The 143,547-nt window shown below is 37.6% G+C and overlaps 7 protein-coding genes and 2 long non-coding RNA genes across 18 annotated transcripts; 4 read left to right on the forward strand and 5 right to left on the reverse strand.

Moving 5' to 3' along the window:
* The first annotated feature begins 12,917 nt into the window (after positions 1–12,917).
* On the forward strand, positions 12,918–18,214 carry LOC137741733 (uncharacterized). Its single transcript, XR_015963598.1, has 8 exons — positions 12,918–13,128; positions 14,998–15,265; positions 15,748–15,989; positions 16,076–16,294; positions 16,426–16,513; positions 16,600–16,641; positions 16,730–16,855; positions 16,975–18,214. It is a non-coding gene; the product is annotated as an uncharacterized LOC137741733 (long non-coding RNA).
* A 19,358-nt stretch (positions 18,215–37,572) lies between these two features.
* LOC137711362 (uncharacterized) lies at positions 37,573–39,469 on the reverse strand. The gene is made up of 5 exons (XM_068450590.2): positions 39,110–39,469; positions 38,877–38,943; positions 38,720–38,768; positions 38,104–38,148; positions 37,573–37,875 (listed from the first exon to the last, which is right to left on the reverse strand). Exons 1-5 carry the CDS (start codon positions 39,431–39,433, stop codon positions 37,809–37,811), a joined length of 552 nt encoding a protein of 183 aa, XP_068306691.2. The 5' UTR covers positions 39,434–39,469; the 3' UTR covers positions 37,573–37,808.
* A 322-nt stretch (positions 39,470–39,791) lies between these two features.
* On the reverse strand, positions 39,792–43,550 carry LOC137711630 (uncharacterized). 2 transcript variants are annotated; one of them, XM_088695765.1, is made up of 4 exons: positions 43,423–43,550; positions 40,526–43,054; positions 40,257–40,433; positions 39,792–40,178 (listed from the first exon to the last, which is right to left on the reverse strand). In XM_088695765.1, exons 2-4 carry the CDS (start codon positions 41,483–41,485, stop codon positions 40,131–40,133), a joined length of 1,185 nt encoding a protein of 394 aa, XP_088551891.1. In that variant the 5' UTR covers positions 41,486–43,054; positions 43,423–43,550; the 3' UTR covers positions 39,792–40,130. The 2 variants fall into 2 exon arrangements, with proteins under 2 accessions (XP_088551891.1, XP_088551892.1); XM_088695766.1 differs by having other exon boundaries at positions 43,418–43,550.
* Positions 43,551–44,774: 1,224 nt separating this feature from the next.
* LOC148696284 (uncharacterized) lies at positions 44,775–47,810 on the forward strand. Its single transcript, XR_015963600.1, has 2 exons — positions 44,775–45,392; positions 47,225–47,810. It is a non-coding gene; the product is annotated as an uncharacterized LOC148696284 (long non-coding RNA).
* On the reverse strand, positions 47,061–50,897 carry LOC137710058 (tyrosine--tRNA ligase 1, cytoplasmic-like). 3 transcript variants are annotated; one of them, XR_015963599.1, is made up of 9 exons: positions 50,481–50,897; positions 49,973–50,262; positions 49,798–49,893; positions 48,771–48,876; positions 48,549–48,664; positions 48,237–48,382; positions 47,858–48,068; positions 47,453–47,512; positions 47,061–47,318 (listed from the first exon to the last, which is right to left on the reverse strand). XR_015963599.1 is itself a non-coding variant. In XM_088695768.1 (9 exons), exons 3-9 carry the CDS (start codon positions 49,825–49,827, stop codon positions 47,298–47,300), a joined length of 552 nt encoding a protein of 183 aa, XP_088551894.1. In that variant the 5' UTR covers positions 49,828–49,893; positions 49,973–50,262; positions 50,481–50,897; the 3' UTR covers positions 47,061–47,297. The 3 variants fall into 3 exon arrangements, 2 of the variants coding, with proteins under 2 accessions (XP_088551894.1, XP_088551893.1); XM_088695768.1 differs by having other exon boundaries at positions 47,963–48,068; positions 48,582–48,664; XM_088695767.1 differs by having other exon boundaries at positions 47,963–48,068.
* A 14,718-nt stretch (positions 50,898–65,615) lies between these two features.
* LOC137711142 (P-loop nucleoside triphosphate hydrolases superfamily protein with CH (Calponin Homology) domain-containing protein) lies at positions 65,616–75,915 on the forward strand. Of its 3 annotated transcripts, XM_088695770.1 has the most exons (23): positions 65,628–65,912; positions 65,996–66,033; positions 66,689–66,881; positions 67,039–67,196; positions 67,424–67,522; positions 67,976–68,210; positions 68,906–69,015; positions 69,133–69,216; positions 69,348–69,425; positions 69,522–69,614; positions 69,729–69,758; positions 70,851–71,192; positions 71,278–71,359; positions 71,454–71,549; positions 71,633–71,812; positions 71,902–72,008; positions 72,100–72,278; positions 72,434–72,598; positions 72,689–72,942; positions 73,074–73,237; positions 74,126–74,994; positions 75,357–75,454; positions 75,638–75,915. In XM_088695770.1, the coding sequence occupies exons 3-23, from the start codon at positions 66,740–66,742 to the stop codon at positions 75,697–75,699; spliced, it is 3,627 nt and encodes a 1,208-aa protein (XP_088551896.1). In that variant the 5' UTR covers positions 65,628–65,912; positions 65,996–66,033; positions 66,689–66,739; the 3' UTR covers positions 75,700–75,915. The 3 variants fall into 3 exon arrangements, with proteins under 3 accessions (XP_068306451.2, XP_088551896.1, XP_088551897.1); XM_068450350.2 differs by having other exon boundaries at positions 65,616–66,033; XM_088695771.1 differs by lacking the exon at positions 65,996–66,033 and having other exon boundaries at positions 65,777–65,912.
* A 5,946-nt stretch (positions 75,916–81,861) lies between these two features.
* LOC137710359 (Mitochondrial substrate carrier family protein) lies at positions 81,862–86,610 on the forward strand. The gene is made up of 10 exons (XM_068449313.2): positions 81,862–82,084; positions 82,385–82,493; positions 82,690–84,013; positions 84,134–84,252; positions 84,509–84,633; positions 84,919–85,018; positions 85,201–85,278; positions 85,409–85,492; positions 85,847–85,932; positions 86,116–86,610. Exons 3-10 carry the CDS (start codon positions 82,753–82,755, stop codon positions 86,318–86,320), a joined length of 2,058 nt encoding a protein of 685 aa, XP_068305414.2. The 5' UTR covers positions 81,862–82,084; positions 82,385–82,493; positions 82,690–82,752; the 3' UTR covers positions 86,321–86,610.
* A 296-nt stretch (positions 86,611–86,906) lies between these two features.
* LOC137710358 (bromo-adjacent domain protein, putative (DUF3527)) lies at positions 86,907–91,218 on the reverse strand. 2 transcript variants are annotated; one of them, XM_068449311.2, is made up of 3 exons: positions 90,805–91,218; positions 88,056–89,931; positions 86,907–87,818 (listed from the first exon to the last, which is right to left on the reverse strand). In XM_068449311.2, exons 2-3 carry the CDS (start codon positions 89,913–89,915, stop codon positions 87,489–87,491), a joined length of 2,190 nt encoding a protein of 729 aa, XP_068305412.2. In that variant the 5' UTR covers positions 89,916–89,931; positions 90,805–91,218; the 3' UTR covers positions 86,907–87,488. The 2 variants fall into 2 exon arrangements, with proteins under 2 accessions (XP_068305412.2, XP_088551898.1); XM_088695772.1 differs by lacking the exon at positions 90,805–91,218 and adding an exon at positions 90,534–90,693.
* Positions 91,219–93,583: 2,365 nt separating this feature from the next.
* On the reverse strand, positions 93,584–100,329 carry LOC137710357 (ASI1-immunoprecipitated protein 3). Of its 4 annotated transcripts, XR_015963602.1 has the most exons (9): positions 99,798–100,273; positions 98,435–98,497; positions 96,954–97,709; positions 96,666–96,803; positions 96,347–96,430; positions 95,428–95,497; positions 95,071–95,130; positions 94,898–94,984; positions 93,584–94,150 (listed from the first exon to the last, which is right to left on the reverse strand). XR_015963602.1 is itself a non-coding variant. In XM_068449310.2 (8 exons), the coding sequence occupies exons 1-8, from the start codon at positions 100,152–100,154 to the stop codon at positions 93,863–93,865; spliced, it is 1,833 nt and encodes a 610-aa protein (XP_068305411.2). In that variant the 5' UTR covers positions 100,155–100,329; the 3' UTR covers positions 93,584–93,862. The 4 variants fall into 4 exon arrangements, 2 of the variants coding, with proteins under 2 accessions (XP_068305411.2, XP_088551900.1); XM_068449310.2 differs by lacking the exon at positions 95,428–95,497 and having other exon boundaries at positions 99,798–100,329; XM_088695774.1 differs by lacking the exons at positions 93,584–94,150; positions 95,428–95,497 and adding an exon at positions 94,288–94,413.
* Positions 100,330–143,547: the final 43,218 nt, after the last annotated feature.

The following is a 143,547-nucleotide window of genomic DNA, read 5'->3' on the forward strand; positions in this document are numbered from 1 at the left end:
GTTTCGTTTCTTTTATACACGGTAGCAATGGTCAAATGCAGATTCGTGGCTTTAATCTGGTGAGTGCAGAGTTTGGTGACGCGCGGCTATTAGGTGAGATATATGCACCGATCTTCATATATTGGGGGTATGAATAGTCTCCCTAAATATGATAGATATGTAGGAATTAATACTATGATAGTGTATGAGTCTTAATTTCAGCACAAATATATCATTTCAAATTGAGATACATTTTCGCACACATCCCATAATCTATAATGATCACAAAAATTTATACTATTAGACAAATTGCAAGCGTGTTGGTTGATTGTGTCTTTGAATTAGGAGAAGACTACAATACTAATAAGTAACAAGGAAAAAGAAACAAAAAATAAAACCAAAATCATTATTAAGCACTATATATATAGCTACATTGAAGTTAGGTTTTAAAAATTATGTTTTATAGCAGGGTTTTTTCTTAAGCATTTTTTTCTTCAAATACATATGTGTGTGTGTGTGTGTGTGTGTGTGTGGTGTACACATCCACCATCCTCTACATAATTATTTTCTAGACTTGTATATATGTAAAATGTCTATACCACAACCAGCTGCTAGTAGTACTCTGACCACAAGCTAAGTAAAATATTTATAAGTGCGTGTACTGGCCAATCCGTCTTATTCATTTGTACATGTTTCATGGAGTAGTTGGCAATTCATTAAGTTAATTGAAGAGTTGCTTTCTGATTAAAGGACTAGCAAACAAACACAATAGCTAGTGGGAATACACATTATTATCAAAGTTAATCAACTTAACACAAGCTACCAATTAATTGTATACATGCATGCATGCATGAAAATCTCATCTCCACAAACAAAATTTATCTATAAATAATTCTACTTACGCATGAAATATTTACGTAGCTTATTTTATAACAGAAAGATTATGCAAGATTGTCGAGTGACAGAAGTTAATTATAAAGAAGATGAGAAGTTGACCCAATATTTTGCTGGAATTAATTTTATATAAAAGGCCAAACAATACGGCTACTTACTGAAAGACGTACTATACAATATAGGATATTACTTAAGAGTTTTTGGGTTAAAATTTTATCATTTTTTAAACAATTAAGGATATAGTCCAAACTTCCTCTGAAAATTACGGACATGCAGTCTCTGTGGATAAGTTTGCATATCATGTATTAATATTTGGGTTGTTTCAGTGGATTTTAGACTGTCCTTAATTGTTAAACTAATTAACGAATGTTTATATATAATCTAAAAGTTTTTTTAAGCCTTGTTAATAATATTCCCTAAAATATACAGGTTGAATTAAATTGCTAATGACTTCATATAAATCAAAACCCTATTAGGGCTAGATAGAATAAACTAATTTTTCAGGTCCAATTTCACATGTTTAGAAGATGTGAACTGATTTTTATACATCTTTTTTAACTTCTCATCCACTCTTATTTAATTATGATTTTTGTTTGGCTTATTCAATTCAATTACCATAAATAAAGATATGTGTGTAAGAAGATAAAAAAAAGGGTGTGAAAATCACTTTTCGAATAACAAAGGAGCTTATATATGTGATATTGTTGTTCTTGCCAAGGTCAAAAAAAGTGGTTGAAAGTATTGTACTAAGTAAGTATATATTATTGGCAGATCTATGATAATTAAGAAGCATATATATGTGATATTGTTGTTCTGGACAAGGTCAAAAAATGTGGTTGAAAGTATTGTACTAAGTATATAATATTGGCAAGATCTATGATATTACTTTTGGAAGAATGACATTGAGTCGTTGACCATTGCATTTTAAACAATGCGATAAACTATAAGATGAAGGTTGTTGGCTATATCACATGTAGAACTGGTACTTTCATTGTTTTTTAGTTTTATATAATATTATTATATGTGTGTGTATGATTTCACTCACAAGTTAATTTGTAACAGTTAAGACATTTCAATTGTGGAACCTTTCGATAGTCAAATAAACAGACACTGTCAGGAATAAATAAATCAACGAGAGTATATGTGATTAACCATACCAAGCCAGACTGTTTTTGAAACATACTATATTCTATATTTGTATACAAACAGATACCATAGTATTTTTTGGTCTTATGTCTATGGTAATAATGAGATTGTTTAAACGATTTAAACATTATAATAAAGTTGTTTAAACTTTAAACGGCATGCAATGACACTTGACATCACTCCACTTTAATATTGTGATTATATATATATATATATATATATATATTTATGTATACTTCGTAAAAATCTAAAATTGCAAATAAAAAAAATGTATAAATGACTTAAACAATACTAAGACGTGTTCTAAACAGAAAAAAAGGTTGCTCGAAATATGTGGATGTTTAGGGATGGATCAATATAAAGTGTTGTAGTTTTCAGTTATTGTAATTTTAAGTCATGTGTTCAAATTTTTTGAATAATTTAAAAAGTTGTGAGCGAAGTTTGTGAGCTAACTTTTATTAATGTGGTAGAAAGTACATTATTTTATGGCTCAAAATCATAATAAAACATCATACTAATGTTTTTAAGTTGTTATAGGTATCGATATTCTTTTAAGATAGCAAGAGAAAAAGAGTTGAATAGGTATCGAAATCATAATAATTAAAACACCATACTAATTTTTTGAGTATTTGATATATTTTGAAACAAAAGTGTAAATACAACTCTTATACACTTTTTCTTTCCCTCAAGCCTTTTAAAAACAGAATTCGAAAATTCATGCATTCTGTTAATGTCTTTAGGTGTACATAGTGAAAATCACTACCTAATTTTTTAAGTTTCAACTAATGTTATTGTATTTGATTTATTAATATCTACATGCACAACAAGTCCTTTGAATATTAGCAACTGCATGATCAGATCAACCACATGTTTGCGCATATCAATGAAAATCTGCTTTCAGTATTGAAGCTGAATTTTAAACCCTTTTCAGGGTCAACATTTCACGGTTTACAAATACAAAATGAATTGTTAAGTTTAAGTGAGAAATGCGTTTCTAAAAGCTGTTAAATATGATGCATATGTGTTACTCCACTCGGTCAGAGAAATATTTTTGCTCTCGATCTTGCACCTGATTGTAATCTGCATCTCCAACATTTATGCTGGTTTCTAGCAGATTTTTTTTTTTTCTTTTGGGGTTGAAAATTTTTTTTGGAGGAGCACCAATGAAAGAATTTGAGGCTCGTGGGCTCAGCATCTTATCCGGCAAAATGTAGCTGAATCGCACCAAACACGAATATAATCCAAAAAATAAATAATTAAAAAAAGGACAAGTGAGGAAGAAAATGAAAAACTTGTGGGTCCTTACCCAAACACTGGTTCATAGAAAATGAAGATTTTTTAGGGTTTGGTGGTACCTAACAGTCAAGCATCTCCCGACGGCGGCTGCGAGGTCATTTTCAGTTGGGAGTTGAGAGGGAGGTGAGACAGGTAATGCGCACGTGTGTAGATTACAGTCATCCGATGACCACGTCCCTTCTAGTCTTTCTTTATTATCTACATTAAAAATAAAGAAAATAAATTTAACCGTTGTCCTTTTAAAATCGACTAAAACAACTCAAAATTCTCGAATTCTTATACCACATTGGCCCTCCCCCAATGTAACTCCTTGAGGTATGGGTGCAAATAATAATTAACCTTTTAGGGTAAATACCATAGAGTTTTCACCCTCGTGATTAGGGCATGTACTAGTTTGCTCTCGGTCTTTGAAAAAATCGATGCTTTACTATCTTAAACTGACAAATTGTTATGCTATTAGTCATTCCATCACGTTAACCTCTATTTTTTACATGGCACTCGATGGGCATAGTTTTTGCTTACATGCATGTCAAACTGATGTCGAGTCTATCTATATCTAGAAGAGGTTATCGTTATTAAAAAGTATATCTTATTTGTTGTGCATATGAGATCAGTAATCCATTCGGCATCGATATGAAATTATGAATCTGTTTGGGTCTGAAATACAGAATTTGGACCAAGAAGGGATAATCCGAAATGAAATGTTACGATTCTTAGGCCAATAATTATTATGCAGGCCAGTTAGCTCCCAGCCTAGAAGAGCCTTAATTCAGCCAAATCCTAATTAAATTAGGAATGTTAGGAGGCCAGACTCAGGCATTGGGTACTAGTTGATTTAAGATTACTAAAGATGAGAATGGTTTCTAACAAGATTCGAATCATTCTGAAGATCTGATGCTGGGTGTAGTGGATAGAAACAATATAAAACGAATAGGAAAACTGATATATAGGGTCAACTATTTCCTAGTGCAACGGATAGAAACAAATGCTATTATCAGCCATAAAAATGCCCTGGCTGTTATAATCAGTCATAAAACGCCTTGAAATTAATCTTGTCCACCATTGTATTAAAAGACCCACTTTATTCTAGCACATAAATTCATCATCCAATAATTTATTGTGATTCATGCCAAATGCTTCTTTTATTTCCCATCCTGCATCAGGATCATAGCCTGTACGTTTGATGAAATAATAATCAATTAAATTAAGGTTTTAAACGACGCTATGCGCTAGTCAGCCTGTGCGTCATGTAGGCTTTATAATTTTTGAAATCAAGAGAATCCTATGATGACAAATGCATAACTTTAATTAACATGAAAGCGTTCTACATGTTCATAGGAAGGTATATGAAGTTGGTGATGTGTTAGCTAAGTTGAGGAGTGATAGTACTACACGGATACAAGTTCTTAGGATGATAGTTGTGGTTGTATAGTTTCTTGCTATGCTGATATAAATTCATTGTAATTTAAGAACTCTAACCAAAACAAAAAAAAAAAAAAAAAAAAAAAAAAAAAAAAAAACAGCACAGCAAGGGGTTAGGGCACAAATTTTTGGATCGGACCCGGCCGGTCGATTACTCTCCCTTTTTGTTTATAAAGCACACCCCAACTTGTAAAATGACACCATTAGGGTTTAGGTGTTATTTCTTGCCAAATCGGCTGTAGATTTTATTGTTTAAAGGATTGATTTCCACACACTAGTACGAAAAACTATTTGCGTGACAGATGTTTTCCCGACAAAGCATAAATCACCACACAAGAGCATTTTGCACAACAAAACAGGAATGTGACGAAAAACTTTGTCGCACAAAAGAGTTTGCACGACGAAAACAATATACTTGTCGCAAAAAGTAAACGCGGGTATTTTTTTTGCTCGAAAAACATGCGCGACAAAGTTTTTTCCGAGGAACCTTTGCACGACAAAGGCTTCGTCGCGCAAAGCTCGTTCAGTTTCTGGGTCAGAGCATTCAATACATGGGAATCTGAAGAACACTTGCGCGACAAAGGTTTCATCGCACAAGTTACAGTCAGTTTTGAGTCAAAGCATTCAATGCATGTGAATCAGAGGAATCTATATTGTATTTAGTGCAGATGTTTGCGCGACAAAGCCTTCGTCGCGCAAAGGCCCTAACCTTCCTATAAATATGCGCTTCTACTCTCCTTATTCTTCACAATTCTGTTCATGCTGGGATGGAGGATAAAAACCGGGATGAGAGCATGCTCGCCAACCCGTATGATATGAGGCAACATGTGGAGTTCGCGCATGCGATTGGTGTAGCTATACGTAATAATTGTCCTACTGCTGAGTGGTGTTCTTGGAAATATGTGCCTGAGAATGTGAAAAATACGGTAATGGATCAATTATTAGTAAGTATATTGTTGATGAGTCAATAATTAATTTTGTTAGATTTTGTGTTATATGTTGGAATTAATTAATTGCATATATGTGTAACAGTGTAAGTATACTTTTGATGATGATACGAACAAAGAGTTGATGAAGTTGATGGAGAAGATGTTGAAGGGAGGTTACAAGCGATGGCATTATGATGTGGAGCGGAATAGAGGACCATTGGAACAGTAGTTTTAAATTTATGTTTTTGAGGACAATATTTAAATTTAAGGTTTTTTATAGGTTATGTATTTGGACTTAATTAGGCTTTAATTCCTGTTTGGTTTTTTAAATAATTGAATGGATTAATTCAATTTATTTAATGTTTTAATTATTTTTAGAATAAATATTATAACTGAATATTTTTTTGTAATTATGAAGTTTACGTAAACATAGATATCTTCATAATTACAATCATTCACGTTTGTTGCTAAAGAGTTTGCACGACAAAGACTTCGTCACTAGAGAGTTTGAGCGACAAAGGCTTTGTAACATCCCACATTGCCCGACGGAGAGGGGGTGATGTGCCTTATATGTACGTGCCCACCTCTATATAGCACGAGGCCTTTTGGGAACTCACTGGCTTCGAGTTCCATCGGAACTCCGAAGTTAAGCAAGTTCGGACGAGAGCATTCCCAAGATGGGTGACCTACTAGGAAATTCTCGTGTGATTTCCTAGAAACAAAACTATGAGGGTGTGGCTGAGGTCTAAAGCGGATAATATCGTGTTACAGCGGAGTTGAGACTATGATGTGACAGAACGGTATCAGAGCCACTCTGCCGTTCAATACGAGTGTGCCGACAAGGACGTCAGGCCCCTAAAGGGGGTGGATTGTAACATCCCAAATCGACCAACGAAGAAGGGATGATGTGCCTTATATGTACATGCCTACCTTCATATAGCACGAGGCTTTTTGGGAACTCACTAGCTTCGGATTCCATCAAAACTCCGAAGTTAAGCAAGTTCGGGAGAGAGCAGTCCTAGGATGGGTGACCCCCTGGGAAGTTCTCGTGTGAGTTCCCAGAAACAAAACCATGAAGGTGTGGCCAGGGCCCAAACTAGACAATATCGTGCTACGACAGAACCGAGACTAGCATGTGATAGAATGGTATCAGAACCATCTGCCGTGTGGTGTAAGTGTGCCGACGAGGACGTCGAGCCCCTAAGGGGGGTGGATTGTAACATTCCACATTACCCAACGGAGAAGGAGTGATGTGCCTTATATGTACAAGCCCACCTCTATATAACACGAGGCTTTTTAGGAACTCACTGGCTTCGGGTTCCATTGAAACTCCAAAGTTAAGTGAGTTCGGGCGAGAGCATTCCCAGGATGGGTTACGCACTAGAAAGTTCTCGTGTGAGTTCCTAGAAACAAAACTGCGAAGGTGTGGTCAAGGCCCAAAGCAGACAATATCGTGCTACGGCGGAGTCGAGACTGGGATATGATAGGCTTCGTCGCTGTGCAAAAATTTACGCGACAAATGCTTCGTCGCGCAAAAGGCGTTCAGTTTTAGGTCAGAGTATTTTGTGCATCTCAATCAGAGGAATTAATATTGTATTTAGTACAGATGTTTACACGACAAAGTGTTCGCCGCTCACCCTAACTGTTCCTATAAATATGCTCTTACACTTTACTTATTCTTCATAATTCGTTTCAGAAACGCTTAACAATTCTGCAGATTATGTCATTCTTTGAATGTTGGTATGATGACCGATAGTGGTGCGCGTTCATCAAAGACAACGGATGGCGAAGGTTCGGGAAGAGGTTTGCGTTGTAAATTTTGCATTTTGTATAAAAAAAAAAAATTATTTAGCTTTAGTATTATGAAAATATATTTTGTTAATAGACAAGAAGAAACTTGTTGCAGTACGGGTCTGACACATTTATGGTGGCAACCGTTACCAAATCACTGCTAACGAAATAATAAAGGTTGTGAAGTCTAAAAAGCGTGCCAGCTTTTAGTCCAATGTTGGAGCATTGGTGCATACCAAACGTGTTGTGCATTGGGAGTCTTGGATAGTCATCCCCGAGGAGTTGAACATGCACATGATTGATGAGTTAGCTATATGTGTTAATTTTATTACTTAAATAATAATAATAATAATGTTTGTTAAATATAATATAATAGTGGGATTTTAATTTAATAATTTTTGCATGACAGCCCAATTGGGACATTGACAAAAGTAACCCAAATCTGATGAAAGATATCGACAACATGTTCAACTCATGTTTCTAGGAGTTGAAGTTTGATAATCAACATGCGCCAGAACTACAGCGAGAACCATAACTACCGATGGAGGAGTAGAATAGTGTTTTTTATTTTAATTTTATTGCTTATTTAATAATTAGATCTGAATTTTAAGTTTTTTTTTAGTATGAACCGTTTAATTAAATATGTGCTTAATGTTTATTATGAATAAAATTAATACATTTTAATAAATACGTATATTAATTAATTATGCACAAATGGTATAATAAAATAAGTTATTGATTTATTAAGTATTTATGTGGTTTGAAAAAATTTGAAGAGTGAATGAAAAATTAAATTTTTTTTTTTTTCAAAAAACGAAATTAAAAAAAAAAAAAAAACAAAGGTACTGCGCGACGAACTATGGTTCGTCTCGCAATGTGTTATAAAACGCAGCAAAGCGTAGTTGGGTGGCACCAAAAAGTTGAAGCTCCATGTTTTGCGCAATAGTGCTTTCGTCGCGCAAAGTCTTTCACTTTACTGAACTTATGCAGAATGCAGGAAGCTGCAAAACAATTGTAACAACTATTTTCTCCTGCTGGAATTTCCAGCCATCAGGATAGTCATTACTCTCCGAGGTATAATTTTTCTTAACTAACTTAATTTCCGTTCATTCAAATTGTGTTGTATGTAGTTTATCGGTGTTGCGAGTTTATGTATTTGTATGCAAACATTTTTGTATGGATGTACAAAAAATGGTTTGCAATGTTCATATGAGCTTAGTTTCTCGTTTGAGAATTACTTGGATTTCGCTAATGGATGCGAAAGCATGACTGCGGTCCAATTAATTCTTGAATTGTCCCAAAATTTTGGACAGTTTGAGAATGCACAGTTTCATGTTATATTTTGCAGTTCAAGCATTATAGTTTAAACGTGGGAAATTTGGTAGCATCTATTTGCGTCGTAGTTTTTTGTATCTACATCGTGCACTTGAAGAACTACAAGGAGATGCTGCCGAAGTTTTCCCACAATCCAACTCTAATGTGTTGGAACTGTAGATTACAGCACGTAACTATGCATTCTCGAATGAGATAGGGCCCATACCGGAGGCATAAGGTGGCATGTCATAATTGAAGTTGTTGTAACCTTGTAATTTTCTTTTTCTTTTTTTTTTCTTTTTTTTTTTATTTTTTGTTTTGCAGGTGAAATGGACAAATAGTGGATACATAATCCTAACAGATGTGTTGATGATTATTTGGATGGAATAAATCAGTGTCCTTGTAGAAAGTGTAACAACTTAATGATTGAATATATTGAAACTGTTCGATACCATTTAGTCAGAAATGGGATGATGGAGACCTATACTACATGGAATCATCATGGAGAACAAATACAATATGCTTCATCCTCTCATATTACCCGAGCAGTGGATACAGTTGAATCTGTTGTGGACCCAAATGACCAAAGTATAGACATTATCAATGATGGTTTTCCAAACCCTAGCTCAAATACGAATGAGGAATTAAAAATGAAGTCCATCCCACCATGGACAGTGAAGCATTTGAAAAATATGAAAAATTATTAAATAGTGCCAAGCAAGAATTACATCCCGATTGCGAAGGATTTTCGGTGCTCACAGCCATTGTTAAGTTGATGCATGGCAAAATAAAGTTTCGTATGTCGAACCAATGTTTTGATTACATTTTGGGGGTTTTCAAGAGGATGCTTCCAAATGACAATTGCCTGCCTAAAGATTATAAAAGTGCAAAGAAGGTACTGAGTGATCTTGGATTGGGATATTAAAATATTCACAAGTGTAAAAATAATTGCATTTTGTTCTACAAAAAGAATAAGGCATTGGACAAATGCCCTGTATGTAATGAGTCACAGTTTAAAATGACCTTTCAAAATAGAAGAACGAAGATTCCACAAAAAGTTATGCGTTATTTCCCATTAAAACCCAGGTTGTAACGATTGTATATATTGACTCACATTGCAAGCGACATGAGGTGGCATAAGGACATACAAGTGGATGATGCTGTTATGAGACATCCTGCGGATGAAAATGCCTGGAAAGAGTTTGATCAGTTATACCCCGATTTTGCACATGAGCCTCAGAACGTTAGATTAGGACTTGCGACATAAGGGTTTAATCCGTTCAGAGTTCTAAACCAAAACCACAGCACCTGGCCAATCTTCGCAATTTCGTATAATTTGCCACCTTTGAAGTGTATGAAAAAAGAATATATGATGATGACGTTGTTGATAACCGAAGATCCAGGCACGTCTACTGATGTGTATTTACAACCGTTGGTCGATGAACTAAAAGAATTATGGGAAAACGGTGTTCCCACGTATGATAAATATATCGGGAAGATGTTCACTTTGAGAGCAGCAGTGATGTGGACTATAAAAAATTTTCCTGTGTACGCTGTGATGTCTGGGTGGAGCACTCAGGGTTATTACACATGCCCAGTTTGCAAAGAGAACACAATGTCTGGTTGGCACACAGGAAAAGTTTGTTACCTAAGGCCTCGTAAATGGTTGTCGTGGGACCACGAGTGGCATCAGAATGAGACAACCTTCTTTAATGGCACAGAGATTCAGCCATGACCCAGAGAAAGTCCGAAGATGAAATTTTGGTTCAGGTGAATAGGTTGGATTTTGCTCTATTGGGCAAATCCATAAATAAGACAAGACCAGACACACATTTGAACTGGACACACAAGATGAGGTTGTTTGAGCTTCCATACTGATCCAAATTAAAATTGAGACACAACATCGATGTAATGCATGTTGAGAAAAATGTGTTTGATACACTGATCGGAACTATACTAGACATCAAGGGCAAAATAAAGGACACAATAAAAGCTCAGATCAATCTGGAAAAAATGGATATTAGGCCAAGTTTATGGATGACGAGGGAGGGAGACATAGCCAGAAAGAAACTCACATCGTTTTCGGTGAAACCAAATAAGAGGAAAGAATTTTTGCAGTTTCTATCTTCTGTAAAGTTTTCAGATGGGTATGTTTCAAACATCAGCTATTGCACAAACGTGGATGAAGGTAAATTTTTCGGCCTCAAGAGTCATAATTGTCATGTCATACTTCAACGTTTTCTTCCAGTGGGAATTCAACACCTCTTGCCCAAAAACGTGGTGAAGCCAATTATGTTGTTGGCGAGATATTTTTTCTCAATTAACTGCAAGATCTTTGCGCAAGTTCGATGTTAAACATTTGTGCGATGATATTATTGAAGTGTTATGCAAGTTTGAACAAATATTTCCTCCAGCGTTTTTCAAAAGCATGGCCCACGTCATGATTCACTTGCCGGAGGAGGCCCTTCTAGTCGGACCCATCAACTATCGATGGATGTATCCTATAGAAAGGTATATAATCACCATAAATACTTTAGTTCATGATGCAAGGCTTCCTTTGACTAATTTTATACGATATTTTGTTTATTGATGCAGACTACTCCATGAATTAAAAAAGAGTTTACGGAACAGGGTAAAGCCCGAAGGATCAATCATGGAGGCATGGGTCACATTTGAGTCACTTACATTTTGTGCAATGTACCTACAAGACCTTGAGGCTACATTCAATCGATAGCAACGCAATAATGACGATGGTGTGAAAAGTGAAAAACTTTCTGTTTTTGCCTAAATTGCACAACCCTTTGGCAAACCAATCAGAGAGGAGTCATTTAACAAAATGGACATGGAGGTATCACATTGGTTTGTACTTAACAATTGTGACAAGACAATTACCTACCTAGATGAGCATGAAGAGTTGCTGAAGCATGAACATCCTTCACATTTATATGCCAAAAACCACCATGAATTGTTTCCTCGATGGTTTCGTGAAAATGTAAGTAGTTCATGTTTTAGGTTATTTGCATAATTGTAAATGTTAAACTAACATGGCAACTTTTTCTCATTTATTTAGGTGAAGAAATTGAAGGACATGAATTCGCCTACTTACACTGAAGAATTGTAGAACTTGGCTATTAGGCCCCTAAGCGCAGAATTGTACTCTGATTGTCATGTAAATGGTGTCAAGTTTTTGGCAACTAATCATGATGACAAGCTTTGAACGCAAAATAGTGGGGTACATGTCTCGGATGCGAGCGACATTGCGGACATTGATTTCTATGAAAAACTGACAAGTGTTGTGCAATTGCTTTATAAAGACCGCTATCAAGTTATCCTATTTCAGTGTCGCTGGTTTGATACAACCCACTTAGGCTTGGAGGTGTTAAGCGAGACGATGGTTTGCTATCGGTCAACACTAACAGATGTTGGTATACGACGACCCCTACATTTTGGCAACGATGGCCAAACAAATTTTCTATATAGATAACCCTAAAGGCAGGAGGGGATGGAAAGTAGTTTAGAAGATTGAGCATGGAAGGTTATATGATATTCCAGACCGAGATCCTGCTGCCGATGACGATTGTGGTGATGTTGTTGACCAACAACTTCAGACTTAAACAGAACTTCATACAGATACACTGCGGGATATGACTATTGTAAAAGAACCATAGCCGGAGCTCCTGAAATCGAAATATCGATCTCCATTATGATTGACCTCAAGGATCTACCGCGATACAATGCATCCGAGCGCGCGACCGACGATGTTGACGTGCCTACAAACAAGGAGGAATGGGAGTCTGAATCTGACGAAAGTGATGATATTTATTCTAGTTCAGACGAGGATTAATGAAAACTTGTGATGTAAATGTAATTATATGTATTGAATAGTATTTATTTTGTATGCAAACAAAAGTTTCCTTTAAAATTTGTAAAAAAATTATTTATTTATTTAAACAAAAAATAATTTAAATTTACAAACATGCATGACAACGTGTTGGAAATATTTGTCGCACAAATATTTAAAAATTCATTTTTTATTTAAAAACTGTCACGTGACGACAATTTGAACTCATCACGTAAACATGTAAAAAAAAAAATTCCAAAATTGGGCTGCACTTGTTTTGACGCCTAGCTTCACTCTATCTCTCTGTATCTCTCTCTCATTCTCTACATGTGATTCTCTCCAGTTCACTGTCATCTCTCTCAATTCTCTCCAGCTTTCACTCTTATTTGCGTACGCTATCTCAGTGTCTCCCTCTCTCACTCTCTCTATGTGTTTCTCTGTCTCTCTGCCACTCCCCTTCTCGCATCCACCGCACTCCGACGCCACACCATATCCCCACCGCTGCAACATTACTAGGTAAGCACCCCTCTCCCTTAATTCATTTATTTATTACTGCAATTTTTCAATTTTTCTGTTCAATTGGTTTAATTAGAACATGTAGGGATTTAGGGTTCGAACTGGGAATCCTAGGTTAGGGATTTAGGATTCGATTGGGAATCTTCGGTTAGGGTTTTTGAATTGTAGCTATTGGGTTATGGTTTTCGAGTTGAGGATATTGGGTGATGGTTTTCGAATTGGGAATTCAAAGGAAAGAGATTTTTTTTTTTTTTTTTTTTTTTTTTTTGTTATGAATGGGAATAATTTGATTTCCCTGTTTGTATCTGAATGTTGAAATGTGATTATTTTATTTGGCTTATCTTAGGTTAATTGACAAAGAGAAAGATAACTGAATTCTATGAAGCACGTGTTTGCATCTTTAATATAGAACTTGCATTAGCTCCTTTGTATTTTTTGAGGCCATATGTCCATTTTATCACTACGTACATGAAAGCATAAGAATAGACGTGTGTGTGTGTGTGTGTCTGTGTCATGAATGGTATTAAATTGGTTTGGGTGTAGTCTTGGGTGTAGGGTTTGTTGTTGTGGGTGTAGTCTTGGGGTGTAGGGTTTGTTGTTGTTGTGGGTGTAGTCTTGTTGGCAACATTCATATATGCTGGCATTATTATATGTATGTCTAGATGGCTACTGAATCATTCTTCTTTTTCTGTATATGTGTCCAAAACTTGTGAATGCTTATTAAGTATTTGTAGGTGGATTTCTGATTGTGAATGGATTTGAACATATGTTCTCCAATTTGATGTTTAATTTGTCTATAGTATTTTTCCGAGTAGCTCTTATTGTTGGATTATTTTTGGTATGATTTTGAGTATCAATCATACATGTTTAAACGAATGCTGAGGAATGGATGGGATATCTTGTGGAGGAAAGATTGTGATATTCTTTCATTGAGATTGTGATTAATTTGCATGCTAAGGAAATTTAATGGTATTTTCTACAAACTGATTGACATGCTACCAAAGGATGCATGTTTCAAAAAATTTATCAAAAAGTGTTTTCTGCAATCAAGATATGATGATGTAGATTAATGGGTTCATTAATTCTATATTGTTTTGTCTTATATCTTGCATATTAATCTGTAATGTACGCACTTATGTCATAAGGTTCCCTTCGGTTTGTTTAAAGGATGCATGCAATAAAGAATACTTGTGGCTAGTCAGTTAGAATAATTGGCTAATTCTACACCTATAATTAAGTCTTTTAGACTTTAAGTTGTTGATATGCTAAATTAGTGAGAGTGTTGTTCGCACTATGTTATTTCTGTTTAAGACTATTATGTTGCAAACTGTTTTTCAAGTTGCATTGTCATAAACATGATACATAAGCACACACATATTCATCTTTACCTCCATCTAGAATAAGTACATGCTTGCCCTCTTCCATCATTCATCGATTCCTTGTAAGTTGCATTGTCTTGCAAACTGTTTTTCAATACAAGGTTTATTGACTACATGTTTCCTTGTTCTGGAAGAGCTCATCAATTCAACTGACCGACAAGGCAAACCTTTGCTGAGGTTGAATGTACCGTTTCCCTGCATATGCATGTTTTGTCCTTTTAACTTTTCTTTTTATGTTTATCGTATAGGTTTGCATAAGGCATGTAAATAGGTTATACATATAGGCATGTGGGATACTATAGATGTTCCTATTGTGAATGAACATATATTTTGCGCGTATATAGGTAATTTGATAATTCGATTCCTTGTTTAATGGTATTGATGAATTTAAAGATATATCTTATTTTGCTTCAAGGTTAGGATATTTTTTAGTATATCCAAACCAGATTAATGTAGTGGAATGTAACTTTTTTATTAATTGTTTTTGTAGATGTCAAACGTAATATCAAACCAGTAGCTAGCTAGTAGGGGCAGTCAGGCACCTTCTCCAAGAGGTACTGTTGCTGCCACTTCTACACTTGATATGGGCACAACGGTTGTCTCCCTGGTCACGCCTTTGGGGCCAACAATGTCTACGACTTCTTCGGTGACTCATCCTATACTAAGTGCCCAGCAGACTCATTGACGGTCCCAGAGTTCTAAGGAGGCTCAGCAATTTGGTGAGGCTTCTTCTGTTCATGGAAGGGGATCCCAGACAAGTAAGCTTGCTATGTCCATTAATAAGCTTGCTTCTGGTTTCATGATGGTCAAAGAAACATTGACATTAGTCTTTAGACATGCTTAAACCTTCAAAATTGTCACTTTCCCATTAATTAGAACGAACTTACTAAGAACTTCGCTTTGAGTGATTTGCCTCTATTGTTATGAGCTCATGTAATCCCACAAACAGATGCTCTCTATATTAGTAAAACCACTACTGTAAACGATTTAAGTTGGCACACCTGGCCTTGGAAGCCAAAACTTGTTGCAAACTCGTAGTGTGAAGTCATATCAACAAGTTGTAAATTTTGTTTTAACGTCCCCATTTGGTATAAACTGTTTCAATTGTTGGGTGGATGTGTTGTTTTTGTTGTTATATTATCTGCAGGTTTTAAGAAACGTTATAGTTTTCACGGGAAGTTCTGCTGAATTTTCGGTAGAAAATAGAATTCGTCTAATGTTTACTTTGTTTATTTGGTAGTTCAAAAAAAACCAGGGGCCTTTCTAGACTATTGAGGACGTCACATACCACTTGCACCACGACCGAGAAGATCACCATTACGTGGGATCCTCGACATCGTGTGGCTGCAACAAAGGAGCAGCACAGTGCGTTGGCCATCGACATTGGCTCGATCATCAAGAACCATTGCCCCCTCATGTGGGAGTCATGGCAAGCTGTCCCACTTGAAGTCAAGGAAGTCGTTCTTCATGAATTATCAATAAGTATTTTCAACCTCAAATACTAAATTTTTATTAAAGTATACAAATATTATAAATTTTAACTACTATTTATTTGTTGAGTTTTGCAGCATCATTATGAGCTCTCTAACCTCGATGCCAATCAAAAGCAGTACATCAACGACCTCTGCACCAATAGGTTCACTCAATGGAAGAGCGACCTCCACAAGCATTATGAGCTATATGACAGTTCGGAGGTCGTTCTAGCAATTGGGTGCCCTCTAGAGTTGGTGGACCATCAGGATGAATGGGAGTGGCTCTACGGCCATTTTCAAGACGAGAAATACCTTGTAAGTATAATATATATTTCAACAATATATTAATTAAAATTTTTACAATTTTAAATAAAATTTTTCATATTTTCTTTCATTTGTTGTAAATATCTAAACTAATACGATTTTTTATTTTTTTTTTTCAACAGAAAAAGATGAAGGCAAACTCAATCAATCGTATATTACACAATTGGTTGCATTCTTTTTACTCTTTATAGGTTGGCGGAGCGACGTAAGGTAACCATATATTTATTTTAAGTTTGCAATCTTTTTACTCTTTATTACACAATTGGTAATCGTTAACACTTTTTTAATTTTTTCAGGTGTACGGTCAGCCCGGGGATGAGTTGAAGGAACAGCTTCATGTAAGTTATTTCAATTTTTTACAATTCAATTAGTATTAATATTAATTACATGTATATTCAAATTAATTTGTTTATTTCATTTTTCTAGTCCACCATGGTGGAGAAGGGCCAGACCGTTCTGGATGAGGTGGCTTCCTAGCTTCCCCTAAAAACCCCAATCGAGGAGGTGCCGGTTTTCAAATCATGACAGACACACTCGATCAGACCCTACGTTGTAAGCATAGGAATGTTGATAGGAGCATATTTATGCGACTTAATTGGCTTGTTCTCATGCATTTACGTTGTGTTTCTTTAGTTATTTTAGTCCTTTATGCCATTTTCGTGTGTTTCTAGGTTCATATGGATAAGGAAGCAAAAAGGTGCATTTTGGAGCATTTTGGAGCAAAATTGGGCTTGGAATGGATAGCATATGCTTGGAGCAAAAGGAATGGACGAAATTGAAGACCTAAAGATCTTATGTTTGAGCAATATCAAGGACTCCTACCTATTCTAGGCCACAAAACAATGTCCCTTGCAACATTAAAACCCTTGTCGTGTGTCCCTTGATGTTTCTCTTCCTTGCTGTGCAAGGAAGGGCCTTGTTTCCTGTTTTAAACCATTTAAACACGTTTATTCATCAAACCATCTCAGCCATTCACTCAAACACCCTAAACTACAACCTTGCAGTCGCACCATATTCTCATTCATTCACATATTTTCATTCAGCCACATGCACTCATCATCATTCAACCTAGTTGTCATTCACATGCTTTCCCATTTCATTATTTATTCACTTTTCATTCATTCTATTCAGCCACAAAAGCATCTCAGCCACAAAGAAAGCCGTGCATTCACCATCATTTTCCAGCACCTCCAAACCCCTTAGCCGTGCACTTCATACACTTTCCAGCCTTCCCACTTCATCATTGCAGCCACATTCTTCCATTCCCACTTCAATCATTCACCCTAGTTGGCAGCCACATGCTTTCCCATTTCAATATCATTCTTCCAAAAACATTCCAGCCACTTCCCCTTTAAAGCCGTGCATTTCATGTTCATTTCCAGCTTTCCCCCTTTATAAAACAATCAGCCACACTTCCACATGCATTCCCTCTTTAATCATTCCCTCCTAGCTGTCATTCACATGTTCTCCCATCCATTCTCTCCCTATAAAACCATGCAATGCATTCATACACACCATTCCCATTCACCATAGAAATTCATCCATTCACTCCATTCCACACATCCACATACCTTTCCACCACCTTCCAACCATCAAACACTCATCCACACCCAACCTACACCCCTTGCCGTGCCTCTACACCCCCCAAAACCCATTCTACATCATCAAAACAGCCCAGAAACCATCACTATCCAATCTGCCGCAACAAAGAGGAAGAGAAAAGGGCCTAAACGTTCATACAATTCAAGTTTGAGTTGTTGGAATTTTTAGGTGTTTCCTTTCCTTGATTTCAATGGTTACTTTGTTATTATCTTCTAAGTTTGTTGTAATCATGAGTGGCTAAACCCCTAATTAGTTAGGGGAAAGTTTGAAGCCATGAACATGTTTGAAATATGAATTGATTTCTTCCAATTGTGATTTGTTAAGTTGTGATTGCAATTCAATTATCTGTTTATTAAAAACTTGTTTTTGTATGTTGATTAGGGATGCATACTTAGTCTTCATGCATAAACTCGATGCTAGTTTATAAACGAGTTTCACCTAATCGTCACAAGTTTATAAACATGAGTAGTGAAGGTTGCTAGTCACAACCGCGTTAATTGAATTCTTGGCAAGAGTTTCATGCATTCATAGTTACAATTGCCTCGTCAACATTTATAATTTTCATAGAGCATAATGATCTCTCACTGTACCTCTTCTATGCATTCATGTTGAGGACCGTTGGAGAATGATTTGAATTGTCGCATGCATCATCCAATTCATTGACATAAGGAAGATTTGAAGGTTAATTAGTGCATCACGGTTAACTTGGGGTGTTGAGCATCATAGTTAGTAAAAAGCAATTGGAGAATCGATTCATATACAAATGTGTCATGTGTGGAGAATGGACCTCTAACTAATCCATCCATCATCTTGTTTCTCAAATCCGTTTTATAATCTGCCTAGTTTTACAACTTGCTTTGTTATTTCAATTTTCGTCAAAACAAAACCCCCCCCCCCCCTTTACTTTCTTGTTCTTTAGTGTTTAGAATCTATTTAGTTTATGTTTTAAAGTGTTTTGAATCAAGCCATAATTCTAAATTCGTCCAAAATTGGGTTTAAGGTCAGAAACTGCCTAGTTAGTGTTGTTAGGCAGTTTTGAGCCTTTTGAACCTGTTTTGAGTCTTTTGAACTTGTTTTGAGTCCTTTGAGTCTTTGTGAACGTTTTTAACTTTGTTTTTAAGTTTTTGAGTCAGTTTAGAGGTTTTAGCAAGCCCTCCTAATCCCCGGTCTAGAACGATCCCTACTTGCATCTTTACTATAACTTGACAACAAGAGGGTTAATTTGTGTGCTTAACTATTCTCGCATCAAATTTTGGCGCCGTTGCCGGGGATTAGCAAAGTTGCTAATCCCTTGTCTTGAGTCTTGTTTAAATTGTTTAGTTTCTGTTTTGTTTTAATTTTTTTTTGCACCGTGTGTGTGTGTGTTTTGTTTTTGTGCCGTGTGTGGCACCTTATTTCCTTACTTGTGCCGAGTCTATTAGATTGATTGCTAACCTTGTTAGTTTTTGTGTGCAGGTACTAGTTTATGACCCGTGGCTCACAACCTGTTCGTGAGCATATCTTCGACTTTGACGGTGATTTCGAGAGGACTTTGAGAAGAAAAAAGAAATCGCAAGCATCTAATCCTCCTAGTCCCGAACCTGAATTAGAAGAGAAAGAAGTCGAAGTTGAGATTGAAGAGGAGGCCACGGATTGGGTTAAAGAGGAAGTACCAACCATGGCAGTGGACAATCGAACCATCAAAGAGCTCTCTGTCTCAGGTATGGGCAATGCCGTTCCTTTATGCATATAATACCCTACGGCAGCTGAAGGTAAGACGGAAGAATTTGAACTTAAGTCTAGTTTATTACATCATATTCCTAAATTCCATGGGTTGTCCATGGAAGATCCTAACAAACATCTTAAGGAATTTGAAGTAGTTTGCTCAAGTATGACACCCATCAACGTTGATGGGAGTATTTTGAAGATGAAGGCCTTTCCATTCTCACTTATGGACAAGGCCAAAGATTGGTTGTTTGAATTGTCCCCTGGAACTGTCAATTATTGGGAAAGTATGAAACGTGCATTCTTAGAGAAATTATTTCCCACTGCAAAGATCATTCTCTTGAGGAAACGAATTAGTGGCATCCAACAAAATCAAGGTGAGTCGTTTCCATCTTATTATGAATGTTTTAAATCACTTGTTGCTTCATGTCCACAACACCAAATGAAGGAGGAGCTGCTCATTCAATATTTCTACGAGGGACTCATTCCCATGGAACGTCAAATGCTAGATGCTTCGGCGGGTGGTGCATTAGTGGACAAGACTCTAGTGGATGCCAAAGCTCTAATTGCCAACCGAGCACACAACGCTCAACAATATGAAGGTGTTGGACAAAGAGAGGGGCCACGGCAACAAAGTGTGAATGAGGTAAGTGCAATTTCTGATATTCAATCACAATTGGCTAATCTTACTTCTCTCGTGTCTCAGGTTGTCAAGGGGTCAAAACCACAAGAAAACCAAGTGTGTGGTGTGTGTTCAATGCAAGGGCATCCATCCGAGACATGCCCTCAGTTGATAGAGAATGGAGGATGGGAGTCTGCCAATGCCATTGGTTTCCAAGGCCAAAACCAACCCAAACATGATCCATACTTCAACACCTACAACCCCGGATGGAGAGATCACCCTAATTTCAAATGGAGAAAGCCCCAACAATCTGCACCACAAAGGGGATTTCAACAAAACCCCCCTGGGTTCCCACGGCCATACCAAGCTAACCAGCCACCATTGTCCCAAAACAACTTAGGTTCGTCTTTTGATAATTCTCAAGTTATTCAATTACTAACTACATTGGCACAGGGGCAAGAAAAACAAGCCAAGGACATGCAAAATTACGCCAATGAGGTACAAAATCAAGCTTGAGAGGTGACGGATTTGAAGAGACAAGTAGGACAAATGGCTGAATTCATGGGGCAATTTAGTAGAGAACAAGGTAAGTTACCAAGTTCAACGCAAGTGAATCCGAAAGGTGGATTCGAATCTGCCAAGGCCATAGTGTTGAGAAGCGGAAAAGAAGTTGGGGCAGGTTCGTCATCAAAGACAGGTCATAAAGAGGATGAAAAACTGCATTTTGAAGAAGGGGAAGCAACCAAACCCACGGCAAAGGAGGATCCCCCTTTGCCGCAAGCTTCTAGTGGCCCTAAATCACCCAATCTGTCCAATAAAGGTAAAAACGTGTTAAGTTCAATTCCTACTAATGTTTTTCCTTCGAATGTGCCTTTTCCTAGTAGGTTCACGCAAACAAAGAAAGAGGAAGTCGAAAAGGACATTCTTGAAACATTTCAGAAAGTTCAAGTCAATATCCCTCTTTTGGATGCAATCAAGCAAGTCCCGAGGTACGCCAAGTTCTTGAAGGAACTTTGCACTAATAAGAGAAAGATTTCGACCAAGGAGGTTGTCAAAATGGGTGAAAACGTCTCAGCCATCTTGCAAAGAAAACTGCCTCCTAAATGCAAGGATCCGGGTAGTTTTACAATTCCATGTGTCATTGGTAACACTCGTTTTGAATCTGCCATGTTAGATTTAGGTGCATCAATAAATGTCATGCCATATTCAATTTATGCATCTATGAATCTATGAGCATTAAAAAATGATGGTGTTATTATACAATTGGCCGATAGATCTAATGCCTATCCAAAGGGAGTTTTGGAAGATGTGTTAGTGCAGGTCAATCATTTAGTTTTTCCGACGGACTTGTATGTGCTTGAAATGGATGAATCCGACCATACCCCTTCATTGCCCATCCTCCTTGGAAGGCCGTTCATGAAAACTGCTCGTACGAAGATTGACGTATATAATGGCAATTTGACAATAGAATTTGATGGGGAAGTTATTAAGTTCAATCTTTCTAATTCTATGAAGTACCCTAGTGAGAATCATTCGTGTTTTGCTATTGATATAATTGATTCTTTGGCGCAGGACCATTTGGACAATTTGAAGGACGATGCACTTGAATTGGTCATTGCCCAAGGAAGGGACATGCAAAACATTGAAATAACCAACAAGGCACCCCACGGCATGCAGGGGGAATTCTTGGCCGTGCCCCCTAGTGAAGATATGATTGAGATGGTGGCTGCCCTCGAGTCATTGCCACCATATTCAGGTAAGTTTTTGGACCCTATTTTAAGTTCAGTTTCGGCTAATAAAATGCTTCCTTCATTTGTGCAGCCACCTACACTTGAACTTAAGCCGTTGCCTAGTCATTTGAAATACGTGTTCTTGGGAGAGGATGAGACATTGCCCGTCATCATCTCATATTCACTCACGGCACAAGAGGAGATCAAATTGGTGCGAGTGCTTAAAGAGTACAAAACGGCAATTGGATGGACTTTGGCCGACATAAAGGGAATCAGCCCTACTATGTGTATGCATCGCATACTTCTAGAGGAGGGGTCCAAAACATCTCGAGAGGCTCAACACCGTCTCAACCCTCCGATGATGGAAGTAGTTAAGAAAGAGGTAATCAAATTACTTGATTGTGGAGTGATTTATCCTATTTCTGATAGCAGTTGGGTTTCGCCCGTGCAATGCGTTCCAAAGAAATCTGGAGTGACTGTGGTTGAAAATGCCGAGAATGAGCTTGTTCCTATGCGTATTCAAACTGGTTGGAGGGTGTGCATCGACTATAGGAAGCTAAACGCCACCACAAGGAAGGACCACTTCCCATTGCCATTCATTGACCAAATGCTTGAAAGGTTAGCGGGTTATGCTTTCTATTGTTTTCTTGATAGTTACTCTGGTTATAATCAAATTGTCATAGCACCCGAGGACCAAGAAAAAACCACTTTCACTTGCCCTTTTGGTACATTTGCATATCGTCGCATGCCTTTTGGTTTATGTAATGCACCTGCTACGTTTCAAAGATGCATGATGAGTATATTTTCTGATTATGTTGAGAAAATCATTGAAGTTTTTATGGATGATTTTAGCTTCTTTGGTGATTCTTTTGATGGTTGCTTGCACAATCTTAGTTTGATTCTAAAACGTTGTGTTGAAACTAACCTTGTTCTTAATTGGGAAAAGTGTCATTTCATGGTTAAACAAGGCATAGTTTTAGGTCATATCATCTCTGAAAACGGCATTGAAGTAGACAAATCCAAAATAGATCTTGTACGTCACTTACCCTCTCCAACTTCGGTTAGAGAGGTTCGTTCTTTTCTTGGCCATGCAGGATTCTATCATAGGTTTATCAAAGACTTCTCAAAAGCTGCACAACCTCTTTGCCGTCTCCTACAAAAAGAAGTGGCGTTTGAATTCACCGAGGAGTGCACGGCTTCATTCAATCAACTCAAGGAGTTGTTGACCACGGCACCAATCATTGCTCCCCCTGATTGGAGTCTCCCGTTTGAATTGATGTGTGACGCCTTTGATTATGCTTTAGGGGCTGTTTTAGGGCAAATGAAGGACAAGAGGCCGCATGTCATATACTATGCCTCACGAACGTTGAATGATGCACAACTAAATTATTCGACAACCGAAAAAGAACTCTTGGCTATCGTATTTGCATTAGATAAGTTTAGATCATATCTTCTTGGTACTAAAGTCATTGTTTTCACTGACCATGCAGCTTTGAGGTATCTTTTCACCAAGAATGAGGCCAAGCCAAGACTCATTCGTTGGATGCTCCTACTCCAAGAGTTTGATCTTGAAATTCGAGATAAGAAAGGATGTGAAAACGTGGTGGCTGACCACCTTAGCCGAATGGTGGGTAAAGAGGAGTACATTCCCATCTTAGAAACATTCCCGGATGAGCAACTTCTGTCCATTGAGGTAAGAACCCCTTGGTATGCCGATTTGGTCAATTTCTTGGTGTCTAAGCAAGTTCCTAGTAACCTAAGTAAGTTCCAACGTAATAAACTTGTTCATGATGCACGTTTTTATGTTTGGGATGATCCATATTTATGGAAATTCTGCCCGGATCAGATTGTGCGTAGATGTGTGCCCGAATCTGAATTTAATTCCATTCTTACATTCTGCCATACTTATGCATGTGGGGGACATTTTGGCATCCAAAGGACAGCCCTAAAGGTGTTACAATCTGGATTTTATTGGCCTAATCTCTTTAAGGATGCTAAAATGTTTTGTTTAACATGTGATAAGTGTCAAAGAACCGGGAACATAGGACCTAAGGACCAAATGACGCAGCAATCTCTCTCATTTGTGGAAATTTTTGATGTTTGGGGTATTGATTTCATGGGCCCCTTTCCTCCATCTTTTGGTTTCACTTACATCTTGCTAGCTGTCGATTATGTTTCCAAATGGGTGGAAGCCAAAGCCACCCGTACTAACGATTCTAAGGTTGTTGCAGATTTTGTGAAATCTAATATTTTTGCTAGGTTTGGGATGCCACGAGTTTTAATTAGTGATGGGGGTTCTCACTTTTGTAACCGCACCATTGAAGCTTTGCTCAAGAAGTACAACGTTACGCATAAGGTTTCAACACCTTATCACCCTCAAACTAATGGGCAAGCTGAGGTTTCAAATAGGGAGATCAAACAAGTCCTAGAGAAAACCGTTGGACCCTCAAGAAGAGATTGGAGTTTGCGCTTGGACGATGCATTGTGGGCTCATCGTACGGCTTACAAAACTCCCCTTGGCATGTCACCTTTTCGGCTTATATATGGTAAGCCATGTCATTTGCCCGTTGAGTTAGAGCACAAGGCGCATTGGGCGGTGAAAACCTTCAATATGGACATAGACGCTGCTGGAGTTCATAGGAAGCTCCAATTAGATGAACTTGAGGAGATTAGGAACGAAGCTTACGAAAATGCTCGCATCTACAAGGACAAGACGAAGGCTTATCATGATAAGATGCTTCGTACCAAAACGTTCTCCAAGGGGCAGAAAGTGTTGCTTTTTGATTCAAGACTTCGGTTATTCCCTAGTAAGTTACGTTCTAAATGGATTGGACCTCTTGTTGTTACTAATGTTTTTCCTCATGGTGCAGTCCAAGTCCAAAGCTTAAAAAGTGGCCACGAGTTCAAGGTCAATGGGCATCGATTGAAGCCTTATTACACTTTGTTTGAGGAGCATGTCGTGGAGGAAACACCCCTCCATGTCGTGGCCTACCCTGAAACTTGATGGAAATGTTCGTCCGGCTGCACGACGTTAAAGCAAGCGCTATGTGGGAGGCAACCCATCCATTCAACAAAGGAAGGCCTAGGAATCCCCCAAATTCCAGATTTGCGTTCCTCAAACCCTTCTCTTTGTTGTCGTTTCTAATCTGCCTTGATTTGTTGTTTAAGTGCTGTTTGTGTGTTTACTTATGTTTTGTGTGAATCTATGCTTAAAACATTGAGGACAATGTTTGATTTAAGTGTGGGGGGGTAACTAAGTATATTTGATGCAAATTCGTGGGATTTTATCACCCATAACTTCAAGTGTTGTTCCTTGCTGTTTTAAGGTGTTTTTAAGCTGTTTTAGAGTATTTTAGTATGTTTTGTTTTATAACTCCGAAAATCACATAAAAATTTGAAAAACATGTTGTGAAAAGCCTAAAAAGAGTGTTTTGAGTCGTTTTTGTGTGTTTGTGTCTTAGGGTACCTTCCAACACAATGATGAGGATTTGGTTTGTAATTGCATGACTGTTAAAAAGAGTTATAAACATGGAGAAAAGTTTGATTTACTCTTGGTATATGCTTGGTTATGGTTATAATGTATGACTTCACATGCAATCATAAAAGAAAAATTCGTTTTTGTAACATGCTTGAAGGAAGGAACTCAAACAAACGCTACAACCTTGTGAGACTTGAGCCTAAACGTTACTTGGAGAGTTAAAATCTGTGCATTATTGTTTTCTAAAGTCGTTGCTTGGTCTCATTATTCTTTGCTTGGTTACTACTTAGAAGGCGTTTCATCATATAGTTCCAAATGCTAGAACTCATGCCCATTTCATTCGAAGCATGTTATTGATTTGCATAACACATATTCAAGAAGAAGTTGTGTAGTGACCACCACCAAAGCCAAATTGTCGTGTATCCTACTTCATTATATGTTTAAGTTAACCCCGTTGAGCCTTGTTTAGCCTTTATTCTTTGTTAACCCACATTATCCTCACCTAGCCTAGTTTAGGACAGTCCACACCCTTGTTCTTAAAAGATAGTGAGCATGACTTAAATGAATTCCTTTTGAGTTACATTATGAAAGAAAATGAGTGTGGGGGAGAGAATGTTTGTTCTTAAGTGTTTATGTATGTTTTGAGATTCAAAAGAAAAGAAAAAGTTGTGAAAAACGTATGAAAAAGAAAAACAGAAAAGAAAAGAAAGAAAGAAAGGAAAAAGAGCTTGAAAAGATGAAAGAATGAGTGATTAAGTCTTGAATGTTGAAGAAAGGGTCCAAAACACCAAATCTGGCCCTAAATTGTCTAAATTCTCCCTTTTTGTTCAAAAGTTGAGTTTTCATTCAAAAGTGAATTCTAAGTTGATTCAAGTGCCTTTGCTCACTACTTTTTTAAGAACCTTTGTTTTCCATATCCCTTCTTTGTTATCCAAACACCCCAAGCCCCATTACAACCCGTGACTTCAATCTTGAGTGTTATGTGTTTCAATTTGTGGAGTTTGAACTTGGTATGAGCATATGGTGTCACTGGTTCTCGCATCTAAGTAGTAGCATTCCATTCATGAGATCATACCTAAACATGCTTATTAACTCCAGAAATTGCTTCCTTTGTGATACATATATGTGAGTGTTCATTTTCATGTTTACATCAATCTTCTCACTTGTAATTAGATTAGGGTGTGTAGTTAGAAAATCTGAGTGAAAATTGAGTGCATATCTTGTAAGGAATTGAGCAAATTCTCTAAGGCATGTTACTACATTCAAAACATGGTTTTAAATGCTTAATTGTGAACTAGTATGTGGTGACTATGATTAAGTATGTACTTAAGTGTAAAGATGACCAAAATCTGTGGGAATGATGATTTTTAACATGTCATGTGCATTGAAAATCCCTGAGGCAACGTTGGAAGGTTTAGATTGTCTTTGGTTTGTTTTGTTTCGTTTCGTTTTGTTTAGGTTATTTGTTTTGCTCGAGGACTAGCAAAAGCTAAGTGTGGGGGAATTTGATAGGAGCATATTTATGCGACTTAATTGGCTTGTTCTCATGCATTTACGTTGTGTTTCTTTAGTTATTTTAGTCCTTTATGCCATTTTCGTGTGTTTCTAGGTTCATATGGCTAAGGAAGCAAAAATGTGCATTTTGGAGCATTTTGGAGCAAAATTGGGCTTGGAATGGATAGCATATGCTTGGAGCAAAAGGAATGGACGAAATTGAAGACCTAAAGATCTTATGTTTGAGCAATATCAAGGATTCCTACCTATTCTAGGCCACAAAACAATGTCCCTTGCAACATTAAAACCCTTGCCGTGTGTCCCTTGGTGTTTCTTTTCCTTGCCGTGCAAGGAAGGGCCTTGTTTCCTGTTTTAAACCATTTAAACACGTTCATTCATCAAACCATCTCAGCCATTCACTCAAACACCCTAAACTACAACCTTGCAACCGCACCATATTCTCATTCATTCACATATTTTCATTCAGCCACATGCACTCATCATCATTCAACCTAGTTGTCACTCACATGCTTTCCCATTTCATTATTCATTCACTTTTCATTCATTCTATTCAGCCACAAAAGCATCTCAGCCACAAAGAAAGCCGTGCATTCACCATCATTTTCCAGCACCTCCAAACCCCTTAGCCGTGCACTTCATACACTTTCCAGCCTTCCCACTTCATCATTGCAGCCACATTCTTCCATTCCCACTTCAATCATTCACCCTAGTTGGCAGCCACATGCTTTCCCATTTCAATATCACTCTTCCAAAAACATTCCAGTCACTTCCCCTTTAAAGTCGTGCATTTCATGTTCATTTCCAGCTTTCCCCCTTTATAAAACAATCAGCCACACTTCCACATGCATTCCCTCTTTAATCATTCCCTCCTAGCTGTCATTCACATGCTCTCCCATCCATTCTCTCCCTATAAAACCATGCAATGCATTCATACACACCATTCCCATTCACCACAGAAATTCATCCATTCACTCCATTCCACACATCCACATACCTTTCCACCACCTTCCAACCATCAAACACTCATCCACACCTAACCTACACCCCTTGCCGTGCCTCTGCACCCCCCAAAACCCATTCTACATCATCAAAACAGCCCAGAAACCATCACTATCCAATCTGCCGCAACAAAGAGGAAGAGAAGAGGGCCTAAACGTTCATACAATTCAAGTTTGAGTTGTTGGAATTTTTAGGTGTTTCCTTTCCTTGATTTCAATGGTTACTTTGTTATTATCTTCTAAGTTTGCTGTAATCATGAGTGGCTAAACCCCTAATTAGTTAGGGGAAAGTTTGAAGCCATGAACATGTTTGAAATATGAATTGATTTCTTCCAATTGTGATTTGTTAAGTTGTGATTGCAATTCAATTATCTGTTTATCAAAAACTTGTTTTTGTATGTTGATTAGGGATGCATACTTAGTCTTCATGCATAAACTCGATGCTAGTTTATAAACGAGTTTCACCTAATCGTCACAAGTTTATAAACATGAGTAGTGAAGGTTGCTAGTCACAACCGCGTTAATTGAATTCTTGGCAAGAGTTTCATGCATTCATAGTTACAATTGCCTCGTCAACATTTATAATTTTCATAGAGCATAATGATCTCTCACTTTACCTCTTCTATGCATTCATGTTGAGGACCGTTGGAGAATGATTTGAATTGTTGCATGCATCATCCAATTCATTGACATAAGGAAGATTTGAAGGTTAATTAGTGCATCACGGTTAACTTGGGGTGTTGAGCATCATAGTTAGTAAAAAGCAATTGGAGAATCGATTCATATACAAATGTGTCATGTGTGGAGAATGGACCTCTAACTAATCCATCCATCATCTTGTTTCTCAAATCCGTTTTATAATCTGCCTAGTTTTACAACTTGCTTTGTTATTTCAATTTTCGTCAAAACAAAACCCCCCCCCTTTACTTTCTTGTTCTTTAGTGTTTAGAATCTGTTTAGTTTATGTTTTAAAGTGTTTTGAATCAAGCCATAATTCTAAATTCGTCCAAAATTGGGTTTAAGGTCAGAAACTGCCTAGTTAGTGTTGTTAGGCAGTTTTGAGCCTTTTGAACCTGTTTTGAGTCTTTTGAACTTGTTTTGAGTCCTTTGAGTCTTTGTGAACGTTTTTAACTTTGTTTTTATGTTTTTGAGTCAGTTTAGAGGTTTTAGCAAGCCCTCCTAATCCCCGGTCTAGAACGATCCCTACTTGCATCTTTACTACAACTTGACAACAAGAGGGTTAATTTGTGTGCTTAACTATTCTCGCATCAAATGTTCACTGGGGGCTTGGGAAAGCCCGCCTTTGGGAGCCGTCTGCCTCATGCTCTAGGCAAAGAACAGAAGAGGTCGAAACGTTGACATCTGAAGGAGCATATTGCCGCCCAGCAATCTCAGATTCCAGCCCAAAGCAATTTGATGAACCAAATTCATTGCACATTTCAAATCTCTGGCATTCAGTTCCCCAATGTTGAACCACTTCCAGAAACGACCTCACAGCCCCCCGTCGCAGCAGCTACGACCTTCTAGCCCCCTCCTCGATGCAGCAGCAACACCACCAGCAGGCGATTGTGACGTGGACGACTACCTATTTTAGTTTTGTTTTAAATTGTTTTCAAATTTAAAAATACTTTTTTTTTCATTGTATGTACATTTTCAATAATTTTTTAATTCAATATTCCTCTTTACATTTTCTATTTTTAATTTCATTAAATTAATTTTGGGAATTGTTATTAGCACTCCAAAAATCTCATTCTACACTCCAAACTTTCTATATTAGGAAAGAAAAATACACTTGTGAGGAGTGTAGAATGAGATTTTTGGTGTGCCAATAACATTTCCCTTAAATTTTACATAAAATAATATTAGCAACATTTAAAAGGAAAAATAATAATAAATAAATAAAAATTATTTAAAAAAAAACTAATTTTAAAATCTTACTGCGACGGCCTCTATGTCCGTCGCACAAAAGTTTGGGGGTCAAACCCCTATGTCCGTCGTGCAACAATTTGGGGGTCGACCTTCTATGTCCGTCAAGCAAGAGTTTGGGGGTCGAACCCTAGTTTCGACACTTGATGACGCGCAACAACCACCAATTCCGTCGCACGACCTTCATTTCGCATGACGAAGCACTTTCCTCCGTCACGCAATGTCTAACGTCACAAGCTTTGTGCGATAAAATTTGCACGATACTCTCTTCATCGTCCAATGTTTCTGGCGACGGTATTGGCCTTTGCGCGACGCTTGCCCCTTCGTCGCCCAAGTAATTATTCTTAGTAGTGACTCCGACTGTAAGTAGTCATGTAAATGTCATTTCTTGTATGAACTCCTCCTCTACTTTCCTTCCACGGTCTCTTTGCGTCAGATGGAGGAATGGTTGAGTGCAAATGAAGCGCATGCGTTTTAGGGGAATACTATTGTTGATAGACTAGCTAATATTAATTAGGGTTTGTCAATTTTTTTGTGTATCCCAATTTACAGATTTCTCTCCCTCCTGATATGTGATTTTTAGTTTTACGAAATCTCTTGTTTATAGTGTTTTGGAGGTTCTTACTTCTTTCTTAGATTTGCTTTGGAGTTGGAGAGATTAGGTTTCATATCCCTTTCTTTTTTGGGTCTTAACTAAGTGCAATTTTTTTTTATCAATAAAATTTTTTTCGTACCGTCCAAATTTCTTAAAAATAAAATTCATATATTGTGAAAACAAAAGGTAAAACTCATATGACCAAGGTTGTCTCCAAGATGTCAGGAGCCCTGTGTGGAAATTATAAATGGACCATTTTGCTCTGGTACCTAATTACATAATCTCACAAATGTACTAAAACAATCAACTTTTACCATGTATTAATATCAAAATTAAAAGAAATTTTATAACTAAAATTATGTGATAAAATCAACAAAATCACTAGTGAATAGATAAAAGAAGCCATGAAACAAAACAAAATGGTGAACAGATAAGAGAAGCCATGAAACAAAAAAAATGATGATAACATAGTAAAACACTAAATCCAAAGACAAATCTTCAGCAACAAGTGATATTAAAATTTTGAAATTGAAAATCCACACATTCTTTTCTTAATCTCTTTATCTCTCATTCCATTTTCTCAGCCTAAACAAGAATCAAAGTGATCAATTTGCAAAGTTAATTATCTAACGATATATGAGCCAAAAGTTGGAGGCCCTGTGCAATTGCACAAGTTGCTCCCCTCAAAACCAACACTGCATATGACTGACTTTTAAAAGGAAAAATTTCATGAGTAATGTTAAGATAAGAAGGGATGGACCATTTGAAGTTCTTAGGGAATTGGGACCCTTGCAATTTCGAAAAAACTGAGTTTTTTGCACCTATTGATTGAAATGTGTATCGCATGCTTTCTTGATTATGTTTCCACTGTCAAAGAATCTAGTTGAATCCTTTCGACTCCATCTCAGTTTAGCAAAATTACATTAATGCCACCTTTTGGAAGGGTTTTCTGGAACACTACTCCAGCAACAGTACTCTGTCTATTTCATTTGCATGCAGGCGTTGTCATACAGATTAATTAAAACGTGGGACATTCTATTTGCATAGATTCCATTTAATCCCTGACGCAGTGCGCGACTCCTATGATCTGTCGGTGCGTAATGGAGTTCTAAACTTGTTTAACATCTTTTATTTGTCTAAATTGAATAATGCATGCAACTCCTTAGATCAACTCTAACGATTGGGGTTAAGATTTAAGCCTTCAGCCTAAAAAATTAGGTTTTAATTTGTGTAGATTATCCTTATTTATTTTTGTGAACATTTTAATCAAAAATATTTAAATTTCAACAAAATAATGAAAAATCACGAAACCTACCTCATTCTTAAACACAAATACATTGCTGAGTAGAAAAGAAACGGAAGAATTGTCTGACAAGAGTGGATTTTGTGTGCATGTTTGAACAAATACCTATATTTATAGAGTTTTTGGATGAATTTTGGCTTAATAAGCTTTTTTATTGTTTTAGCCGGTGGATCTAATTTTGGGTTGTTAGATCTTCTTTTACCATTAGATTTGCTCATACGCGATCACAACTATTGAATTTAACATATTTATATATTTAGTTTTTAAAAGATAAAAAATAAAAAATTGAACCTGGACTGTTGTTGGTCTGTCCGAGCAAAAGAATAGTTATTGGCCTTTCCGCAAGTGGCTGATAGCGTCAGCAACCGAGTCCCAGCCACTAACCTTGGCTCATTTTTTGGGTTAAACTAGAACTAGGCCCAAAAATAAGTTTTAACCCAAAATCATTTTTTAGCCCAGTGACTGGAGAAGCTCTAGGCAAGTTTAAAAACTTAAATTTGAGTTTTAACCCAACCATTAGATCATCTCTAACCATTAGGTTAAAACCTAAAATCTTTAACCAAAAAAATTTAGGTTTCAACCTAGGAACAGTTTTTTGCTCCAATGGTTATGGGTTAAAATTTTAACCCAAGATTATTAAATAATGAATTTAGGCTAAATGTTTTTTCTGTAACTTTTTTCAAAATAAAATTTATGTAGATTATCATAATTTATTTTTATGAACATTTGAACCTAAAAATATTTAGATTCCGAGAAAATTTGAAAATTCATTAAACCGACTCCACAAAGCATGTATTTAATATTTATAGAGTTTTTGGATGAATTTTGATTTAAATAATTTTTTTTAATTGTTTTAGTCGTTGGTTTTTATTTTGGGCCTTTAGATCTTTCTTTTACCGTTAAATTTGATCATATTTGATCTTAGCTGTTGGATTTAATGTATTTAAATTTTCAAAATTGCCCAAATATATTTTAGGTTTTAATCCCAAAACTTATTTTAGATCCAACCATTGGAGAATGATTGGTTAGTTTAAAACCTAAATTTTGGTGGGCCAGCCTTTTAAATCTAAATTCTGGGTTAAATTTGTCCAAATTTTAGTTTTTAACCCAAAAAATTAATTTAGGCTCAATCATTGGAGAAGGATTGGGTCAGTTAAAAACCTAAATTTTAGGTTTTAACCCAATGGTTGGAGATGGTCTTAGAATTGGAACCAAATTCGCGCACTACCATTGATGGAGGAGATGCACAAATCCAAGTACATGTAAAAGAATAAACTGTCGTAAGCAAGCCAAAGATCGAGAGGGTGTGCCAATCATAGACTCTCTAACGGTCATGTTAGTAAGCAATATAAGACTCAAACAGTAGGCAAGAGAATAAGTATGCAAGAATTGCACTACTAGAAATGAACCCTAAAAACGTGTATTTATACCAGTCAAGGAGATGACTTTTTAGGATAGTAAAATCCTTATTAAACTAGGAGAGTCCCGAAGGATATATAGGAAGTTTCTATCCTCTTAGGAGTGTGATTATTAGTGGTCTACTCCAATCCTTAGATTGTAAGGACCTCGAGATTATAGGAAACATGTTGATTCTTTGCCGTATTAGGTTTCCTCTTGCAAAAAAAACATGGTCATTCTCAAGGGAGTCGTTGAACTTCACCTACTGATTTCAGAACATAATGGTGATGGTATTGTTGTTTTGCTTATTCAGCTCCGCAATAGAGGTTGTTGAGTCCATGACCAAACTTTTGAGGTATGTGTATATTGATCTGCCTTACTCCGACCTTGGCAAACTTTGGTCCCACAATTGCCCCTAACTATGTAACTATGTATCTGAAAGAACTTGTTTCCCTTAAGAATGGATAGTTATCCAAAACCATGCCCTTTGGAGTAAGTCGGATTACATACCGTTTTAATTCTTCTAACGCGTGGCATTCTAGCTTCGAACCTTGTGAATTTTTGACGTTTCAGATTCAGACATTTGGTCTTGAGAATCGTAGAGAGTAGATAGGAATGATGAGAGATGTTAAGTTGCTTATGCACATTTAGCAAGGGGTGGCTCTTTGAATCACTGAGTGACTTCGTCTTTCAAACATACAAATCGCAAGGTAAAAATTCTTCAAATTCGACAGTGAGATCTCTTTGCAGCTTCTCTTTAAATAGCCCAACCTTAGTTTTGTTTTCTCAAACTCCTTCTTTTAAGTTTCTATCTCTTTCATGCCTCAGTTCCCAAACTCAATTTTTACTTTGAGCCTTCAATCATTAGAATTTGTAACCAAGGAACTTACCATATCTATTTCTATCAAGCAAAATCAAATGAATTATGGATAAGCCATAATTGTTCTTCCTTTATTGGGTTCCGTAGCCATCATCCTTTATTGAACCACTGGCAACATCCTCCTCGCAGCCTTAGTATACAGATTCAACTTCAGGAGAGTGTTAAGATTCTTCAATGGGTTCTTCTTCATTGAAGGCTTCCTGATTCTTTCTTGAAGTAGAGCCTTCCAATTAGCTTGACGATAGATTGAACCTCGTCAGAGTTGATAATCCTAGTCAAGTCAACCATGTAGCATCCTTAGGACAATTGGCATGTTAGGGGTGAAGGCTTGTCTCCCCAAAGAATTGTACTCATTTTGCCCTATTCATGGGACTTTGATAATAAACATGTGCTCACATGTTTTATGAGAATTTATAACTTTATTCAAGTCGTTCATTTTGTTAGAATAAAGTGCTTGAAACTTTTCATCCCTTCCTTCCTAATCAAGAAATAGTATTTTAATACGACAAATCTTTCCAAGTAAATCTAACTCTAGACTAATGAGTAACAGAGTAAAACACGAACAAATTTATAAGCCCGGGACAAAACTCAAAGCCCCCTAGGTAACGTTGATTCGAAAAAATATTACCTCACAAACTAAGTGTTCATAAGGATTTTCACTGCAATAACCGGAGTATCCTTACTATGACACCGGTTGCAAGCCCATGAGAAAATTTTTGCTCCGTACATGCCATGATGCCTTAGTCAGATTAAATATGAGAAAATGATAGGACTTCGCCTGGAATATCCTTCAAAGCCTTGACTTTGATGAGTTTTTCTTCTTTTATATTGCGTGCCGCTCATTTGTTGACCTTGCCCCATTCTAGGTCTGAGGATTTTAAAGATTGCAATGTGTCACTGAGAAGGGGCTTCCTTTCCAGTCCGAATTGCATGTCCGTCTTTAATGAATCTGACGCAAAAGTTCATTAAGGACTTGGTTGCTTGCGTGTGGGCCAATGAGGGGAGGGAAATCTCTGTTATTGCTACTGGGAATTGGGGCACATGGCGTGTACTCTGATTGCTTTAATTGTTTTTTTTTTTTTAACTGAATGCCTAAATGACGTCGTCCCATTTACAATTTTTTTTTTTTTCCAGGACCAAAACAATGTCGTCTTAGCCTAGATTTTTCAAAAAATAAAAATAAAACCCTACACGCAGTAGAGCAACCAGACGGGATTGCAGGTTTTTTTACAAGACCAAAAGGCTAGAAACCATCTCTCCTCGACTTGATTTCCAGGGGCGGCCGCCCCTTCTTGTGCCTCTGTAACTTCGCCTTTGTCACTACTGTAGCCTGTACAAAATGATTACTCTATTTTTAATTAGAAATACTTGGTATGAACAAGTTGTTGATTGACCTACTCATTAGGGTCTTCTTCTTTTACTCATATTCCAGATATTCTACTCGAATTTCTTCTACTTCATTATCGCTTGTATAAAAAAAATGCATATACTTATATATATATATATATATATATATATATATATATATATATATATATATATTAATTAGTTAATCCTATAATCAGCATTCATCTTAACATGCTTGTGTTAACCAAGTAAGCTAATTCATTAATGAACTAACGTTATCTGTGAGGAAAACATCCAACTAAGGGTCACCTCTTCAACTCACAATTTAACAACATATTTATATTGCTTTTGTAAGAATCACTTTTATAAATTAAGCCATTTTGCTAGTGGTTCTTTTATTGGAATCAGGTTTAAATTTTAATTAATAAAGCAAGCAGTTCTTTAAAAAATACATAAAAGAGGTGATTGTGCTTCTATGATCTCAGAAGCATTTTTTAAACTTTTTCTGCTAAACGTTATCAAAAGAAAATTTAGCTGACAACAAACATTTTCATCATTCTAGAAGCATTCCTAAACAAGCTTTACATCCCAAACCATGTTTTTCTAACTAATGAAACACATGTTACCAATTCTAGGAATGAAGATAGTAGACTCTCACCAAATTAGGCTAATAATTAAGTTTATTTTCTTCCTGTTTGAATATTATAACCAGACTAGTTTGAATATACTATAAATGTGGGGGCCATTTAGCTTTAGTGGTTCCATGGCCTGGAGAATCTTTCAAGTTTCAACCAAGATATGATGTGGTTGATATTGAAATGCTTTTAATTAGATTGAAGACAAGACTTTAATTAACCCCATTGGCCTTTGGAATTCAAAGGTAGATTGTCTGCCCAACTGTTTGGGTTTCTTTTTTATCTTATTTTATTTGTACAATTACGGTTAAATTACGTTATTATTTTATAGTCTTATTGCTGCATATAATCTACCTTCCTCCGTGGAACTCACCACCATTCACCAAATCAATTTTTTAATCTGCGTAAAACTCATAACTATTATCCCATCAATCCTTTACATATATTTATTTTAATTGTCTCATCAAGCCTTTTTTTAGTGCTTAAAAGATAATATGCGCCCACGCATATTTGACTGTTAATTTAAAATTAATCAACAGTTTTTAGTCACTCAATTTACCAGTGAATCAAATACAATGATCAAATTTGTATTGGTACTTAGTGACTCTAGGTATCCAAGAAAATATGTTCGATAAACAATAGAGCATAATTTGGTTGTGAATAAACTATAGTGTTAGTGTGTAAGCGCAAATCCAATAGTTCACAAGAAAAGACGAACATAGCACAATTAGGTTGTGAATAAACTACCGTGTGTAAGCGAAGATGTAGGATAGATAGTTGGACCATGTCCAAACTTGTGCAGTAGCAAAAGCATGTTATATCCCAAGTTGCCCTTGCATGTTTTTTACCGGATTATTATTATTATTATTATTATTTTTCATAAACGATAAGATAATTTACACTAAAATTAATTAAACTACGCAGAAGGAGATCAATCGGCTAAACTCAACTTTTTATATGGAATTGAATTTGGTCTCATACTAATCAATGTGTTGACATTTCTTTGTACTATCTACTTAATAATTTTCATGCAAGACGCCAAGATATCTACCGACCCACATATGCTAGCATTGACCAGAAACTCTATTTATTTATTTTTTATTATTGCCCCCTTGATGATGATTTGTTCTTTAGATCATGTTATTAGCATTCTAAAAAGTTATTGTGTACGCTAAAGCTTCAATATAAGAGAAAGAAAATTACACATACGAAGAATACACTTATTGAATTTTTTTGCGTACAATAATATTCTACTATAATGAGGATTTAAGTTGAATCACAAATGACCGTAGTACTAAGTGGCAAAATTTTCAACTTATGCAAGCCTACATGATGGCCATAGAAAGGGCCCTTTTGGTAATTATAGTGTATGGACCTGCATTCCAAACCCATTAACAAGCTGGGCCAGGAAATCACCAAACAAGGTGGATTGGTTTGGGCCAACAGCTGCCATATGGTAAGAGACTCGGACCCCCAAATAGGCTTTGCTAAACATCTGCTGCTGCTGATAATTTTATAGCTAAGGGAACCAAGAGGTAGAACAAACAATATAAACATGAATATTTGCTTTCACCGTAATAGTTCACATACATGCTCTCCATGTTCAATGCTTATCGGCCAACGAAATAGCACATCTGCTTAAGTTGAACCGAATTGGACTACTTCACACATTTAATTCGGTAACCAAAATTTCCCGATGGAATAAGTAAATAAATGGAAGAGATGTTCCCGCATCCAAAACTGATGTAGCAGTAAAAACAGGCAGGTCGACATCATGGAAGACGAAGGAGCTTGTTCACACCTGAGTCGAGAGCATCCACATTTCTCCTCAAGATTTTTCTGGTCATGCATTAAGGAACCAGAAGAAAAACCATATCACAAATCCAAAGTATTTCAGGTATGGCAGGTTGATAACCCACTGAGCATCCGGCTGCGTTCATATTAGCAGACAGAGCAGGATGAATCCTTGATTTCAGCGCAAGTGACCACCACTGCTATGGTGGGTCTGGGGGAATTCAAGAGCATAAACTATGAAATACACCCAAAGTAACTAACTGTTAAGGATACAGCTGCAAGGCTAGATTGTCAATTCCCTTCATTTCTTCATTTAATCTGCCAAAAAAGGAAAATTCAACATCTTGTTTAGAAAGGCCATTGTTACAAGGGACCTAAAAGTTTAACTATCCTAGAACCAAGCACCCAACAGCCACGTTAAGACTAGGCGTTACTGAGACACGGTCCTATCAATGCAATGCATCACTAGATTTGTTCCGACACAGGTAAACACTTCCTTGAGGAAGTAGTTCCGTGGCCGGTCACAAACTCACAACAAGAATATGTGCCACACTGTTAATGGGAAACAGAATTTGACAAATATTATATCTTTCTATATACATGGACTGCAAAAGTACTTTTTCATATGACATAAATTAGTAGGAGATGAGTATACTGAGCAAACAAATACCACCATGTTTAGATCATTAGGTTGGTGACGAGCCATCAATTTATATGAACAAAACCATGTTGCAGAAACCGCTATTCGTGGTTACTAATTCAAATTACACAACCTTAATCATATCATATGCATCAACAATTCTGAACGATCATACCATCCAAAGAAATTTCCATCTCCCAACATTTATCGAATCATAAAACGAGATGATCAAAGCCTTCAGTAAATTACCTGAGACATGAATTTATATACCGATTTCCCTTGGTAGCAGCATCAAGCACTGAAATTCAAAATCCAATAACATTGCTATTATTCAATTTCATAAATTCGGAACTCGGAATTAATCATCCTAACTACAAAATCGTTACAATGTTTTGCATAAACATACCAGATTCTTGAAGGCGGCCAGCAGCGTCACCAAAGCAATGCATGTGATCAACTGAGTTGCTAGTAACCTTCATCATTGCAGCAATTCCCAAATCATTCGATTTTGATTTAATCAAGAGAAAAAATTTAAAAAATTAAAATAAAAGAAAACAAATTTTTCTTCCGTTTCCTTCACTTTCTCGAGAACCAAACATGAATTCGAAGCCAAAACAAAATTGAGATGAAGGGAGTGACCTCGGAGAGGGCCAGGCGGAGGGAGGCGAAGAGGGAGGTGAAGCTGTCGGCTATGGCCAGGGAGTCTCTCTCGACCACTTCGAGAGCGCGGAAAATCTCGGTCTGGTTCATCGGAGGGTGTTTCGAATCGGTGCGGTTGTCCTCACTGGGATCGAGTGTGGAATCAGGACACGTGGACTGTGGATCGAGGCGCGGGTCTGAGGTTAGGGCTTCGGAGCTCGTCGGATGGGGCGGTCGAGGTGGTTCTCCTCCGTCTTCCTCCATTTTCCCGTGGGCTATGTTCCGGGTTTTGTCTTGAAGACTGGAACTGTTGATCAACAGCATGATAGAATAAAAATAATAAAACGAATTGGGGCAATAGCCCTCAACTTTATTTCTACGACTATTGGTCCTTTAATTTATCGAAATGTGTAGCTATGATTTTTTTTCTTAACACTGTCAGTAACTCTGTTAAATTCTATCATGTGTATGGCACACACTGACTGTAAGGGCAATTTAGGAAACAAATTATTTCCCAGATAAAAGCATTCCAAATAATATACAAAGGCACGAGCTTCTCCAACCAGTCGGAGAATTTATTCACCATTCCAAGGCTCTGGTGTGCTTTCCTCCATGCCCAATTCTCAAATTCCCACCATGTACATTTACCATTCATTCAAATTCTTAATCATGATCATGAAAATAACATTCTAATCAAACACGTCTAGTCATCAAATACATTAAACAAACCATTCCGGTCATGAATTTAAGTCATCAAAATACAATTCATAAGACCTTCATGGTCTACGACTATCTACTACTGAAAAAAAAAAAAAAAAAAAAAAAAAAGATAGGTACATCATCTAATCCAGGCCTTCATGGTCTATCCACATCAAAAAACAAGCATCAACATCATCTATTTCAAAACCACTACGGTCTTCACATCCTCCATCAGAAAACAAGTGGTAACATCAACTAATTGAGGCCTCCTTGGTCCATGAACATCAAAAAACAAGTAGCAATATTATCTATTTCAAAGCCTCTATGGTCTTGCTTGGTTCCCCATCCCTTTGTATCCGCCCCTTCTCACCTAAATCAAAGAATTGATTCAGTGAATCAAATCAAATTGGCATATAATGTATGAGAAAATAATCAAACATAAACTTACAGGTTGTTTTCCCTTTCCTTGTTGCCCTACTTGAGAACTGACATGTTGCTTTTTCTTTCCTTGAGAGTTAATTAGAGCTCGTGTTTCGGTGTTCCCTTGAGACATTTGTGTCCCTGAAGTTTGAGAGTTTGCTTGGGCATTTTGAGTTGTTGCTTGAGTGTTTACTTGTTGAGTCTCCTGCATTAACCCAAGAATGAATTAAACTGCAATTTAATATACAACACTTGCTAATTTGGTTTTTTAGGATTTACTAAAGCATAAATGTGTACCTGATTCTTATTTGTTGCATCCGTGTGTTGTGATTTTCCACATCCTACTTTATTGTGCCCCAACTTTCTGCATTTACCGCAAGCTATCTCTACAAACCATTTTCTAAGTCTCTGAGGTTGCAGTGTGTCATTGTGCTCACCCAATAGATTAGTTGGTGGTGGAAGATAGTGTGGTTGTGGCTTAACTTCACCTACAGACATAATTCTCTTTCTTTTTGGCCTGCCAGGTTGCTTCTTGCATATTAGAGGTTTCAATGGAGTTAAATCCGTCATATCCCACAAATCCATTCTAGGAATGGGGTGGATCATAGGATCATAGGAGTTCAAGTAAGCTTCCTTCTCGTAGCAGTCATGGACATAGGTGTAAACAATCTCATCTCTGGCGAATATACAAGCAATTGCATGTGAGCATGGGATCCCACATAAATCCCATCTCCTACATGAGCAAGTGGACTCCTTCAACTTCACTACAAATTGTCTACCACTTATGTGTTGTACTAGGTACTCCTTATCACCAGCCATCTTAGGAATACAATAAGTACTTTCCACTTTGCTTTTCTCAATTATCTTGAAAATCCTTGGACCAACTAGATGCTTCCAATTCCTCCCAACAGCTTTCTTATTGGCCATCCTAAGCATGATATACATGTTGATGTTATCTAGAAGTCCCAAGATAGGCCTATTCCTTGCCACAAGAATAGCAAAATTAAAACTCTCACATAAGTTGTTAAGTAGAACATTACACTTATAGTGAGTATTAAAGCAAGATCTACTCCAATTATTAGCAGGCCTATCATTAAGCCATTCCCATGCTTTTTCATGTAGATTTTTCATCTTTTCCCTCTCTTCCTTCCACCATGGCACTGTTGTTGCCCTTGCTGCTGCCCATAAAATATTTTTCATTTTCAACCCTTGAAGACCAGAAGCTTTGAAGTTTTGATGTAAGTGCCTAACACACATCTTATGCTCAGCAGTTGGGAGCAATTTTTTTTATTGCTGATTCCAAACCCTTTTGCTTGTCACTTGCAAAATCCCATGCTAGGTCATTCTCAATTTTCAAATTAGCAATCAAAAGCTCCAAAAACCAAACCCAAATGCTTTTGTTTTCTATCTCAACAATTGCATAAGTTATTGGGAATAAACCACTGTTGCCGTCAATCCCAACAGCCGTCAAAATCTGTCCAGATGAGGGCCTTTAATAAAACAACCGTCAACTCCTATGACAGGCCTACAGCCTTCCAAAAAGCCTTGTTTGCACCCTGCCAAACACACATAAATCCTTTGAAAAAGAATATCATCACCGTCCATTTGAGTCTTCACCTTGATTGTGCTACCTTTGTTGGCCTTCTTAAGCTCTTCCACATAGTCCCATAATCGTGCATATTGCTCCACATAACTGCCTTTAATCACTTCTCTAGCAAGCCTTTTAGCTCTGAAAACTTGGTTTCTAGTAACCACCAAGTTAAACTCTCTTTTAACCTCAGCCATGATGTCATCGACATCCCAATTTGGATTTGTTCTAAGTTTGTCTATATAGTGCTCTGAAAGCCATCTTGAATCTGTATATAGAACTTTGTCTACCCTCCTACATTGGTGCTCTAACTGCACGGTTTTTATAACAAAGGTATCCGAGCTTGGATTCTTCCTCGCGGCTAAAATCATAAATGGGCAAGTTTCTGACCCTTCATATATAGCCCTCAATCTCGTCTTGTCATTTTTTTTTTTTTAATCTAATAGCTCTACCAGTCCTCATAAAATGATGCTCCATAGCCTCTTTAGCTTCTTTCTTGTTGGCAAACATCATGCCAATTCTAAATTGAGGATTTTTAAGGTCTATTTGCCTCTTCCATGTTTTAAACTTCGGCTTTCGTTTCTTCCTCTTTTTATTTGACTCAATTTCTTCAATATTATCTTCACCCTCATCAAGGCTGTCAAAATCCTTAGAGTTTGCTTCATCCGATGATATATTTCCAGTATGTTCAAAAGGCGGCTCTGCCTCAAAATTCTCTAGCCCTTCTTCAACATTTATCTCATACAATTTATCATCATCTTCACTGTACTCGTACTCACTATCAACAAAGTCGTCATCATTTTCTTCATTTTACTCACCTTTATCAGTGTCAGTTGGTTGATGAATACCAATCTCGCCAAAACCATCCAAGTTAAACTCATCATCATCCAAAGTAGGCCACTCCAAAAAGAATTGACTACCAAACTCCTTGCTTGCATCAGGACCCACATAGAAGATCTCAACAAACCTATTTGATGGTATTTTACCAATAAGGGTGACAAATGTACTGTCAGCCACAATCTCTTCAAATGTCCCTGGCACCCTGTAGTGTATTTGAACTTTCCCTGAGAAAAGATCATTCTCATCATAACCTACATACTTCCCAATTTTTCTAAACTATAACAATGACAGATAATCATCCATCACATGGTCCAAATAACACACTTTGCCACCAATATAAGTACCATCCATCAAGTAAGCACCATGATTTAGTGCAAGAGTACACTCTTCAGGGTTAGCTGCACCAAAAAAAAAAAAAAAAAAAAACCCCAAGATTGAGTGATTAAAGGCAAGAAGCAATAGGTAGAGTAAATGTGCACACCTGCCTAAATAGGCTTAGTAATTGTGAGCATCTGCCTCAATGGCAACATAGACAATACAAGCTCCAAACAAATGCGAAACCAAGTGATGACAAACCGACAACATTGGGACCCCAATGTAGGAGCACAAACACTATAATATCAACAAAAGTTGCAGACATAAGAATCTCAAAAGAAAGCATGACAGAGATGAAGAAATCAACTAATAAAAGGTAGATCTTCTCCTCGAAAACACCCATATAGAATAACAAATTATAAAAAGGTTCAAGTTTTTCGGAAAACCTTACAATATTTCGGAGGATCTCCGGTCCACCTCATGACATCCGACAATTCCATCGTCATCTGCTAAACTAACCCTAAAATTAGCTATGGGTATCAACTTCAACCTGGGGATGGGTATTGAATTCAACCTGGGGATGAGGATGCGTTTATCTAGGAAATAATTTGTTTCCTAAATTGCCCTTACAGTCAGTGTCATGTACCACGCACATGACTGAATTTAACAGAGTTATTGACGGTGTTAAGGAAAATGACCATAGCTACACATTTTGACGAGTTGAGGGACCAATGGTTATGGAAATAAAGTTGAGGGATCATTTCTTCAATTGGGTTAAAGTTGATGGACTATTTTCTACAATTTCCTCTAGAATAAAAATAATAAAACGAAAGCAAAAGTAAAGGCCAAAGTTATTTGGAATATTGCTATCTACACATTAATTTTTATTTTTTACACATTTTTTTTAATTTTTAGCCGTTGGATCGAATTAATTAAAGAAGATTAATGTCCGAATGTTAACAAGAATGTCAAAATAAATGTATGAATAGCATTATCCTATATTTATTGACACCAAAAAGACTTGTAATTTAATTTCACAAATTAGTCAAAATGATCTTTTTTTCAATGTTTAATTGCTGAAACGATTTGTATTTGACGTTGATATTTAATGGATATGTTGTCGAATGTCAATATTTAATTTTGAACATCTTAATTTTTTTTTAATTTAAATTTGGATAAGTTACAATTGGCATTTGAATTTTGCACATTTGGTTTTTTTTTTTTTTTATGTGATTCAATGGGAATCGAATTTGAAACATCTCAATTATCAGTGAATAAGAATATTACTAATCTGTAATACTAAGGTCTCGTTTAGCAGCTCGAACTGTATTGACTATTTCAATCGGATAGGATAATTTGTCGTCAGATGGTACCCGACTACATTAGTCAGGTGTTAGGTGCAATATTGAACTAAAGACTGACTATTTAATACTGTGCTTGTAAAAGGTTTTCCATATTGTTATTTTTTGTTTGTCCTTTGCCTGGACGATAATAAAAATAAAAGGGTAAATCTCAGTTTACTACCCTCAAGTTTCGTGGTTATCAACATTTTGTACATGAAGTTTTTTTTCATCCCAGAGTCATACCTAAAGTGTTAATTTTGGGACAGTCTTATACATCTGTTAGTCTGGCTATTAAGTATCCCGTTAACTAATGACGTGGCGCCCATGTGGACAATGAATGGATGCCACGTGTCATTAAGGGGTCTACGTGGAAATTAAAAATTAAAAAAAAAAAAAAAAATTTGCTCGTCTTTTACCTCCCCCGACCTTCCCTTCCTCCCTTATCCCTTCATTCTCTCCTCTGCACCAACCCACCAAACCCTCCTCGCCTTTCCTTTTCGACTCATCATACATCCACCCTTTCCCCTCCATCTTTGACTTCACCCATCCACCCACCCAACCCTCATCTTCTCTTCAATGGCCTTCATGAGCTCGAACCTCCAAACCCCATCTACCCAAAAAATTTTGTCTTCAGGAGCAAACACACGTCTCTCAGTAGACCTCTGGCACTCGAAGCTTCTCCAATCTCAAATCCATTGAGGCATTAAACCCTAACCCTCATCCTCCAATCGAATCCCTAGATCCTCATCCTTAGATCTTCATCCCCTTCCTTCTGAAACCCTACCCTTTTACGATTTCAATCCCCTTTCTCCTGCCAAAATCCTAGCATTAGATTCAACTGGCCCGCCTCAACCGCCGCCCACTAAAACCGTAGCTTTCGATGCTTAAAACCCATTCCCAAATCCCCAGGCCGCTACTGAGAAGACGACCAACAGGCATCGTCGCAGTTGATGGGATCCTCAGCTCGAGTCGGAGAATTAAAGTGGTGGTGGCGAGACGAGCAGTGGGACGAGGAAGAGGAAGTCGAGGTGGGCACATGAAGAGCCGAAGGCGATTCAGTTGCCGAATTTCATGGAAGGTATTGAGTTTGATCCAGAAATTCAAGCTTTGAATAGTAAGTCACTTGAGATTAGTCGAATGCTGTCTTCGGGTTTGCCCTTAGATAATCGTCCTGAAGGGGCTAGGTTTCCTTCACTAGAACCTATATATGATACCATGGGAATTAGGATTAATACTAGAGAGTTCTATGCCCGTGAAAGGTTGAACAAAGAAAGGCAGGAAATTATTGCTCAGATTATGAAGAGGAACTCGGCATTTAAGCCCCTGGCTGATTACAGGCCACCCAGGCTTCATAAGAAGCTTTACATACCGATGAAGGAATGTCCCAAATACAATTTTATCAGACTTATCATTGGGCTGGGGGGTAATACGCATAAGAGGATGGGTGGAGTCGAAGATGGAATGGGAAGGGTGGATGTATGACGAGTCAAAGAGGAGAGGATATGAGGGTTTGGTTGGTTGGTGCAGAGGAGAGAATCGAGGAATAAGGGAGGAAGGGAAGGTGGGGGAGGTAGAAGACAACAAAAAAAAAAACTTGAATTTTTAATTTCCACATGGACCTACTTAATGACACGTGATGTCCAATCATTATCCACATGAGCGTCACGTCATCAGTTAACGAGAGATTTATTAGCCAAATTAACGGATGTATAAGACTGTCCCAAAATTAACACTTTAGGTATGACTCTGGGACGAAAAAAACTTCATGTACCAAATGTTGAAAATCACGAAACTTAAGGGTAGTAAACTGAGACTTACCCAAAATAAAAATAAAATAAAGGAATGAAAATGGAAAACCTGGTTGTCCTCTTCCTTTATTCATATCTTTTCCACTAGTAAATCCCATTGATGGACCTTCCAATCCGATGAACCCCACCTCCTAGTTTCTCATATCACTCTACAAGAAATGGATTAAAAGCTTCGGCCGGAGAAGAAGAAGATTGAACTTAGCATGCGTTTTATGGAGCCGACTAATTGTACAGACACTCTGGAGTGGACTATTTAGCAGGTGTGAAGCGTGTTATTTAAGTGGGGCCAGATTAATTGTCGGGTGACTATTTATCCAGTTGGGGCACCAAACAACTGGCTCCCTATAATTAGTCCTACCCTATCCAGTGCTTTATACAGTATGCCAAATGAGGCTAAGTGGCAAATACAAAATCAAACTCCAAGCATAACCTATAAGGATGCAAAATTCTTAGGTTTAGTTAGTGTATGTTACACCTCAAACCCTTTCGCTCAAATTTTTATTTTTATTTTTATTTTTTTTGTCAAACGAAAGATTTGTTAGATTAGAGAGCCGACGAAATTCACACTCACGCTGATGCAAAAGCAACACTCCCCTCCACCACACCATTGTGGTAGATGACCACTTGCAAATCATTTAGGGAAATGATTTCGCACGCCTTTTTCTGCACACATGTTTAAAATTCTAAATCTGCCCCGAAAATCTTCTATTATTTAGCACATTAATAAACAATGTTGTGTGCTAGGTTAACAAAAGTATGTACAAAATCACCTCCCATCGTTTAAACACCAGGTTCCACCCTGCTGCTAATCAAAGCTTACAGAGATAATATTGTGGTGACTTTTCCGCTTATTCCATCAACCAGCCACGGACATATTTCCCTTGTTCATCACCATACAAAAACAAACAGAATGGTCAAACAAAACCCCTTCCTCGGAATTTTGAGAACGAAAATCAAACAGTAATATGAACTAATAGCGGTGGAACCCGAACAATTTCATGTATCTTGATTCTTGTCTAATATATGAGAGATCAAATTCAAAAGCACCTAAGCATATCGTTTCTGCTAAACAGTATATATTTTGCATCTCCGAAAAATACAGGTCTTTTCATCCACAAATCAGGATAGAGCGAGCAGAAGGGCAACGATGAGAAATCCAAGCTCCATAGCAGTTATCACCTGGTGATTCTATAGTTCTACAAAACCAGGGAAAAGCTTGGTTGAGTTTTCTTTCATTTAATAAACTGATGTTAAGGAGAGTTCAAATTAACTATTCTGAAATGTGTAGCAAAGAAAACGTTTTGTATCTGAAAGCAAAACCATCAAATACCTTAACACTTTGCAATAGCTGTTTGGCAGCTTTGTCATTCTTGAAGTGTGCTCGTACAGGCTGCATACGGAAACAAAGAGAAAGTTAACCAAGCAGCAAATAACCAAACTGGCAGTGATTTTTTTAGGGAATAAAGGCCCGCTACAGCAGCAGAAAAGAGTAGCCAGACATTCCTCTTTCTCCCTTCTTTTTTCATTTTCATTTTTTACCAGATAGGCATAACTTACAATATGTATAGTATATACACACACGCACACACATTTGAAGTTTGAGATTAAAGCAGAGACTCGGCGAGAGAAAGACTCTGATCAGCTCCAGGACCCTTTTTATGAGACAGATCAATTATTGAACGTAAAAACAGACGTCCTGAGCCTATAAATGCAGATCTCTTTCCCAAATCCTCACCGTGTAATGTTTACATTTTGCATACACTCTAAGGGTTAGTCAAATTGGCATCAGGCCGTGAAATCTGGCGAGATAAAGAACATGACATATACATAGTGAGCCTACCTCGAGTATCTTGTTCAATGCTTTTGATAAAGCTGATTTAAGGTCTGCTGGATGTAGCTCGCCGCTTTCATAATCTGCAGTTAATTCTTCAAAGGTTTTGAAGGTTCTGTATTGGAAGTTAAAGAAAAGGGGGCACAAAAAGAACAATTAGCAGAGACAACAATATTAATTTTCTTAAAAATGGCATTCTCGGCAGGATGTAAAGCTGAATTGGCAAAAGCCTTTAACTAAAACTTTTAACCAGTATAGATTTGATCTAAAGTCTATCACTCACTTATTTCCACCATTCTTTTCAGTCCGCTCTACAACAAACTCATTGAACCAAGGTAGAATTAGATACTTCACATACTCCATACATGGATTCCCATCAACAACATTTGGAGGACAGTAAGCTTTCTTTATCTTCAAATTCACTTCAGCCTAAAATTCAGTGATATATGTCAAAAAATAAAACAAATATTTAGTGGATTACAATGGAAGATAAACAGCCTAGCTTAAAACTTGAATACATTTGTCTTCCAATCCATATGCAGCTTATACAGATCATATAACCATGACCCTCACAGAAATTTAAAATTTAGTTCACCTCTAACAGGCTAGTAGCAAGTTCGCAACCCACCTCTTCATCTTCCATGAATATGGAGGATGATACATCACTTTTTGACATTTTCTCCTGCCCTTGCTGCAAACCAGGTAACATGTCTGCAGATCATCATTTAGAACACCAAACAAAAACCATGTCACCGCTCCCATGTTAAAGGATAAAACGTTAGACTAGCAACATGTGGAAAAGGATTTAGAAAGTTACGGTGTGACAAGATAATAGGTTTGTTCTTCTTTTTTATGTCATCACAATACTCTCTTGCAAGCACATTGACTTTACGTTGATCCATTCCCAACTGGCAGATGTCCGCCTGTTATAGGAAAAATATTTTACAGGTCACTCTTACTTCAACATGGATATTTTTTCCCTCTTCTTTATATGAGATAAAACACGTATAAACTAGCATTTTGATGAACAATATCAAAAGATAAAAAGCTAAAACATGGGAAGATCAGATAGCCAAATGTCAAAATGCACGATCACGTAGTGGTACAAATAACAGATTTGTAGGAAGAAAATATACTGAACTACACTTTTTTTTCTAACAAACGATACTATCTACATTAAGGGGGAAGGGGTGGGCTTAGCCTCACTATGGGCTAGCAGTAATGTGGTTAAAATTCGCCTCTGGCGAGAATCAAACCTAAGACCTCTCACTTCCAAGTGAAGAGGAATACCACTAGACCGTAGTACTAAGTGGCTATTGAACTACATTTTAGTCTGCAAGTGACAGGTTTATGCAACTGTAATATTCCTTCGATCTTTGAGGAATTGGTTGTAGTGAACTGAGTCTCTAGTATGGACTAAATTATGCACTTGACACAACTGAAAGTTATCTAATGTTCTTCATTCTTTTCATATAAACAAAATCTAACGGATTTCTTTTACATGCATCCTGATCAAAAGACACGTCGTCTAAATAAGATCTAGGTAAATAGTGAGTCTTAGGACATCCCTTTATGGGGTGCCATTAAAATGGACGTTCATGAGCCTCCTGCTCTTTGTAGTTTTCACCATTACGCTTTTCATATTCATGTAATTCTATACAATAGGTTCAATAACTGAAGTAGCACAAAACAAATGCAATGTCCTAAGTGGTCCTATCATATACTTAATACATAAAAAGTTAGCATCATTCCTTTAATAATCGATGTCATATTCAGTTTCAACACACTGCAACACGGGAAACAAATCCTATTAACAAAAATTCAAAAGCAAAAATGCTAGCTACCTGAAGGAAGAATATATCTGCACACTGCATGCATGGGTAGAGAATTTGGCTGCCGTTAACTCATCTTGCTCAGTTCGACCCATAATCTGACTACACCTGGATATATAGGAGAAAAAAAATATATTACAGGCTCGACAGATATAATGGGCACGATAAGCATCACAATGCTAGCTACCTAATGATTCTAGGAAGTTTATTTTTTCGAGCTATATCCATCACACGAGGCCAGTACTCATGTGCTCTCGCATTAATCTCCTTTGACGACCACAAAAACTCAACTTTTCCGGTGTCCAAATTCATCCCCGCAGCCCTTCATATCTCAATCATGTAGCGGCCAACTGTCTCATTCTTTTTCAAATCATCCCCCATCTTGTTGTTCAAATGTGCATACCAATCTGGAATCCATATCTTCACTCGGCAGCCAGCGGATGTCAGCTTGTTCACATTTATGGTCTTCATAACTCCCTACACAACAACCCATTAAAATAAGCAATCCTCAAACAAATATACGCCAATTGTTCTTTTGAAACACTAGAAAGTCTACCATAACCCAAATGAGTTTATAAGACTAACACACTACAAAGTTCCAATTGAGTATCTTTTCAAATTCACAAATACACAATTGATATCAATTTGTTTTCTTATTGTAAATGTAATGAATACTCAAAAAAATGATTTGAAACCTGAGCAATGTGCATTCGGCCCGAGGGTTCAAACCCGTCGTAGCAGATGGGTTCGGCCTTGTGAGCCAGCAGATTCTGAAGCTCATCCTCTTGAATGCACTCCTCCGCCACGCTCCTCACGATCTGGTACTTCTCCTCCGAGCTCAATCTTCAACAAAATCATAGCCGCAAAAACACACAATATTGAAATTATTCAGATCAACAGGCGAATTTAGAAACGGAAAGAGAAAAGGGTTACAGAGGATATCTTGGATTGATTAGGTCAAACATTGTAAATTATTCGTTAGTGATTTACTTCCTTATTTAGTTCTCAATTTGCCTTAATTATAGGCAATAGAATAGGATCAAGTCATACACAGTGTGTATAAGAATGTAATCTTGTTCTGTGAAGTCAATAACAAAACCTATTACACCATACCAATTAACTATTTTTATTTGATTTTAATTTTCTCACTATCGTTTGTAGATTGGCAATGAAAATCTGAAGCATCAATCATGAACAAATGGGTGGAAATTGCAGCATTGATGTCAATATGTAAACTTTCTTTTCTAAAGAAACAGTGACATATAGATTTTATGCGTATTGTGAATAATGTACATATTGTGATGTAGGTTTTATATTTTGATGTTTAAGGTATGTATTTTGCTACGAGTACTTTTCATTTACTTTTTTTTTTATTTTTATTTATTTACATCTACTTACTATTGTTCATGGACTTTAGGTAGAAACTTGCATCCAAAATCTCATGTTGTTTGACAATTGCATGAATGACATTTTGGGGTGCGTAGCGCCCGTGATGCAAAAATGTCTCTTGCACGCACGTTAGTGCTTGCGAAGAGGCTAGTTTGTTTATAAAAATGAAACCTATATAAGATGGTGTGGAGAATATGGAAGAGAATGTTTTTTCTCATTTTATTTCTCTACAAGATTACAAGGATATATATACATGATACAAGTGTGTAGGTAGGACAAGGTAGCCGTCCTAGTGTGTAGGTAGGACAAGGTAGGACGGCGTCTGTAGGACGGCTGTAGGATGGTTGTAGGACAGCTTGACGGTTGTAGGACGGCTAATTCTTCCAATACTCCCCCTCAAGCTGGATCAAGGAGGTTAATTGATCCAAGCTTGGAGAGCAGACTTTGAAACTGAGGAGAAGCAAGAGACTTCGTGAAAATATCAGCAAGTTGATCTTGGCTTCGAGTGAATGTGGTTTGAATTACCTTGGACTGGACTTGTTCCCGAACGTAGTGACAGTCAACTTCAATGTGTTTAGTGCGTTCATGGAACACCGGATTGGAGGCAATATGCATAGCTGCTTGATTGTCACAGAAAAGAGACATATGTGTGTTGATTGAGAACCCCAAGTCCGAGAGAAGGCCCTTGAGCCAAATGAGTTCACATGCAGTGGAAGCCATGGCTCTATACTCAGCTTCGGCACTTGAGCGAGCAATTACATTTTGTTTTTTGCTCTTCCATGTCACGAGGTTTCCTCCAACCAACGTGCAGTAGACAGTAGTGGATTTTCTATCAATAGCATTCCCTGCCCAGTCAGCATCGGTGTAGGCAATGATTTGAGTATGACCATTGTTTTTCATGACGATTCCCCGACCAATGGAGCCTTTGAGGTATCTGAGAATTCTTTTAACAACATTTAAATGAGCTTCAGTGGGTGCATGCATGAATTGGCTTACAAGACTGACGGCGTAAGTTATATCCGGTCTGGTGATGGTGAGATATATAAGCTTACCCACCAATCGTTGGTAGTAACTGATATCACTGAGAGGTTCTCCTGTCAAGTCCAACTTCAATTTGCTATCAAGAGGAGTACGAGTTGGTTTGCAATCCATCATCTTCACTTCTTGAAGTAAGTCAATCACATATTTCCTTTGACTCAAAAAAAGTCCCTTGGGGGAAGTGGCCAGTTCAATCCCAAGGAAGTATTTTAAAACTCCTAAGTCTTTAATGGCAAATTGTTGATGAAGAGAATGTTTAAGAGTGTGAATCTCATCAATGTTATCACCTGTGATGTTGATATCATCAACATAGATTAGTACAACTAATTTGCCAACTGATCCTATTCGAACAAACAGGGAGGAATCAGCATGACTTCTCTTGAACCCAAAATTTTCAAGTACCGAGCTCAGTTTGGCATACCAGGCACGAGGAGATTGTTTCAAGCCATAGATTGACTTATGAAGCTTGCAAGCCATACCTGAATTCTGTGCTTGTGGATGGCCCGGGGGTAGTTGCATGTAGACTTCCTATTCGAGGTCTCCATGTAAAAAAGCATTTTTTACATCCATTTGGTACAATGGCCATTCATGGTTCACTGCAACAGATAACAAAACCCTTATTGTGCTCATCTTAGCCACGGGAGCAAATGTCTCCTTATAGTCCACTCCAAAAGTTTGAGTAAAACCGCGAGCCACCAATCTTGCCTTGTGTCGTTCAATTGAGCCATCAGAATTAAACTTGATTTTATAGACCCATCGACTGCCTACCACCTTCTTGCCTTTGGGAAGTTGAACTACACTCCAGGTTTTATTTTCATTCAAGGCTTTGAGTTCTTCTTCCATGGCTAGCCTCCACACAACTTGACGATTGGCTTCTTGAAAGTTCCTTGGTTCACTTTCATAGGACAGTTTACTGAGGAAAACTGCATGAGAGTGAGAGACTTTGGAGTAATTTACAAACTTGTGAATAGGGTACCTGGCATGGTAAGTTTCATAGTCTTGCAGCCTTGATGGTGGATGTCGATCTCGAGTCGGATTCCTACGGGGTTGAGCTGGGATCACAATAGGTTCAGCTCCACTCTCTTGTATAGATGTTGTGTTATGGTCATGGGGAACTACTTGTGCTTCTGAGGCTTCAGTGTCGTCTCCAATAAGCAGGTTGTCATTAAGAGTTGCATGAGAGTCCCGGTTGTGAGGTAGTGAATGGACACAGTCACTTGGTTCGACTGGATTTGGCAATGGGAAGAGATCTAGGAAATGCTCCCCCTGACGATTTTGATCTGATGATTTGTTGAAATATGGTTGGTTTTCATCAAACCGTACATCTCTTGAGACAAACATCTTCCTGGAGCACGGATTGTAGCATTTGTACCCTTTTTGGGTGGAGGAGTATCCCATGAAAACACACTTGACAGCTTTGGGGTCAAGCTTGTCTCGGTGATGGGATTGAATATGAAGATAACAGGTACATCCAAAGATTCTCAGATGGGAAAGATTAATTTTTTTGTTTTGCATAACCTCAGATGGTGATTTTGTATCCAGAACACGACTAGGCAGTCTGTTGATAAGGTAGGTGGCTGCAAGAACTCCTTGAGACCAAAACCTCTTAGGCACATTCATTTGCAACATTAGCGCCCTGGTTTTTTCAAGTAGGTCCCGATTCTTCCTTTCGGTAATTCCATTTTGCTGAGGAGTACCTACACAACTTGTTTGATGTATAATTCCATGGGTGCTCAAATAGTTAGTCATATTTTTGGATGTATATTCAGTGCCATTATCAGACCTTAGTATGTGGATTTGGGACGAAAAATGGTTCATGACAAGATTATGAAAATCCTTGAAAGCATCCATAACTTCACTTTTGAATTTTAGGAGGTACAACCAAGTGGCTCTTGAGAAATCATCAACAAAGATAACGTAGTACCTATAACCGTCAAAAGACTCTAGAGGTGCAGGTCCCCAAACATCGGAGTGCACCATCTCAAACAACTTGCTAGTCCTAGACATGGAAGAATTGAATGGGAGTTTAGTAGATTTTGACAAATGACAAATTTCACATACAAGGGAGGATTTGCATAAACTAGGGAACAACGTAGACAACACAGATTCTGAGGGATGTGCTAGGCGTTGATGCCACAACCGATGTTCTAGGTTTGAGCTGACTTGGAACCCCTTTGGAACATTGAGGTCCTCTGAAAAATAGTACAACCCATTTAGGTAGTGACCTTCACCAATCAACTTCTTGGTGGCTAGATCTTGAAAAACAACATTGTGGGGGGAAAAAATTGCACGACAGTTTAGAGAGTTTGTAATCTTTCCTACGGACAATAATTGAAAAGGAAAAGATGGAACATATAACGCTGTGGACTCAACAGTTTCTGAGATCAGTTTAACTTTCCCTCTACCTAGAATTGGCACACCTCTACCATTTGCTACAGAAACTAGTGATGGTTTAGTGTGGCTTTCAAAATCGTATAGCTTAGAATATTGATTTGTCATGTGATCTGTGGCACCTGAGTCTATAATCCAAAAATCATGAGAGTGACTAACATTTAGAGCAGTTGAAAGAGCACACATGATACCTGGAATGTCTCCTTGAGGTACATGACCAGATTCAGCTAAGAACCCTGCAAACTGTCCAAGAAGAGCAGTTTGACTTTCCCCAGTCGACGTTTCACCTGTGCTTCCTTTTCTGGTTTGAAGGTAGATTGAGAACTCATTCAACAAGTCAGCCGGATTGGCTGTAAAGTTCATCGACCCACCGATGGATGTAGCAGCAGCAGCATGGTACTTGTTTGTATGTGGTCTAGCGTGTGAGCCCTTATGATCTCTTAAAGGCTTGTTCTCAAACCTTAGCTTCAACTCAGGGTGCAATATCCAGCATCGATCTATTAGATGTCCAACATTATTACAATGTAGACACTTCAGATCTGGCCTTTTTCCCTTGTATACTTTATCTCCAAATGAATTGTGATTTGTCACAAAATCTCTAGTCTCAGACACACTAGGTTTTACGTCAACATTCATGACTTTTCTGCGTACTTCTTCTCGCTGGATAGTAGTGCAAACACTTGCAAATGATGGAAGTTCAGGATTCATTAGAATATGGCTTCTAAGATCTTCATATTCAGAACCCAAACTTGCAAGCAAATGAAAGATTTTGTCTTCCTCGGACCTTTTTAACAGTACAGCAGCATCGATAGTGTGTGGTCGATACATTTCTAGTTCGTTCCACATGTTTTTCATGCAACCGAGATGATGAACAAAGGATTTATCACCTTGTTGAAGACTTGCAAGATTCCTCTTAAGCTGGAACACTCGAGCAGCATTGTTTTGATTTCCATACATGTCCTTGACTGCCTTCCAAAGAGCACTAGAGGATTCTGAAAAACTGAAAATTTCAAACAGCTTAGGATCCATGGAGTTGAGGAGCCACGACATGACCAGCTGGTCTTTGCACAGCCATGCTTCATACTCCGGCGATGTGACGTCAGGTGCTTCAATACTTCCATTGACGAATCCAAGTTTGGATCTTCCTCCAAGGGCAAGAGATATTGATCTGGACCATGGAAGATAGTTAAACTCATTTAACAACACAGAACACAAACGTTGGTTTGGGTTGACTTCAGCTTCTGGAAAACTAGGGCGAGGAGCTGTGAAGCTTTCAGCTTCTGAGACAAAAAGATTATCTTCTGCCATTATCGAAACGAATGTGCAGAAGAAGAGAAGGGACAACAATGGAGTCAGGCCGGTTAAGGTTCCGGCTCTGATACCATGTGGAGAATATGGAAGAGAATGCTTTTTCTCATTTTATTTCTCTACAAGATTACAAGGATATATATACATGATACAAGTGTGTAGGTAGGACAAGGTAGCCGTCCTAGTGTGTAGGTAGGACAAGGTAGGACAGCTGTAGGACGGCTTGACGGCTGTAGGACGGCTAGTGTGTAGGTAGGACAAGGTAGGACGGCTGTAGGATGGTTGTAGGACGGCTAATTCTTCCAATAGATGGTTTATCCATCTAAAATAGATAAAACCATAAAATTACCCAGAAAATCAAATCTGAAGAGAAAATCCACTGGCACCAAAGTTATTGTAGAAGGGTGCAGACGTTGAAGGGGAGGTTCCTTAGCATCGAAGCCATCAAGTTGAGGTTGACGAAAAGGGAGAAGGAGAGGGCAAGAATGCCATTTAGAAAAATTTATTAAAGGGCACTGTTCATCCGCCTCCTTGGAAAAAATGTAGGTTTTGAGAATGAGCAAAATGTTGCTTCTGCTTTTAACTATTTTTTCATTTTGAATGACCCGTGATTTTTTAGAAAAAACATACTTAAAGCGTCTTTAAGGAAGATGTTAAAATCCTAGGTTGAATGCCATTGTGCATATTTGACATAAAAAACCTTTCCAACCGAAGTATTATTTGTTGAATGGATTTGAAGGCTTTATGATTTGGAGTCAAATATGACATCAATGTCAGATTTATTTTTAATTCATTTTAATTGTGGATCCCTTATTCCACTAACATCTCAACCAATAAAAATTTTGTTTTAACATTTTTTTAATAATTACAACCATTTAAAACTCTATTTAAATAATAAAATACGATTGACAATTCGGTTTGAGAAGTACAAAATTTGACATAAGACTTCAAATTGCCACATCAACCATCAATTGTAATTGGACTCTTATAATTTGACATTTTCTTTGGAGATGATCTTACCAAACACAAGTTTTACTCCAGCTTTTTTCATAACCCCTTGTAAAATAATTTAAGCAATACCAAACCTGGGCTTAAAGGACTTCCGCCCATTTTGATTTGGATCTAGAACTAGACTTATGGCAGTTACTATTCATTTAAATAGTAAATTATTCTGACTGTTAATATTCATTTTCCACTCATTGCGAATGGTAACTAACACGACTTTTACTATTCACAAATATTTTAGGGACACTGAGTTTTATGTCTCTCTTGATCATATATTATAGACTCACGCCTTATTAGTTTAAAAACTTTGATTCAATTCCTCCATTTATTACATTGTGCAAACTCATCTTAACAATAAACATATATGTACCTTAAATTACTAACCTTGCCACTAAGACCTCCAGATTATCCAATCTAATTAACCTCCAAATTATCCCAAATTAAAAACACATAGCAGTGATATCAAGCACACCAAATATTAGTTTAATTTGATTTTCAAATTTGAAATAATCTGCACTGCTTACTGGTGGGTACAACCTGGCCAACTAGAACCCACACACAATTTTCTTCTGTAAAATCACCCAAGCAATCCAAAAGTTGCAGAGTGCAAACTCATATCACCGTTAATTGTAGTATATTTGCGGAACAATTGTTTATGTTTCAATCTTTGTACCCATGAACCAATATTTTCTTTTGTCTTTCTACCCACAAAGTGCAAATTAAACCTGCCTTTTTGTGTTCTCTTTGTACCCATCTATAATATTATCTCAGATTTATATGTACACACTGTAATTGTACCCCATCAAAGGAATTGTGAGAAATAATGTACCAATTGTAATGTGGAGCTCAAATATACATGTTATAAAAATTGTATATGTAACAAGTCAAGAAAAACCATAACATGTTTATGGGTGCAAATATCCCAAATGCACCAATGGGTGCATTTAAATTCACATGTACCTGTTAAATAAATAACTTGAATTCAAACTAAGATATAAACGAAATAAAAAGCTATCTCCCAAAACATATTTTGTTTTGCCTAAAATGTAGGAATTGATTAGTTCTCACTAATCTTATGAAATTTTGAAAAGTAATGAATTAATTAGGGTAAAGTACAAAAAATTACCTCAACTATTGGTGTCACGACACTTTCATACCTCATCTTTTAAAATTGACAATGTCATACCTCATCTTTAGAATTTGGTCTAATGTTATACCTTTCGTTACTTGGCCATTTACTTTTTAGTTAAATGCTGACGTGGCTTGATCCGGGTCCCACTTTCTATTAAAAAATTAATAAATATTATTAAAAACTAAAAAAAATCATTTAATAATTTTTAAATATTAAAAAAAAAACCTTATGTTCGTACCCTTCCCCCCCCCCCCCCCCCCCCGCGGCCGGCCCCTCTTCCCTTTCTTCTCCCCCCATCTTCATCTTCTTCTCCCTTCCAGTCCCCTTCTTGCAACCCAGAAAAAAAGAAGGAGGAAGAAGAAGAAGAAGAAAAAAAAAAAAAATACCAAATCTGCAACCCAGAAGAAACAAGAAGAAGAAGAAAAAAAAACCCGAATCTGCAACCCAAAAGAAGAAGAAGAAGAAGAAGAAGAAGAAGGAGGAGGAAGAAGAAGAAGAAGAAGGAGGAGGAGGAAAAAGAGGATGAGGAAGAAGAAGAGGAAGAATAAGAAGAAGAAAAATAAAAATCCAAATATGCAAAAGACGGAGGAGGAAGAAGAAGAAGAAGAAAAATAAAAAAAAATTAAAAAAAAAACCCGAATCTGCAAAAGAATGAGGAGGAAAAAACGACAAAAAAAACCCAGATCCCATTAAGGTGGAATCGAGAAACCTTCGCAGCCTCCTTCTTCTTATTCTTCTTCTTCCTCTTCCTCCTCCTTCTTCTTCTTCTTTGGGGGGGGGGGGGGGGGGGGGGGGTTACTGAGGGGGATTTTTTAATTTTTTTAATTTTTTAATTTTTTTACTTTTCTTTTAATATTTAAAAAATATTTAACAAATTTTTTTTTTTAGTTTTTAATAAAAAGTGGGCCCCGAATCAAGCCACGTCAGCATTTAACTAAAAAGTAAACGGCCAAGTAACGGAAGGTATAACATTGGACCAAATTCTAAAGATGAGGTATGACATTGTCAATTTTAAAAGATGAGGTATGAAAGTGTCGTGACACCAATAATTGACGTAGTTTTTTGTACTTTACCCAATTAATTACATTTATAGGTGACATAAAGTTTTAAATGTAAATATGCTGATGTGTATAAAGTGGAAGGACTTTGATAAAAAATTTAAAATCAATAAGATTTCAATCAAAGGATATTGGTGGTTGGGGATTGCATCCTAATTTCTCCAATATTTTATTTATTTTTAATGTATAATTCAAGATATGGACGGATGAGATTAGTTTAGATTAGGTGACTATGATTATGACACGTGCCCATGTCTATCAAATATCATGTTTAAATTTTCGACTAGTTTTCGATTGCTCTTATTATGCCACGTGTCATCCTCCTATCTTCAGCCATATCTATCAGGAATCTTTGTTGAGATTTTTGAATAAATTTTGGTTGCTCTCGTTGCGCCACGTGTGCAACCAAAATGGTCATTATTTAGAGATAGTCATTTGTTCACCAGGATGATGGAGCATCATACTGAAATGCAATCTTCTTATATTCATGGCGTACATTAACTTGACTTGATCAAACACAATTGGAGATTGAAAGAAAATTATGGAGCTTTAATTGTTGTTTGGTTCATGTTTTCTTGAATTATGTTGTTTCTTAATGCTTTCTTGAGTTTATGTTTTTTTAATGCTTTGTTGAATTATGATGTTTTTTAATGCTTTGTTGGACGATGTTTAGTAAAAATGCTTTTTTATTTGTTGGAAAATTTTAAAATTTATTTATTTTTCATCTGTTTTGATATTTTGCTAAGTTTTCTGAATTTTTTTTATAATTTTTTTTATTGCCAAAGATAATAAGAATGGTTGGATTATAGTGAGAATTTGAAATCGACGTCTGAAATGTGGCCCAATGGCTCAAACATATCGAATGGAGTCAATCTCACTTACGGGCACCTGGCGCCAAAAAATTAAAATAACTTGCTGATGCCAGCACCATGGATTTGGGCTTAGACTTAGGGCTGGTTTGGTATTGCTGTGCTTTGAAAAAAAAACTGATTCTGCTGTGCTGTGAGAGTAAGCGGCTGTGAAATAAAGCAGTAGAGTGTTTGGTAAACTTTTTTGTAAATGTGCTTTTGAAAAAAAAAAACAGTATTATAGTGTTTGGTAAACTTTTATGTAAAACAGATGTGAAAAAAGCCGATTTTTCAAAGCTGGGTTTTGCAGCTTCTTGTTTTTGGCTTTTTTTCACCCAAAACTGTGAAAAAATGCTGAAGCTGAATGTTTACCAAACACAAAAATAGCTCCCAGCTTTTTTTGATACCAGCTTTTTTCAGAATCACCTCAGTACCAAACCAGATCTTAAAATCCACCTTTAAAAGGCAATAATTGTCCAGACAATTAGGCAATAATTGCCCAGGCAAATAGGCAACAGGCAATTACTGCCATAGTGAATGGTGATTGCCTAAGTGCATATTCAACTTGTAAATGGAATGCCCAGGCAATTGATATTAAAAAAATTAATACTATATTCAGTTTCAGATAAAATTTTTAACTAATCTTGTCGCGCCACATATCATTATCCAAAATTACAATTTTATGGATGAATTTTCGATTAGACTTTTTACTAATCTTGTAATACCACGTGTCACTTGTGGAAAAAAAAACCCTTTTTGCTAGGGGTGGCCCGGGTGGGTTCGGTTTTTTTCTGAAACTGAAAAACCAAACCGAATTTATTGTTCTGTTTGGTTTTTTTCTAAAGAATGTTGTGCTAAAAATCGCAATCTCTAACTGTAAGAATCAAAAGATAATTACCATAGCAGGGGAAAGCTATAAAATCAAAAGATGCATTGTGATTATATAGATAGAGACCCAATCAAATTAACCACCATAATTTTTAAAGCTTGACAATGAGAAAATGCAAAATGAAAAACACTTGCAGAAAATTTGAAATTACAAGAGTTTTACAACCTGATATAGACAATAAAAAACCTTCACACACTTGCAGCATTGGCTAGTAACCATCACAAAAAGACTAGAAAAAACTGAACTTAAAAAAGAGAGCCATTAGGAAGGATAAAGACGGTGAGTTGCGATCGCGAATGACAGAAGGACGAAGAACGAAGATGAAAGACGAAGGAAGGAATTCGTGATTAGGTTCAGGCAGGACGAAAGAAGAGGGAGAGAAGATAGCTGCTGGTGAGAAACAAAAGAAAAAGAAAAGGGAAAGAAGACCTGCTAGGGAGGAACAAAAGATAACGAAGAGGGAGAGAAATGTGGCTGCTAGGGAGAAAGCAGAAGAACAAAGACCTAAGTCCGTTGTTACTTAGATTTCTCTTAACATGTTTGAGCTTCAAGTTTACCTTTCAAAACATTTGAGTTTGAAAATTGGGCTTGAAATTAGGCTCAAAAAATAAATACCAGTATAAATAAATAAAAATAATAATATGTTCAGTTCTGTTTTCGAACCTCAGAAACCGAAGCTGAACTAATCAGCTTTGGTTTAGTTCAGTTTTTCACATCAGGTTCGGTTCTTTTCTGCCTCAGTTCGATTTTCAGTCTTCTTTTTTGGGTTTTTTGTTTTTTGAACCCACCTCTACTCTACTTTTGCAACTCTTTTCTTCGCAGCCTTCCGACCATGAGGCCTAATTGAATGATGGATCGTTGCCAATTTTGACACTTAAACGCGGTTGCCTTCCTGAACATGGGTCTTCTTCTGGTGTTGAGTGCATAGGGGTCTTGTTCATGACAAATGGTGGACCACTTCCCACAATTTTGTATTTGGGCCAACTTTGACAACATTCCAACATTCATGATGGGTGAATGACTTGTTTTTGTTGACCGCATTGTACCAAGCTTGTGCTTGAAGCACCTACAAAAATTTAGAGAGCTAAAAAAAACTCAATTTAAACTTAAATATTGACAAAATTAATAAATAAATATTGATACCTCATCCAATATATTTTCACCACTTTGAAGATTATCTTGAGTTTGTTTGAGGCATTTTCTCCAACTAGTAAATTCTTTGTTGAGGGTTTTCCACTGACATGCTAGATATTGCTCCATTCTTTTATTGCCAAGATGTTTGCTAAAATCGGTATAAACTTTCTTCCAAAGTTGATGCAACTTCTGCGCATTATCTATAATTGGGTTATGACAAATTCGAACCTAGCATTCACTTAGTGTAACATCTTCAATGATCGACCAATTCGAGCCTATGTCATTAGCCCTTTTTTTTTTTTTTTTTTTTTTTTTAAATAGAAGTATTTGTAAACTTTGAAAGAAAGAGTAATTGGTTTGGAAATACTGAGATGTGATGTAGGGTGGAAGAGGATGGTGGAGTATTTATAGGAAATTTTTAATTTTTAATTTGCATTTTTCTGGTTTTTAATTAGCTTTAGTTTGCAATCCAACAGCCTAGGTTATGCCAAGTGGGAACAACGGTCACTTTTTTATTTTGAAACTTTAACCCCTTAAAAGGAAGGATCATTGTATAACCGTTGGAAATCCAAGGCCCACAATCTGCCACATGCACCAGCCGTTAGGTTTAAATTCAAATTCTGTTAATTGTTGTAAATCAAACAATTAATAATTTTAACAGCTGGAAATCCAACACACTAAAACGGGCGACATTGCCCATGCATAGACTCAGACACAGAGATTTTTTGTCACCCTAACGCGCCTTTCATGGGCGCTTGTCATGCATGCACTTAACGCAAAATAAATTATAACGTGGCTGATGTCAGGTCGACGTTAGCCTAACATCAAGTGGCACTCGGGCACACAGTTGGACACGGATAGCATGACTAAGAAGTTCGATGCTTCTAGGCCCACCAATTAGCCCATTTTTTAAGCTGGGCTTGAAGGTGCATTTTTTAGGGCTCGTTTAGATGTGCTTTTAAAATGACTAAAAACGCTTTTAGAGAAAATGTTCTTGAGTTCCAAAAGCACTTTAAATGTTTTAGCACTAGTTATGTGCTTTTTCCAGGAAGCATTTTAAGTGCTTTCCTAGAATTTATTAGCATTTTTACTAAGGATTGTTTTCAAAAAAAATTTCACCCAAAACACTCTTAATCATTTTAAAAGTATATCCAAACGAGCTCTTAGTTTTTTAGGTTAATTACCCTTGCCTTGACAATTAGGAGTGGGTTGAGATTTCTCTTAGGACTAACAACAACTCAAAATTTGTGCGTAATAAAGGAAACAAAACCAACCTAAAAACCCAACAATTTTCCTCCGGTTGACATGCCTATTTACATATCTTATGACAAAAATAAAAGCCCTTGGTTTAAATGGACGGACAAGATGAATCCTTTAGTTGAAGTTACAAATGGTCAAAAGAACCCGGAAAGCCCAAGCCCCGATTTTCGTTGCTTCTTTTCGCTCCAGCCATTTGGAATTTCCTACTTATAACCGAACATAGGGTTTGGCGTGGCTGTATGGAGTAGGGAGATGAGAAGATGGTCGACATTCGAAGGCAAAGCCACGACGACGGCGAAGGAGGAGAGGAGAACCTCCACGAAAGTGGCAAGTGGCAACTGAAGAACCCTTTGAGGCTGCCAAAAACACAAAGTGATCCAAAAACTTTTTTTTTTTTTTAGCTTGGGCTACACACCTTTAGAACCTAGAAGCAAATATACAAATTTTCCATTTAATATGATTTTGTTTTTTTTTTTCACTCGAAGAACCCATAATTTTAAATTTTAAATTTAATAAGAATTATTTTGTATCTTTTAAACACCCAAAACCCATATTTTGCAGAGAGGGATGGCGTAGAGAGTGAAACTGAGTATTGGATTGCAAAGAGAGATCAGTGGGATATAATAATTCTTCTTATATATTAATACATTTAATATTATTTTGCTGCTCTGAAATTGAGAATTAGATGTCCTAAATTTCAATTTTTTTTAGGTAGAAATTCTAAATTTTTATGTTTATAAATTCAAACAGGGGAATTGGTGCATTTTCATTTTTAAAGTTTGACCTTTGTCAAAATTTCAAATTTATTTTCCTCATTCAAACATAGTATAATTTACATTTGCCGGCGTTAGCACATAGATATGGTGCTTGATTGGTTTTGTTTCACTTATTTTTGGTTCATTTAAAAACAACATTTCCACATGAATTAAAAATTAAATTAGCAAATAGATTACGGCTTGTCAATTGAGATTTTAAATCAGAAAACCTATTAAAAGATAAACTCCAATACTATTTTAGATCATTGTTTTTTTTGTTTTTTTGGGTAGAGATGCTCTAAAACTCCTATAAATAATTCATACATTTTTAGATTGTATCTCTAATTAAATAAAAAAAATAGTGAAAATTCGAGACAGTTGCTTCATTAAACATTCAACATAACATGCATAAGGTCACAAATGTGACAATATCATTACTCACATTTCTTTTACTATTGTATTTTTTAAGGGAGTTTTAACGAAACACTTATGGTACTGTTCACTTTTAACGTTAAAGACATTTTTACTCTAAAAGGTCACTCCTGATATTATTCACTTACAACAACTTTTTGTCATTTTGATTAAAACTCAAAATTTTCAAGTCATTTTCATTAGTTTTTTCTATTTTTTTAACTGAATGCTCAAGACAGTTACTTCATCATAACTTTAAACAAAATAAAGAAAAACATCTAAATCGATAACTAATTAAATAATTACCTTTGTGCTTTTATGGTAAAATATCTCCTTAAAATTTTGCAAAATGTGAAATTGAGTTTTATTCTTAAAAAAGAAATATTCCTTATTAATCATTGACAGTTAATGTATTAAACAAATTAGGTTTTTTAGCCAAAATGATCTTTGAAATTAGCATAATTCTTCACTTTTGTCTCTGAGATTTGAAATCCATGACCCATGAGTTTGCCCACCATCAATCATTTTAGTTATTCCGTAAAAAAATTGTTAAAGAATGATCAAAATTACAAAAATACCATCAATTTAGTGAAAACATTGATAATATTTTTATTATTTTATCCTTGTTTAATGGAAAATTTTCACTGAATAACCAAAATGATTGATGGTGAAGGATCACTGATGAGTTATGCCAATCTCTAAAGGAGGAGGATTCTCTCCCCTTTTAATCTCTCCCCCCTTCCCTTCTCTCCTATTTGAAAGGTCACGGTTAAACCACGTTAATATCTTATATTGATTTTTTTTACAAAGACGATAAGATAAAAATCAATATGTGAGAGGAAGAAAAGAAAAGGATGAGAATAGGAGGGAAGAGAATACTACTTTATCTCTAAAACAAACCAACAAATTACTTAATATGGAAATGGAATAGGTAAGCCGTAAGCATGATGCTGTCTTAACCTGTGCTCGCTCGTGAGCTTTAAATTAAAAAACAATAATAATAATTTACGTTTTTAATTAATTAGTTTTGGTTGTCCGAACAGAAAGGCTTTAATTGGAAATTTAAAATTCGAATAACAACGACAAAGACAAAAATACCAAGGCGGGAACCTCACTCCAAAACTCGAGGAGGGACTAAACGGTAAATGACAAAAATTACAGGCCCTTAGTCCGAAATAAAAATTTAGAAGGAAATTATAATCCCAAATTCCCAACGAATCCCCCATATATTTCTTTTCACTCCCTATTGTCCCCAACGTTTGCTTCCTCTCTCTTCTCGGACCTCAAAAAATCGAATTAAAAAAAAAAAAAAATTTACAAAAAAATTTTATTTTTAATTTTAATTTCTGAATTTTTCTTAAACGGATCGGTCCCCAGAATTCCAGCATTTGTTTTTTCCCTTCCGGCATTTGCAATTTTCGGAGGAATTTCAATTCGAATTCCTCCGGGAAGCGCTCTCTCTCTTTCTCTCTCTGTGGTGTGATCTCTCTGGCGTTGTGGTCCAATCAGGTTCGTACCATATTTGCTGAAATTAGGGTTTTTGTTTGCCGATCTGATAGTCGGATTTGTGGTTCTTCTCTTTGGGGTTTCAGAATTGGACAATGCAGCTGGAAGTTGTCTAATTTGAAAGGTGAGATTTTGAGTTGGAATTTTGTTTGGGATTTCATTGTCATTTCTTGGGTTTTTGATGTTTTTTTTTTGTTGGTTGATGATTTGGGTCTGCTTGCTTTCTGGGAAAATTGAGGGTAGGATAAGGTAAAGGTAGGAGGAGAGTAGTTATTTGGTATGTAATTGTTTAATGTCAGCCAATTCTATGTATATTTGTATATAATTATTTATGTACATATATTTGAATGTGTGTGTGTGTGCCAGTTGAGTGTGATTTTCTTATTATATGAAGTGTGTACGAAGAAAAGGATCGATGTACTATATAAACTTTGCTTTCTTTTTTCGTGTGTGGGGTTTTCGTTGATTTATTTAATTGCTGAATTTGGTTATGAAATTTTCAATCTTTCTTAAGTTATTTGATTATGTAGTTGGAATGCCAATGCATCATGACAGCATGAAGTTATGAACTACTAACTTTGCAACTGAGGAATGGTACTTTAGATGATTCGTTGATTTATACATAATGGGACATGTGCACAACGGGCGTTCGTTGTTTCCTCAGGGAAATTTGTTGATGGATTTTGTCCCCCTTCTTAAGATTTTTGTTCCTTACCCGTTACAGAGACTAATGTATTTTCTTTTTGGTGTATATGCATCGTATTATTGTTTCCTTGTAGCTGCGTATCCTCAATTGATAGCAAGAACAGGACATTCCTGGAGATTATATCATGAACACTCGGTTAGAGTCACACAAAGATGAGAATGGGGGGTCAAAGTCACACATAGATGAAAGGGAGGGGTTTGAAAATTTAAATGGGACTTCAACTGCAAATGCTGAACCAGTGGAAAATTTCGGCAGCACAATTGAAGGTAGTAAACTCTCTCTCTACCTCTCTCTACCTCTCTCTCTCTCTCTCTCTCTCTATATATATATATATATATCTCTGGACTTATGTAAACAAAATTGGTCCCATTTGGAGCTCCTTCTTCCCATGATTTACGTTTGAACTCTGTTTCCTTTTTGCAGACAACCAGATATTATCGCTGGTTGAGTGGTTGAATTTTATTGTTCCTTATTTAAGATTGCCATTGGATGCTTCCGAGGAGGAACTCAGAGCCTGCTTGGTTGATGGCACTGTTTTATGCAGAATTTTAAATAAGTTGTGTCCTGGTTCAGTTGAAATGGTAGGATTACTGTTCTGGTTTGTTTGCTTATAAACATCTTTGTGTATTAATTTTTCTATGCTTCACGATTGTTAAGGTTGTTTCCTTCTATTTTTTTTTTAATTTTTTTTTTTAAGTTTTATTAGTTCTGTATTTGGTAGTACCTTTTTTTATTTATTTATTTATTTATTTATTTATTTATTTTTTATGTTGTATTCTTCCTCTGAATGTTTTTTGCCCTGATTTAGGGAGGGAGTTCGGACCCTGGTTTCGCAAATGTCAAGAGGTTTCTGGCAGCTGTGGATGAATTAGGATTCCCTCGCTTTGACCTAATAGACCTAGAGCAGGTAGTTAAACTGATATTTCTCTTACTACTTCAGTTTTCAACCCTTTCCAAACTCGTGGATTATTTACTTCCGGTTTCATAGAAGCTATTTTAACCTCAGCACAATCATGAAACTGAGCAACCTGGTCCCTTTGGTTACATACAATAAAATTAAAACTAAGCATCGTGTGGCCAACTTGGCCTTAGCTCTGTTATCCACAGAGTTCTGGGTTTATTTTACATGGGGTGTATGTACCAACTGCAAGAGGAAGCTTGTTCTGGTTCCCTATAAAACCATAATATATATCTCTATCTGACCAGCCCAATAATAAGTCCTAGGTTCATTCAGAATTATACTGGATGGATTGTCCAGTACCAGTATTTGGTGAGGTAAAATAACCCTTGGTTCTTCACTATCTTTTTTAACTAACTCTTAATTTCCTTGTATCAATTGATGGTTTGGGATTAATTGCAGGGATCTCTTGTGCCAGTGTTGCAATGCCTTGGTGCACTTAAATCTTCTTTTGATTTTGGTTTTTGGGGAGAAAACAGTAAACACCTAACAAGGACAGAAAGTGATTTGTTGGGGGTAGAATCTTTAGAGGGAATTGATCGTTCCCAAGGGGATATCTCAACATTTGGACAACAATCTACTCAAAATAGACAAGATACTCAAGGAAATTCAAGTGACTCAACATCTCAAGTGACAGGTAGGAAATCATAGACTTGTATGAAGTATGAACATACATGTAGGAACAAATTTTAGAAATTTTATTTGAATATCTCGGTTTAGATGCTTTAATATTTTCAAGAGTTTTTTGTGGTCATCTAACTGGTTCACATGAGAGAAATCACAATAATGGAACTCAACTTAGTTTTTGGATTTATCTTGTTAAAAATTTAGGCTACTTTTTTCTCAGCTTTGCTTGCAAACATGATCAAGAAGAGCATACATAAAATTAAATGTGGTAAGTTGTTTAGGGTTGAAGGTATTATTTGTACCACTTTCAAGTGAGAAATCCTCCCTAGAAAGGTATCTATGACTATGACTGTTCTCTATGTTTTTGTAGTGATATAATTTTGTCCATGATGCTGGTCTGTGTTAGATTTTATTCCAATTATATGCTGCATATATGAGATCATGTAGACTGTGTGCCAAGCAGCATTAGTGCTCAACTGGGTGAATCTAGGCGTTAGAGGGGTAGGGTTTGAAGCTAGATGTGTGAGCCCTTTTTCTTTGGGGTACTTTTGTTAATACTTAAGTGCAACAGCCTTATAAAGTTAGACTGGATGTTCGGAGTGAAAGGGTGGCGGGTTGCGCATGTTATTTTGATTTTGTTTTTGCATATGTGCGACAATATTGTTAATACATCACTTTTGTTTTCCTTTCCCCCCTTGTTGTCAGATCCATCAGCTGATTTAGTACATCATATTGGGCAGCAACTGAAGCAGGGGAGTTTTGTTGATTTCTCAGATGCGAAGATTTTGGAATCCGTCAAATCAAGCAGTTTAGATGTAATCTCTTGACCCTTTTGTTTCTTGTTACATTCTGTTAGGTGTACATATAATGATAAGTTATTGCTGTATCTTAGTGAAACTTTAGTTCTATATTGCAATTTTTCTCTGTTGCAGAATGCATCTACTCGAGCACTTTTCAATGTTGGGAATAAGATTCTGGATGACAGTATCGACAGAAACAATGGTGATGTACCTCATGTATGGCCGTAAGAGGATACATGGACACCAGTAAAAGCGTTCATGAATCCATTCACAGTTATTTATTTTCTTTTTTGTGCTGTACATTTTATTTTGTATCTCTAACTGTTATCTGTTATAAAAAATTTCAGTGTGTAGCATATCTTCTAAGAAAAGTCATGCAAGTGATTGAACAGAGATTCGCAAATCAGGCAGTGAACTTGAGAATTGTAAATTCTTCAGGCTTTGTTTTTCTCAAGAAATATCATGTTCTTATTCTATTCATGAGTTTTAAGGGTTCAAATTTTCATGTTGGGTTCTTGTAGCAAAACAACATATATAAGGCCCGTGAGGAGAAGTTTCTATTGAAAATAAAAGTACTTGAAACCCTTGCATCCGGGACTACCGAAGAAAATGAGGTACACTGACTAATATGTTTTTGTTGATGCTTCCCTTTTTAATTTTAAATTATCATTTTCGATATTAATCTAATCGATTTTCATTTGTTGTTCCTTCTTCCCATCTTCCTTTAGGTTGTTCTGAAACAGCTTCAGAATATCAAGGTGCAATTTCAATCTTTTATTCCTATCTTGAATTTAGCAATGACGAAGTGTTTATTACTGTTGATTCTTTGATTTCAATGACTTTTTTTGTCTGAAAACTCTTTGAAACACGTGTATTTCTTGCACATCTTCTCTTTTACCCATCTTTTGAATATCTCATCCATTCAAATCCATATGTTCTTTTTTGTTAACATGATATAGCCGCGTGAGTTAAGAACTATGCATATGTGTTTGTTATGGAATCATGGTTAAGGAATGGGTTTAGTGTTCTATTTTCATGTTTGGTTGGTATAATTAGTTTGTGTTTTGCTTCCCATGTCTAAATGCAAAAGTTTTTTGTAAACCCTGGGAAAGAAGTGGGTTTCCTGGACCCATTAGCTTTGACTTCATAAATGAGTCATAATTATGACCGCGCCCTTAACTCGGTGCTTCCAAGGAAAAAGTCTTTGGTGTCCTGATAATAAAATACTTCAACTATTTCTAAAATATTGGACTGAGAATGGCTATTTTTCACTTCTTCCTAAGAATCCTACTTCAAGGTATAGGTACAGAAGTCCGGAAAACTGATTCTGCTACACAAATCCAACCTGTGAATCTATGACTTAGTGTAGATAGCTGTGTAATATGTGCAACATGTATGCCGTTCTCATATGCTTTCTTGGTTGACATTCTATGAAATAACACTTGTTGGGGAAGCATGCATGATTTATTTTTATTAATCTTGTCTCCATCTATACCTAATTTGCTAACTATAGGCTTGGAGCTAACGGAAGACTTGGTGCAAAATTGAGCGCATTGGCATTCTAGGATTCATACAGTCGACCCCACTTAATGGGATAAGGCTTGGTGGTGGTTGTTGTATGTGTGTATACCTGATTTGCTGAAGAGCCAGCTATTGAATTAAGGATAATTAACTTTTTAATATTCTCATCTCATCTAAACTATGAAAATGCTGATTAAATAACAAAACAAGACTCTCGGATATTATTTGTAAGATACGTTTTCATATGTAGAAAAAGGCAGGCGATTTCTAGTTCTTGTTTTAGGAAACTTTTATATAATTGTTATAATATGGCTATTATTTTCTTGCAGCTTGAGAAGTTTGATATAGAGGAGCAGAAAAAGCTTGAGGAGAAAGATGCGGTGCGATTAAAGGAAGAGAAGTATCACAGGGATTCAGAGATTTCAACACTGAAACAAGAACTAGAATTGGCCACAAGTCGACATGAAAGTTACTGCCAGAAGTTAGAGGCAAATGCAAAAGAAGCTAAACTTCAACTGGAAAGGAAGTTAAAAGAACTTGAGAGCATACTAACAGATTCAAAGCAGAACCAGAAAGAACTAGAGGCATCTTTGGAAAATGAATCAGGGAGATGGAAAAATAAAGAACGCACATATCAAAGTTTCGTAACTTACCAATCTGGAGCTTTGCAGGTTTGTCGTTATTGACTTTAATTTTGTCTCATGGATTCAATGTGTTGACGTTGATTCTACAACCTGATATACTGATGCTTGACAGGAATTAAGTGGCGCTTTGGAGTCCACTAGACATGAAATCTTGAAGACAAAAAGAAGTTACTCCGAAGATTTTAATTACTTGGGTAAGATTGATAATTAATTTCTAATTTTTCTGATAATTTGTAATGTTTTCTTGGGAAGGGCATCTCTTCACAATTTATGCTTTTCATATTGAAGGTTTGAAGCTTAAAGGACTGACAGATGCTGCTGAAAAGTATCATGCTGTTCTTGATGAAAATCGGAAATTGTATAATGAGGTTCAGGATTTGAAAGGTATATTGTCAATTATAATAATGTTATTATCATATTTTGAATTGATTTCGGGTTGGTTGGTTATGATGCTTTCTTTTATGAAGGTAATATTAGAGTGTACTGTCGAATAAGACCATTCCTTCCGGGTCAAAGCCAAAAGCAAACCACCATAGAATATGTTGGTGAAAATGGTGATCTAGTTATTGCAAATCCCTCTAAACAAGGAAAAGACAGTCGCAGGCTGTTTAAATTTAACAAAGTATTTGGTCCTGCAGCTACACAAGGTATTTAATATCTAATACTGTATAACACGGATGTTGGCATTGATTTTTGTCATTACTATTGGCAAACTTATATTCACCTATGTCAACAGAGGACGTATTTTTAGACACCCAACCATTGATTCGTTCTGTCCTTGATGGATACAATGTTTGTATATTTGCCTATGGTCAAACTGGTTCAGGAAAGACATATACCATGGTAAGAGTTTATGCATGTTTTTTGATTTCTCAGATCAACAGTTGAAATTATTTTTACCCGTGTCTTGACATATTTTTTGTGTTACTTCTAGACTGGGCCTAGTGTATCATCGACAGATGACTGGGGTGTCAACTATCGAGCATTAAATGATCTTTTCCAAATATCTCAGAGCAGGGAACACTCCATAGCTTATGAAGTTGGTGTTCAAATGGTAGAGATATATAATGAACAAGTTCGTGATCTACTCTCAAGTGAGGGTCCCCAAAAAAGATATCCTTCCTTCCGTTAATTTGTGTTACCTTTTCAAATGCCACGGTTGAGAAGTGGGTGCTTGTGTTGACTAATAGTTTTGTTCATATTTATTTATTTTATATGATTCCTCATTTTGGTATTACATAAGATTTGGTTTCCTTTAACTTGCACACACTTGGGATTTGGAATACTACCCAACCAAATGGGTTGGCTGTCCCTGATGCAAGCATGCATCCTGTTAATTCAACTGCAGATGTCCTAAAGTTAATGAATATTGGGTTGATGAACCGGGCAGTTGGTGCCACGGCCCTAAATGAAAGAAGCAGCAGATCTCATAGGTTATATTCTGAGTAGAGAGGTTTTTTGACCGACATTCTATTAATTGTTCTGCCATGAGACATGCTTTTTAATCAATAAAAATGGTGCAGTGTTTTGACTGTTCATGTTCGTGGCGTGGACTTGAAGTCTGACACTTCAATGCGTGGTAGTCTACACCTAGTGGATCTTGCCGGAAGCGAACGAGTGGATCGCTCTGAAGCTACTGGAGATAGGCTTAGGGAGGCACAGCATATAAACAAATCACTGTCTGCTCTCGGGGATGTGATTTTTGCTCTTGCACAGAAGTCTTCACATGTACCATATAGAAACAGCAAATTAACTCAAGTGCTTCAGAGTTCTTTAGGTACTTGTTCAATTATTTGGTTTCATTCTTGATGACAAGTTCATTGTTATGGTATGCAAGTTATGTTCTATAATTCTCACCATCTTCAATTTGTGGATTGTTTATTTATTGCTTTGCTTCCCTAACTGTAGGTGGTCAAGCAAAGACACTTATGTTTGTACAGCTGAATCCGGATGTTCAATCCTTTGCTGAAACTACAAGTACACTGAAGTTTGCAGAGAGGGTTTCTGGTGTTGAATTAGGTGCTGCCCGGAGCAACAAAGAGGGAAGATATGTGAGAGAACTTATGGAACAGGTACAAATACTTATTTTTTGAATATGTATACAGATGTAGTTCCTTTGTGCCTTTTGGATTAAGTTAAGATAATTTCTGTTACCTTTTCAAATTAGTTCGCTATATTGTAAAATAAGTAGAGGTTAAAGAAAATTGAATGTCCTTTTGATTCTTTTTCTTTGTTTCCTATGAAAGTAATGGGTTGTCAACTAGGAATGCTATTGCTGGTCATTAACTCTGTTCCATTTAAAAAAAAAAAAAAAAAAAAAAAAAAGGCAAAAAAGTAGCTCGGAGGTTTAGTGAGCATTGCAGGCACCAATGGAATAAATTTGCTATAACGAGAGTTAACTGCATCTGTAGTTCCTTTAATGTTAAGTGTTTCTGGCTTCCCACTTCAAATTGCTGCTCAGAGAGCAGAGCATGCACCTGCCACGTGTGATGGTGCCCTACTTAGCATGTCAACTACCAATAGAGAATAGTTCTAACATGAACTTGCCTTTTTCTGTTTAGGCGCCCTATTTTGATGCTGTTTCCAGCATTGCCTTTGGGTCTATTCCTGGTAGACTGTTGAGAATAGTTGAGAATACTTTGCATACTCAGTGACTTGGTGTATGTAATAAAGGATATGTTGATTGAAAGCATTTGTTCCATGGTAGCTCATAGGAGGGGTATTTTTCATGTTCACATGACCTCCCAATACTGTGGCTTTTGGGAATAAAGCCTCAATGATTGTAGGAGGTTTTCCTTTGGCCAGAAAAAAAAAGTTCCCAGATTAATAATATTGACATTATCAGCTGGCAAGATGAAATATTGGGGTTGCAACACTGCAAAGCTGACAAATATTGTATCCCCTCAGAATTAGAGAGAAAATGTTTTTATTCCATTGTGTAATTCTGTTAAATCTTGCAGGTGGCATCCTTCAGGGACACAATTGCTAAGAAAGATGAGGAGATTGAACGATTGCTGAAGGTTAATAGTAATGGGTTACACCGTGGCATGAGCTCACTAAGATTTGTGTCTTCCTCTCCAAGAAGACATTCAATTGGGTCTCCTCGACTGAGCCAAAAAAGTCCACGCAGAAGACACTCAGGATATTATAGTGATAAGCGTTCTGAAGTTAGTTCTCAGCTGTCAATAGATGACCTTAGAAATCGTAGGGAAGATTTTCCTCAGTCAAAGAATGGAGGTAGTTCTCAGTCAATGGATGACTTTAGACATCACAAGGAACATACAAAGCATGAAGGTGAGGCAAACCATTCTGAAGATAGTTCTCAGCTGTCAGCAGATGACTTTAAAGATACTAAGGAACATTCGCTTCGGTCATATCATGGAGGTGAGACAAAGAGTCCCGAAGCTGGTTCTGATAAGTCACTGGATGACTTTAGAAATCATAATGGCCATTCAACTCAACCAAAGTATGGAGGTAGAGGAAAGCATTCTGACGGCAGTTCTGAGCAGTCAATAGATGACTTTAGACGTCACAAGGAGCACTCGACTCAACAAAAGCATGGAGATGAGTCAAGTCAAAAAATCATTGAAGATTTTGAGCTCTTGGGCTTTGGTGAGGAAGATTCTGGGGAGAGATTAAGCGACATATCTGATGGCGGTCTCTCAATGGGAACAGAAACCGAGGGTTCCATGGCCAGTTTTATGGAGTTTTCTTTTTTCCCTGATGTTACAAAACCAACAGAAAATACAAATGCTGGAAATACAGATGTCACAAAAACTCAAGCTGAGAATGCTCGAGGCGAGAAGACACCATCCCAGCGCACAGTAAGGTGAGTTTCCCATTTCCTCACAACCTCGTGTGATTGATAACGTGCTATTTTGTTAGTAAGAACAATAATTAATTGCTGGAATTATCTGGGCCACTATTTAATTGTTGCTGGCTGCACTTGTCATGCTTGACATTTTCTAAATTGCCAGAATGCTGGTTGACAGTATAAAAGGTTGCTAACTTTTCCTTCTGAAATTCTCAACTTTTTTATGCACCATTTGTTAATTGGTCAACGTTTCAAAATTTTGATTTGAATTGAGGTTGGAACTTGGAAGGTTTCATATTTACCCAACTCTAGTCATTAAACACGCTTCATTCCTTCAAATCTAATGCTTCAATTGTTCCTTTTTATCTGGATTCAAGGTTTGCACCATCTAAACTTCCAAAGCCATCACCTAAGTTAGCAGAAACAAAGGCTACTCGGATGTCAGTTATCAGAAGTTCCTCAAAGGCTTTGCCAAGTATGTATCTGAATCCTTATGTCTGCATTTAACAGTTGTGTTGTATTCAAGCATTAGACTAGCAGCCATTCATTTACTTTAACCGTTGCTACTGTAATTCTCCAAACCTCCGTTCCCTCCCCCCTTCATTTCCTTCTCTCGACGCCGCCCCTTCTCTTTACTCATTCCCCTAATGCATTACAGGTCCTCGGAAATCTACTGCCGGCAGCAGCTCGTCAGTGAGGTCTTCCAAACGCTGGAATTAAAACGCGATCTGGACGGCGATAGAGTTTAACTTCCCTGGCATTGTTCTCAGAAACTCACTGTACTAATGCGATTTGAATTTCTGCTCCTACTAGTAGTCTATTAGTAGTTTCCATTTGTCTTGATATTGAAAAATGGCAACTGGAGACTTCAGACTTTGACATTGTACTATATGTACTTAAGAATCAATAGTATAAAAAACTTCGATTTTTGGGATCTCTCCATTTTGTACACTATTACCCTTATTTTTTTATATTATTTTTCTCTATTTTAATTTCACAATCCTTTATTTTTAGAGAAATGCTAAGGAGATCTCTCAAAGGTGGAACTCTAACCCTCCGCCGCCTCATATTTTTAGCATAATTCCCGTGCCAACATTATAAAATATTGTGTCAAAAGTACGAGGTGGCGGATAGTTTTTGGATGAATTATTTATTTCTTCTTAATTTAGGTATAATATTACAACCAATTGTTTGAACATAGGTGAATATAATACACCACGTGACAATGCTCAGGTACAGTATAATCTTACCGTATTTCTGTATGTTCGTACATATTGAGTACATAAACATAAATCAAATTCTCTTGTTCTTTCGAATTAAAGAAGGTAAACGAGTTGAAAGAGAAAATGTTACAAGATCTTCCTCGTAAAACGAAATTAAGAAAGTCGTCCATAAAGCTAATGGAAAAATTGGAATGTACCAAAAGAAAAGACAATAAAGAGAAGTAATCAATAAGTTCACTAAAGATGATAATTGACAGAGAATTGCCTAAAATTTCTTCTTTCTCCGATCCTTTTCGCTACCGTGACTGTTGAGGTTGAATAACAGCTGGTTGGTTGGTCTGCCAGTCGGAGAACCGAAAACATGAACCTGGAAGTCGGAGCATCCCAGTAAAGTCCAATTTCATCACCCTCCTTCAACCTTCTCCTCTTCGCAAACTTGCCCCACCTTCCATTGAGAAGGTAACTGTGGGAGCTCTTCAATACCTGACGCTCAAATTTTGGTTTGAATTCGTATCGCAGTTGCATACTATAACTCTGGCACCCTTGCTAGTTGCTAACCAAAACTCTTTCGACAAATTCGTGGTTCCAGTAACGCAGCAGATGGTTAGCCATGTTGTGTTCCTTTCAAGTGCAAATATAAGGATAGGATAATGACACAAGTAAGGGTGTCGAACCACATGAACTGATTAAAACTCTACAAATGACTAGCTTTTTGAGAACCCTAACTAAGCAATGAAAATGAAAACTGAATTTAGATTTTTGTTTTGAAAGCTAAAGTAACTTAAATGCAAGACAAGATAAAGATGAATGATAGATTGATTCAGAAACAATGGGAACGGAACTAGGGATACTGATTTCACCATTACAAGTCAATTCCATGAAAATTAAGTCAAAACGCATTCAACTCTCCAATCTGCAACTAGTGTTCGTTTTACTTATTTATGATCATCCATTTCATGTGTGGTTGTGATCAAATGCAAGTAAGAATCCATTAAGAACAAGAAAACTTCAAAGAACCAAAGAAATCACATGACAGGATGTATGCATATCAGTTTCTTCATTCATTCACATGTCCACCAAGATTAAGCATGATGTGTACTATAACCCTGATCAAATAATTCATAAGCAGTCCTAATGGTGATCAAACATTAAGATTAACAAACAAATTATACTATAAAATCAGTGAATGAAACAAGAACATAGATTGATAATTTGAATACTTTAACTTAATAACATAGAGTAGGTTTGCAAGGCTACATCGAATTCCCTAGCTATGAACTTAATCACACAACATGATTACATAATATATAAATATCAAGAACAACATGAGTGAAATTAAAGTTCATAGAAGAAACCCCCTTGAACCAATTCTGATGTGGAAATCATTCAAGAATAGTGCGGCTGCGTGGTTTCTTTGGTGGCAGCGGATGGTGAAAGGAAATAGGGTTTTGTTTCTAAAAGAAAGGCTAAAGAAAGAGAGAAGAGAGAGAGCTCTAGGCGACCCCAAGGGGGGCTTGTGTAAAAGTGATCTGAAACCCTAGTATTTATATGTTAAATGGGGTTGCAAGATATTCCAAAGTGATCCCAGCAACTTAGCCTTTATTTTGCACGTTTTTGCCTTATTTGGCACCTGCAAATCAAGCTAGATATCCTAATTCCTTTTCCATTATGTTCTTCTTCTTCTAACAAGCCAGATTCATCTTGGATTATTTATTTGGGCTTCAAAACAGGTCATTAAACTTCTTTCCACGTTTGAATAAGGGTCAACCCCAAAAATGACATGTTTTCATTTCTTTTGCCTTCAAATTGATTCTAAAGTACATGTAACTACACATTAACACAAAATAAGATAAAATGCAACTAGTTTAACTCAAAAACATCACAAAGAGACTAGACATGGATGGCATAAATGCATGAAATATATGAGTTATCACGCCACCAAACTTCTTGTCTCCAAAAATCTGCAGTTGTTTCCGAGGTCACCTCTCATCAGCATCTTCTTGATTTTCCAGGTCTCTTCTCCTCCTCCTCGGCTTCCTGCTTAATATTGTTCACTTTGAGCGGTGGTAGTTGTTGACGGTTCGGATAACGGAAAGGAGAAAGGTTTTGAATATCTGCTTCTCTCTTGTTGGCGGACAACATCGAAGACAGAAACCCGAACGTTAGAGTAGTTGAAACTTCGTGAACACATTGTGGGTAGTGCACCCTAACGTTAGAGTAGTTGAAACTTTGTGAACATATTGTGGGCACTGAGAAGTGCACCCTAACGTCAGAGTAGTTGAAACTTCGTGAATATATTGTGAAGTGCACCCTAACGTCAGAGTAGTTGAGACTTGGTGAACATATGAAGTGCTGGAAGCAGGGCTTGGGGTTAGCTCTGTGGAGACTTTCTTCTTCTGCTTGTTCGTCGTCTTCGTCTTCCGTCATTCTTGAATATTTAAAGAAGGGGCGAAACACGAAATAGGGTTTTGGTTCATGAGAAGAAACAAAGACCTCATCGGAGCTAGGGTTTCTGGTGATAATATCCATGATGTGCAACTTCACTGTATATGTGTGTGTGAGAGAGAGAGAGAGAGAGAGATAGAATAATGGTTAGTGATAAATGAAATAGAATGACCGGCTAGCTATTTGTAGGATGTGAATACTGAACCAGTTTGGATTAGGAAATCGATTGCTTAATTATTACCTATTTGATATGGGAAAAAAAAAAAAAAAAGATGCTTTTTAAGTCCCTCTCGTATTGGGATATTTCGTGTCCCCGGCTTAATTGGTCGCCAAGTAATTTTACCAACGATTGATGTGCCGGCTAGGGGTGTGTTTGGAAAGGTTTGTATCAAAAACAAGGTTTTCAATTTCTCTTTCAAAATTTCAGAATCGGACCACAATTCTTAAATTCAGAATTTTTGGCATATCTAAAAATATTCCTCTAACTTTCATATAGTTTATAAGTTTTTTAATATAGTTTATAAGTTTTTTAATATTCCTCTAACTTTTTCGTACATCAATAAATATTTTTTTTTGAAATATTTGATAATGGTTATGTATAAATTCAATTGATTTTTATGGTACATTGGTATGCTTATTCTTTTTAATATATAAATGTATATTTAGTATTAAAACAAGGATTAAGTACTTAAAACCCTCCAACCTTTTAGTGTCATTCCAAATTGGTCTCAACTTTTTAAACATTCCAAACAAGTACCCAACCTATTAAAAATGTCATATCCGCTAACCCGTAACTACATTTTTGTTAAATTAACTAGGTATTGCTTTGTATCCAACATCAATATAAGGTCATGAAAGCATAGCCTCCACCAAGTAATTGTCACCACCATCCCCTTCAGGCCATTGCCTCCAAACCCAATGCACAACCGCAAACTTCACCCTACAAATCAAGCAACCAACATCAAGAAAAAGGGCATGGAGGTTGTCGAAATGGTATGGACTGCCATGATGCGGCCACCACCATCTTCACCGCCCAGAAAGAAGAACTCGTAGCTTTACTAGCTAAAAATTGGCAAATGAGAAAATCACATGAGCAGAAACAAGCTCATCAAGACCCTATATGAATTCTTAACCTTCTTTTGTGTTAGGAAATTTCTCGATCCTCATTTTTATTTTCTATTTTATTCGTGAGTTTGTTTATTTATTTTTATTTTTTCATCTTTATGTCTTTTTTGAAGTTATTTTTATTATTATTTTAGTGTCCAAGTAAGCAAATAAGTGGGACCCATTATTGCCACATGTGCAGTTAATGGTAAATATTAAATGGGACTTAAAAGATGTGACATTTTCAATAGGTTAGGTACTTGTTTGAAATGTTTAAAAAAATTGGCACCAATTTGGGATGACACTAAAAGGTTGAGAGATTTTGGGTACTTAATTCTAAAAACAATGAACAAAATATATCTAAAAATGACAAAAAATAAAATAAAAAGTGGATTATAGTTGAGTAAATAACTATAAAAAAAAAAAAATAAAAAAAAAACATTCGTATGTATTTTTAGACCATCTCCAACCCTTGGAGTAAAACCTAAAATTTTTAGCCCAGAAAATTTAGGCTTTAACCCAGAAACAATATTTCTGCTCCAACCCTTCTGGTCTAAAATTTTAGCTCCAGATTATTAAAAAATGAATTTAGGCTATTTTTTTTTTAAATTAACTTTAAAAAAAAAAATTTATGTAGACTATACTAAATTAATTTTATGAACAACCTAAAAATATTTAAATTCCGATAAATATTGAAAAATCACTAAATCAACACGTAAAACTCATGAAACACTATGGAAGAATATGAAACAGATGATAGAGATGTATGAACACAAAACACATGAAACAAATATATGGGAAGAAATGGTTTTGGAAGATGGCAGAAAGAAAATTTGGAAGAATTGGAGGAGAAAAGTGAGTTTGTGCGGATGTTTGAACAAATACATAGATATTTATACAATTTTTGGGTGAATTTTAAGTTAAATTATTTTTTTAAATTATTTTAACTGTTGGATTTAAATTTAGGCCGTTAGATCTTTTTTATACTATTAGATTTGATCATATTAAATATCAGCAGTTGAATTTAATGAAATTATAAATTTAAAACAAAAACAATACAAATATAAATCTGGACAGTTGGTCCATTTGAATTAGAGCCATTGGATGATGGAAAAGAGCAGTTAGGCTCATTCTTCTTGCAGGCAAGTGGTTGACATGGCCACATGGGTGGAGTCAGGAGACCTGTTGGGTGAGGCGCGTGTCGTGGCGCGTGCCGTGCGTCCTTGCTTGGCGGGTGAGCTTCAATTGCCCTTTCTCACTCTCACATGTGAGCTCCACCACAAATTTTGGGCTAAATCTTGGTTGAAATTTGAAATTTATTTTTTGGTGAACAAGATATAACATTATCTGGGTAAAGATGCCAAAGTTTTACAGAGAGAGCCTACCCTGAGGCAAACAGCCAAAGACGACAATTAGATCGAGTAGTGTAAGGAGGTACAAGATTCCATGATGCCGCATCTAATGCTAAAAGTGTCACTCCTCACACTACCAATTGAAAACTTAGGATGGGGGAGGGGCAAGGAAGATCATCATTACACAGAACATGCACAAGGAAAGATGGGGGTTGAAGTGTTTTGAGGGGAACAGATGGGAAATTTGAGGACTTACTCCAAAATATTTAGAACAAGGGTTGGAGTGTGTTCTAACACTAAGCCCCATTTCAGAATAAGGGTTGGAGTGTTTTGAGGGGAATAAAAGATAAATTTTAGGACTTACTAAAAAAATTAGAGTTGGTCTTATCGGAGTAAGTTCCAAAACACTTAAAAAAATTCGGATAAAAAATTTAGAATTTTCAAAATCTTTAAATGCATTCCAATTGTTTGAAAAATATTCAGATTCAAAATTTTGCGGTTCACTTAGGCAGTCGCAACTTGACTAGACACCACCGTGGGAGTTGCAACTGGGTGTCATATTTGTAATAACAAATATTTTTAGGGTGTATTGCCCATGTAATTTCCTCATTTTAGAATCGTCCTAATTGGACAAGGATTGTCTGTCCTCCCACTTCCAATGCCCTCCTGTTTTGTGTGATCATGGTTAAGCCACGTTAATATTTTATATTATTATTTTTTTATAGAAATAATAAAACAAAAATAAATAGTAAGACAAGGGAAGTGAGAGCCATACTTTGGCTTACTTTGAATTTGGTAGCGCAGGCGTTGTGATATATGAAGGCGTACTTTGAATTTATGCTGCGCACAAATCACTGTATAAAACCCTACACCACTGCTCCTTAAACCCTAATATTTTCCCCAATTCTTTTCCCTGGAAATGTTCCGCAGAAGAAGGACAGAGGTTCTGACTTCGGCTCCCCCGCGGCCGCTTCTGTTGAGGTTCAATTCTTTCCCCGGAGAAATGATTTGTTCTTTTGATAATTTTTCCTGTTTGGTTGCTGAGAAAGTTGGAAGAGAAAATAATCAGATGATTGAATGCTTTTATGTTCAATTTTCACTCGATTGAATGTTTTTAGAAGATTATTATGTTTCATATATAAGTGGATTATATAGTCTAATGGAATTTCATATGAAAGTTGAATGTGTTGCACCTTAGGGTTTTTTATTGGACAAAATGTTTGAGGGTGTTAATTGAGATGGAATTATGTCTCACTTTGTGAATTTTCAATTACTATTCAGGGTTTCTGTGTCGTTAATCGGGTCATTGTGCTCCTGTGGATTGGGGAAGCTGGGGCCGAGTTCGTTTTATATAATCTGCAGTTAATAAGCAATGGGAGGAAATTGACTGGTAAGTAACAGTATTGCCGTTTAAATGTTTACTATTGTTGTTCTTACTGAAAGTTGTTAGCTGAATTCTTCCGATTAGAGTTTATACAATGATATGTAATTATGAGGGGAGAGAGATCAAATGGCAATATGTGAGATTAAATATTTCTATGTTTTTAGTTCCATTCAGTGATGCAATCTGTTAATTCCCTTTGCAGTTACTTGTATTTCAAGACATTGTACTCTTCTTTTTCAAGGAACACCTTAAGAGATTTAAGAAAATGGCAGGGGGCAATAAACTGTATAAGAATGATCAACCTTCGATCAAATACAGGTGGTACCCAGTTGGTCAGGCATCCTCTGGGCTTCCTGGTTTTGTTCATGAAGAATCTGCCCCCGCCATTTCTGATAAAGTTAATAAGCAATGCAGTAGAAAGTTGCAGCCTAAGCCTCGTGAGATATTGAGCACTGCTGAGCTCATCGCAGCTGTTGGCCAGATATGGGATTGTGCAAGTCGTCCTCTTGGTTTTTTTCAACCCAAGGCACATTCAAACCAACATGACGGTGGCTGTCAGAAGGAGGTATTCTTGGCTGATATAGGTGGGGAAGGAAATGACACGGCACCTATTTCAGCCAAGAGTGAGTACTTGTCTGTTGATTTCAGGAATTTTGGTCCATTTCCACCCGCAATCCAATCGAGTTTAGATTTTCTGCAGGTAAGTGAAAAGATTTCAGTGTTCGAACCTTGCAGTAGAAGTTATTCTCATTCATCATTTTGGAGGTTTTTGCATGATGGTGCGAGTGTGTCTCAAGAATCTTGGAGGGGAAATGGGCTTGCAAGTTTAGAAGTCTCATACCAATTGGGAAGTATATATGGATGGATGGGTGATATGATTTCTTCTGGGTTAAACTGCCCAGTCAAAGTGACTGAGATTGATAACAGAACTGGTCAGTACTGCATTCCAGGAGAAACAGTGAGCATTGCAGGCCGATCTATTTCAGGAGATACAATTAGTCATTCAGAGAAATTGGCCGCAAATGCTGAAAATCCTGCTGTAATTGAATGTTACAAATACCATTTATCATCATATGAGAATGGAAACTTGGAGATGGATAGAAGCACCTCTCTGTCTTCTGATTACTTCCTGAATTCGGTAGGCAGTGTGGCAGATGGTAGTATTTCAAGGACCCCATATTCTAATCTATATACTGACTATCATATAGACTCGATTGTTTCCTGTAATGATGTGTTTGAAGAATGTCATCCTAAGACAGATCATCATGAACTACTTGGGAACAAAAAGAAACAATCTGAAAAGTATATTATCCAAGATGAATGCAAGGCAGAGATCTGTGCATTAGCATGTGAAAAGCGTCGTTATACTCTTCCTAAGCAAGAGCATGCCTTTGCAGGTGCATTGTCTGGAGTATTTGTTAGCATTTGTCTTCATCCTGTTGATACAATTAAGACTGTTGTTCAATCCTGCCGAGCTGAGCAGAAGTCTATATACGACATTGGAAAATCAATTGTGTCTGATAGAGGTGTGTTGATTTATGCGAATTCAGGAGAATAAACGTTATTGACTAATTTTATCTTCGCTACCCTCTAGAAGGCATTCTCTTAAGATGTCACATAACTGATAGCGGTGAAATTGATTTTAGGTTTAACTGGACTTTATCGTGGTATTGCTACCAACATTGCATCATCGGCTCCAATTTCTGCAGTTTATACTTTCACATATGAATCAGTCAAGGGTGCTTTACTTCCTCTTTTTCCAAAGGTACCATCTTGACTTTTTGCTATCTCTACCATCTTGCTTTTCCCTCTGGCTTGGTCCCTATACTTCTCTGTCTCCTCAACTAATTAATTTGTTTAATTTATTTATTTGCAACTCTAATTATCATGTGGAAGTGGGGAGGGGGGACAAAAAAAGTCCATAACATGTTGTGGAGTCGTAGACTTGTAGGCCTTATTGGTAATTATTGCCAATGCGTTGCATTTAGGCTTTCAAAGTCTCACCCATTTCATTTTTGCAGGAGTATTACTCTTTTGCCCACTGCGTGGCAGGCGGTTGTGCAAGCATTGCTACTTCCTTTATTTTTACTCCTAGTGAGCGTATAAAGCAGCAGATGCAAGTTGGTTCACACTATCACAGCTGCTGGTATATCTTTAAGATCCTTGTATTATCTGTTGCCTATATCACAATCGACATGGTATTTAGTCAACTGTTTGTAGCTATTTATTTTGATTGCTGTATCCATTCAGATTTTTATTTTAAAGTATTTGAACTTTTATTTGTAATAGTACTGTAAAGTCAATGTCATTTCCTTTGTAGCGGCTTTAGACATTTCTTCGTTTTAGCTATCAACTCTGGTTCTGGCATGGTCCACACATAGAACTTCTGTTTTGTTAGTATTCAGATTCCCCCTTTCATTTATTTTTTCAGGAATGCATTTGTTGGAATCATTCGGAAGGGAGGTTTGCCATCACTGTATGCTGGATGGGGAGCTGTACTCTGCAGGAATGTTCCTCACTCAATTGTCAAGGTCAGTTGTTTCTACGTACGATTTAGTTTTTGTGCTAGAGAAAGGAATTTGAGTCAACAAAAAACATGCGGGAGGAGAGAGAGTATCAGACATGTCCTCTTGCTTTGTTTGTATTGTGGATTCATTCAACTGCCTACGGTTATTTTTATTCGTCTTATTTTAGCTTTCTGTCTCTACTGTAGTTCTACACATATGAAAGCTTGAAGCAATTTATGCTGTCTCCAAAAGAAGCTGGTGTCCAACCCACCACATTACAAACAGTTTGTTTCCTTCCTCTATGCCGAACATCTTCAGTTTTAACTATAATCTACCTTCTTGCAATTGGCTTAGCTAGTGTTTTCTTTCTCTTATCATCTGATTTTTATTAACATGATTTTTCCGCTCATGCAGCTAGTTTGTGGAGGAATAGCGGGATCTACTGCTGCTTTATTTACAACTCCCTTTGATGTTGTGAAGACAAGATTGCAGACTCAGGTTTGCAATTTTGATGCATTTATTATTGAACTTATTGTGATGTTGAACAATTACAGTCGGGGTATTTCATGTTCCAAAATGTCTCAGCCTTTATTTAGCGATTCACACCAGCTACTTTGTCCATAGATTCTGTACTAGCTTCCCAAAATAGGTTTCTAAGAGCATTGCAAGGGTAAGATATTATCCACTTGAGACTTTTGAAGTAGAATGTGACTGGGGAGGACATTTGTTTTGACATTTTGTGTCTGTAGAGTTTGAACAGGTCGCATGTTACCTGGACTTTTACACTTTGTAAATACTATAACGAACTTTATATATGTTGTCTGTGCTTCTTAAAAAGTTTGTGTTATGCAGATTCCGGGTTCTATGAGCCAGTATAATGGTGTGATTCATGCCCTTCAGGAAATAGGAAAGAGTGAAGGTCTGCAAGGCCTCTACAGGTATTTCTTATTCCGTTTCTTCTCATTCGTAGGTCAGAAGAATAGTTCTTTTTATCATCAATGAGCTGATTTCATCTCGTCCTACCCAGCAATTTTATGGGGAAACCCTTGCAAACAAATTTCCATTGAGCTGTATGCTTGATATGACGATAGCATGACTGATTTTCTTATTGTCATTGTCAGGGGATTGACTCCGAGATTGATTATGTATATGTCTCAAGGAGCGATCTTCTTTGCATCGTACGAATTTTTCAAGAGATTGTTCTCTTTGGAGAGTCCCCAAACCGATGTTCAAAGAATTCAATACAAACAAAATATGGACAATGATCCAGTGCTGCCATCATCATCTTCACAAGCATCATCTGAACTGCATGCTCAACATTCATGACCAGAGATACAAGAATTCTTCAGCTTTTATAGGAGAATGATTGCATTCAAATTTTGTATGTGAAAGTTGTTGATAAGAAAAGGATGTACGGTCGGCATAGGTGCAAATGTGGATCAATAGGTGCAGATGTGTATCGATATATGTATAATTTTGTGTCCATTTTTCTAACACTAGTGTAACTTTATTCGCATTTCAAATTCATACAAAATATACGGAAAAAAGGGTAGCTCTTGGTCTAAACTAATTTTCATGTCATGATTCCAAGGAGGGCGAACCCATTTTCATTTTCATTTTCATTTTTTCCGTGAAAACGCCGCTATGATTTTTTCAAGAAAATGAAAAAGAGAGATTCGAACTTAGATCTATTTCAAAATTGGAAATAGAATCACCAACTTGGTTTTGGGTTTATTATAGTATTACACAGCCCGAGTTCTTGCTTTAAATTACTCAATTGATTTATAATACCTAAATAACCTATTTGTTGTCAAGAAGGTCGTTGTAGTATAGTGGTAAGTATTCCCGCCTGTGACTCGGGTTTGATCCCGGTTTAACATTTTAATGTTTTACTCTGTTGCGAAAAACGACAGGCCGTTAAGCAGTGACATAAATTTATGAGATAATTATTTTCTAACAAAGTTTGTATTCTTATATTATACAGTAACTAGTCATGGATGTTGTCTTCTCCCTCCTAATTTATAAAGTACAAATCAACCAAATTTGATAAAAACAAAAATTTGCAAAAGAGAAAAGGACCGCTATGCTAACTGCTATCTCCCAATTCTCATATGCTAACTTCTTTATCCTTCCCCTACAGGTTTCTATATGGACAGTGTTGTATGCTGTTGCATTTGGATTATCGACGTTGTCGATGAACATATTCAATGACATAATTCTAAATGATCTAGATTTTAGACCCTCCTTGATGGTGCTAACCCTCCCTCCGGCAATGGCAAGCCTCGCCCGCTTCAGCAAGTCCTTTTCGCCTCACTCAGTTGCCTGTTGAGCCTTGCCACAACTTTTTTTATACTAAATGACCCTCAGTATCTGTGTAAATGTCGTCTCGGCCATCTGTTGCTGATGCCCTTCCACTTGGTTCTGGTTAGACTCGGGGTCATCTCGAAATCCCTTGCGGGATTCTCCGGAGCAAACCATAGATGCTGCAGGAAATCTACACCCGAGCAATTGGAGAGAAGGGAGGGTTCAGTACATAAGACGGTTGGATTTTTTTCACCCTCTTAGCTACTTCCTTCTTCTCCCCTGCCGTAACTGCTTCAATTAAGTACTTCACTTCTTCCTCAAGCACTACTTTCAATGAGCTGCATTGTGACAACTGTGTGTTCCTCTCCTGCCCTGCGGCTGCGGATGTTTCTGTACCGTGCAAAATGGCAACACATGTAGAAAATGCTTGTAGTGTAGATAACCGGGCATGAAAATCAACTGCATAGTGTCCCTCTTCAACCATTGTCATGATCACTGCTGGTGCTTTCTCCTTCGATCCCTGCAAACAAATCAAAGTCGAGCAATAGCTTATGAGATTCCCTACATATATGTTACCAAGCATGAACAAAATTAATGAAGAACGAAATTAGCAGCTAGTCAACTACGATTCTTCAATGGGGAGGAACCAGCAAAATCAAACCCGTTGTCTCTAGAATTCTTTTTAGTTCAGAATTTAACAAAAAGAACATTTATTCAATTCAAGCTATGATCATGAAAATTTTTTCCAACGTCAAACCTGAACATAAAGTTCCATAAGCTTCTGATTCTCTGCCAATAGTTGATCATCAGCGCTTTTGGTGTGGGGATTGCTTAGGACAATAAGAGGACAGGACATGTCCCAGCCACCACAGTCACAGCCTCCACCCAACCTCCACCGATCTAGTAATGATGAAGGACCGCTGCTTTCAGCACTCGGTGTGCCATGGTTTCCAGCTGGTACCACCACCTGTAAGTTTCCTGGACTTTGGCTATCAGGGGCAGCCTCCTTCTTCTGTTCACCCATGGACAGTAGGTTTCGATGTACTTTATCACTAATTTTATCCCCTCTCTTGTATTTCAAGCTCTCTCTCTTTTCTAAAGGAACTTGCATAACGATGGCTGCAATTTCAAGGCTTGGATGCAAATCTGCAGACGGCCAGGCTGAAGTATCGTTATCACTGCTGTTGGAAGCATGTTTTTGTTGAAGTTTGACCTTGGTGGGACAAGACTCATCCAACTTTATAGTTGCCCCAACTGTGCCTGGACTAGAACCTTTGGGAGGTTTAACATCATCAAGGCTACTATTAGAGTTTTCTTGGGCTGCAAACGTTTTCCTTGCATGAGCGATATCATACACCACAAACTCCGTCACCATGGAATTTTCAAAAACTCCATCTTTGAGTTCCGAACATAGGTAACAGGACACTTGCATCTGTCCCACCATTGAAGAATCTCTGTCACTACCATATAATCCCCAACCGCTGGCATTGCTCTTCTTTCTGCTTCCGATGGAGTGAAAGGTATACACCCAATTAATAGCATTATCTGCTTTCCATGTCCTGGCCACCAAGACGTCTCCTGAGCACTTCAACGAGAACTCAAAAAATGGCATTCCGTGTTTATTTTGTAACTTGAGATGGCCATGTAGGTGAACTGGCGAGCATGCAACAACCGATTGGTGGTTATCTCGGTTGATACGTGGAGGATCACAATCTGGACTCTGTGCTGTATTTGAATAGACTGGCAACAAAGATTTTTTATGTGACCTGTTTCTTGTCATGTTTGCCGGCTCAGTCGTTTTGGCTCTGCCAGGTTCCACTACATAACTCGGAGTTCTCAAAGACTTAGACTTCATGAATGGATCAAACATCTTTATAATAGGGCTGAACCGGGTCTTTGAGCTGACCCTGGATGAGCGAGCACTCTCTGGTGGGGAACGAGATTGGAGCATTTCCACCTTAGCGGAGAAAGACTTGTGCAATGTGTGAACTTGGTCTCTTTCCAGAAGTTCATTACCATTATTTAGAGGTCCAGCAACAGCATCACTTCTTAGTTTCAGATCCACTGAGAATTCTCGTAAAGCTTCAGCAGAGTGCTTTTCCCTGTAATCGGGATCCATACAAATATCAATCAAACTATCTGATGAGCATGGTTCAACATGAGGCCGGCCAACAGATGGTGCATTCAAGTCTGATTTCAAAGATACTACTGAAGACCTATTCTGTGTACTCTCCTCATCTGAACTACACATCGTGTCAACAATTCGGTAAGAGAAAGAGGTGTCACTACTTTGCGGCATTCCAACTTTTCTCCTTCCTTCAACAGTGCCCATTTTCTTAATATTTTGTACCTCTTTGGAGCTTTGATATATAGAACCACGCTTAAGGTCTACGTTAACAACAGGCCTAGATGGAACACTTTTACAAGAAGCGCTGCGATAGTGATGAAAGCTGATTTCCACGAAATCCTCCTTTATGCTCGATAAATCATCTTTACGTTTTAATTTTCCTTTTGTGCTCCTTCTTTCACCATGGGAACGAGGACAATGAGTTGGAAGCACAGTGTTAGGACTCAAGCCTACCGTGCAATTTCTATCGAAATCCATCTCTAATCCCATTGACAGATCGGAAACTCTGCAACAAAGATGGAAACAATATCAACAAAAATCAAGACCTGCAGGATATAATTTAATCCTAACAACACTGCTAAAAATGACATGCAGTTTCTACATTAAAATTAAGGGCTCGTTTAGAAGTACTTAAAGTGCTACCTGCAAGAAGCACCAATTATGTGCTTCTTGTAGGAAGCAGTGTTTCTCCAGGATTCACTTGCATTTTTACTAAGGATTGGTTCCAAAAACATTTTCATCAAAAGCGGTTTCAGCCATTTTAAAAGCACTTTCAAACGAGTCCTAAATTCTTTCCCCAAAATAGGCAGGCAAATACATTGAACAGAAATAAATACACCAAAGAAAAGCATTCAGCTGCAACAAAAATTAACACCAATGGCAGTTACTACATCTCATCTGCCAAAATAAATCTGTCTAAATACAATGCACTATGAAAAGGGATACGCTTTCTGCAAAATTGATAAAAACGAAGAAATTAGATTTCAGAGTAATTTACTTGCACAGATATACTGAATCCAATGCACTTCTCTATCTGCAGAAAATTAGATCTCTAATTTGCAAAATTCCAAGAATTATTGAAAAAAAAAATAGTTGAACAATCCTCACCTTGGCAGAAACCATTGTTTGAAAAGGCACAAAACCCATCAAAGATTCCAAACTTTGAGATCACATAAACCTCAAAAAACCAGAACTTGATCTCTCCAAAAATGAAAACCCATAACCCAAAAGCACACAAGAAATTCTAATGACTTCAAAAACACCCAAATGAGTAAAGCAGTACAGCCAAAAGCTATATATTCCAGAAAAGAAGTTGCTTGTATTTTCACTTGCATTTGAAGGCAACCAAAAAAATAATGGTTGCAGAAAATGTGCTTACCCCACCACAGAGCAGATCTCTCAGATAAGTGAAGCCAAAGGAAAACCCACCAAGCTACCGGCAGATGCAATCATGTTCTTCAATCTCTTCCACTCAAAGTCTCCTTGAATCTTCAACAGCAAAAAAAAACCCAAAACTCCCAAAAGTGTAAATATATATTTCACTCGAGATAAAAAGGAAAAGGAGACTAATCAGAACAAGGCCAAGAGCAGTAAAGCATGAGACACAAAAAGTGAGGTCTAGAGAGAGAGAGAGAAAAAGGTGGATGAAGGGTGAGACAATGTAATCAGAGAGAGAAAGCATGCCGAGAGAGAGAGAGAGAGAGTGTGTGACTTCACACTTCACACTTCACAGTGAAGATCTGTCCTCAAGCCACACACACAAGAGGAAGAGTGCAAACAAGAGTTTTGTAGCATTGAAGAGACAAAGGGCTGCTGCCTACTTTTTAAACCCCAGTACTGTTTAGTTTAATAAAAAATTACATTTTTACATTAAAAAATCAATCATAGTATTATTTATTTTACTTTTTATTTTATCTTTATAGTTAAAACTCAAAATTTTTAAATTTTTTTCATTAATTTTTTTTTTTTTTTATTTCTCTTTCAAAACAGGATTAGTTGGGTTTCCAAAAAAAAAAAAAAAAAAAAACCAAGATTAGTTAGAGGTTTCTTCAAGCAGTCCACCCTTTTAGAGATCAAGAAAGACTTACAGAAGCATATCAACTTTTTCTTGACCTCTATCTTGCTATTCACTATTGCTAAGAATTGAACCCACAAAATATCGTGTGGATTTAACTTTTCCATTTTTTTGTAACTTTTTTCTCTTTCTTTTTGTGTTTTTTTCCTTTTTTTTTTTTAATTTCAATTTTCTGGGTTATAATTTATTTGTACACATGGCGCCCTTGGAGAGAGCACCCATGTTTAGAAAGACTATAAAGCATTCTTCTGGACCATTGAAATGCCTTGTTTAAGGGGTATTTTTGGAATTCTGATGCCATTGATTAGATTAAGGTTGGTGTCCTTTACCTCGCACTGCCACAAATTAATTATTATGTTTTATGGTTTTGGGAAATTGCAAATATCAAAGACTGGAATCCCGCAATTAATCTGACGGTTCCCTATAATTAATCAATTAATCAAATCATTAAATTAATTTAGTGAAATGCAGATCTTGCCCTACTATAATTTAATTATAATTACTCTAAAACTCCTCAAATTTTCAAAATTTAGATACTTCTTAGTTGACAAGACAGCCCTCTAGTATTATCTTCAAATGCCATCTTCTCAATAGGATCACTTTTGGATGGGATCAAATCTTCTCCGTCCAAAATGGATGTGGTCTCTCTGTGTCCTCAATCGCTGATGGACACGTGTTTATAAATTAAACTTTTTTTAACTTTCTTGTCATAAAGTTTATATATGTCAATCAATAATTGGGGTCATATTAAGGCTACACCTATTTTGGGTGCAGGAGATTTGATCTCCTTTTTTATTGGATTATTTTTATTAAATGATTTCAAACTAATGAGATTTGAGAAAAATTAGGGTAAAAAAAGGGAATAAGCACAAAGCCAACACTAAAAAGATTAGTTGGAAAGAATGTGTAATGAAACAACTTTTAAGTGGTATAATTAGTGTTTAAAATATCTGCATTAGCGAAAATATCAAAATGCAAATTTGTGAAAATATCGATGAATATATCAAAGACCGATATCGATATGGGTTGTTTCGATAAAAATAATGAAAATCGAAAATAAAACTTTAAAAATTAAAACATTAATTTGAACGAAATATAATCACATGCTATAAATTGTTTAGTTTAGGAGGGTTATTTAAGTCAAGTGGTCCCTTAGAATGAAAAAAGAAGAAGACACAAGTGAGTCAATGAAAATGATGGGAAGTCTACTGTTGGGGAATGGGAAAGGCATGGACCCCAAAGCTAAAGGAAAAATGGGTAAATCCATATGCATGTGATTGGTTTTAGGCCAAGCGGTCGGTTACATCAAGCCCACGGAATCTTGGACTCGAGTCACGCAATCCCATTTAGTTTTAGGCTTTTAGTAAGGTAACGATAGAGAGACGAAAATAATGTGTCACAAAATAAGAATATTAATCAATGCCTAAGTAAAAATTTAATTATCAATAATCATATTATTTGATTTGTAAATTTAATTTTTGTGGCATTATCTTTTATCTAAAATGGTATCTAAAACTTAAAATCGATATAATTGATTTCTGAATTTGTCCACCATTATTCATTTTGATCAGTACATCACAATTAAATAAAGACAAAATGTCAAATTTACTATTTTTACTAATCATTTTGGCTAATTATTTATTGAATTGTGGATAGTTTTGTTATTTTAATCCTTATTTAATAAAGATTTTTCATAAAAAGACCAAAATAATTGACAGTAGACAAACTTATACCACTTATATTGATTTCAAACTCAAGTAGCAAAGTACAAAATTATGACAATCTCAAAAACTATTTTGGCTTTAATACCTTTATATTTTAGTCAAAGGATTTTGTAACTGGTATGGTAACTCTCATCGGGTAAACAAATAAACACCCAACCCCTGTTCAATATTTTGGTCGGATGGTATTCCAGTAAGAAATCTTAAGTTTGAATCTCGTGGATAATAAATCCAATATCAAATAGGTTGCCTATTATGTGACTTAACAGAACTCTCCATCTCCTTAGTGTAAAATACATCATTATATCGTTGTACTCAAAAGAAAATAACACCCAACCCACGTGTAAGCAAACACAAGGAAATAAACACCCACGAAACTCAACAGAATAATGGTGACAGAGAAAACAAGTACAAGGCATCTCTATCTCCTTTACTTGTCTGCTCGGTTAGTGCAATTCTATCTTTGGAGCATCAGCAGCAGATACAGAATTCAAGTCAAAATTAACTACCCTAATCCCCCGGGGGTTCAAGACCGCTTTAACTAACATATGCATGTGTATACGGCTGTACAAAAATTACCAAGGCTGCATTTCCTACATAATTCATCCACCTATCCATAAACTATCAAGACCGCAGCACCTCTACTCCGCTTTCTTTGCAGAATCAGAATTTTCTTCCCTTTTGAACTTGCTAAGTGATCTTTGCGCTTCCAACACCGGCATATATGCTTCAGTTGTTTTTCTTAGAGCGTCCTTGGTTGTCTTGTCAGGCTCACGTGGGCTCGCCAGCTTCTTTTCAACATCTTCAAACTTGGCAGTGGCCAAAGGAGCCGTCCCCACATTCTTGTTAGAACTGGGTGCATCAATTGTGAGCATTGAAACCGCATCCCGGGCAGCATACCATGAATGACCACAGGCAATACACTCCAGCTTTTAAAAAAAAAAAAAAAGCATGAGAGGGTAAATTTGCAACAAGCAAACTAGGGATATAGCTCTGTCACAATCTAAATTACCCTTGAAAAAACAATGTTCATGCATTCTTCCTTTTAACTAAAAGGAAAATAAACAATCAAATGGCCTTATCACCTATCAGTGAAATAAACAATCAAATGTTGGAAAGAGGACCCAACGAGAACCAGAAAACTTTGGTAGATAGAGATAACGCAAAAACTTCTTTCATCCATCTTCACCACCTATTTTAGTTAGACTACAGCTAAAATATCAAAAGTTTAGGGACTTAAATGTATGCAATTCAAACTTGGAAACAAAATAACTGATGTAGCGATCACAATGTGTAATACGCTGATCATAGGTTTTGATACACGTATGAAATGTTATAACTTTTAATTTAAAGGGAAAATTGGTTTGTGTTGCCAACTCAATAGTCATAGTTGATGCTTGCTTTATAGACAGTGGGTAGGACTTTCAGATTACTTAGGTCAACCCCCACTCTGCAATTGGTGTGATACCAGAGACATGTTTTCTTCTTGGTATTTTTGTCAGAGCTGGACTATTTGACACCATACTTAGCCCTCAAACATTACCCATTATTTCGTGTTGCTCCCAACAGTGTATTATCCCAGTTTATAGAGTAAAATATAGTGGCAAAAGCAATTGCCACTAGCCTATAGACTATGGTTGGATGCATATCATATATTAATCTCTATATGCACTAACCTGATAGCGAGCACTGTGTCCTGCTTGAATAATGTCCCTAACTCCCACTTTGAACTCTGAGCATCTTGAGCAACGAGCGTCAGTCATCTGTTTCACGGGCAAGAAGTCAACAATGTGCACAAAACGTATGTGCTGCAGAGCAAGAAGTCAACAATGGGTACAAATAAAATCACCTGCATACGCTCCCAATCATCAGGCTCCTTCTTTGCTCTCTCCTCAGCTGTTAAACCCTCCTGAAGTTCATTAAAAGGTCACGTTTAATGACAAATCAAAACCTTGACAGCAAGAGCAACAATAGCATTATCACTTTTGTCTAAACCAAAAGTTGGCTATTGCAATTTGCAACAACATCTTGTCTGCTTATTATACACGGATACTCAAAAGGTAACATCTCAAGAGGCCATACTCAACCCAGGGCAGAGGGAAGCACAGAAGCATTTTATTTTATTCTCAACTGACACCTTCATACTATGAGAGAAAAGGTGAGCAAGTAATCCCGAGTCCCAGACTCCCAGCCAAGGCATAAATACCTAAAGAATTTGCTGAAGCAATCTTGACTCTACATCTTTCACCAAAAGCTAATGTATTCCTTCTCTTCATCTAGTCCAACAATGGCAATAAAACCCCACATATGAACATCCACGAAATTACTCTTTAGTAAATCTTATGAACAACATTAAAAATATGCAAAAGAAAAGAGCAAATCAACTCAAACATGCCTTAATTCAACAGAAATGAAATAGTTTACATGAATTTCTGTGCTATTCCATAATAGGATACATTTTCATTAGGCAATTTTCCATTATCAATGAAAAAAATTGGAGCACTCGCGACCAAAATAGACCTCTTTAGATGTTACTGAAAAATTGTTAAATATGCATTCAAGATTTTGCTGCCAGAAAGGAATTGAAGTTTATTGATTTTTATAAACAAACAAATCAACATGCAGAACCTAAAACCTAAGAGTACCAACAATTTCTCTATGGCTATCTGCTTTGAAGACTAGTTGGACCTAAAGCTAAAAGCATAAAGAGATTCTCTATGAATAACCCACTTCAACCCAAAGAACCAAATATCAAACACGTTTATCGTCATTCACTTTCCTTGATAAATGCTCCACCAACCAACTGAACAGCCTTACCAAACTTTTTTCCTAGAAAAACCTTACATGAACATGATAAAAAAAAGAAAAGGAACAACATCCAAAGATATAAGAGACGTGTCTACTACCACTGTTGGCATAAATACCTTCCATCCCTCCAAAATTAGCTAACAGTAAGTTAGACTACAAGGAAGAATTAGTCCGCATAGATGTTACAAATATGTCCAGTGTGACCAAAAACAGCTAAAGAAAACTGGGTCTGATCAAAATCGAATCAGAATTAATCTTCCTTGAGAATCACCATAAAAATCAACCACCTACAAATCAAGCCATGATAAAGACCATACCTTTAACTCCTCAGGTGACATGTTCACTATTGTTAAAGGTTCCAACTCTCGATTTAGCAGACGACGGGCTAGGAATGAATTTTTCTGCAAAGAGAAGAAATATAAGAATAAAACGAGAGAAAAAAAGACATTTGAATAGAAAACAAAGACGTTTAAAGACTAAAAAAGTTTGGACCTCAAACAAATAAAAAAGACGATGTTCATTTATGAATGGAAAAATGCAACATTCTTATAACACAGTTGGAAGGTCTTTTCAAGAGTATGTTATCTGCACACATATGCATGACCATGAGCATACAAGCACACAGAGCCTTCTGACCTGGAGATTGAATCCCAGTTGCCGCAACTTCTGGTTATACTTTAGGAAATCTGAGGAGAGAGACTCATGCGAAGCCTTCTCTAGAGAAGTAACTGCACGAACAGCATCCTCTGGCCAGAGAAAAGACGTGTTGCCACTCTGAAAAGAAATAAAGTTAACGTGTGAGTTATAACTTATAACATCTCCCAGAGACTCCACTCCCGATTTCCAGTGCACCCTATTTGTCAGAAAACCAAAGGATAAATATAGAGCTGCCAAACTGAGGGGGGAAAAGCATTCACTACATACCTTGACATTATCCTGAGATCCATTTCCAACTTCTGTGGGCTTACGGTCACTTTCATGATCAATATCATCAAAGCCAGATTTTCTCTTTTCAATACCGTTTGTAGTGTCAGCAGAGTTCCATACGTGGTGCCGGATATTTTGTAGAAGTTTCTCCAACCATCTGTCACGTAGTGTGTCTCCAGTTAGTGCCATGGACTTTGCTAAAATGGAATGATATTCTGAGTTGCTTGTTGGGCAGCTTCCAGGTGTTTCAGCTTTTTGATTGTGACCAGGCCTAGCAGTTGCTTCTTCCACCCTAGAAACATCAAGGGGTGATATATTCTTTTTAATCAGACCTCTTTTAGTCTTCAACTGATCATCCTGATAAACATTGTTATCTGCAATCTCTATATCAGGAAGTTCTCCCAATAGTTTAATAGTTTTCTGAACTAGCAAGTCAATCTCATGTTGCTTATCCTCTTCGTAGTCTCTATCTGTCAGCTTCCAGAGTTTTTTCCCTTGGGTGTCATACACCTTTTGCACAATGAAGCCAGGATGCTGTTTACGACTTGGAAGCTGTTTGTTTAACGGAACAAAATGCACCAAACATTTATGCATTACAGATTCTGCAGGAACCTCATCACGATGGAAACTATAGAACAACTCCCTTGTATCAGTTGACTGCCAGTTTCCACCAGCTTTTTTCTCTGCCTCTTCAGGACGATAAAACCACTGTCCTAATACCATCATGCTCCCACCTCCGGTCCTGCTTATATCCTAATTAATCCCCAGTTCCAACAGTCAGAAAATTAAAATTAAGTCATTGTGAATGTGAAGGAGACGAAAGAGAATAAGTGCATACAAATAAAAAAACAGAAAGCAAATCTGTTGCCCATAACTTCAAATAACTAGAAGCCCACCAAAAAGCATAATAGAACACAGACCAACATGCCAAGAAACTTGAGGAAAAATATTCAAGCAAAAGATGTATAATTAAATAGTCAAAGGTGAGGACAAAGTGAATCACAGGGTGAGAAGTGAATAACAATATGTGAAGCAATCAGCATGCTTATCCCCATGTGGCTCGCCTGTATTTGAGACTGTCACCATGTATATGTATATATGATCCCTATATCTTTGTTACATCTATACATGTTCTTTTGCCAGAAAATGCACATCTGCTAGTAGTATAGTTGTTTCCTCGTGATCTTAAATCAACATATACTAGAAGAAAACATAGAAATCTTCATCATATAAAAACCCCTACAGTTAGTTGTTTTCAACCAAAAATATATCACCATACTAAAAAATAACCATGTTTCACAATCTGAACAATTTGTCATAACCTGAATTTCACTTCTGATCTACTATATATTTTAGAAGCTAGGACCTCAAGTAATGAAATGCAAATAAATTAAACAATGTGAAAGGCAAAATGTTTAAAAGAACCAAAAATAATATCCATGTACAAAAGTGATAATATGATTTCATAAAGCATGTACCTTGATAATTGCCACATAAGGCTTTTGTCTGGTATCCTCAGGAGTTAGAAGAACCGGATCCTCCTACAGAGTGATTAAATGATCAGCGCAAAACATTAATGAAATAAACAAGTGATACCTCATTTAAAAATCAAGAGATATTCAGAACCTAGGGAATCTGAATCAAATAAATGAGCTTTTCAAAATCTAAACCATTTGAAAATTATATATATATATATATATATATATATATATATATATGTATATATATAGACACACAAAAAAGTATCACACAATATCAAGATGAAAAAAAAGGGACAGTACACAAAACCAACAGGTGTACAGAAGTTCAAGTGGCAACAACATTTGTCAAACATCCTGAGCATAAAAATATATAGAAATATCACATTTAACATGAAACACTTGATAACAATTTTCTGTGCGTAAGGAAAGCATATACATTATACCAACAGCAAGAAACAGAAGAAAACGATAAGCAATGAAAAATCTTTACAAAGACACGTAATTTGAATTTTACAGCATCTTCTTGTCAAAGGCACAAGAAGAGTATGGCTGCTGGAGACTCAGAACACAGAAAGTCTATGGAAAACACTCAAATCTGAAGCTTTCATGTACCTAGAGCTGACACTCATCCCATGTTTTTGTAGCATATTAGCTGAGGAGCTATTTGCTTCAAACTCATAAGAAGACTATTTGCTTCAACATCTAACATTTTCTGGTTCGGAATTGAACATGCAAAATTACTTCTCCTCTACAAACCGCATGTAGAGTTTATCCGGGAGGGGAAACATAAAATATATCCAAAAAAAGGGGTAAAAAGAGCTATGTTTAACCAATAGACAAAAATTTCAGAACATTCAATTGCCTCCCTAATCACAGGAAGACGACACCAACGAATTTGTCTGCATACAAAACTCAATCATTCCCTTTTGGAAATTTGGATAATATGTTTTCATCCAATCGTTAACTGTCTTAGAAGAAAATGCAACTCGAATTCTAGGATTCCCAGTGGAAGTTTAGTTGCTTAATACAAAGGGGCAGAGATGTTCCAAATTAAATGATACCACAATGCCAGCTTAAACAACAACATTTTCCAAACAATAAGTAGTCAATATTCTTACTTTGCAGCAATGAATCAAAACCAAAACAAAATTCAACCAAACAACCACCCAATTCGCCAAACCCTACAAACCCAACAATCAAAACCAAAAATTTCAAGATATAAAAAAAAGTACCCAGAATTCACAATTTCTTAAATTCTTAAATTCAAACCAATTATTCAAACAATGCGAGAAAATCAGAACCCTAAAACCCAAGCACCAAACACAAAATCCCAAAACCCAGCCCGAAAACGCAAACTGACCAGGTCAAATCGGGTCCCGTCATACTCAAACGCCTTGTAATGCTGCCTCCGGCCCCTTCCCTTCCCGGAAAGCTTAACGACCTCGCCAATCGGCTTTGCGTCCTCCACCACGTGTGGCTCCTCCTCCTCGTCTTCGCTACCTGACGCCGTTTCGGCCTCTTTCTCCTTCCCTCTCCTCTTCTTCTTACTCTTCTGCTTCTCCTCCTCCCCCGACTCTTCGTTGTCCCCTTCTCGAAGCTTCACCTGCTTCCTCTTCCGCGACGATGTATCCCCCGCCGACTGCTGGTGGCTCCGGGGTGCGACGTCGTCGTCTTCGTCGTCGCTCGTCGTGACCTGTGCAAACCGCCGGTTCCTCATGATTTTCCAGGCGAAACGCTGCGTTTTGGTAATCTGATTGTCAAGGGCCCTTCTCTCTCTATATCTGCTGTGTCTCAGACTGGGAAGCTCTGAGGACGATGACGTGGGTCGTCGCGGTATTTAAAGCGACGCCGTTTGGGATCCCAAAATGGGCGCCGTAGTTTTGCGGAATTTCGGATTTGCCACTGATAGCGGCTACGCATATTTTGGAGAATAACGAGCCAGCGACAATAATATTTCTTTTCATGTATAAGTTAAAGATCTAAGTTTGATTGTTGTCAAATGTTAATTTGAATCACATTATTATTAACATAGAAGCTTAGCCTACATCCTTCACCTTAATGGAAATAATATTATTTGTTCAAAAAAAAAAAAAAAATTCCGTGGCCCGTGGGGTTTCGTATGTTTGTAACCAAGTACAGCATATGAGGATGCTCCCTCGCTTGAGAGTTGTACCTAACCGCCGATTTCATCCTCAAGCTCATGAGGATAATAGTTCCTATATCTGTTGTGCTTCAACGTAGAGGATTGGTGGCCCACCGAGCGCCGTTTTTGCAAGTGTAGTTAATCCGTATACATGCGTCGTTTTACCAGCGAGGTGGTATTGACTAGAGAGGGAAATGCCAAACAAATACAAAGATTACTAGCATGATTTAGCACTAATACGATTTTTAATCAATTAGTCATTGTTATCTATACTATTACTAAGAGACAAAGCCGCACGACGCTTAATATTATAGCTTATTAGTATTCTTTTAACTTGTAAATGAGAGATTTTAGATTCGAATCTGAAAAATAATAAGTTTGCAACTAAAAATGACAAGGCTGGCTTTTAGCTAAGACAAATAATGCCTATGTGCTGGACTACTCGTTGGTTAAAAATTTAAATCTTTTGTAAGTAGCATATAAAAAGTAAAAACACGATTCAAAAACAAACTTGAACATGCAGGGGTGAAGCTTTAGAGGTAAACTTGGATGTGTGTCTTTCCTCTTCTCTTCCGTGTGCTCTCCTTTCTTAGGGCTGATTTGGTATTGCTGTGCTTTGAAAAAAAGCTGTTTCTGCTGTGCTGTGAGAATAAGCGGCTGTGAAATAAAGCAGCAGAGTGTTTCGTAAACTTTTTTGTAAAAGTGCTTTTGAAAAAAAAAAAGCAGTATTAGAGTGTTTGGTAAACTTTTATGTAAAACAGATGTGAAAAAAAACCGGTTTTTCAAAGCTGGGTTTTGCAGCTTCTTGTTTTTGGCTTTTTTTTCACCCAAAACTGTGAAAAAAAGCTGAAGCTGAGTGTTTACCAAACACAAAAACAGCTCCCAGTTTTTTTTTATAGCAGCTTTTTTCAGAATCACCTCAGTACCAAACCAGGTCTTACTTAGATGATTGTTTTATAGGCAAAGTGCCTTTCAACCTAATAAACGTACCAAGACATTTTTTTTGACAATTTTGTAAAGGTATGATCATACTTGGTAGATCACATTTTACAATGAGCATTTACACCATACAACATTTTTTAGTATACAAATCAATTCTCATTTGCCTACAATGTAGCAGTATTCTAATCATCTATAACTAAGAGGTTGAATGGTGAGTAGTGTATTTTTTTTTCCTCCTATATTTGTGAATATCGACAAAAATTTTGGGTAAATTATACAAAACTACCTTAATTATGGGTCGAATCATAATTTCATACCACATGTTTTAAACATTGCAATGTCATACCTCAACTTATGAATTCGTTGCAATATCAAATCTCCATTAAATTTTTTGTCAATTTGGTTTTTAAATGATGACATGGCAGGAATGAGACTCGTTCATTTGTGTAAGTGGAATAAAATAATAATTAATTAAAAAAAAAAAAAAAAAAAAAAATCTCCCCTTCGTTTTGCCCCAGAACCCGTTCGTCTTCCCCTCCTCTTCGATCGCCGCTAGTACTCATCCAAGTTATCCAACCAGATACTCCCCGACAGATGCGTCATTGTCAGAGGAGGAAGAAAAGCCTTCTCCTACGAGTTCTACCCCAAGAAAAATGACGAATCGTACGACAAAATGTTCTACTTCCGGTTCTTGGCGGAGACCGACGACCATGGCAAGGAGAACAATCTTCACCCATTCTTGCACCTTTTGCTCGACGACAACCTCTTCATCTTCGCAAACAACTGATCATTACAATAGCAACCAGATCGTTAAGGAACTCCCGAGTATGCTTGTCACCGTCAAGCGGAACTACCCAGTACGGGGTCCCTTGTCCCTCTCCTGCTCAAAATGAACGGGCTCCCAAATCATTCACCAGCAATTTTTTTCCTTCCAAAAACTACTGATAAATGGGAAATTTGGAGATTTCAGCACCAGGTATGAAGGGGTTCTGGGGAGAAAGGTGGGGAGGACGAATGGTTTACGGGAAAATGGAAGAAGAGAGATTTTTTTTGTTTTTAAATTAATTTAAATTGTTAAATGAAAAATAATTAATTAATTATTAATTTATTCCACTTGGCAAAAGAGTGGTTTCGTTCCTACTACGTCATTATTTAACAACCAAATTGACAAAAAACTTAATGGAGGTCTGACATTGTAACGAATTCATAAGTTGAGATATGACATTACAATATTTAAAACATGAGGTATGAGATTGTGATTCGACTCATAATTGAGGTACTTTTGTGTAATTTATCCAAAAATTTACTTATTGCACTAAAACATGCCTACATATTATATATACTCATTTTTTTTTCAGACAACTTTTCTCTCATCTTTTAATAATCATCTCGCTAGAGAGAATTAACCATAGAAAACATATTGAACAAGAAAATTGAGTTTTTACTGCAAACTGATTAACAGTGCGAGGAGTGACTCAAACCTCCTTATAAACTCTTGCACGATTTTCAATAATGATTTGTCTTTCATTGTGTTTTGAGTTCAATCTATCTTCCTTTAATGTGAATTAATGTAAAAAAACTCTTACAATAAATAAAATCCTTCAAAGTTTGGTCCTTGTCCAATGCCAATATAAGATTTTATCTTTCACACCTCACAACTGCATGAAGGTTTCTGTCTTAATATTGCAGTGCCTACCTGCTCTAGTGTTTCTTTTAATAGGTAGGGTGAGAGGTGGTGTTAGACAAGTAGGAAAATAGTTAGAATTAAATTATGATTTCATTCTTAACTTGTTGGAATAGTTCTTGCTATGCAAGGAATGTAATTGTATATATACTTATTCACATATCAATGAAACATACTTTTCAGCCCAATATCTTTTTCTACATGGTATACAGAGCAAGTTTCAAACCCTAGCTTTTTTTTGGGTAAATTACATTTTACCCCCTCAGGTTTCGGTGCAATTACAACATTATACAATATCTTTAAAACATTTCAATCTCATACATTTAGTATTATTTTATTTCAATTTCATACAACCGTTAAGTGATGACGTGGCAAATATGGGGTCCCCATTTGTGCTAACATGGCTGCCACATTTGTGCCACGTGGCTAAACACTTAATAAAAAATTTAAAATTTAAAATAATTAATTAAAGGAAAGTAAAATTTAAAAAAAAAAAAAAAAACTAAAAATCCCCTTCGTCTTCCCCACCTGAGCCCATCCCCTTCTCTCATCCCTCATCACCCACCCTTTTCTCCATTAATTTTGAACTCCTTCTCAAATCCAAAAAAAAACCCAAAAACCTATCTTCCCCATCAAACACCAACCCTTTCTAACCTCCGCCACCATTTGGTTTTCCAATGATTCGACCTTCTCCTTCGACCACCCTTATCCACCCACCAAGCTCATGTTCGATTGCAACGACATTGAGCCTCCTTGAATTGGGACTTCCAGCATCGACACCAAGCTAAGCCAGATTTGCGCCATCGAGCAGCATCATGCCGTCGCTGCTGCCTGAGATCAGACCCTCCTCATGTCGCTGCTGCCTGAGATCAGACCCTCCTCATGCAATTCCTTCGTGATAGGCAAGGGGTGGCGGTAGCGTGCGACTTGGGGTGGGAAAAATTTGGGCTAAAGGTTGGTGATGGCAGAAAGAAGATGAAGAAATGGACTTATGATTAGATAAAGGTGTAGAAGTGATGGGGTAAGGGGTGGATTGGCTTGCGACCTGGGGAGGGAAAATTTTGGGGCAAAGGATTAGTGATAGGAGAAGGAAGATGAAGGGGATTTATGGTTAGAGAAAGGTATAGAAGTGATGGGGGAAAATGGTGGAGTCATGGAGGGGATGGAAGGATGGCTTGGGTAAGGAAGATGAAGAGGGAGTTTCTGTTTTTTTTCTTTAATTAATTATTTTAATTATTTTATTAAGTGTTTAGCCATGTGGACAAATGTGGCAACCACATCTGCACAAATGGGGATCCTATATTTGCATATCATCACTTAACGGTTAATTTAACAGATTTTTTAACGGTTGCTCCTCAATTTCTCAGGCTGAAAAACAACGCTCATGGGGCTCACTTTGTTTTGCAGACCAACCTGTGACCATGGCGGTTTGTGGTTTTTCCCGTACTTCCTCCGACCGTCATTCTCTCTACTATACTTATTGCAACTACGAATTCCACACACATGAAACTTGTCACAAACTTCACGGTTACCCTGTTGGCCATCCCCTTCATGGACAACTATGGAGGCCATCATGTCATTCCTCAACGTCTGCTACTTCTAATGCTTCTGCTGGTTACTCACACATTAACAGCATTGTAAGTTCTGGATGCAACAACAACGCTGCTGGTCCTCGGCCCAACAATAACCACCAGGCTTGTACAACTACCTATGTCCCTCTATCAGCTCATCACGTGCAATGCCAGCCCACTTTGCACGACTTGCAGGTTGCAATACCTCATCTTTCAGCCGAGCAGCATTCCTGTGTTTTTGTTGCCTTTAATGATAACGCAGAATATTCTTTGTCTCCTCAGGCCCATGCCGTTTTCAGTGATGACTTTGCTAATGGTTTGTTACCCGTCACTTCTCATCATGGTCAATGGATCATTGACAGCGGCAGTACAGATCATATTAGTTCGTCCGCGTCATGTTTAGTTAATACTTCTGCTTCGTATTTGCCACCTGTTTCTTTGCTTAATGGTGCCTCAGCTCTCATTACTTTAACTGACATTATTCGTTTAAATTCCTCGATTAATTTGAAAGATGTTTTATGTGTCCCTAATTTTAAAGTGGATATTTTATTGGTTGGTAAGCTTACAGATGAATTATCGTGTTCCGTAGCCTTTTTTTCCCTCTTGGTGTGTTTTGCAGGACTTAGTTTCGAATGCGATGATTAGTGTAGGTAAGCAACGTGGCGATCTATATTACCTTGTGGCCTTTGCCTCCTCTATCCCCACCCATAAACCTCTGTGCAACATCATCACCATACCATCCACCTTATAGCCTAGGCGTCTTGGTCACCCTTCTTCTACCTGTTTGCAAGTTTTAGCATCTAATTTTCTTAATTGTTCATTTGATTCTAGTCATATTTGTGATGTTTGTCTTTTGAAAAAACAAACTCGTCAACCTTTTGGTTTAAGTTCAATTTCAACGACTTCTCATTTTGCTTTAATTCATTGTGATATTTGGGGTCCAAATCGTCAATCTTCCCTTATTGGAGCTCATTATTTTTTAACTATTGTGGATGATTTTTCTTGTTTTACGTGTGATCTTTCTCATGAAACATAAATATGATACTCAACAACTAATCAATTTTTTTTTTTTGCCTATGTCAATACCCAATTTCATACTAAAATCCAATGCATTCGTACCGATAATGGAGGAGAATTTTTTCTCTTCGCAATTATTTATTTATTTTTTATTTGACAATGGGGTACTTTTTCAAACTTCATTGGTTACCCTTATGGACAGAACGCATACAACTTATAGGACCTAGACACCCATCGCACCTTTACCAGTAGAGATGTCATTTTTCACAAAGATTTCTTCCCTTTTGCTATCACCCACACACCTACCCAACCCCCACGCTACCCTGCCACTTTTATCTCCCCTGGACTTTTCTTATCAACCAACTCTAGACACCATGCCACCTAACTTGCTGTCTTCCCATGCTGCCACATCACCCACCCTCTTGTCTCCTTTCACCGAGACTACATCCATCCCTATCCCATTCTCACCTTAACTTCCACGCCTGTCAACCCACTTGTCCACCCCCTGCCAACACTCCCGCCGATTCACTTTCGGTCCCACCTGCTCCCTCCACCAACATTGCCTCAAATTCCCTCACCCTACCCATATATCCTCTCATTCCTAGCCCACGACCCACGCTGATGTTTCCTAACCCACGACAACTTCAGCCCTTTTACAACCCAATCGCATTTCTTTTTGTACCCATACCCCTTTATCCTATTTAAAAAACTACGTTTGCTCGCAGGTGATTCTGCCTCCACGCCAATCCTCAACTTTGCAGCCCGGTTCTACCAGAGGTATGCGATATCCACTTTGTAATTTTATTTCTTACCATCGTTTCTCTCCTAAACATCTTTCATATATTTACTCTGTTAGTCGGAGTATGGAGCTGTTTTCTTTTATAGAGGCTGCTAGTGATCCTAATTGGCATCGTGCCATGAACAAGGAACTTGATGCTTTACATGCCAATGGTTTTGGACATTGACTACCTTGCCTTCTGGCAAAGTTCCCATTGATTGTAAGTGGGTGTACGAACTAAAGTATAATTCTGATGGTTCTATTGAGCGTTACAAAGCTCGCTTGGTTGTTAAGGGTTTCACGCAGGCTAAAGGTATTGATTACCATGACACTTTTTCCCCTAATGCTAAGATTAAGGGTGGACAAACAGGTATAGGAATTATGGATCGGGGCGAGTACAAGCCGGTTCCAATTTTTACATAAGAGAAATGGGGCGGGGCGAGGCCTTGAAATTTTAGGGGCGGGCTGGTTCCAAATGTATAGAAAAATGGGTACTCGGATTAGCCTGTTTGTAATTTTAATGTACGGACGAGATTGACGAGTACAATATCATCAAATCTTAACCGTCGGTTTTTACCCTAGGTCTCAATTAAACCCGACTCTCTCTTGCGTCTCATCCCTTCCACCTACCCTCTGTATTCGTCAATCATCTTCTCCACCACCCAGAACATCAACACCGTCGTAAGTCTAGTGACCACCACGACGTTTATGCCAGCCTTGAGAAGCTTGTCAACCATGGGGATCGAGTGGGAAGAGGGGCCGATGGTGCACGATCTTGGTCTTGGGGATGCGTTGGTCGTTGGTAAGCTCTTTGATTATCCTCTTCGAGTCCTCGATGACATCCCAGACTTAGAGAACCCAGGCACCCGCACCACCCATCATCTCGATTCTCTTTCTTTCATCCTCGATGATAAGCTCGTCCTCTCCATCGAGAAGTCGTAAGAGGTCCAAGACGAGCTTAAGAAGGTTGTACCTTCATACCTATCTCTACATATCCTTGTTGTGCCTGCATATTTGAACCAAATGGAAAATGGTTTCTGTTTCGATGATGTTTTGTTTGGGAAATTTCTGCCAATTCAGGGGTTATAGTGTTCTTGTTTTTGAAATTCAATTCATTTCAGGGGCATGCATGAGTTGAAATAGGATTCGATTTTTGGATTTTGGTTTTCTAGATATAGGGAAATTAACCCCAAAACATATAAATCTCAGTGAGCGAAGTTACTAGAACTTATTCTTCAAAGTGTTTTCGAGTTGCAACAATGAGGAAGTGGACGATCCTTTCTGTTCTGCTTCTGCTTTGCCTTCTCTCACTTCTCCCCGATCAAGGTATGCCTAGGGTTTATGCAGATCTTGATTAGTTGAATTATGAACGATGCATTGTTATGAGTAAATGTTTCTGAATTTGAAGTTTGTATCAGAGATTTGATATTGATTAGGGTTTTTTGACGATCTGTGTTTGTTTAGATCATAAATTACAGGCCATTGCAAAGGCTAATTCTGATGAGCTTGTAGACCCGCTGAAGGATGACGAGAAGATCGGCGCCATTTCGAAATCTGTAATTGAAATTTGCGATGTCTTTATCATAGCGGACTTTGTGATGGTAAATTGGGGGTCGCGGGTTGGTGGCAGTATGCCCAAAACCAAAAAAAAAAAAAAAAAAAAAAAAGTAATTGGACTTGTGGATCCGTCTCGAACCGGCCTGTTTCAAATGGGTAGGGTTAGGTTCCTTCAAATTTGGGCCCAGCCCAGCCCGTGCCCAGCCTTAGCTAAGATGATTACGGTGCGTTGTCTTCTTGTTTTTGCTATTAGTCAGTCTTGGTTTCTTCATCAGCTCGATGTTAATAATGCTTTCTTACATGGTGACTTGAATGAGGAAATTTATATGTCTCATCCTTCTGATATTTGACGATAGGGGGAGAATCTTGCTTGTCGTCTTCACAAGTCTCTTTACAGCCTCAAGCAGGCTTCTTGCCAATGGTTTTCGAAGTTCACTAGTGTCATTCTTTATGCTGGGTTTCAACAATCCAAAGCTGACTATTCACTGTTTACCAAAAAGTCAGGTACTTCTTTCATAGCCTTGCTTATTTATGTGGATGATATTGTGATTACAGGCAATGATGTGAGTGCTATTGATTCTTTGAAATCTTTTCTCCGTGATCATTTTCGGATTAAAGACCTTGGTGATTTAAAATATTTTTTCGGTATTGAGGTTTCTCGATCCAAATGTGAGATTTACATTTCTCAGCATAAGTATGCATTAAAGATTCTCAAGGATTATGGTTTTTTGGGAGCATGACCCATTGCATTTCTTATGGACGATACACAATTATCTGATAAAGGAGAACTTCTTAAGGATCCTGAATAGTATCAGCGTTCAAAAGGATGATTAATTTACCTCACTATAACTAGGCCGGATATTACCTATCTTGTACATGTTCTGAGTCGTATCATGCACGAACCACATATACCTTCTATAGATGTTGCGCTTCGAGTTGTTCGTTATTTGAAGTCTAATCCAAGTCAAGGCTTATTATTCCGTTCTAACAACCAGATCAAGTTAACTGCATTTTATGACTTTGATTGGGCGGGTTGTCTTATCACTTGCCGTTCGACTGCTGGGTATTGTGTATTCTTGGGAAATTCTTTGATTTCATGGCGGACAAATTCAGCTAAAGCGGAATATAGGGCTATGGCAGATGCTTGTTGTGAGGTAATTTGGCTTCGATTTTTGTTGAAGGATTTGAACATTCCCTTAGCTGACCCTTCCGTTTTATTTTGTGATAATCAAGCGGTGTTGCATATAACCGTTAATCCTATTTTTCATAAGCAGACTCGTCACATTGAGATGGATTTTCACTTTATATGAGATAAGATTGTAGATGGCACTATAATGACCAAGTATGTTGGTACGGTGCACCAATTGGTGGACTTGTTCACCAAGTCTCTCGAAAAGGAAAAGTTTTCGAATATGTTACGCAAGTTGGAAGTTCTTGACATCCACTCTCCAACTTGAGGGGGAGTGTTAGACAAGTAGGAAAATAGTTAGAATTAAATTATGATTGTATTCCTAACTTGTAGGAATAGTCCTTGCTATGCAAGGAATGTAATTGTATATATACTTATTCACGTATCAATGAAACATACTTTTCAGCCCATATATCTTTTTCTATAGGTGGCTACTCTGAAACTGCCATATATTAACCATTTTTTGTGGCATCGGGATTGGATTTGGGTCTTGGGCTGAAATTTTAGATTTATGGGTTATGGGCTAAAATTTGGGCTTGTGGCCTAAAATTTTGTTGCCCAATTTTATATCAATTAAAATTAGATTTTTATCACAAATGATCCCTGAGATTGATTAAACTCATCATTTTGGTCCCTCACTTTCAAAATCAAGCAATGTCGTCCCTAACATTTGCTTCCGCACATCAATTTGGTCTTTCCGTTAAGATTCCGTCAACTATTATGTTAGTTTGTATATGGGACCCATAAATCCAATGGAATGGTGATACGTGGATTACACAAAATAAGGGTTTTTTTTAATCGCAAATCGTCATTCACATTGATCCAATTCCTCATTTTGGTCCCTGAGTTTGAATAATCTATAAATTTGGTCCCTGACTATCAATACCGCACGTTAATTTAATCATTCTGTTAAAGTTTCGTCAATATTTTTTGTCCCATTAGTCCAATCATATGACGCCACGTGGATTAACTATAAGAACTATATTTTTAAGATTTAAAACTAAAAGTAAAATGAGAAACTAAAAACCAAAACTAAAAGAAAAAAAAATTATCGTCGCCTTCATCAGGGTATGCTAAAAAAGAAAAGGAAGCAGTAGACACCGCTAAAGTATTTGGCCTCCTGAACTTACTCCTCATTCTTTCTAGTTGGGTTATAATCCTATCAAATTTGAATTGAATTTCGATTAAGGTTGTGGGATGTATCGATTTTTGAAACTCAGGGACCAAAATGAGGAGTTGGATTAATGTCACGAACCATTTGCGATAAAAACCCTTATTTTGTGTAATCCACGTGTCACCATTTCATTGGATTTGTGGGTCCCACATACAAAGTAATAGATTAGTTGACGAAATCTTAATGGAATGACCAAATTGATATGGGGTAGTTAATGTTAGGGACGACATTGATTGATTTTGAAAGTGAGGGACCAAAATGATGAGTTTGATCAATCTTTAGGGACCATTTGTGAAAAAAATTCAATAAAATTTAAGCTTTTTACCTCATACCAATTGAAATACCAATTTATCTGTATCAAGTCAAATTGACATTCCAAAGTTCCAAACAACTTATAATTCTAATATAGTTTACTATCAAACTAATCGTGTTTAACATTCAACATGCATGCCACCAAAATAAATATATATATATATATATATATATATATATGTGTGTCTATATATATATATATATATATATAACCCCGATTCTTGTATCGAAAGGTTCGAGATCGGTTCAGTATGGATCCCGGAAATTTTGATATTATCTGTGGAGCCTAAAACGATCCCAAAAATTCTAGAGGCGACACGTGGACTTTTGCTCAAGAAAGACAAGATTGCCCTCATTAAATGGGCATGCTTCTCAGATACTCCCACGCGCAGCTCATACCCATGAAGGTCCCAGCAGCTGAATACGACTGCCCATAGCTCACCTGCCATTGGCAAGGAAAAGTCAAAGCATTAAAAATAAGGATTAATTACTCAAATCTTATCTTTAATACATTCCCAATTGAAGATTGACTTCATTCAAGTAAGTAATCCCTATTTAAATCAATTAGGGATAATTACTCCATTACCTCAAGATATTATTTCCTATTTAATATATTGAGAATATTTCTCCATTAAAACTAGGCCAATAAGATGCCGTCATGTGTAGGGTAAGACCCTAATACTATGGCCAGTCGCTCCCCTATATATACCCCATATTCTACCAAATTTCAAGAAGCTTTTTGCTACTCTAAAAAGCCTTCAACACTTTACTCTTCTCAGAGAAACTAACTTAGGCATTGGAGATCCATTGGCCTAACCCTTACCCCCACCTTGTGGGCGCGTGAGGCTTAGGTCCTTGATCAAAGTTGTTGATTGTTTTGCAGTGCATTTTCATCAAGATTGAAGACGGCAGAAATTTGAATCGACAAATTGGTGCTTCCATTGAGAGCTGATTTAAATACTCAAATAAGCCTCTTGCATTTGGTTTCTTGAATTTTCTGTTAGTTAAATTTCTCACACGTCGTATCAATTAATTTTTCCTAGAAAAGTTTCTTGATGAATCCCTAAAGAAAGGATACAATGGTAGGAAATTCAGAAACCACGACAAACGGAACCCCTTATGTACAAGGATTTGGATCGGAGAGTAGAGATGAGGACATAGCCCCACGACGACGATCCTCAAGGCTTAACGCGATGGTAGGAGGAGCCTCACCGCCACGGAGCTACACCATCACCACCACTGCAACCCAGGAGCCACTGTAAGGCCACCAGGCTGTTGCCCAAGTTCCTGTACCACTGCTCTTGCAACGCACAGACCACCAAAATCCTGGGCAGGAGACCCAAGTTCATCCACTAGCCCATAGGTAGGAGGCCTAGGTCTGCAAAGAAGTAGACCGAGCCCAAGAGCCCCAAACCACTGTAGCCCAAGCCGTAGCAGCTAGAGCCCAGCCAGCAACCCAAGTTGTAATAGCCCAGGCCCAGCTCGTTGCAGAGGTAGCTCGAGCCCACTTGGCTACCAACCAAGCCCAAGTCGGTGAGAAGCGTGCGTCGACCTAACGCCCAGTGCAGGCCTAAGGCCAGCTGCCATATGCGTAAGCCCAGCGTGCCTACATACACGGCCTAGCCACCCAACCGGGTTGGCCTACCTTGTAACCCGCTCTACAGACCTGGCCCACTGTCTAATCCAATTCGAGACCACATTCAGCAATCCAGATTTCGACCACCGATCCTGCGATCAACCCAGGGTTATTTTCACCTCACTTTTCTACAAGAATGCCGGTTTTGGGCTTAAGCTTTGTACATGCAGTCCACTACACTTCCACCACACATAGAGATGCCTATTATCCAAATTCTTCCAATTTAAATGGTGAGCACCACCTGCCCTAGCAGTTCACCAATTTGACAAGCGCCCTTGCGTAGCAGACCACCTTGGTGAACCAACTCCTTGAGCAGATCGAGAAGCAGTGTTCCTCCAACAAGGTGTCCCGAAGCAGTACGAGGGCAGAAAAATGTGACTCATTTCAGTGACGTTCCGACAACATAGCTTGCCACGAATCGTTTGTTCGGGTATTGTGAACTCTCATTTGGGCCTTCAAGAAAACATTTTTTCTAGCCTCAGTGCATAGAGAAACGTTTATTCCCGACTCGGCTCATGGGTAAGTGTGTATTCGAGGTTGGGTCCATACTTTGATGAACACTCAAGACATTCCAAGCGAAGAGTCCACATGAGGCTAGGCCTACAAGGAAAATCTCATGCGATGCACCAGAGTAGACAGCTGCATAGTAAACCAAAGAGAGCACGGGAGCAATCCAGCTTAAGTTCCACTAGGAGCTCCCACCAAGTGTGACGACAAGCATCACAGAATGAACCACATGCACTGCAACCGTGACACAGACAATCAAAACATGCCAAAGAGCAACATGGACCAGCATGTGAACACTAGGGGCAGTCGGAGGCTTCGCTGTCCCACCAGGCGTAAATCTAGGAGGAAGTGCAAAGGCTCGTGGTAGAGCAGCAGCATGGATTCCATTGCATTGATACTACTGGCAATGCCTCTCGTAATGATGTGGCCAACATGAGCAGGTCACCGTTTATAGACAAGCTCGAGCAGACGGAGCCACCACGTAAGTTTAGGCAGCCATATTTCACTTTGTTCAAAGGAGATGAAGATTCAGACATACACTTAATGCACTACCGAAGCACCATGACCTTCTATTGCAACAATGACGTTTTCATGTGCAAAATATTTGCCATGATGCTTTAGGGCGAGGCGCAAGAATGGTTTCACAACCCGCCGCTATGTTTAATTTAGAACTTCAGCGAATTTTCCTTGGTTTTCACTAAGGAATATTCGTCCTACTGCTCGATCAAGAAGAAGTCTGACCACCTATTCAGAATGAAGAAGAACCAGAAGGAGTCACTCCGCACTTATGTCAAGAGGTTTTAGGCGGAAAAGGCAAAGATTGTTGGATGTGATGACAGCATTGAATGCTTAGCCTTCCGAAAAGGACTCCTAGTAAATCACCCACTTTTTGAAGAACTGATAATGGGCGAGAACTTGACCTTGGTCAATTTTTATGCTTTGGCAGAAAAACGCTCTTAGAAGCCTCCTGAGCAGTCGCGTAAAGACGTAGAGCCAACTCAGAAAAAAACAGGCGATAAACCGCTCAATAATAAAAACAAGCCAAAAGACAGATACATAGACCGATCCTTGGTGAATGGAGGTTCGGCACCCAAGACGTACACCAAGTTTTCAATCCTAATCAACTAAATCCTTCAAGACCTTAACAATAAGCCGTGGTTTAAAATGTCACAACTTATGAAGGGAGACGCCTTCAAGATGGACTAAACGAAGTACTGTGCATTCCACAGAGGTCCGGGGCATGCAACCAACGACTGCACTATATGGATGAAATACCTTGAGAAGTTTGTGAAGGAAGGCAAGTGCGACCAGTATGTCGATAGGCTAGCCAAAAGGATCTAAATCAACGACATCTTTGCCAAATTCGAGCATTTGAGGGTTACCAATAGTTCTCAGAAAAGGAAAATCCAGTAGGAGAGATCGATCTTTCAGGTTCATGTCATAGATGCTGTACTTTGACCAAGTGTCACCTTTACCGAGCAGGATGTTGAGGGAGTAAACTTTCCCCACAATGACGCCTTGGTGATTTCTATTTAACTGGCCCATGCCATCGTAGACATAATTATGGTGGATAACGGCAGCTCAGTCAATATCATACAACTGCCAGTCATCCAGAAGATAGGCTTGGAGAGCACAATCAAACATAAAGCAGAGGTTTTAACTGGATTCAACGGACTTACCTTAATTGCCATTGGCACAATCACGCTCGACGTAACTAGCCTTTCAATTGTCTCATCACAAACCTTTATGATCGTCATCAACGGATCTCCCCATAACCGGATATTAGGCTGACCTTAGCTAGTGAAGATTGGAGTTGTGACCTCGATCGAGTATCAGAAGATCTAATTTCACATATTGAGAGAAGCAGTCAGAGATATCAAAGACAATCAGGCCATGTCTTGGCGGTGCACTTTACAAGTTCTCAAGGAGTCGAAGAAGAAGTCTTTCACCCCAGTAATAGCAACTAAAGTGCAGAAAAACGATTCAACCTCCACCAAATAGCAAACATAGTAGGCGGGTTAGGAAGATGGCATCGAAGTTAACAATGCCCTGGCAGATGAATCAGGATGGAAACTCGAGGAGGACGCCGAGAAGGCTGCTAGGATTGGCTCACATCTGAGCCCGACGGAGAAGGAAGAACTCATGATTTTCCCTAAGAAAATCGTGATGTTTTCGCATGGTCACCCTGTGACATGCCCAGTATTGATCCAGCGATAGCCTGTCACACACTGCATGTCGACCCCATTGCCAAACCTGTGATCCAGAAAAGTCGACAATTTGCACACGAGTAAGTAGCGATTATTGAGGCAGAGATTGACAAGTTACTGGAGGCTGAATTTATTGAGGAAGTGATGCACTCATCATGGCTGGCCAACGTCGTGCTGGTGATGAAAAAAGAGAAGGGCAAATGAAGAGTATGCATGGATTTCAACAACCTCAATAAGGTGTACCCTACAGACAATTACCCGGTTCCCTAAATCGACCTACTCGTTGACTCAACATCCGGGAATTAGCAGCTCATCTTCATGGACGCATACTAAGACTACAATCAGATTGCCATGTACGAGTCTGACAAGGAGAAAACTGCATTCGTGATTGAGTGAGGCACATATTGCTATAAGGTCATGTCCTTTGGCCTCAAGAACGCAAGAGTAACTTACCAACGACTCATAAACGCGATGTTCAAGAAGCAAATCGGAGTAACTATGAAAGTATATGTCGACGATATCGTGGTGAAATGCAAGCAACAGTCAAACTACCTTGGCAACTTGGCAAAGACTTTTGACATCTTTTGAGAGTACAAAATAAACCTTAACCCAGCTAAGTGCACTTTTGGTGTCTCCTCAGACCGATTCTTAGGGTACCTTATAACCTAGCAAGGAATCGAGTCTTATCCAAGGCAAATTAGAGCAATCCTGAACATGAAGTCTCCTAAAACTCTGAAAGAGATCCAAAGTCTAACTGGATGAGCAGCTGCATTCAATCGTTTCCTCTCGCAATCCACCGACTAATGTAAGCCCTTCTTTAAGGCAATCAAAATGGCGCAGAGAGATAAATAGGATGATGAGTGTGAGAAAACATTTTAGGATCTGAAGCAGTACTTGACGTCACCTCTACTACTATCTAAGCCGGAAGTAGCAGATAACTTGTACATCTATCTAACAGTATCAGAGGTAGTAGTGAACTCTGCCCTCATACGAGAAGAGTTGGGGCCCAACTGCTTGTCTTTTATACATCCAAAGCTTTCCTCGATGCGGAAACCAGGTACCCAAAGACCAAAAAATCTAATTTTGGCGCTAGTTGTTTTAGCTTGGAAGCTCAGACCTTACTTTCAAGGACATCTGGTCATCGTCATGACCCAGATGCATAGTATGGGTACTTTCAAGTACCCACTGTGGTCAGTTTTGCATAGTCTGGACGTTTCTCAACAAGTGATGAAATGGGCATTAGAACTTGGCCAATACGGCTTAGCATACCAACCCTGCGCGGCCATAAAAGCCCAGGCATTGGCAGACTGCGTAGCAAAATTCACCCTAAGCCTGAATGACGCAGCAACTCAGCTCAAAAATACCCTAGAGGCAGTTAAGCACGCCCTAGCCGCACCAGCCCCATTTGCAATAGATTTTTGTCACTTGCACGTCAACAAATCATACAACTACTAGGGATCGAGAATAGGCATAGTTTTCATTACCCAAAAAAGTTCTATGCTTGAGTAGGCGATCACTCTAAGCTTCAAGGCGTCAAACAATGAAGCAAAGTATGAAGCTTTACTAGTAGGTCTCCGATTGGCGAAAGACTAGCAGTGAAAAAGCTTGCGATCTATTCTGGTTTCAGCTGATTACCAACAAAACCTTGGAGGAGTACGTAGCAAAACATCCAAGGATGGCCCAATACCTCGAGAAGGTGTGAGAGTAGCTAGAGACGTTCCAGGCGTACATACTTAATCAGGTTCCACGAGCAGAAAATGCCCACGCAGACACACTAGTTAGCCTAGGCTCTGCCATACACCATCAGCTCAAGCACTCTATCCCAGTTGAGTACTTAGAAAACTTGAGCGTAGATGAGGAACCAGTAGTCGAGGTGGCGCAGATCAACATAACTCCGAGTTGGCAAGACCCCATCATCGACTACATAGTCAACAAAACGCTTCCCATAAACAGATTAAAGTCTAGGAAGCTCCATATGAAGGCAACACACCATTACATGTGAAACGATGTGCTCATTCAGAGATCATTCTTAAACCAAATCTATGTTGCTTATCACATCCCAATGACTTGAAGATTCTTAGCTCAATCCACGAAGGCATATGTGGAAACCATTCTGGAGGCCGCTCCCTGGGGTAAAAAGCTCTTAATGTAGGTTACTACTGGCCAACCATGCTTCAAGACGCCAATGAATATGTACAAAGGTGCGATAGCTGCCAAAACTTCAAGCTCGTGCTTGCACTACCCTCTGGTGAACTCCACCTGCAAATGAGCCCTTGGCCATTCATGCAGTGTGCGATTGACTTGGTAGGTCATGGGTGCCTATTTTCATATATTATTATCATATATTTCCTTTGGATTTTGTCTATATGAATAAGTTAAATGCACTAATTATATTGTTTTAATTTATAGGTATTCAATATCGGAGTTATGCAAAAAAGGAGTGAAAAACAAGTTTTTCGGGTGTCTAGAGTAATTCCAGTGGAGCAAAAGGCTAATTAACTACACCAAGATAAATGCATGAAACTGCAACGGTTTTGGAGATCAAATGGACATGGAAATGCTATTCATTGGAGTATAAGAGAGAACTAAATTATTAGTTGTTATTATTTCCGTTATTTTTCATTTTCTTTAATAAGGACTTAAAGGTCCATTAGAGCTAAGATTAATGGTCATTTATTTGACCATTTCTACTTTGTCTTTTCAATGCTTGCCGTGGGTTTTATATATAGAGATTGGTTCTCCATTGTAAAGGATTAAGCCACCACAATATATCACACTTTAGGGTGCTGCGGCAAAGAAGGGAAGAGGAAGAGAAGTTTATAGTTTTTTTTTTTCCTTTACTAGGGCTACGATGTAGCCTAATCATGAATACTTAATTGCCTTGTGACATTGTTGTTATCATGTTTTTCTTCCTTATTGAGCATCTTTTGCTATTCATAATGCGCTTGATTTTTATTTAGATGCTTGATCACCATCTAGGTTTAAATTAGGTTGATTTGATGCAAGTTAGAGTAGATGCCATACTTAACTTGGGTTTAGCTTCTTGCAATTGATAACATAACCACTTATTGGCAGATGCCATACAATTAGGGTTTGTGTGATTTTCCAACGATTTCCATAGAGCTTAATGGGTTCTTACTTGTTTAAATCCATCTAGATGCCATAGAGGATTAACATGTAAGGATATTTTTGATGTAACCAGATGCCATGGCTGTCGAATAATTTAGGGAAAATCGATCATCAATATTGGGGAACTACTTGAGCATAACATATTAAGGGAATTAAGTAGAATTGGTTATGGTGAATTCGGACGCCTAGGCTTTATTTTCTTATGTTTATAATTTTATTATTTCATGTATTTTATTTTAAAGTCATATTTCTTTTTTAGTTTAAATCAAATCTTTTATCTTTTCAGTTAAAGCTTCCCAATTATAATTTGTTCCAATTTGGTTAGTAAGACTTTTAGAATCAATTTAATCTCTGTGGGACGATATCTGTGCTTATATGCTATACAATCATCTGATTCATATACTTGCGAAAACTAAAATTCAAGATTTAATGAGTTTAATTTTTGTTATCTAATTTACGCAACAAGTTTTTACCAATGCCGCCTGCCACTAGGGGCAGAGGCATGATGATCATAGCGACCGACTACTTCACAAAATGGGTCGAAGCCAAACCCATGACTACAACTATCTAAATGGGCATAAAGCGCTTCATATGGAAGAACATCATTTGCCGCTTTAGTATCCCTCACTCCATCATCACAGACAATGGTTTGTAGGTCGTGGGCAAAGACTTGGTGAAGTTTTTTGAAAAATATGGCATCAAGCAACACATGTCCATGCCCCAGTATCCGCAAGGCAATGGGTAGGCCGAAACACCATTCTCAACTGCCTCAAGAAGTTCTTCTCAAACAAGAAGGGCAAGTGGCCATATGAGCTCATCGGTGTTCTATGACCATATCGCACCGCCAAGAGATGAGCAACCGACAAAACTTCATTCTTCCTGGCATATGGCTTTGAGGCGATCATCCCTCCCAATGTCATGGTACTAAGCATCAACATTGTACTGTCGAATTTTGAGCAGAAAGAGAAAGAGATGGCTACAAACTTAGACTTGGCAGATGAAGAGTTCGAGAAGGTTATCACCTAATTTGCGGCGTATTAACATCAATTCTTCTCCAGCTACAACACGAAGGTGAAGATCCGGAAGTTCCAGCCAGGAGACTTAGTCCTAAAAAAAGCCTTTATAACAGCCCGTCGAGAAGGCTCCAAAAAGATGGCTCCCATCTGGGAAAGTTAGTACAAAATTAGCTGAGTAGGCAAAAATGACATCTATACCCTCACTACTATGAGTGACAAAGAAATCAAAAAGCAGTGGAATGCCTACAACCTGAGAAAATACTACGTGTAACCTCCCACCATTCCTTGGACCCTGTTCAAGATAAATAAAGTTCAAAGACTTAAGCAGCTTAACGAACATGACTTCACATGCTGAGGACCATCAGTTGTTATGCTATTAATGCTTACAAGAAAAGTTAATACATTTCTCTATTTTCAATGAAGATTGAAGGAATTATGCACAAGCTTGGGTCGAATGCATAAACAAACTAACCACCCCTATGTAAGCAGAAGACGCCCCTGCCCTTGCAGACATAGCGTGTGTTCTCCTATCAGGAGTGGGTAAACTGATCCGAGATATCCAAACGTGGATGGGTTTTACGACTACTCAATTCCCCCTGAATGCATCGACTATCTACGTCGGACTGCTTCGAGACTTTTTCCTAAAAAGCCTTAGTTGACTGAAGGATTCAATTCAGTAGAAGCTTGGGTCTTTAACTGAAAGAGACGCTAAGTGTAGGATCCCTGCCCATGAAAGAATTCACGTGACTAAATAATCTGCCCTCAACATGCAAGTCTTCATGAACATAACTCGACTCTAAAGTGTTGGAATACTAGTTAAATGACCTGTGGAATCAAGTTACAATTGCTACCTTAAAGATCTGTACCGAGCTGCGTATAACTTGGCACATCATAGGACTAGCAACTCGAAAAGATATGGCCTCTGAGGCACGATTTTGCTAACACCACAAGCCTGAAACTCTTTCGAGAGCCAGGGATGACGCCTAAAGTGGTCACGCGGGTCATTTGCTTTTGTAAGTAAGACACTTAGCTGACGACCTAATTGTTAGCAGCCCTAGGCAATCTGTAAGCCAAGGCTTATACCTATTATGACTATGTGGACCTGTCTGCTTATTTAAAAGAAAAGCTTCTGGTTAACGATTTACGGTTTAAGTTTTGTAGGAGCTAAAGTTGAAATATATGACTATAGCAGCTTCGCAGATTCCTCTGCCTTCTTTGAGAAGCACGTGTCAGGCCGTTAACTTTATAAGTTAAAAATTTCGCAACATGCCCTAGGAGGGCCAAGGCTCGTGCACCCGCTAAAGCTAAACTGTACGACTGTAGTAGTTATGCGGATTCCTCTGTTTTTTACGGGAATCATGTGTCCAGCCGCCGACTCTACAAGTTAAAAATTTATCAACATACCGAGGGAGGGCCAAGGCTCATGCAGCCGTTAAAGTCGAAATGTATGACTATAATAGTTACATGGATTCCTTTGCTTTCTACAAGAAGCACATGTCCTGGGAGCCAAGGCTTGTAAAGTTGCTAAAGCCGAGATTCGTAACTATAGCAGTTATGCAAACTCGCTTGCTTTCTTCGGAGGCTACAAGTTCTACCGTTGGCTCTATAAGTTAAAAATCTTGCATTTTTTCCTCTTGTAAGTAAAGCTCCTTGAGCATCAAAGCTGACTAAAACTTAAAAGACGATGAGGGATCGACTGTTTCCTTGAAACAGCTCACCCAGCCGCCCGTCCTACAGTAAAGTTTTGCAAAAGACATGGCGAAATAGAAGAATGAAGCGAAACAAAGAAAGTTGTTTATTAAATTTCTAGCAAATTGATAAACCAGCTTGCAGGCCAACAAAATTCAAATAAAGTAGAATGAAAAGGAAAAGAAGAAAATTCCTAAGTCTAAGTAAAACGACTACTCATTGGCAACCTGCACCACCACTGGTCCCTCGACTGCCACGCCTTTAGTAGCCACACTGCTCTCAGCAGCCAAAGCTTCCATCAGCTTATCCTCAACCGCCTCTACTTAGATTGCTTGACCCTAAGCTGCTCCACCAAAGGCAGCCTTAAACGAGAAGTCAAGTAGATCAACTAGAGAAATGAAGAAAGTATTGAAGTCCTTCTTGGAAGACTCATAATCTGACGGCCTACCCTAAAAATGGTTTACATAACCAAGCTTGTAGAAATTGACCTGATAAGAAGCAAACGCTACTTCGTGACCAACCTTCTCATTATTCAACTGCACATTCTCCTCAAAAAGCTAGTGTGAGAATCCTACAGCTTATCCAGTTCATTTTTTAGGTTCTCGCTAGCAGATAACGCAACTTATAGATCTACTTTTTTGGACTCAAACTTATTGGCAACATCTTTGAGACTAGACACTTCGGCACGCATGAAGACAAGCTCTTCGTCCTTGGCAAAATAAGCAGATCGTAGCTTTTAATTGACACACTCAAGGTCCTTGACTACCGGTGCAGCATGACTAACTTCATTATCTATAGCTTCTAACATTATATGAGTCGCATAAGCTTAGCTTTTAGATTGACGACCTCTTGATGAACGATTTCTAGCTGTACAGAAGTGGTGGCAAAGACATTAAACCCCTTCAAAACGGCAAGTTCAGATTTGAGCTTCTCGATTTTTTCACCAGCTGAGTGAAGCTGAGCCATCAACTCCACTTCGGCTTCCTTAGGACACTCAACAACATTCTGATTGATACGCATAGACTCAGCTACTAGGATCAAGGTCTTATGCATTGTAGCAATCAGGGATGACCTCCTTCAGTAAGCAGGATACTTCGCAAAAGAGTCTGAGCGAACGACAACTTTCTCAACACTATTAACAAACTTGGTGCATGCATTAACATCCTTAAGTAGGTTAGCCTTCAGCAACGCATAAATCTCGGGAAACTCCCTAATTTCAGACTCGGTGGATCTCTCATAACTGCCCATATGAGCAGACTTCTCTTTCTCAACAAACAAATTGGTTGCATCAGAAGGAGGAATAGGCCCAGGCACTACCTTAGCAGTAGAATCCACATTCATGCTATTCATAACGATGAGCCTCTCAGAAGCCGAACCCAACTTAGCTCCCGACACGTGCTTCGACACTAACCCAAACACCGGGGGCACCACCAAACCTTTTCGCTGGGAAATTCTCTTAGTAATGGTTGTGGCTACCCTCGGAGTTGTAGGTTTCACAGGCTCAGACTCAGCGATCTTTCTCATCCCTTTAGGAGAAGTCAGATCGATAACAAGCTTCTCAGCAGTAGACAAGCCCCCGTGAGCAACATAAGAAGTCCTTGGCTTATTCTCAGTCGAAGGCATATGAGCAGGTGAGGAAGATCTCTTCTTTCTACCCTTATTGGCAACATGCTCTATAGCAGCGATCGGGCGAGCAAACGCCTCATCTTTTGTCTGCTTTATCTTTTCTTTCGGAGGCAGTTTGCCTTTCTCTCGATGAGGAGGACTGAGTAGCTAGTGCCATTCATGGTACTCAGCAGGAATGCCCAAGGTGATGTGCACTTTCTTCATATTTGTCGAAGTTCTTGGAGTTTAGCCAAATTCTGAATCTACACAAAGTAAGAAAAACGATCAATAAACTGAAGTCATGGAGCAACTCAACAAAAATTCAAGCAAGCCATGAATGAAGTAGTTCCCTTACCACTGATAAAGACAATAGGAACACACAGCTCAGGAGAGGAGTTAGACTCACACTTTCCACTTACCTCGAAGGTATCTCTTGCCCACTCATGATTACCTTTATAGGAAACATCAAGCAGCCTATGACGAGACTTCAACTGCCCTACGTCGTCCTTGTGGCCGATCTCAAAGAAGTACCAGAACTCATTTATGGTCAAGCCAAGATCAAAGAACCTGCTCAAGTTGGAGAATTCCACCATCGCATGAACTGCATTTGGGGAGCACTGAGTAGGCAAGCATTTCATGGAGTAGATCACCTTTTGAAAAAGACGCGGTATGGGGAAAGTAAATCACAACACAAAGAAATATGGATGGAATTTGATAGCCCTCTTCCTAGCAGTGGCACCCTAGCCGCACGGTTCATGGTCGCTATCATCCTTCATCCGTTTGACACAAACCCCTGATGGAATTGCATGCTTGTACGTCTTAAGAAAATCCCAAAACAACTCATCGAAATTTATCTTGACATATGCAGCCTTGAAGTAGCCCACCTTGCAGGAAAAACCACCTTGACAGTACAAAAGTGGAGGGTATTCGTCACTTTTGCAATCAGAGGAATACATCTTAAAATCTTTGCAAAAAAACGAAGAAAAATATTTAAAAGGCAGCTAGCGAGAAAAGAAACAAAAAAAAAAAAAAAAAAAAAAAAATATATATATATATATATAAAAGACCGCAGAGCGAAGCGCTACGCCCCACGACCTAGCTTACCCACATGGCCATGCTACAAGAGGGCCTAATCCTCATTCTCTCTTTCCTTTAGCACGGGCCTAAACCGCAGAAGTTCAGCAACATGCTAGGCCCCACGGCCCATACCCCTGCCACTTCTCTCTAGCGCCTAGCACGCCTAATAGGGCCCAATGCCTTTTGGCTCAACCTGCCAACAGGAGAGACCTGGCCCATACCGGTTTTTCTCTCCCTTTCGCCCACCATAGCAGGCATGAGCCTGCTCCTCTATGCTTGGCCTATGCCAAGCTTAAACCTAGATAAGTTAGAGCCTCATGGCTCACCTAGCTCCACATCCCTACGCACCTGTCTCCTCGGCCCATGCCGAACCAAACATCTGGCCCACGCCAACCGATCCCTGTGTTGCGTCATTAGTAGCCTCATGGCACCTTTGCCACGTGTTTCACACGTCCACAGCCCTCGCCGAGCAAATGTTTTCAACCCCAAGGCTCCCAAAAATTAAGAAGAGAAAAAATTCAAATTTTTCTTATCTTGGTGTGGCACGGAGAAGAAGAACGCTAATGAGAGATGACTCTTTGCAAGGGTAAGAGAAGAAGAAAGATAAGGGAGGGGGAAAAAATTTTCTCTGGTTTCTCTCTCTTCCTTGTTAGAATGATGATTGTTCTCCAGATTTATTTAATCCCCTGCTTAAGGTAGAATTAAATTGGTATTGGGGGCAATTGGTTTCCTTTTCCTAGAAGAAATCTATCTCCCAAATCAAGAAAGGATATCTAGTTCAAATTGGGAAACAACTCTACAAGCCTAAGCAGCTTGGGATTTCTTCACTTATTGCCCTTTTCCTATGTGTAGCCTAGCAGGTGTGGAAGGCATTTGTGGAGCCTAAAATGATCCTAAAAATTCTAGAGGAGACACGTGGACTTTTGCTCAGGAAATACAAGACTGCCCTCATTAAATGGGTAGGCTTCTCAGATACTCCCACGTGCAGTTTACACCTTTGAAGGTCCCAACAGCTGAATACAACTGCCCAAAGCTCACCTGCCTTTGGTAAGAAAAAGTCAAAGCATTAAAGATAAGGATTAATTACCTAAATCTTATCTTTAATACATTCCCAATTGAAGATTGACTCCATTCAAGTAAGTAATCCCTATTTAAATTAATTAGGATAATTTCTTCATTATCTCAAGATATTATTTCCTATTTAATATCTTGAGAATATTTCTCCATTAAACCTAGGCCAATAGGATGCTGCCATGTGTAGGGTAAAACCTTAATACTATGGCCGGTCATTCCTCTATATATACCCCATATTCTACCAAATTTCAAGAAGTTTTTTGCTACCCTAAAAAACCCTAAACACTTTACTCTTCTCAGAGAAACTAACTTAGGCATTGGAGATTCATTGGCCTAACCCTTCCACCCCCTCCCCCCTCCCCCCCACCTCGTGGGCGCATGAGGCTTAGGTCATTGATCAAAGGTGTTGATTGTTTTGCAGGTGCATTTTTGTCAAGACTAAGGACGGCAGAAATTTGCATCAACATTATTGGTTTGTAAATTTTTCGATATGGGGTTGGGATTTTTCTAGTTTGGTTTGGGATTTTTGGGAAATATTTCCAGCCCTAATGATTTGTCTTTTGTTGTGTTTTGAGTTCAAACTATCTTCTTTTTATGTGAATTAATGTAGAAAAAACTCTTACAATAAATAAAATCCTTCAAAGTTTGGTCCTTGTCCAATATAAGATTTATCTTTCACACCTAACAATTGCATGGAGGTTTCTATCTTAATGTTGTAGTGCCGACCTGCCCTATTGTTTCTTTTAAAGGAAAACTAACAAAAAGTCTTAAAAAAACTTTAGTTTTTAACGAAAAGGATAAAATAAAGGTGCAAGTGAATAGTACCTGAAATGACTTTTCAAGGTAAAAATGTCCTTAATGTTAAAAGTGAACGGTACCAAGAGTGTTTCATTAAGATTCCCTTGGGTAGGGTGAGTGGTGGCTACTCCGAAACCGCCATATTCTAACCATTTTTCGTGGCATCGATGGCAAAAGTGAATGCTGTTGAAATGGCTGACTTGGCTTTTCTATGGCCTTGGATTAGCAGAGATGATGAATCTGTTATTGCTTGCTTCTTTGGTGTTAATTTTTAGCTACTTTCCTAAACCATAAGGTCATATGACCACATATTTATTCCACCTATTAAAATAGAATTATTCTTTTAATTTTATCAAATAATTAATCATATGCAAGGGAAAATGTATATACATTGGAATGGGGATCCTCTCCGGATCTTCTTTGTGAGGATCCTGATGATCGTCCAATCACATCTGTTTATTATACATCGGGCGGTCAGTTTTCATCAGATACTGTTTATATTTAATTTTAACTAAAAAGATTTACAATGATTTTTGGCCGCACGATATACGATGGAAGGATGTGATTGGAGGATTCCGGAGATCCTCACAAAGAGGATTCGAAGAGGATCCTCATTCTATATATGGCCAATAGGATCCTCTTCAGATCCTTTTGGTGAGGATCCGTAAATCGTGTCCGTTAATTGTACATCGTGCCGTCAATTAACGGACAAGTACAAAATATTAGTAAAAAATGTCTGTATAGATGCTGTGCCGGCCTAAGGGGGAGCCATAGGACAAGTCCCCGAAATAGGATCCTCTCTGGATCCTCTTTGTGGGGATTCGGAGGATCAACCAATCGTGTCCGTTCATCATACATCATGCGTTTAGAAATCATTTTAAATTTTAAATTAAATATAAATAGTACCTAACGAAAATTAACTGCACGATATACGATGAACGGATACGATTGATTGATTTCCAGATTCCCGCAAAGAGGATCGGAGAAGATCCTTGTCCCAAGCCCCCAATTGAAGGGGGGCCCAAAGTTTTTGCACCCGAAAGGGATTATATAAATATATAATTTATTTAATAAATAAATCGCTCCTAAGTTCATAATTCATACAGATTACATAAATTTATAATTTATTTAATAAATAAATCGCTCTCATAATTCATAATCATCCTCTTAGGAGGAGTGGGATCAGTCAATTACTAGCTTGAGGTGATGACAATTCGATTCAGATAAGGTATTTAACATATACTACGGCACGATTTGCATAAAAATATGCTTTAGTATTAAAAAAAAAGTTGAGATTTCAACATAAAATTTCGGTCAAATCGGATAAATGGTCTCTGTGGTCATAGGGTATTTGAAAGATAGCCATTGTGGTAAAAAAAAAAATTCGGATTTAAGTCATTGTGATGAAGCATATTAGGATTTATGTCCCAAAATTAAAGCTTTGGTTTTTCCGCTATTAGTGTGAGGCTAAAACGGTCATTTCATTAATCAGTTAAGTGTTCATAACTAAAACCCTTATACATACACATTCCCAATTATGAAGCAAAGAAATCACAAACAAATTTTTTCGATTGAAATCAAAACAGTTTGGTACGTGTATGAATAGTCACATCGAAGCCTAAGAGAAGATTGAATGGAGAAGTTGCACCAAAATTTAGGTATTGTTGCAATCTTGATAACCTGCAACGCCCAAAAAGGGAAAAAAATTAAGTGACCCAAATTTTAAAAACCCAGATGGACAACATCGTTGTGGGCTGGGAAATGGTGGTATGTGAAGAACATCTTCGTGGGTGGTTTGTGAATAACGTCTTCGTGGGCTGGGAAATGGTGGTTCAGAAACCTCAATTGGTTAAGGAGATGTCTATGGGTTTGGGCAGAGAGAGCGGAAGGAGTAGCTTACATAACTTCCATTTGAGCTGGGGAATCGAATCAACCATCGGGAAGATGACAGTGTTGCGTTTGGTTCTAGTTCTGGTTATGGGTTCGGCAGGTTGCAGAGATAGAAGGAAGAAATGAAGAGAGAAGAGAGAGAAAGGGTATGTGTTTGGTTCTGGTTTTGAAATGACAATTTTAGAGGGTCAGGTGCATGTTAGTAATGGAAAAATGACGAAAATTTTAGTTTTGGACATAATTCTTAATAGATTTCACCACAAAGATTTAAGTTTAAATTTTTTTATCACATAAGCTATCTTCTAAATATTATAGAACCACATGAACCATTCATTCGATTTGACTTTATACCAAACAACTCAATTCCTTACACGCCAGTATAATATTTGGTCATTGATCGAAGAGACTTTATCCTTCCCATGCAGGCGCGCATGCGTTTCTTGGATTTGCAAACCAAAGTTGAATAGTCAGAGTTCAAACCTATCTTGAGTTTTGTTGATTTTGAAATAATTGTCATTGAACGGCAATTCCTACGGGTTCAAAATTTCACACGAAGACTGGAATATGAAATATGGCTCTTATTTTCTTCATAGGAAGAAAATTACAAACTGAACTTTTACAATATGTACGTATATATGGTGCATTTTTGCTCACCGCTCGAAATTTTTGTATATACTTACTGTACAGCTAATCATTTCCCAATGTCCCTTCACTTTACCTTAGTTAATTTTTTTTTTCAAAATTGAAAAAGTAACATTTAAGTGAAAATTAATTAGAGTTAGATGAAATGACACATGACAAATGACTAAATGTATGGTGAGCATACATCATCGTTATGATGGTGAGCATACACCATCTTTATGATGGTGAGTAATATATACATATATATATATATATATATATATATATATATATATATATATTGAGAAAGTATGATATTTATTAATTCAAAGAATGGAATACACGCACATGTCAGAGGATAAGATGCACAACATTGGACCTCGATAAAAACCTTGTCAGTGACTTCAACCCGTCAAAGGTAAAAGAGTGTCCTCCCCAAAAATTAAATAGAGTTACTATCATTAACTAAAAGATCACTGATTACATCAGGGGGTTCCTCAAACCATGAAACTTGTTGAGGCAACGATAAACCACATCGTGATAGCCGATGAGCCACCTCGTTGGCTTCTCTGCAAACGTGAGAACACTTGGGGGGTATAGTCAAATTAGGATTTGATAGCATTTTAATGGATTTTAAAATCTAAGTGTATTCAATTGGGATTTTAAAAGATTTTGAAATCAAAGTGTAGTCAAATTAGGATTTTAGAGGATTTTAAAGAATACATCGAAATCCAGGAATAGTCGATTAGGATTTTAAATGAGTTTGCAGATGTCTAGGTGTAGTGAAACTACCAAGGATTTGCTAATGATTTTGATGAGTGATGGATTTTAATGAATTTGAGGGTGTGTCGTATAAATACCAAATGCTATCAAGAATCCAACCCTTACCGCTCAGATTTCTTTTCACGCCAGAGGAATAGTCTTCTCCATTTGAGAGGAACTGCTGTGAACTCAACCGTCTTGGACTTCCATGGCTGATCGTGAAATCTTTGCAGGCATGAGAAGATGTCCCAACACCACCAACATATTTTTTCTTTCTTCACCGATGCCCAAACATCTCACTTAAATTCCTTTGCTGACGCTTCTTTTCCCTTCAACTACTTCCTATCTCTGTTGTACTTTTATTTGCAAAACACCTTGTTCAATTCTGCTTTGGTGCCTTTGAAATATCACCATTCATTATTAAAACCAATCAACGTCACTCTCGAAATACATATTCTTTGGCTTGGGTTGGATCTATTCCTCCAACCCGTATACATTCTAAACGTTATTAATTTGTGCTATTACTACGGTATGAAAATATGCAATTAACTAGTCCTTGGACTGAGGACTGTGATTTCAGACGGTGTAGTAGAATACACATAACAATTAGGGTTTCAATTCCAGAGAGTTGGAGAGGTTAATCTGAGCCACAAGATTTCATTAAAAATGATCCCACGGCTTTGCATGTGATTTCTAATTTTTTTTTTAAATCCTAGAAAATCCAAGAAAGAATCCATACAAATCCATAGAAATCTACATAAATATGTCAGAATCCATATGGAATTGTAGAGTCCATTAAAATATCCTTTAAAATCTATCACCTAAAAAAATCCAGTAAAATCTTCTGAAATCCAAATTGACTACACCATTAAACCCCCAGAGGGGGAGGGGGTAGACTTTAAAATCTGGGTGTAGTCGATTAGAGTTTTAAAAGAGGATTTTAAAAGATTCTAAAATCATGGTGTAGTCAAATTAAGATTTAAGAGGATTTTGAAAAATACACCCAAATCCAAGGGTCGTCGATTTAAGAGTTTAAAAATACATTCAAATCTAGGTATAGTGTGAATGTCAAAAATTTATTAAGATTTTAATGGTCAAAGGATTTTGAGGAATTTGAAGGTGGGTGGTATAAATACAAAGTGCCATCAAGAAATATATTTCTCAAAACCTCTCAATTCCATTGGCCACATCCTTGCATCATTCACATATCCACTCCACTGTGCAAGTGGTATCCCAGCCTTGTGGTGGTGGACTCAACACTTCGCTAAAACTAGGCCTTGCAACCAACAATCTCCCCAGATTCTAATTTGTGATCCATCTCCCACCCGCCACCTAGCACCTCTGGAAATCACATGACGGGCAGCTGCGATACTCCTCCAACAGTATGAAGCATTATTCGACTTAACGATATCATGCATAAACTCCGTTGCAGATAATACGTTGCCTTGAGTATTTGGGATACTAGAGAATTTTGATTTCGTAATAACCTCCAACCTTGCTTTGCTAGTAGCGCTAGGTTAAACGCATAATGGTCCTTAAAACCCAATCCCCATTCTCCATTCGGCTTGCAAAGCTTACTCCATTCATCCAATGTATCTTCCGCTTGCCCTGCTCACGGCCCCACCAATACTAAGCTACCATTTGATTTTCCATTCATCCAATGTATCTTCCGCTTACTCCATTCATCCAATGTGTCTTCTGCTTGCAAACCTTAACAACGAGCATTTCCACCCATTTAATATTTTCCAAAACCGATCTTTAATATATGAGAACGTTGCCTTCTTAGCCCGTTCCGCAACACCGATAATTCCAAGTAGCTTTTATGGTCATCCACTCTAGACTTGCCAAGACAGTTAGCCAAAACTTGCTTATCATACTCAATCAAATTCACACTAAAAGCGACACAAGGACACAACTCTTCATATAATTTATACCTTGTCCCGGGGCCTCTTCATATATTTTCAACAACCTCTTTACCTAGACGCACTCTTGTAACGAACTTCTAACAAACACAAAACTATCATCGGCAAACAGAAGGTGATGAACGTTTGGTGCGTTTTTGCTCACTGCCACCCCACTTAACAGCCCATTTGCCATCCAATCATCAAACAACACCGAGAGTCCTTCGGTACATAGAACAAACAAATACGGAGAAAGTGGGTCCCCTTGCCTTATCCCCATTGTGGATGAACATAACCCATCAGTTCTCCGTTCAGTTTGAAAGAATACAAGATTGTGGTGACACACCTCATCATTAAAAGAATCCATTCCTCCGCAAACACCAGTCTTCGCATTATTTGCTCCAAAAATTGCCATTCAATTCGGTCATAAACCTTGCTAATATCTAGCTTCAAAGCCATTACCCCATTCCAACCACTATTCTTTTTATGCATATAATGAGCAATTTCCGAGACTACAATACTATTATTCAAGATAAATCGCCCAGGAATGAAAGCACTTTGAAAGAGAGATATAATCTTTGGCAATACTTGTTTGAGTCTGTTTGTTAGTACCTTGGAGCAAATCTTATAAATCACATTGCACAAACTAATTGGACAGAGTTGATTCATACGCGTTGGATCCTTCGTCTTTGGAATTAATGTCACATGAGTGAAATTTATTTTTCAAACATGCTCCCCGAGTTGAGAGCCGACTGTACACCATCACACACCTCTTCCCACTGTATCCCAATGTTTTTGATAAAAACCTGAAGACATTCCATCAGGTTCTAGTGCTTTCGTAGGTGCATTTGAAATAAAGCTTGTTTGATTTCTTCATCACCAAATGGGGCCAACAACTTAGCATTCATGTAACAACCCGTCCCTAATTTTATGGTTTTATTAATTTTAAAAGAGTGAATTTACGAAAATACCCCTAGTGGAGAGATTGTTGACTTTTGTTGACCATCTTTTAGTGGCAAGATTCTCGAAGTACTTGATGGTACAAACGTGTAGACGCAAGCAAAATCAAATTCGGAGTTACGATGAAGATTCTACGGAGCTACGAATCCAAAAAATACTATTCTAAAAAATACTATTTTATATTTTATATATTTCTTATAATTATTTTATTATTATACTATTTCAGGATAACGAACAATATCAAAATATCACAAATGCATTAATTAGCAGCGCGACTAATAAACTGATTAACAATGACAACTTGGGCCAAAGGAATTACAATCGTGGAAACTTAGTAGGAAGCCTTGTATTAGGACAGTAAGCTCATAGTTGTGTTAACCATATTACCCAGTTAGGTAGCCCAAATATTCTCGATCAGTCATTCTTGTGGCCACATCCACCGACAAATAACAGATTTGAAGCACGAGTTAAATTTCCGCTGTAAGAGCAAATTGCGTATCGAGAAAGCTATGAAGACTTATTAGTATGTGTCGTAGAGAAAGAAAGTAATGTTGTATGTTTCAATGATGCCTATCATTCGCGTCATTTCTCAAAATTTTACTTAAGATACCATTGATGCGAGAAGTAAAATACACCATCGATCCACTTTCTCGTACTAATACAAATTTTCCTTGCATCTTCTTGAAAAACTCCGACATGATTGAGAATTAGTTACAAAAGCTTACCGATTAGGAATTTACCCAACCAAACACTTTATCTAGGGAACCTCAAACCTATCTGCCAAGGCAAAAAACCGAACCGTAGGATTGTACCTAGACTTCTGGCAATTCAATCGATGACGATTAAAACCGTTAACCCATATTTCGAATTGATGGTCTCTTCGACCAACTTCTTGAGCCTAAGTTATCTTTCATAGCCTGACGAATTCGAAGTCTTTAGACCAATTTCCTCAAATGTTAGCTTTGTTTAAATTGGTACTTTTCTTGGGAGACATGATCTCAGTAGGCAATATTCTTTTCTTTTCCCCAAAAGGTTGCAAATGTAGAAAATTGGATGTTTCCTACAGGTTGCGGTGGAATACGCGTTATCTTTGGTTTTGTCAATTTTTATCAACAGTTTGTTAAAGACTTTTCAGCTGTAGTGTTTCTCCTCAAAGGTGATCGAGGAAAGTTAGTTTAGTTTTTGACGTTAAATGTGAATAAAGCTGTGACAATTGAGGCGTTGTCTTGTTTTGACCATTGTTCATACGTTTTCCGATGATCGATTATTTTGAAATAGACTGTGAAGTTTCTTTTGAATGATTTGGCTATGTACCGATACAGCATGATGTAGCATTACTTATGTTTCCTAACGGTCAGAATCGTATGAAATGAACCATCTTACTCATGACTTAGAGTCAACAGTTACCATCCTTACTTGAAAACCGGATGACATTTCTCTGTGGAGAAGTGTCCAAAATCTTTACTAACCTTAGATTTCTCAAATACATCTTCATTTAAAATGACCAAAATTTTAGACAACGATGATGGAAGAACCAAATTAATGTCTACGATTGCACCATCTTGTATTACCCTGGTTGTGCAAACATAATTACTGTTTATCGCAACAAAAGATATACCTACCCTTGGAACACTTTTAGCCCATCCTATTTCATTTCAGTTGGAATTCACAAGTTTTGATATCATGTTACTTACAAATCATCAAGAAATCGTTTGAGTGGTTATGATCACTTTTCGTATCCGAATGTAGATGGTAAATATCACCATGAGCTCCGGGTACGAGGTATCTTGTATATGTGGAGATTATATGATGTTTCAGTGATTATCGACCAACTTGACAAGTAAGCTCATTTTTGTTGGTCTAGAGGGACTATATGTTAGACCACTTGGTAAAATTCCTCATTCTTGAAATTATCAGATTCTCTGGTGCTTCGATCATCATAAATTTTGACTATGATTCTATGATCACCTTTTTATGCCGGAAAACATTCTAGTCACCCTTGAGTACGTGTCTACCCTACTCCACTTCATATTATTTTTTTAAGACAAACAGACTATCTAAGCGAACCTATGGGGCATTTAAACTTTAATTGTGACCATTAATTCCTTAATCACCTAACTATTATTCTGCTAAATGAATCCTTACCGTTGGTAATCGAATCTCCTGGAAGCTACCATTGTAGTGAGATGTCATGCATTCAGTCTTGTTACCTTGTATTCTAGATTTGATGGACTTGTTTTGACCCTCAAATTCTTGAATGTTCTTTTAGTCTTCTCAACATAGTTTTTCGCTTAATTCGAGAGAAATTCACTATGAATTTGCTTGCTAAGGTGTTGTGAACTACATTGTTTGGCTACTTGATGTGCATGTCACTGATGTGTCTCACTGTGATACGCATTTCACTTCTAAGTCTTAGGAAGTCTTCTTGAAAGCTATAGGTACTAAGTTGTTATTCAATACCGCATTTCATCCTCAGACTAACAGCCGGTCTGAATGAACTATGTGGACTTTGGAGAACAAATTGCTTTTGTCTGTTTTGTAGTTTTTGCATGGTTATGATAAATATCTACCTCTGTTTAAGTGCGTACACCGATATTTACTATTCTGGTTTGGCTTTGGTACTGTTTAAGTGCGTACACCGATATTTACTATTCTGGTTTGGCTTTGGTACCGTTTGAGCTGTGGTGTAGAGATTTTACACACAGTACTTGTTTGACAGACGAATGTTGCGAACAAGTATTCGAATGATCGAGATTACGATATAGGAAATTGTGTAATGTTGACGTTATCGCTCGAGAGAGTATTACGTGAGTGCGATCGAGGTGCTAATTAGATGATTTATGTGTATTTCCCAATGGGGGGCATGATGGTAATATTGCATCCTTTGGAATTTCTTACTTACTTATTGAGACAATAGTGAGTGTTGGTATTGCGGGCTGCAGACTGTAATATCGATAACCTATTCATTGGACTCGTTAAGCAAGTGGACAAGTAGGCCCGTCTACATTCGTTTTTTTATTTATGTACGTGACGCTATGAGTGCTAGGCGAAATTTTTCTATGTTCAATTTTGATTTCAGTACAACTATTTTAACTTGACTTTATTATATACATATTTTGACGTTATGTTATTATATATCTAATTTTGACTTTATGTTTTTATAAAGAATTTTATATTATAGTATCGTACTGAAGGAGAAGGAAAATTTGAGTTTGGAGGCATGAAAGAGGAATCATTGCAATCCGATCGCGACGAAATGACATTCTCTTTTATGCAACCCCTCCAACTTGATATCTTCTTTATATATATTTTTTTCTACTATCTTTTCACTATTTTTGTATAGCAACTTATTTCAAATTTCGGGCACAAAATTTTTTTAAGGTGGGTATATTGTAACAACCTGCCCTTAATTCGATAGTTTTATTAATTTTAATAGAGTGAATTGACGAAAATGCCCCTAGTGGCAAGATTGTTGACTTTCGTTGACCACCTTTTTGTGACATGTATGAGCTATTATTTTTTCGTATTCTCGAAGTACTTGACGGTATGAACGTGTAGACGCAAGTAGAATCAAATTCGGAGTTACGACGAAGATTTTACGGAACTACGAATCCGAAAAATACTTTTGTAAAAATTACTATTTTATATTTTATATATTTCTTATAATTATTTTATTATTATACTATTAATTTAATAATATTTAGTGGGATATTTTAAACATTTTATAAAAAATTTGGCCCGTAGGGCCCACACCCACATCAAAGTCTCTTCTTGCCATGTCTCTCTGCCCTTACTCTCCCAGACTTCTCTCTCTTTCTTTTCCCTCTCTTTCTTGTTCCTCTCTATGTTACTCCCTCTCACACTCACTCTCCTTCTCCGGGAACCACACGCCACCACTGTCATGTAGTTGCTACTCGGGCAAGCACAACCGCACCACTGCATCAACCTACATCATGAACCTCAAGCCTTGGAACATGATATCTCTCATTCTCTCTCTATACAGTGGTGTTGCCACTCTTCAATATTTTTCTCCAGCGAGTTATTGCTGTTCCCGGCGTAGATGAGCCTCAAAACTAACCTAAACCTTCTCGGATCATGTTTTAGTGTACGATTAAAGTAGTTTTGAAAGTTTATTGTGATGGTTGAATGCAGAAATCGCTCGGGAGAATATTTCCCAGTTTTCTGGCTAGCTATCTGAGCTTTGCAAGCCTTTTTCCGACCGATCCGAACCATGACTCGGCTTGATTTCTAGTATAAAATTCTTCTCCTCTCTCTAAGCTTCAAATCCATTTTTAATGTGTTGAGTTTAGTTTAGATTTGAGCTTAAATGGTGATAGGAGCATTTTTATGCTACTTAGCTATGTTGTTTCCTTGCATTTAGTTAGTTAATTACTACTTATTAGTCTTTTAAGCTATTTTCATATGTTTTTAGGTCCTAATGGCAAAAGGAGCAAGAAAGTGCATTTTGGAGCCATTTGGAGCAATTTTGGGCATGGATTGGATAACTTAAAATTGAAGTCAAGAGAGGCTAGGAAATGCTACAAATCTGGAGAAAGAAGTTCAAATATAAAAAAGATAAGGAAAGAGCAAGGAATAAGGAACATTATCCAACCTTATCTTATCCTATCCTAACCAACCTTATCCTTTCCTAAATCAAACATTATCTAATCCCTTCTAAATAGCTAGAATTAAGGCACAAACTGATTTGGATAAGATAAGATAAGATAATGTTTGATTTAGGAAAGGATAAGGTTGGTTAGGATAGGATAAGATAAGGTTGGATAAAGGAACATTATCCAACCTTATCTTAGCATATCCTAACCAACCTTATCCTTTCCTAAATCAAACATTATCTTATCTTATCTTATCTTATCCAAATCAGTTTGTGCCTTAATTCTAGCTATTTAGAAGGGATTAGTTATACATTTAAACACATAATTCAGATTCTAGAAGCCTAATCCCTTTGGGTGCCGCATATAGGCCATTCCTTGGTGGTTTAGGAGTTGTAATCCCTCTTCTACACCTATGCCGTGAGTCCTTGTCCATTTAGGTCCAAAAATATGCCCTCAAAGATCCTTTCTAGAAGCCCTATCTTCCTCCTACAAAGGTGCCGCACCTTCTCCATATTCTCTTTGGTTTTCAGATTTCTAGAAGGTCAAAAACCCTAGTCCTTTTCTCATTGGATTGTGCAATCATTTTCCTTCAAAAATTGTGTAAAACCTAGCCTATAAATTCAAGCTTTTGCCGCACCATTCATACCATCCATTCACTCATTCATTCATTCATACATTCAGCCATCAAACACCATAATTCAAACCACATCACCCTAGTGTTGCAAGCAAGGAAGGAAAGAGAAGAAGACTTGTGCAATCTGCCATCCAAGGAGAGTTGAAATATGCCATTGGAGTGTGGACTGTTTCTAGGTGTATTCTATCCTTAGTTTTAGTTCAATGTTTATATTAATTTGGTTTTCAATTATGATGAACATGTGGAACTAATTTCTTTTTAGTTAGAGGTGAATTCGAAGTCATGATTATATGTTTTATATGAATTGATTACATCCAGTTATTGTTTTTAAGCCTTGAATGTGATTTGCTTATCTAAGTTATTAAAACTTGTTTATGTGTGTTGGTTGAGGGTTGACACTTAATTTGCATGCATGAATTTGATGCTAGAGTATAAGGGAGTTTCACGTAATAGTTATTCACTTATATTCACAAGTAGTGAAGGTTACTAGTCACAATCGTGTTAAGTAAATCCTTGGTATGAGTCTCATGCATTTCATAGTGATGAATGCCTTGTCAATGCTTATGATTTTCACAAAACTTAATGACTTTTGATATGTATCTTTATTATGCGTTTCATATAAAGAACTTGAGAAAGATAATTTGGTTGTAATGCGTATTCATTCAATTCAATGGAATAAGGAAAATCTGATGGTTAGTTGTGCGATGCAACTAACTCGGAGCGTTGTCATTAATAGTCTAAAGGAATAATAACTCGAAATTGGTTTGTATGCATATATCATGTGTGGAGAAGGACCCTCTAACTAGCCTTTCACCCATTTAATTCACCCAAATTCGTTTTTACAAAGTGTTTTATACAAAGTTTCTGTTTTAAGTTTTAATTTCGTTAAAAAACAATCCCCCTTTCATTTAGTCTTGTTATTTAAGTCAAAATCTGTTATCTTTTAGTCTTTTGAGTCAAGTTAAGTCTTATTTTCATCAAAATCACTTGTTAGATCTAGAATTGAGTCTTTTTTATTGTTTGTTGTTGTTTTAAGTGTTTTAAGTTAGTTTTGAGTCTATAGAGTCTAGTTTAGTGTTTTTGAGTCTTATTTGTGTTGATTAGCATCCCTAGTTAATCCTCAGTCTAGAACGATCCCTACTTGCATATATACTACAATTGTCACAAATTTGTGTGTCAAGTTAATTTTCACATCAAATGGAGCTCGTTTCCCGGCCAAACTAGCCAAGAAACTGGCAGTTGCAAAGGTCCAACCCACGATTGGGACGGGGTTGACCCGACTCAAAAAAAGAAAGAAAGAAAAAGCCCAAACAAAGAATCGGCCCAAGCCCATAACCCAGGTGCGTGGGCCAGATTCAGTCCAGATCCATTTATGAAATTGGAGGGAATACTCCCCTGAAATATTCTTGAAATATTCCTTGTGTTGACTTTTTCATAATTTTATCAGAAATCTTCCTAAACTAATTTCAATGCCCCCAAGTACATTTTTGACGTCCATTTAGTGAAATTCTAAGGTTTTAACGTAGTTAATTGTTGGGGTGGCTTGGTTGACTTTTTAGGGTAACCGTTGACTTTTTACAAAATTTACCCGGAACCCCTCTTAGGGTATTTTGAGGCCCTAATTCCAAATCCACACTCCATTTTCCTAAATTTAATCGCTTTAGTTGAGTTTTACTAACGAGACTCAATATTTTTCTTAGGTGTGTTTACTATCGGAGACTCTAGCTTTTCTAGTTCGAACGATTGCAATTTCACTAGTATCTGTGAGTGGATCTTTTATTTTATATACAGTGTGTGTGTGTATATATATATATATTTAGTTTCCATAATATTAATAATGTATTTTCTATGTGTTGCCACAATTAAATTAACGTTTACAAGAAATGTCGTATTGTTGGGAAATTATGAAATAATCCTACGTGATGCACAAGTATGCATACTATTGTGTGATGCTTTAATTATATTTGCGGCCATGAATAGTGTTATGTTGACTAGAATTATCGATTTACCATTCCATGATTTTATTTACGTTATCACGAAATAATCGATTTAACATTTACTAGATTCATCGTTGGTGCACCGGTGTTGGTACTCGTCCGGGCTAGGGCCAGACTTTCACGTGTATGTTCATATCGCACCGTACGCTCACTTTGGATCCATTGTAGGTACCAGTCCTGTCCTGGATTACTATAGGAAATTAGGACTCGTATATGATACGCATAGCTCTAGTCTTCACATGATTGTAGTACTCGAGCGTAAATCATTATTACACCCAGTCATGTTCATGTCTGAATACCTCTGCATGAACTCACGTGTCAGCATATGTCAATAAACACTTGATATGATATATTTGTATGTGCAAGATTATGTGATTTCCAGACGTTAGATGTTTATTTACGAAATATATTGTTATGTATTGAATTATTGAGAAATTGCAGGCTACGGTAAGTATTTTCATACTATACGTAGTATGTATATTTGGAAACTATACTTGTTTTATGGCACGAAGTTATTATGTTTTGAAAAGGTTTTACAAGCTTTATTTTTAGGCTCACTCACCCTTGTTTTTCGCCTTTCCATGTTTTAGTAGTAGAGCTTTCATATCGACGAGGATTATTGGCAAATGTTGGTATAGGAGTGTACCTTCGACGATATAATTCTTCTCCTACCTTTACTGTACTATACTTATGCTCTGACATCACGTGTGAATTGGGTTCACTCCCACTCACATGCGTACTCTTGCATTTGGGCATTTTTAGGTTTAAATTTACTCACTTTTTCTACATTACTACAATTTATGGCTTCGTCACCCTCTGGATGTCGGCCAACATAGCTCGATTCGAGGTCCAACAGGACATCCCGGGTCGGTGTGTCAATTCATTTCTCCAGTCACCTTCAAGGTAATAATCTCTAGAATTTTCGCCATTAACCCATCTTCTTCAAGATGAAAAAGTTTTGTAAAATAATCCACGATAGTTTGCTGCATACCTGTTTGTCATCGTGCCAATCCCCATTCTCATCCACAAACCATTAGGCCCATTTTGCCATTGCCACTTACTCGCCTTTCGGTGAAAATATTTAGTGTTTTGATCCCCAAACCATAACCAATTATCCTTCGTTCGTTGTCTCCAAAAAGCTTCTTGTTGAGCTAACAACTTAAGCAGTTGCATATAAAGTTATTTTCCATGCAATTGTTGTATCATTAAATGGTTGACCAAAAAGGGCATTTAATTTTTCTTCCATTGCCGCAATATCCCTTGGTAGCGATCTTGTTGTAGCCTTTGTCCATTGCATCAATTGAATACGAGTGGCCTTGATTTTTTCTGTCACTTGAAACATTGGTGACCCATGTGTAATCACACTCCAACCCTTGTTGACAGCCTCGGCACATCCATCCATATTTGTCCACCCCTCTTCATAGCGGAAAATCTTCTTTCTTTTTGCCAACTTCACCCTTGTCCACTCAAGCAATATTGGAATATGATATGATGAAGTAGGTTTTAAATGACTTACCTAAAATTTGGAAAAATGCTAATCAAATCATGCGACGCCAAAACACGATCAAGTCTAACTTTAATCCCTCATCCGTGTTTTGTAGCCCATGTAAATTTATTTCCTTGGAACCCCAAATCTTGTAATTGACATGTCAACAATGCATTCTGGAAACCCATAATTTGACTAGCACTCCTAAGATCCCCATCTTCCTGCTCATCAGCTTTCAAAATCTTATTAAAGTCTCCAAGATAAACCCACGGCAATGATGAATTCCCATGCAAAGCTCAAGTAATCTCCATGATTGTATCTTTCCACTTCCACTGAAAATCCATAGAAAAAGTTCATTCTCCAATGTACCTTATCTCCCAACCCTCTCACCTTAATATCAATATATATATATGATTAAATGAAAAAAATTAGGAAGTTGTTTGATAATCATTTTTATTTATTTATCATTTAAAAAAAAAAAATTAAAACCTACTTGTTTGATAATCATTTTCACATGAGTTTTATAAATCTGTGGTCTGTATTTTCCAAGCAGTCTAAACGATTAAAGCTATGAGGATGGCTCCTCTTAAGAAGCAACATTCAGTTTTCTTGAGCAGAAAGGAAAATATATCTTTTATTCGTACGAAGCTGTGGTTCATTCTAGCCCATCCCCTCTTCGAAGCTGGTGTTACTAAGAGGTCTAACTTGCTTATCTGGCTAAACAATGTCCTCGGCGAGAAAGAATCTTACTTGCGCCAATGTTCTCACGTTTTGTGGCTTTGTAATGGCAACATAAATACTCCCTTCTTTCACCATTGTGCAAACATTCGCAAAGCCAAGGAGCGCGTTACAAGCATCACCAATCTGAATGGTGGCTGGGTTGAGGATGACCGAGTTATTGAAAACTCCACCCTCCATTACTTTGATATGGCCTTCTCCTTTTTGAATCCATGTGATGAAGATGCGGTTCTACAAGTCATTGATACTAAAGTCTCAGTGGATATGAACCAGCTCTTAAGCAATTACTAGTCTGCCGAGAAAATCAAACTGGCTGTTTTCCAGATGCAGCCCTCCACGGCTCTGGGTCCTGATAGAATACCTCATTTTTATTCCAACATTATTGGCCTATCTTTGGTTTAGACACTAATAGGGCTATATAGTCTTTTTTATCATCAGTGTAAACTGCTACTGTCACATCCCGGTTCGGGGCGAATCACTTCCCGGGCCCGCTCCACCACCGTAGCACGATATTGTCCGCTTTGGGCTTACCATTCCCTCACGGTTTTGTTTTTGGGAACTCACGAGCAACTTCCCAGTGGGTCACCTATCATGGGATTGCTCTAGCCCCCCTCTCGCTTAACTTCGGAGTTCCCATGGAACCCGAAGCCAGTGAACTCCCAAAAGGCCTCGTGATAGGTAGGGATGGGAATATACATTTAAGGATCACTCCCCTAGGCGATGTGGGATGTCACAATCCACCCCCCTTAGGGGCCCGACGTCCTTGTTGGCACACACGCGACCAGGGTTAGGCTCTGATACCAAATTGTCACATCCCGGCCCAGGGCGGATCACTTCCAGGGCTCGCTCCACCACCGTAGCACGATATTGTCCGCTTTGGGCTTACCATTCCCTCACGGTTTTGTTTTTGGAAATCACGAGCAACTTCCCAGTGGGTCACCCATCATGGGATTGCTCTAGCCCCCTTCTCGCTTAACTTCGGAGTTCCTACGGAACCCGAAGCAGTGAGCTCCCAAAAGGCTTCGTGCTAGGTAAGGATGGGAATATACATTTAAGGATCACTCCCCTGGGCGATGTGGGATGTCACAGCTACAGCAGATTAATTTCACCTATGTGTCGCTCATCCTAAAGCAGAAATTCGCAAATGATGTTTCCTACTATGACCATTAGCCTGTGCAAGGGATTATTTAAGATTGCCTCAAGGTCTTAGTAAACAGATTAAAGGTCATTCTAGTCACAAATCATCTCGCCACCCCAAGGAGCTTTTGTCCCAAGCCGTCACATTTCAGACAACATTATTCTTGCCACCAAAATCTTGAATTACATGTTTAAACAAATAAGAGGTCGCAACAGTTTTCTGTCACTGAAATTGGACATCAGCAAAGCCTATGATCACATTGAATGAAGTTATATTCCGAATGCGCTTACTAAAAGGGGTTTCTCTGCTAATGGATTAATCTTATCAAGGTTTGTTTCTCTTTGGTCTCTTACTCATTCTTCATCACTAGGTGCCTCTATGGTTACCTACTGCCGTCACGTCGCCTACGTCAGGGAGACCCAAATCCCCTATCTCTTCCTCCTTTGTGTTGAGGGCCTGTCAACCTTGATTGCCTAGAAAGAATAGAACATGCATATCCAAGAGATTTCTTTTTGCTCGGGTGCTTTGTAAATCAATCATCTCTTTGCCAACGACAGCCTCATTTTCTGTCGCGTCTACGAGCCTCAAGTTCATCAGATTATGAATACCCTTCATGTTTATGACAATGCTTCAAGCTAAAAAATAAACCTTAGTAAGAGTGAGGCATGCTTTAGCTATAATATCCATTAGCCTTTCATATCAAAGCTGGCTCAATTATTAGGGGTCCAATGTGTATATCACCGTGAAAAGTACTTAGGCTTACCGACTCTAGTAAGCAGAAACTGAAGTCATTGCTTTGGGTACATCAAAGACCATCTTGGAAAAAGGCTTCAATCATGGAACAGTAAGCTTTTTAGTGCTTCCGCTAAAGACCTTCTTGTTAAAACCGTAGTGCAAGCGATCTCAAATTACACGATGATTTGTTTCCTTTTTACCAAACACTTCTATGCTGACCTTAATCGCTTTATTGCATCTTTTTTGGTGGAACATCAATGAGGGGGAAATGAAACTCTATTAGTGCTCTTGGGATAAACTGTCTTCCCAAACCAGAATAAGACCTTGGATTTCGCCATCTCTATGCCTTTAACCTTGGTTTGCTTGCCAAACTGAAATGGAGACTTTTTATGGAGCCATCTTCCTTGGTGGCAATGTAAGAAACTTGATGTGAGTTTCATCAAACATATAACAAGTGTAATGTTATAAGCTGAGTAAGTTATATGTCGAGTATAACCTAACTGATGTATTAATGCAGTTTTCAGACTTAA

The sequence above is a fragment of the Pyrus communis genome, chromosome 6 (assembly GCF_041283825.1).
Source record: "Pyrus communis isolate YQ-2024b chromosome 6, ASM4128382v1, whole genome shotgun sequence".
In the NCBI taxonomy this organism is placed as follows: Eukaryota; Viridiplantae; Streptophyta; class Magnoliopsida; order Rosales; family Rosaceae; genus Pyrus; species Pyrus communis.

Excerpts from the sequence above, each read along its gene's own strand:
- LOC137711362 (XM_068450590.2), bottom strand. The coding sequence starts at position 39,433 with ATGCTGTTGATCAACAGTTCCAGTCTTCAAGACAAAACCCGGAACATA. Across the intron at positions 38,769-38,876 it reads TGGCCGCCTTCAAGAATCTG|TGCTTGATGCTGCTACCAAG; the intron begins GTATGTTTATGC and ends TTTGAATTTCAG. Across the intron at positions 38,149-38,719 it reads TATATAAATTCATGTCTCAG|ATTAAATGAAGAAATGAAGG; the intron begins GTAATTTACTGA and ends CTTTTTTGGCAG.
- LOC137711630 (XM_088695765.1), bottom strand. The coding sequence starts at position 41,485 with ATGTGTGTTAGGCACTTACATCAAAACTTCAAAGCTTCTGGTCTTCAA. Across the intron at positions 40,434-40,525 it reads ATGCAACAAATAAGAATCAG|GAGACTCAACAAGTAAACAC; the intron begins GTACACATTTAT and ends GGGTTAATGCAG. Across the intron at positions 40,179-40,256 it reads AAGGAAAGGGAAAACAACCT|GTGAGAAGGGGCGGATACAA; the intron begins GTAAGTTTATGT and ends TCTTTGATTTAG.
- LOC137710058 (XM_088695767.1), bottom strand. The coding sequence starts at position 49,827 with ATGCAGTGTGCAGATATATTCTTCCTTCAG. Across the intron at positions 48,069-48,236 it reads GAAAAGAATGGTGGAAATAA|AACCTTCAAAACCTTTGAAG; the intron begins GTGAGTGATAGA and ends CTTCCAATACAG. Across the intron at positions 47,513-47,962 it reads CATTGAACAAGATACTCGAG|CCTGTACGAGCACACTTCAA; the intron begins GTAGGCTCACTA and ends TTCCGTATGCAG.
- LOC137711142 (XM_068450350.2), top strand. The coding sequence starts at position 66,740 with ATGAACACTCGGTTAGAGTCACACAAAGATGAGAATGGGGGGTCAAAG. Across the intron at positions 69,016-69,132 it reads TCAAATCAAGCAGTTTAGAT|AATGCATCTACTCGAGCACT; the intron begins GTAATCTCTTGA and ends TCTCTGTTGCAG. Across the intron at positions 69,426-69,521 it reads AGGCAGTGAACTTGAGAATT|CAAAACAACATATATAAGGC; the intron begins GTAAATTCTTCA and ends GGGTTCTTGTAG.
- LOC137710359 (XM_068449313.2), top strand. The coding sequence starts at position 82,753 with ATGGCAGGGGGCAATAAACTGTATAAGAATGATCAACCTTCGATCAAA. Across the intron at positions 84,253-84,508 it reads TACTTCCTCTTTTTCCAAAG|GAGTATTACTCTTTTGCCCA; the intron begins GTACCATCTTGA and ends TCATTTTTGCAG. Across the intron at positions 85,019-85,200 it reads TTCCTCACTCAATTGTCAAG|TTCTACACATATGAAAGCTT; the intron begins GTCAGTTGTTTC and ends TCTCTACTGTAG.
- LOC137710358 (XM_068449311.2), bottom strand. The coding sequence starts at position 89,915 with ATGGGATTAGAGATGGATTTCGATAGAAATTGCACGGTAGGCTTGAGT. Across the intron at positions 87,819-88,055 it reads TTATGGAACTTTATGTTCAG|GGATCGAAGGAGAAAGCACC; the intron begins GTTTGACGTTGG and ends ATTTGTTTGCAG.
- LOC137710357 (XM_068449310.2), bottom strand. The coding sequence starts at position 100,154 with ATGAGGAACCGGCGGTTTGCACAGGTCACGACGAGCGACGACGAAGAC. Across the intron at positions 97,710-98,434 it reads CTTATGTGGCAATTATCAAG|GATATAAGCAGGACCGGAGG; the intron begins GTACATGCTTTA and ends GGGATTAATTAG. Across the intron at positions 94,985-95,070 it reads ATGATTGGGAGCGTATGCAG|ATGACTGACGCTCGTTGCTC; the intron begins GTGATTTTATTT and ends CCCGTGAAACAG.